The sequence below is a fragment of the Sciurus carolinensis genome, chromosome 12 (assembly GCF_902686445.1).
Source record: "Sciurus carolinensis chromosome 12, mSciCar1.2, whole genome shotgun sequence".
In the NCBI taxonomy this organism is placed as follows: Eukaryota; Metazoa; Chordata; class Mammalia; order Rodentia; family Sciuridae; genus Sciurus; species Sciurus carolinensis.
In genome coordinates, this window is record NC_062224.1 from 12,689,312 (window position 1) to 12,829,642 (window position 140,331).

At 36.7% G+C, this 140,331-nt stretch overlaps 2 protein-coding genes and 1 long non-coding RNA gene across 14 annotated transcripts; 2 read left to right on the forward strand and 1 right to left on the reverse strand.

The window, feature by feature from the left end:
• The first annotated feature begins 16,510 nt into the window (after positions 1–16,510).
• On the forward strand, positions 16,511–81,684 carry Tasor2 (transcription activation suppressor family member 2). Of its 12 annotated transcripts, none has more exons than XM_047519847.1 (24): positions 16,511–16,824; positions 18,636–18,763; positions 38,479–38,624; positions 38,902–38,997; positions 40,025–40,113; positions 43,346–43,437; positions 46,213–46,350; positions 46,491–46,615; positions 46,705–46,724; positions 46,823–46,919; positions 48,940–49,040; positions 49,435–49,538; positions 50,843–50,918; positions 51,020–51,082; positions 54,962–55,678; positions 58,733–58,975; positions 62,614–63,493; positions 64,691–65,120; positions 68,380–72,219; positions 76,316–76,441; positions 77,234–77,387; positions 78,384–78,489; positions 80,027–80,208; positions 80,732–81,684. In XM_047519847.1, the coding sequence occupies exons 3-24, from the start codon at positions 38,620–38,622 to the stop codon at positions 80,848–80,850; spliced, it is 7,803 nt and encodes a 2,600-aa protein (XP_047375803.1). In that variant the 5' UTR covers positions 16,511–16,824; positions 18,636–18,763; positions 38,479–38,619; the 3' UTR covers positions 80,851–81,684. The 12 variants fall into 12 exon arrangements, with proteins under 12 accessions (XP_047375803.1, XP_047375804.1, XP_047375805.1 ...); XM_047519848.1 differs by lacking the exon at positions 18,636–18,763 and adding an exon at positions 34,503–34,636 and having other exon boundaries at positions 38,520–38,624; XM_047519843.1 differs by lacking the exons at positions 16,511–16,824; positions 18,636–18,763 and adding an exon at positions 34,548–34,636 and having other exon boundaries at positions 40,041–40,113; positions 80,732–80,846; positions 81,199–81,684.
• Positions 81,685–83,544: 1,860 nt separating this feature from the next.
• Gdi2 (GDP dissociation inhibitor 2) lies at positions 83,545–109,797 on the reverse strand. Its single transcript, XM_047519860.1, has 11 exons — positions 109,545–109,797; positions 102,154–102,261; positions 100,199–100,298; positions 97,398–97,532; positions 96,506–96,704; positions 96,119–96,250; positions 90,648–90,747; positions 86,325–86,496; positions 84,814–84,958; positions 84,548–84,602; positions 83,545–84,458 (listed from the first exon to the last, which is right to left on the reverse strand). Exons 1-11 carry the CDS (start codon positions 109,587–109,589, stop codon positions 84,312–84,314), a joined length of 1,338 nt encoding a protein of 445 aa, XP_047375816.1. The 5' UTR covers positions 109,590–109,797; the 3' UTR covers positions 83,545–84,311.
• A 202-nt stretch (positions 109,798–109,999) lies between these two features.
• On the forward strand, positions 110,000–115,570 carry LOC124961103 (uncharacterized). Its single transcript, XR_007104236.1, has 3 exons — positions 110,000–110,185; positions 110,746–110,872; positions 112,027–115,570. It is a non-coding gene; the product is annotated as an uncharacterized LOC124961103 (long non-coding RNA).
• The last annotated feature ends 24,761 nt before the right edge of the window (positions 115,571–140,331 follow it).

The following is a 140,331-nucleotide window of genomic DNA, read 5'->3' on the forward strand; positions in this document are numbered from 1 at the left end:
TTCAAAGTACTTTCTAATTTCCCTTGTGATTTCTTCTTTGACTCATTGGATATTTAGCCATGTGTGTTTAATTTCCATATATTTGTGTATTTCACAAATTTCTTTCTATTACTGGTTTCTGGTTTGATTTCGTTGTGGCTGAAGAAAACATTTTTTATGACCCAGCAACTCAGTAAGCTGAGGCAGGAGAATTGGAAATCTTAGGCCAACTTAATGAGATGTTGTCTCAAAATAAAAAAATAAAAAGGGCTGGAAATGCAGCTCAGTAGTAGAGTGCCCCTTGGTTTGATTCCCAATACTGTAATATAACCACTTTGTATCACTTAATCCTTTTATCAGATTTTGTTTTATAACATAGCATATGATCTATCCTGAAGAATATTTCATGTGCACTTAAGAAAAGATTAGAATCCTCTCAGTCCTTTCTTGGCTTGTGCACAAGCTGTACACACACAAACACACACACACGTACATAGGCTTCTAAGTCCTCAGGAATATATTGAAGTTTTCCATATCTCCCTATGAAGGTCTCATTCACTAGGTTTTCCATTTAAGTTCTTGGCTGGTCTCTCATTTGCTCCAGTTGGCATCACTGTCTCAGATGGCTGCACAGTTTAACACTCACAGTGATTATTCCAGCAAATCTCTTGGGCATTTCTCACTTACCAATCTCTCTGATCAAATAAAGACAATCCCTGTGAACAGAGTTTTTCCACAGGGCTTCCAGACAGGCGAGATAGTGAAAACCCTCTGGAGACAGGGCTTTCTGGAGAAACTCCAAACCTCTAATATCTACCAGGCTGCTGGTTCTCACAGCTACCACAATTCTGAAGCAGTTATTTTTCAAGAATACTGCAGAGTTTAGGAGAGGAAAATGCAAATAGGGCAACTTAAAATGTCATGATGTTTACTATTCTATTGTGATTTGAATATTTCTTCTAAGTAAATGCTCCTCTGGTTATTATAAGCCTTCAATTACATTCTAGAGTTCTAAAGAAAAATATTTGACTGACTTTTCCCAATGTTCTCATTGTTCCGTGAAGGAGTTGATTTTGTGGAAGTGCTTCTCTAAGCATTATATTTTATTTTATTTTTGATACTAGAGATTGAACCCGGAGGTGCTTTACCACTGAGTCACACCCACAGCCCCTCCCCTTTTTAATTTTTATATTAAGACAGGGTCTCATTAAGTTGCTTTGAGCCTAGCTAAGTTGCTGAGGCTGGCCTTGAACTTGTGATACTCCTGCCTCAGCCTCCCAAATCACTGGGATTACAGGCATGTGCCACCATGCCCAGTTGCCTTGAAATATTTCTGATGAGAAGTTTCCTGCTACTATTATTGTTTCTCTCTGAATCTAATCACTCATTTTCCCCTCTGACTGCTTTTTTTTTTTTTTTTTCCCCTGCGGAGCTGGGGATTGAACCCAGGGTCTTGGGCTTGCAAGGCAAGCACTCTACCGAGTGAGCTATATCTCCAACCCCCTCTGACTGCTTTTAAGATATTCTCTTTATACGGAACACTTGATACGGAACACTTACAAATTCATCCCACAAAACCTTCATACCTAAACCAAATAAGGAGACATCCAGGAAAGAAAAGTACAGATTAGTATTCCTGATGAACTTAGATGCAAAAATTCTTAAGAAAATACTAGAATATCATACTGACAACATATTAAGAAGATTGTATGTCATGACCAAGTTGGTTTTATCCCAGGGATGTAAGGATGATTTAACATAAGCAAATCAATAAATTAATTCATCATATAAATAGGATGAAGGACAAAAATCATGCATTCATTTCAATGGATGCAGAGAAAGCCTTCAACAAAATTCAACAGTCATTCATGATTTTAAAAGAAAAACATGGAAGAAACTAGGAAGAGAAGGAATGTACCTCGACATCATAAAAACTGTATATGAAAAATACAAATCCAACACCATAGTCAATGGGGAAAAGCAAAGTTTTTCCTTTAAAATTTGGAATGAGGCAAAGATGTCCACTCTCATCACTCCTATTTAATATAGTACTGAATTTCTAGACAGAACAATTATGCAAGAGAAGGAAATAAAAGAGATAAAAATAGGAAAAGAATAAGTTGAATGGTCACTAATTGCAGATGATATGATCCTATACTTTAGAAGATCCAAAATGCTAAAAGACTACTAGTTAATAAATTCAGCAAAATAGCAGGATGCAAAATCAACGTACAAAAATTGGTGCTGTAGCTCAGTGGTAGAGCACTTGCCTTGCATGTGCAAGGCACTGGGTTCCAACCTCAGCACCACGTAAAAGTAAATAAATAAAAATATCATGTCCACTACAGCTAAAAATATTTTTTAAAAATAACTTTATTTTTATTGTGGTGCTGAGAATCGAACCCAGGGCCTCATGCATGGTAGGCGAGTGCTCTACACTGAGCCACAACCCCAGTCCCTAAAAAATATTTTTAAAAATACAAAAATCAATAGCTTTCCCATATACCAATAATGAAGCTGCTGAGAAAAACAATCAGAAAAAAAAAATCCATTTCCCAATAGCCTCAAAAACCTAAATAAATCTAATCGAGGAGGTGAAATACCTCTACAATGAAAACTATAGAACACTGAAGAAAGAAACTGAAGAAGACACAAGAAAATGGAAAGACCTCCCATGTTCATGGATAGACAGAATTAATATTGTTTAAAAGACCATACTACCAAAAGTAATATACAGATTCCATGCAATCCCATCAAAATACTCATGACATTTTTCACAGAACTAGAAAAAAAACAGTCCTAAAATTCATTTGGAGCAAAAAAGACCCAGCATAACTGAAACAATTCTAAGCCAAGAAAAGCAATGCAGGAAGCATCGCAATACCTGACTTCAAATTATACTACAGAGCTACAATAGCAAAACCTTCATAGTACTGGTATAAAAACAGATACATAGACCAATGTTACAAAATAGAAGATACAAGACAACAGAAGACAAACCCACACAGATATAGTCATCTGATCCTTAATAAAGGTGCCAAAAACATACAGTGGAGAAAAGACGGTCTTTTTTGGGAATGGTGCTTGGATAACTGGTTTTCCATATGTAGAAGAATGAAACTAGGCCCTTATCTCTCACCCTACACAAAACTCAACTCAAAATGGATCACAGACCTAGGAATTATATCAGAAACTATGCAACTCCTAGAAGAAAAAGTAGGGTCAACATTCCAATATATAGGCAGAGGCAATATTTTTTTTTAATAGAATGCCTAAAGGTCAGGAAATATAGTCAAGAGTTAGTAAGTAGGATAGTATCAAATTAAAAAGCTTCTGCACAGCAAAAGAAACATGAAGAATGTGAAAAGAGAACCTACAGAATGGGAGAAAATCTTTGCTAGCTCCTCTTCTAACAGAGGAGTAATACCCAGAATATATAAAGAATTCAAAAACCTGAGGTCCAAAACAACAAATAAACAAATAACCCAATTAATAAATGAGTGAATGAACTAAGCAGGGACTTCTCAAAAGAAGAAATATAAGTAGACAATAAACACATGAAAAAAACATTCAACACCATTAGCAATTAGGGAAATACAAATCAAAACTACACTGAGATTTTGCCTTGCTCCAGTCAGAATGGCAACCATCAAGAATACAAACAAGAGGGCTGGGGTTGTGGCTCAGTAGTAGAGTGCACTGGGTTCAATTCTCAGCACTGTATATAAAGAAATGAATAAAAAATAAAGGTCCAACAACACCTAAAAATTTTTTAAAAAAAGAATACAAACAATAATAAATTTTTGAGAGGTTGAACAGAAAAAGGGCACTTTTACACTCTTGACAGGATTGTAAATTAGTACAACTACAATGGAAATCATTATGTAGCTTCCTCAAAAGACTAGGAATGGAACCACCAAATGACCCAGCTACACACTCCTTGCTATTTATCCTAAAGAACTAAAGTTATCACACTTTAGCAATACATGCATACCTACGTTTATAGCAGCACAATTCACAATAGCCAAACTATGGAACCAGCCTAAGTGTCCATCAATAGATGAATGGGCAAAGAAAATGTGTTATATATACAAAATGGAGTTTTATTCAGCCATAAAGAAAAATGAAATATGTCATTTATAGTAAAACGGATGGAACTTGAGAACATTATGTTAAGCAAAATAAGCCAAACTCTGATCAAGGGTCACATGTTTTCTCTCTTAAGTGGAAGATAAAAAGGAAAAGCAAGTTGCAGGGGATGAGGAGCATGGGTCATAAAAATCAAAGGGAGAGTAGAGGAAAGGGGGGGGCGGGGGGGAGGGGCAGTGCAGGGCAGAAGGGAAGAGAAGGGGAAATCCTGAGGAATGATTTGGCCAAAGTATATTGTTATATTGTGTGTATGTACAAATATGTAACAAATCCCATCATTGTGCACAACCATAATGTATCAATAAAAAATGTGGAAAAAAAAGATATTCTCTTTATCACTGGTTTCTAGCAACTTCATTATGATACACCATGTATGCTTTTTGAGCTTTGTGAATATATGGTTTCATGATTTTTATCAAATTTTGAAGAAGTGTTTCAAACATTTTGTTTTTAAATGTTTTCTATATACCTGTTTCTGTGATTATCACATATTACACAAGTCACTGAGGTTTGGGTCTTTTCCTTTTAAAAAAAAAAACAATTTCTTTACTTAAATTTGGGTAGTTTCTACTGCTATAACTTCATGTTCATTGATCTTTTCTCTGCAGTGTATAACTTTGTTAAGCTAGAAACTCAGTTTTTCTTAATCTAAGTGAAATTCTAGCAAGATTTTCATTTTAGATATTTTTTTTTAGTTCTAGAAGTTCCATTTGATTTGTTTTATAGTGTCCATTTCCTCGTTGTTTCATATTTTTCTTTAAACACTTTTTTTTTTTTTTTTTTGATACCAAGGATCGACCCCAGGGGTGCTTAACCACAGAGACACATCCCAGTCCTTTTGTTTTTTTATTTTGAGACAGGGTCTCACTAAGTTGCTTAGGGCCTCTCACTAAGTTGCTGAGGCTGGCCTTGAATTTGCAATCTTCTGGCCTCAGCCTCTGGAGTCACTGGGATGACAGATGTATGTCACCTTGCCCAGCTCCTGTGTTTGGAGTTTTGTTTTGGAAGTCAGTTAATTTACTTGCAGATCAGTTCAATTTTCCAAATCTTCTATATAAACTTCATTAGCATATATCTAGAAAAGACTTTTGGTCTAGTTTAATTCCACCAAAGCATGACTTTTAGGCATCTCTACTAACGTCCCAGATGTTCAAGGTATTTCCATTCTGGTGTCTCAGAATTCAACAGTTTCTCAGCCCTGGGCAAGTTCTGGTAGTTACTTCCACAGCTGCTCAGTGGTCTTTCCATGGGAGTTGTTCTTTTTCTGACCACTTGAAATATCTTCCTATGTATGTGTAGCTCCAGGGGATACTTACACAAATTTCTGAATCTCTTTTTCTACATGTTTTTTCTCTTCTTGGTGCACTGTCTCCAGAGTTCAAATCACTAAGTGCTAGAGATGTTGAACATTTTTTCATATATTTGTTGACTATTTCTTCTTCTGTGAAGTGTCTTATCTGTTCAGTTCCTTTGCTCATTTATTGATTGGTTACTTGTTTTCTTGGTGTTAAATTTTTTGAGTTCTCCTACAGGAAGGATATATTCCTGGAGATTAATGCTCTATCAGAGGTGCAATGGCACAAGATTTTTCTCCCATTCTGTAGGCTCTCTCTTCACATTCGTAATTGTTTCCTTTGCTGTGAAGAAGCTTTTTAGTTTGATATCATTTATTGAGTCTCGATTTTACTTCGCGTGCTTTAGGAGTCTTGTTGAAGAATGCATTTCCTAAGCTGACATGGCTCTCGAGCAGGTTTCTTGAAGATCGCTGCTACTTACTCAGTCTATCCCTTGCATTATACAGGTCCACTTTACACGTACTTGGGGAGCAATTCACCCACGGTTTTTCTGGGCAGAATTTTAAATAAGAAGGTCGATGATACAAACAAGAGCCCCTGTCTGTGCAATTAGTCTGAGGACCTCAAATGGCACCCATCCTCTTCTCCACTGTATAGTTTTAATTCCCCTCACTCTTAGCTATTACTTCATTCGATCTTGTTTCTTACCTAGTAGCACGACTCAAACCTTGATTCTTGAGGAGTCTTAACAAAGAGTAATCACACATTTCTGAGGTTGGAATTGCTACATGTGTCCATTAAGTTACAGTGGGGCAAGGGAGTACCAAGACACACAGACGTTCCTTCCCATACATAAAACATCTCTACCTCCTCCTGCTTATCAGCAGAAATTATTATATTTCATAAAGGTGATTTCTTCTCTCAACTAATGTTCCAGGGACACAAAAGTCCAAAGTATTCTGTCAGCATCCTTAGCTTGCAATTTAAAGGACATATTCTGAGTCCTCTGATAAGAGAGCACTTCCTTTGGAGACCAGAATCTCCAGTCTAATAAAGCCTAGAGCTGTGAGAATAGGAAGCACAAAATCTCCCAATGAGTCACTGGAAGCAACAACAATTGGCGCCACTTCTGCTTCCATTTCAACCCTCGACTTTTCTCTCTTCCATTCTGGCCTTTTTCTGGTTGCAGAGGTATAGTAGGGCCCTCATTAGCTGCCCATTTATTTTGCCCCTAGGAATATCATACACTATTTGCCTTCTCTACAACTCTCTAAAGGTTAAACTCCCTTGGCTGCCTCTCCAACTTTGACAGTCACTAGAGTAATTATGACACCTGGCTTCTGTTACCACCTGCCTCTATTACCTCAGACCCCCATCAGTACTGTGTATATTAATGAGCAGCTCTGTGATCACCTCTCCTACTGTTAGCACTGAACTAGAGTCATCACATTTCCCAGGATACTACTGGCAAACTCTTCAGCAGTTAGGCTATCACGTTGTGCCAAGGACAATCCTGTACTTCACACTGCATTTGGAATGTACTCCTTCTTGCCATCTGGATAGTGAGTGAACCAATTCCCAAATCCTATCTAATCTCTCTCTTTTTTTTTTTTTTTTTTTTTTTTTACATCTTTCTCAGTTTTACCTGTATCAGTTCTGGTTCTCTGAAAGGAGAGATAGAAGTGGACTTAGTTGGGGGAAATATCTGCAAAGAACAAAGGAGGAAGGAGCAAGAGTAGATGAGAAGAAATCTTCAGATTATGGTACAGACCTGATGTTCACATTTCCACTGTGAATGGAAATGAGGAAGGGAAAAATTGGATGGGAAGTCTCAGGTTACTGCAAAGTTCTGAGAAAGTCCCAACTAGACTTACGCAGAACTCTGAGCAAAGATTCTGCATGAGAGGAGGCCTACTCTGGGCAAGAATAACCCAATAGAAGCACACCCACCATGCTCAGTCATTGGCTGGGAACAGTCTGAGGAAAGGACGGCCTCAGCATGAAGCTGTAGTAGACTCAATCGGGTGGCAGTTGAAGGTTGTCATCTGTGTTCTCCACAGCAGTTTCTCATGCAGATCAGAGATGGGCACCTCCATGGCCCCACAGGATGTAATACCTATGAAAGAAGGGATGGGGGGATAAAATTGAGAAGATCTGCAAGACAATTCTAAAAATTACCACTCTCATCCCAAATGGGATCTCTGCAACATATTAGGAGAACCCCACTTTGTGCAAGAAATGGATAGCCTACCTGAGCCACTGCCTTGTTCAATTGTTATTAAGGGACTGCCCTAAGAAGAGCATGATTTCTGCCCAAGAACTGATGCAACCTCTGAAGGAGCTAATAACTGGGACATCAGTTAACTATAGTCCTTGCACCTGGACGGCAAGTTCTTCAAGGGGGCCTGAGCATTCCATTCCCAAGCTGGCAGGAGTGATTCTTAAACTCACTACAGTTTAAGAACCACCACTTGTAGGCTACCTACTTATTCACTAGCCTTATTAATTTTCAATAATAAGTGATAATCACATTAGTCATAGTTCTGTTACTGAGGTCATTTTGGGGGTTGTTAGACCTTATTTTGTGTTATCTATTTATATTCTTATAGACATTTCTCTGCATTTGACCTAGTGGTTTACCAGGAGTCCTTCTTTTTTTTTTTTATTATTGTATACAAATGGGATACATGTTGTTTCTCTGTTTGTACATGGAGTCAAGGCATACCATTTGTGTAATCATAAATTTATACCAGGAGTCCTTCTTAGCTAAGTCTAAGATTTCTAACTTTCAAATGCAGAAGTAAAACCAGCAGCTAATTTGAGAGGAGATTTAAAACAGGAAATGATTGCGGATATTTCAAGTTTAAAGAAATCATTATTGGATCCATCATTACAGACTTTTTCCACAGGAGTGGAATAGAGGCTAGAAGAATTTGTCCAGTCCTGTTATCTTCCTTTTATCAGTTTCCTCTGAATATACCACTTTCTCACTTCACTTTTCTCCCCTTGCTTTTTCTTTCTTTTCAATACTCTTCCTTCCTTCTTCCATTTCAATGTGGTGAAACACAAGTCAACTTAGAGGCGGGAAATTTTATTTGGGGCTCTTGTTTTCAGAGGTCTCAGTCCACAGACAGCCAAGTCCATTGCTCTGGACCTAGAGTGAGGCAGGACATCATGGTCAAAGGGTACAGTAGAGGAAAGCAGCTCACCTCGTAGTGATCAAGAAGCAGAAAAAGAGAAGTGGGTGAGGAAACATGCACCCTTCCAGGGCATGTGACCCACCTCCTCCAACCATACCCTACCTGCTTATAGTTACCAGTCAGTACAATCAAACTAATTACTGTGGACTAATTTGGTTATGGCTCTTACAATCCAATCATTTCAACTCCAAACGTTCCTGCATTAACACAGGAGTTTTCGTGCTTTTGAGGGACACCTCGAATTTAAACTGTAATACTAAGTTTTGAAATTCAGGCAATGGGTTACTTTTAAAAGAGATACTGTTCATTTCCTTCTTATTATTTAAAATGACTTAATCCAGTTGGGTGCAGTGGCTCACACCTGTAATCCCAGTAACTGGAGGAGCTGAGGCAGGCGGATTGCAAGTTTGAGGTCAGCCTTAGCAATTTAGCAAGGCCCTAAACAACTTAGTGAGACCCTGTCTCAAAACTTGTGAAAAAAGGGGGAGTGGCTGGGGATGTGACTCAGTGGTTAAGCACCCCAGGATTCAATCTCCAGCAACCTATCTTAATCCATTTACTTTACTCCCATTTTCATAATTACATATCTTTTGTCCCTCACCCCTAATATAACTGTGTTGGAATGTGTTTGTGTTTCGTTGCAGAATTTGTAGTTACATTTTTATACATAGAGAAAAAGGCAAATATTGGCTCCATGGAAAACAAAAAAATTATATAAAAATGTTTTATTACTTAAGTGTAAACACAGTTAATATAACTATATTGGGAAAATAAATAAAGACAAATATATATTTTTTAGGGTATTGTCTTAAAGAGTTCAATTTTCATTCATTTTAAGAAAATTTTACCTAAAATTGAGAAATTGAGTTGCAGAATCATTTTCTAAAGTAGCATTTTCAATTACCTTTTTACTACTTTTTGCAGGGGTGTGGGGGGCCTAAGTTTACCACAGACATCTTATCAGAATGAGCCTTGAATTTATATTAGTTTAATCAAGTGACATATAAAAAGGCAAACCTATATAGCTCTATTCCCTTTTCCTTCTTTTTTGTGCTATTGTCATATATATCTGTATAAATATACTAACTCTATTAATCTTACAAACACAATAATAAATTATCATACCTATTACTTTACCATTGGTGTTGATAACCTTAGCCAAATACAGCTTTGGTCTCACCTACTTTCTTTATGTTGTTTTTGGCAAATATCTTAGATATGTAGTTCATTTCCCTTTTAGGTCCAACATTAAATTACATACATATTATTTTATACAATTGATTTAAAATCAGTTCTATGAAGGAGAAAATGTGCATTCATATATTTTTCATCATCTCATAATCAACTTTACCTAGTGCTCTTTGTTTCAAGAGTTCAAATTGCTATTTGGAGTCACTCACTTTCTACCTGAAGAACTTCTTTCAGTATTTGTTTTGTTACGCAGGTCTTCTAGACACAAATTTAGTTACTGTTTTTGTGGTACAATCTGTAATTCACCTTCATTTTTGAAACAGCTTTGCTGAATACAGGATTCTTGATTGACAATTTTTTCCCTTGAGTCTTTTGAATATGTTATTTTCAAATAGGTTATTTTTTAATACATCAAGGAAGTTTTCAGCTTTTTCTTATCCTCTCTTCTTTTTGGTATTACTATTATTACCTATAATTTACTCCTCACTTCTCTGAGGCTTTGTTCATTTTTCTTAATTTTTGTTTATCTGTTGTGCAGTTTGCATAATCTCTGTTGATGTATGTTCAAGTTCACTAGTTCTTTCTTCGACCAGTTCAGATCAACTGTTAAATCCCTCAAGTGTTCTTTATTTCAATTATTATACTTCTGAAATTGTTTTCCATTAGGTTTTTAATTTTTCTCCTCAGTGATTGTTCTATTTGATTCAGCATTTATCATATACGTTCCTTTACTTATTTTTATCATGATTTCCTTTAGTTTGGTGAGCATATTTATAATGTTTACTTCAGTCTTTTTCTGTTAAATCTGGCATCTGGTCACTTTTGTAGGCAGATTCTGTTGCTTGGTTTTCCCCCAGTATAGGAGCTACAGTTTCTTGTTTCTTTGCATGCCTCATAATTCCTGATTGGAAACTGGAGACTTTATTAATAAACTGCCCTGATCTGTGCACTACCCCACATATAGTGTTATTTTTTCTAAAGCTGCTGCTCAGGGAGACAGAACTTTTGAGTATGTCTACAATCAGGTATGACAGTGGAAGTGGGAGGGCTCTCTTTCTCTGAAATAGGTACTAGCTCCACATCTATTAAAAATAAAATCTGTACTTAAAAACCTTCCTAGAGCCAAACACTGTGACCCAGGCCTGTAATCCCAGCTGCTCAGGAGACTGAGGCAGCAGGATCATAGGTTCAAAGCCAGTCTCAGCAACTTAGCAAGACACTGTCCCAAAATAAAAAATAAAAAGGCCTGGGGATGTGGCTCATTGGTTAAGTGCCTCTGGGTTCAACTGTTGATACAAACAAAAACAAAAACAAAAACAAAAACAAAAAGACATCTTTCCTATAAAGAAAAATAAAAGCCCTGATGGCTTCACTGATTAATTCTAGAAATATTAATTTTAATCAAAGTACTTTGGAAACTCATTGCATGAAGTCAGAGTTATCTTGATACCCAAGTCAAAGATATTGTAGGAAAAGTAATACACATTTCAATAGCCTCATAAGTGCCAGAGTCCTTACAAAAATATCAGCAATTCATGTCCAGTAATATTATAAAGAGGATAATGTATTCTGACTAAATTTGGGTTCATCCTAGGAACTCAATGTTGATATAACATTGGAAAACCAATTGATGTGCAGTTCACAACATTAATGGGTTATATAAAATGGGATATATATATCCAATTCTATAACATATGATAATCACATACATATATCATCTTGATGCAAAAAAAAGCATTTGACAAAATTCAACAACCACTTATGAAAACTAGGAACAAAAAAGGGAAAATTCTAATTTTAAAAGAGGGTGTACAAAATACCAAAGTAACATTATACTTAATAGTTTAAAAAAAAAAACAAAAAAAACAAAAAAAAAAAACCCTAAATGTTTTCTTCTTAGTGAGGGTCAAGGCAAGGATGTTTGATCCTACCTGCATTAGAGGGGCTTAAATAATGTAAGAAGGGGAAAATTCTAGATTGGAAACAAAGAAATGAAGCAAGTTTTATTTGCAGAAAATATTTGTCTTAGAAGATTCTGAAGAATAAAAACACAAATAGCTACTATATATAATGAGTGAGTTTAGCAAGTTATAAGATACAAGATCAACACTGGAAAATCCATTGTATTTAAATGTACTAACAACAAATTTTTGTACATAAAATGTCTAAGTACCATTAACACCAAAAGATATGAAGAGATAAATATAACAATGTGTGCAAGACCTGTGCACTGAAATTTATAAATATTGCTAAAAAATTTAAAGACCCAATTAGATTTATGTTTTATATTTTTGAAGACTAATAAGATGTTAATTCTTGGGTACAGTCCCAGCAAGTTTTGTGGAACATATCCCTTCTTATCATTAAGGCGTGCCCATCACCATTCAATTTCATCTTTGTCTTCCCTTTGGATGATTGTCGTGCAGTCTCCTTCTTTCATGGGCAGTTCATCATCATTCTGAGGCTCATAATCTCAAAGTGCATAAATGACTCCTTTATTCATTATGCCCATTTTCTCCTGACCTCCATAACAAAGAGCACTGTGTGTGGCCTTCCTCCATCTCCTCACACTTATCTGCAGCAGTCTGCAAGTCACTGTAGGTCATGGCAATCACAGCTGCCTGACTCCACCAAGAACTAACACACCTGGACATTGTTACAGGAGGCAGCACAATGCAATGGGGTCCATCCATCACTATTAACAGCATTTACATTTACAACGAACTGCACTGGGAACTTAACAATTTCTGTGTGACCTGCGCACACAGCATTGTGGAAAACTGTGATATCCTTGTCATTGGGCGGGCTATGGTCATCAACCTCATAAATAATTCTCTGTACAAGGTCAAACTCTCCCTCCAAAGATGAATCTAGGAGTAAAGCAAGAGGGTTGAATTTCACGAAACTTGCTGGGACTGTACCCAAGAATTAAACCAAGACAAAGGAGCTTGGCCTGAAACTTAACAGAATTTTAGTTAATGAAGGATTAAGCTTAATGATCACCAAGAAGAAAGAATACAGTTGTTTTTGGCAGTAATTTCTCAAAACTTATTTTAATGACAATGTAGCTTGAAAGCAATGAGGAATGTGCTCTGGAAGAAAATGAAGGATTGAAGAATTCACTGCTAGTGGGGGACACTCAACAAGAGGAAATGGAGCTTGTAAGTCAGCAGACCGTACAGTGCCAGGCACATCTGCTCTACCGAACACTCAGGAAGACACACTGTGACAATCTCATTTTCTGCAAGAAAGAGGACCATTCCTTGGGCTGTTGGGAAATCAGCTTCCTGTCCAGTTTAGTGGGTATTTTTTTGTGTGTGTGTATGTGGTGCTGGGAATTGAACCCAGTGCCTGGTGAATGTTAGGCAAGCACTCTACCAACTGAGTTATACCCCAGCCCTAGTGGGCATTTTTGGCACTGTTTGGTATCGGTCTTCCTGCCAGAAGGACCAGTGCCATCACGGCACCATCCCCCACCTCCTGCACCAACAGGCCTTGGATTCATGGGGGCTTGAAGGTGCCATATGCTTGTATATTGTCAGCAAAGAACTGCTAGTTGTTTGTCAGTAAGCAATAACTATTATATGAGTTCTTCTAGCATCTTAAGAATTACACATAGACTTGAAATACTGAAACTACACTGCCTCATCTAGATTAGATTTAGAATCTTGTTTTTAGGCTGAACATGAATCTATATTTATTGTCTTTTGTACCTTGGTAATTAGAGGCTTGTTATAGACTTTCCCATAATATTTGTCAAGATCATAGCTAACCTTAAAAACATTGTAATAAAATTAAACTTTTCAACTCTTAAAAAAAAAGATGTTAATTCTCCCCCAGATTTATCTTTATATTCAGTACAATATCAACCAAAATTCCATCAGGTTTTTTTAAGATACATCAGGTTTTTATTTTTTTTTAAGATGATAAACTGGTTAAGGTGATTCAGAAATATATACAGAAATTCAAGACTTATAATAGCCAAAATATATTTGAAAAAGAACAAAGATGGAGGCAATGCAAAGTCAAACCACAAGGTACCTTCTAGAGTAGCTAAATATTAAAGCACTGCCAAGGATGCAGAAAAACTAGAATTCTTTTATGCAGTTACGGAGGTGTAAAAGCTAGATAAAACTAACCCGCAAAAAGTTTGGCATCATCTACTAAATGTGAACACATGACTTTATTGCCACAATAGTGCTCCACTATAAAAAATCCCAAACTCAGTGGTTTATGATACAGCATTAATGATCAGCCTTATCAATCTTCAGGACATCTAAGGTTTTGCTAATCTTGAGTTCAGTTGTGATTTGGCATCACATCTATTTCACATAGGGTTTTTTTTTAATACTGGGGATTGAACTAGGGTACTTTACTACTGAGCTACATCCTCAGACATTTTTATTTTTTGAGACAGGGTCTCACTATGTTGCTTAGGGTCTAATTGCTGAGACTGGCCTCAAACTTGCAATCCTCCTGCTTCAGTCTTCCAAGTTTCTGGGATCAGAGGTGTGCACCACCACATCCAACTCCACAAAGCTCTGTTCTGGAGACCTGGGCAGAAGGGGCAACAGCTACATGAGGCCTGTTTTCCTCATGAAGAATCACATGAAGATAAGAGCAGAGGCAAACTACACGAGTGCACTTAATACTCTTGTGTGATGTTTGCTAATATTCTATCAGCCAAAGAACTCACTTAACCAAAGTCAATATCAATGGAGAAGTAAACTTGGTCAATAGTGTGTGGGAAAATATTTGCAAAGACAAAATCCAAATTACCATGTTTAGCATTCCATTAGAAGGGTGTATGGCCAACAGAAATAACTGCACATGTGCTTCAAAAGACATAAATAAGAATGTTCAATGGCAGCATTATTTAAAATAGTCAAGAGCTGGAAACAATCCATATGTCCATCAAAGTGCCATGATTAAAGAAAATGTGCTATACCCATATACACAGCAGTGAAAAATGTAAGAACAGAAACACACAAAAACCTAATAAGTCTCATACACATGCAGAAATCTATTCAATTTGTGTTGAGTTCAAATTACCAACAAATACATGATAAAGATTAAGGAATCATACCTAGATAGCAATTATGATTTTTTTAAAAAAGGAAGATATTATCAGGAGTCAGAATAGTGATTGTAGGTGAGAGTGGTTGTAGGAGAGAGTGATGTCTTGGTCCATTTTCTGCTGCTTTAACAGAATACTACACACTGAGTAAATTAAAAATAGCAGCTTATTCTGCTTATAGTTCTGGATGTTAGAAAATCAAAGACCGAGGGGCTGCATCTGGTGAAGCCCTTTATGTTGCACTATTACATGGTGGAGGAGCAAGTGGGCACATGGCAGAGTGAGAGAACGCATCAGGCAGGCCAAACTTCATCCTTTCATTAGGAACCCATTACTAAGATAACTAATCCACTCCTGCAATAATCCATACACAAGACCAGAGTACTCATGACATAATCAACTTTCAGAAGTTCCACCTTAGTACTATTGCAATGGCAATTAAATTTCACGAAGTCTCAAAAGGAACATTCAAACCATAGTAGGGAAAATACTGAATGGGAAACACCAAAGGGAGCTTCTAGAAATTGGCAATGTTCTATTTCTTGACTTGGGTGGGGGTTTCATGAATATCTGCTTTAAGACAAATCATGAAACTAGACATTCTGGTTTTTTGTATTTTTAAAATACTGTCATTCTCTTTTCTTCAGTTATTTAACAAGGTTAATGTCACTTCTTATGGCCTTTCCACTTGTTTTGCCTTCTTCTGTGTTTGGCTCTTCCTCCAAATCTTCTAGGGATTCACCTGGTCATCTTCATCTCTGAATTTGAATGTCCCCTTTTCATTGAGACCTTATAGTTCTGCCTCTTCTGCTCTGTAGTTCTGGCCTCCAGCTTCCAACTCCATGCATCGGAATTTCCAGTTTGTCTTCTCGACATGCACTATCCGAAATTCTACTTTGTTATGGTGTTGGTTTATCTGTTTCTCATTCACCTCTAAATTCGATTATGGCTGCAGAGTCTTTGTCCAGCTTGTTCATGACTGTTAATTCCAGTGTCTAATGCTGCACCTGGTCACAATAAGCAGTGAAGTATCCCACCAAGTGACTAAATCTCTTTGTATTCCCCAAACATGTCAATGTCCTTGGCTCTACAGCCCCGGATTAACGTTATTTATGGTCACTCTAACTGTCCCCACAGATTATGGAGAGCTGTTCTAGGGAACCAGTGCAGCGACCGCGTGTTACATGCATTTTAACGTTTACTAATTTAAGATAAGGGCTACACTAGAAATGTCTTAACTGGCCAGAGAAAATAAGCGTCGTCCTGGAAGCTGAGGCAGGAGCCCGCAGCAGGGAAGGCGAGGAGTAGGCTAACTTCACTAACCACCCACATCCAGGGAAGCCACCTTGAGTCTCCCGCCGCTACCCGCCAGGCGCCTTCCGCATGCGGTTGGGCGCCAGTCTCGCGAGAAGCTGAGGCGCCGAATTCGTCCGTTCTAGCCAGAGACTCGCGCCTGCGCAGAGACGAGAAGCGAGCGCCGCGTGGACGCCGATGGCGGCTCGCGCCTGCGTCCTGGTTTCGCCCCCGTGATTGGCTCCCGTCTTTCAGCGGACGGGCAGTTCAGTTTTCACTTTCTCTCTTTTTCCGCACCCCTCCTCTTTTTCCTTGGGCCACAAGGTTTTACTTCCGGTTGCTGGAGCCCGGCAGCTAGAAAGTCGACACGTTCCTTCAGGCGGCGGGCGTCCCGGGGCTGGTTCTCGCCAGGGACTCAGGCGCGACGGGGCGCGGGGCCGGGCGCGACGTGGGCAGCGCGGCGTTCCTCTGACGAGGCGCTGTCTGCGCGAGGGCCGGAGACGACGCCTGGTTCCGTGCACACTTGCTGGCCAGCTGGCCGCCAGGCCCGGGAAGGAGGAGCGGACGCGCTGGAAAAGCATGGGAAGAAGAGTGCGCAGTGATCTCAAGTCCTCGGGGGCGGCGGCCGCGCCAGGGACAGGTAAACCCCATTCGGTGTTGGGGCGCCCTGGTGGCGCACCCCCGCAGGCACCCCGAGAAGAGCCGGTCCCGAGGACGAGCGCACCGCCAGCTGCCCGGCCGTGTGCGCCGCGGCCGTGGGCTGCGCCGCCGGGGTTCTGCGGTGATGCGCGGCGGGCGCGTTCCTGCCACCTGTTTGCAGTGCTGCGGGTGGGAGGGGTCCTTTCCGCCTGGCCACCTTCCGATGACTGCTTCACCCTGTCCCAGGTTCGCCGGCACAGAGATCTTAACCCTGGGACAGGTCCGTGCCGGGCTTCCAGATTGGTTTCTCCCCCTTCTCAGGCACAGAGTCCAAAACGGTTTACACATTTCGTTTGGGTTCGCCTGGCACAAGGCAGCTGCCTTCTCAGGGATAGGATAGTAAGTCCTTGGCTGAAGTCGCCCTGATTGGGTTTGGACCCGCCAGCACATCGTTTCCTAAAGGTTCATTATGAAGCCTGCTACTCAAGTTTCTTTCTTCAGAGACCATGGCAGTACATGACCTTTTTTTAAAAAAAAGTAAAAGCGCTGCCCATAGGGAAGGTCATTTAATAGCAAGTTGAAATAATGCATAAGGAATGTTCTAATAGGTTGGTTTGTGCAACCCAGCAGTTTGTCTGAAGGCGGCACCAACCAGCACTTTCTGGGAGAATGTGATTGATGAATATCAAAATTTGAGGTCGATAACTTGAAAATTCTCAAGGTTTTCTTAATCGCCATTTGTCTATTGGAAATTCATGTTTAAACCAGTCTTACTTTTCTTTTTTCGTAAGGTAAAATTAGAATGGTAGAGTTTATGAAAATGTGAAGTATTGTACAAGTACATGATAATACTGTAATAGTGTTAGTGATCTGAGGCTCCATAGTGTTCCCCTGAGAAAGCATTATAAAGGGAAGAGGGTGTGTGATATATTCAATATTGTAGAATAGGAGTCTGGTGTAATCATACCTGGGAGGTTTACAACAAAGCGAACTAACAGTGTAAGAATACTCTTCTCTTGAAAACCTGCCTTGTGGAAGTGAATAGCTGTGTATCATATCTCCAGTACATCAATAACTAACTACCCCAGGCCAGGAAAAAAAAAAAAAAGGTGACTTAAGTGTCCACAATTATTTCAAGGAAGACACACACAGTGTTTGAAATATATTTTCAGGGCATTTACCCAAATGTAACAAATGCTCTTTAAAAAGAGATATATTATGAGCATCTCCTGTAACCTGGGCGTATTTGCTTAAATTAATTAAAACCCAAAGTGGCTAAAATCTTGCCTGAGAATATTCATTAAATATAGTATGATATCTAGTTCGTATAATTAGACATTATATGTAGTTTGTTTCTCTGATGGTACATATTTATTTTCAAGATTTCCTTGTAACAGTGCTGCAGTGTTTGGTTTTTGTTGTTTTGATGCCATTACAAACATGCTTTAAGTACTCATATAGTGGTTTTGTAGAATGCAATCCTTATCAGGATGATCTCAAGTAATTGTACCCTTTTGAATTCACTTTCTCAAAAGGTGTGTTAGTCTTCCTGCTAGCCAGCAGTGGATGGTAAAAGTATTTTCTAAATATCTTACCCATTTAATAATTGAAACAAAACCCTTTTAATTTTTATCTTCTTTAATAATTAAGAAAGTCAAACATTTTTGACTAGGTCAAAATATCATTTGTGTACGTATTTACTGGGTTTGAACACTCTTTGAGCCATTTATTGTTTTAGTTATTGTAGCTTTATAATATATTTTGGTGCTTTCTTTTGAAAAAGCTTTAGGTTCTTTTGTGTTTTTCTTCCAGATGAAATTTAGAGCCATCTCTCCAAGTTCTATAGAAAATCTTGTTGGGATGTTGTTTGTGATTACATTGAATTTATAGATTAATTTAAGAAGAGACATTCTTTTGAGTTTTTCCTTTTAGGACAATAGGTATGTCTTCCTGTTTCCTTTAAAAACTTTTTGTTTTGTGTGAAATATGCTATTAATATGTACTGTTAAAAAAAAAAAAGTATATCTCTGTATGTTGCTTAGTAGAGGACCACAGGTATCTTGGAAAGATTTTGTGTCTATTCTAGGAGGAAATCATTCTTGGCTCCATCACCATAATTATATTAATTTCATGTTAATTATTCCCTTGCCTTCTATCATGTATTTTCTTAACATGTTAACATGTTGTTTACTTTCACTTGCTTTTGAACTTTATTTTTAAAGGTTTTTTTTTGTTTTTGTTTTTTTTGTTGTTGTTGTTGTGGATGGACACAATACCTTTATTTATTTTTGTGTGGTGCTGAGGATCGAACCCAGTGCCTCACACGTTCTAGGCAAGCGCTATACTGTTGAGACACAACCCCAGCCCTGAATCTTACTTAAATAGAACCATCGTATATATTCTGTCAGTTATTTTTGTTAAACATTGTTTCTGAGATTCATCCATGTAGTTCAGCAATTCAGAAACTGTTGGTCTCAGAATTCTCTTAAACTTTTAAAAACTGTTGGCGGGGTGCGGTGGCGCCCAACTGTAATCCCAGCGACTGGGAGGCTGAGGCAGGATTTTGAGTTCAAAGCCCGTCTCAGGAAAGGTGAGTTGTTAAGCAATCAGTGAGACCCTTTCTCTAAATAAAATACAAGATAGGGCTGGGAATGTGGCTCAGTGACTGAGTGCCCCTGAGTTTGACCCGTGGTACCAAAAAAAAAAAACTATTGAGGATCCCTAAGATCATTTGTTTATTTGGGTAATATCTGTTGGTAATTACTACACTAGATGTTAGAACTGACAAATTTAAAATATTTGTATGTATTAGTACCTTTAAAAAATAAGCCCATTACATCTAACATAGATAGCATTTTAATGACAACTACCCCCACTTCATTATTAGCAATGAATGGCACTGCTTTCCTCTTTGAAAATATCCTTAATGTCTCCTAGAATTCTACTTTGCATTTTCACATTCAGTCTCCTGCAATATATTGTTTTGGTCAAAGTACAGAGAAAAGCTGGTCTCTACTAAGTGGTTGGAAAAAGGAGAAATACTTTGAATGTCATTTTCAGGTAGTTATGTTTTTCTTTGATATTTGTCATTTATGATACTAACAGTTTCATAAAGGTTAACCTCAATGTAGAATGTGGAACAATATGAGTAAACTTCCTTTGCTCTATGACATTAACATCCATTGGTCTGTCTTACACTTTTAGGAAAAATATGCTTTTTCTCCTACTCATTGGTCATTTGGAAAATAATGCTTCACTGAATTATGCAGATCTTCTAGATGACAACCCATACCATTAAATAATATTTTTAAAAATCACGTATATTAGCATTATCACCACTTTGGGAACCCCTGCTGTAATTCATTCTTTTGCAGTGAAATATAATCCACTGATAAGAATATATTCTGTATTTATCCATGTTGGTTATTTCCATCATTAGCCTGTATGATTAGTGCTGCCATAAACATTCTTGTTCATGGCTCCAAGTGCATATATACAGTACTTTTACTCTGGCCCACTAGTAGTGAAATTGCTAGATCCTTTGGAAGACTGTGTTGAACTTTTATTAGATGCTACCATTTCCAAAGTGGTCGTTTTATCCTCCAGCAGTAGTGAATGAAACCTGTCAGCTCTCCACATATATATGACTTTGTCCAACTTACTGATTTTTGCCAGTGTAGCGGAAGTGAAAGAGTACATTATTTTGCTTACGAACTATTTCCCTGCTTACTTAAACAAATTGAGAATCTTTTCAAGTGTTTTTAGCCAAACATGTTTTCTTTATCTAGTAATGTTTATCTCATTCTTTCTGTACACTAGCTTGTAGGCATTTTTAAAAGTATGTGGTACCAGTTGATATATTCTTCCTGTTGCTATACCATGTTTTTTCTTAATATATCCTGAAAAATCTTCACAAATAAGGATATAGAAAACATACTTATTCTACAGCATAAAATAACAGTTTTCCACTGTGTGACTACCAGTTTTTTGTTGTTGTTTGTTTTTTTATTTTGAGAAAGGTTCTCACTGAGTTGTTTTGGGCCTTGCTAAGTTGCCGAGGCTGGCTTTGAACTTTCGATCATCCTACCTCAGTCTCCAGAGCCACTGGGATTACAGACATGCGCCACTGTGCCTGCAAGTTCTTAAGACAGTTGAATTTATCATTCTTAAGACAGTTGAATTTATCAATGTTTTCCTTGTAAAGGTTCTCTTCTATTTTCTTCAAAAATTCTTAGAGATTATTTCATGTTTATATATTTGGAATTGTTATTTGTGTGCATTGTTGGGTATAAATATAATTTTACTTTATTCTCATGGAGATAACTAATTGTGGAATTTGCCATTGAATTCACTTGGACCTAAAGTTTTGTCAGTGGCAGATGTTTGAATAGTAATTCAGTTTTTTTAGTGGTTACGAGATTACTCAGATTTTTTAAAAATTTTGTCAAGTTTGGTAAATTCTATTTTTCTAGGATTTTGTCTATTTCATCCAAATTTTAGTACATATCATCAGAGTTGTTGTGAGTGCCCTCTTACAGCAGTGCCATCTTACAATAGTATGATGACTTTAATTCTTTAGGATAAATACCAAAGAGTGGTATAGCTGGGTCATATAATGGTTATATATTTAATGTCTAAAGCATGTGTAATTATATTATTTATTTATTGGTACTGGGGATTGAACCCAGGGTGCTTTGCCACTGAGCTACATTCCCAGCCCTTTATTTTTTTATTTTGAGATAAGGTCTTGCTAAGTTGCTGAGGCTGACCTTGAACTTGCTTCAACCTCCAGAGCCACTGGGATTAGAGGCATGCACCTCCATGCCTGGCTCTTTTTAATTTTTGACATTAATTATTTAATGCTACTCCCCATTTCTTTTCTGTTCTTTTCTTCTTCTCCTTTCTTTTTTAGGTACAGGGGATTTAACCCAGGGGACTTAACCATTGAGCCACATCCCCAGGCCTTTTTTATAATGGTGTATTTTAGATAAGTCTCTTTTAAGGAGTCCCTGTTGGAATTTTTTTAAATGCAGTTTAAACAAGCTTTAGGTAGGACGTTATAGCTTATTTGCATTTAATGCAGTTGCTCTTATTTTGTATTTTATTTGCCCTATTCTATATTTCTTTCTATCTTGTTTTTATTCATATTGATTTAATATCTTTTATCATTCATTTTTTAATCTACCAATTTGGAAATTATATACTTTATTTCATATTTTTCCTAGAAATATGCATCCTTGATGTTTTAAAGTCTAAAATTAAATGATATCTTTATTTTCCTTAGAGCTGAACTTCATTCATCCTCTTCATGATTTATGTTACTTTTATTCTGTATTTGAATTCTTTTTTCCATATTTTTAATTGGTGCATTGTAGTCATGCATAATGGTAGGATTCGTTGTTACATATTTATGCATGCATACAGTGTAACAATATAATTAGGCCATTGTCATTTCCCAGTATTTTCCCTTCCTTTCCCTTCTCCCTCCCCTGTCCCTTTCTTCTATCTACTCATTTCCCTTTGGTTTTCATGAGACTTGCCTCCTCCCTACTTCTTTCTTTTCCTTTTCCCTCTTTAGCTTTCACATGTAAGAGAAAATGTGACTCTTGATCCTTCTTAGTTTGGCTTATTTTGCTTAACAAAATGGTCTCAAGTTTCAACCTTTTTTTTTTTTTTTTTTTTTGCAAATGATAACTATATTTTTTCTTTAGACCGAATAAAACTCCATTGGAGATGGGTATATATATCACATTTTCTTTATCCATTCACTCATTGATGGACACTTTCGCTGGTTCCATAGTTTGGCTATTGTGAATTGTGCTGCTATAAACATAGGTATGCATGTATTGCTGTAGTGTGATAACTTTAGTTCTTCAGGATAAATAGCAAGGAGGGTGTAGCTGGGTCATTTGGTGTTTGCATTCCTACTCTTTTGAGGAAGCTCCATACTGATTTCCATAGTAATTGTACTAATTTACAATTCTTTCAAGAGTGTAAAATGTTCTTTTTTCTGTACATCCTCTCCAACATTTTTATTATTTGTATTCTTGATGCCATTCTGACTGGAGTGAGGCAAAATCTCAGTGTAATTTTGATTTGCATTTCCCTAATTGCTAATGCTGTTGAATATTTTTTCATGTTTGTTGCACACTTGTATTTATTCTTCTGAGAGTCCCTGGTTAGTTCATTTGCCCATTTATTAATTGGGTTATTTATTTTGTTTTTTTGGTCCTAAGTCTTTCAAATTCTTTATATATTCTTGATATTAATCCTCTGTTAGAAGAGGAGCTAGCAAAGATTTTGTTATCATTCTGTAAGTTCCCTCTTGACATTCTTTATTGTTTTGGTTTTTTGATGTGCAGAAACTTTTTAATTTGATGCCATCCCATTTCTTAACTCTTGATATTATTTCCTGAGCTTTATGGTCCTATTGAGAAAGTTGTTTCCTGTGCCTTTATGTTGTAGTGTTGACCGAACACTCTTCTTGTAGGAGTTATGTGTAGTTTCTAATTCCTAGGTCTTTGATTCATTTTGAGTTGTTTTGTGTAGGTTGAGAGATAAGGGTCTAATCTCATTCTTCTGTGTGGATAACCAGTTTTGTATTTGAAGTTTTTTAAAAAATTTATTACCAGATAGATGGGAACCTACATTAGTTTTTTGTTGCTGCAAGAAGAAAAAAACCTGAGAAAAACAACTTAAAGGAGGAAAGATTTATTTTGGTACATGTTTTTGGAGTTGTCAGTCCATGGTTGGTTGGCTCTATTGCTGTGGCTCTGTGTAAGGCAGACCATAGTGGCAGGGAGCGTGGTGGAGCATGGCTGCTCACCTCATGAGAGCTAGGTAGAAGGGATTGGAGTCAAGATATAGTACCCAAGGGCACACCGTAAGTACACACTTTTTCCTACTAGATTCCACCTCCGACAGTTTCTACCACCTCCCAGTAGTCCTTTCAGTCATGAATCCGTCAGTGGATTAACCCATGAGGTCAGAACTGTCATGATCCAGCTCTCATCCCAAAGGCCCACCAATGAAATTTGTTGCATTGGGGAGGAAGCCTTCAGCACATGAGCCTTTCAGGGACATTCCAGATCCAGACCATTATAGAACCTGTTTAGAATTGCATTTTATAGACAGTGCTTATTCATATTTCCCACATTTTTGCTACTTTCTCCCTTATTAATTGCCTCTCTTCTTTTATTCTGTCTGGAACCATTTTCCTTTTGCTTTCCTTCTGTACATCCTGTGGAAAGGCTTTTGTTGAAGGTCTTTGGATGAACTCAGTTTTTGTTCACCTAAAGGTGTCTTTCACTGTCATTCTTGAAAAATGTATTTGATGAATATAGAAGTTTAAGTTGGTAAGGATCTTCTTTTAGCATGCTGGAGATTTCATTCTTGTCTTTGACTTCTAATAGTGCTATTAAGTTACCTCTTAGTCTTGTTAGTTTCTTTTGCATATTGCTATTGATATTTTTCTTTTTGTCTTTAGCTTCCTGCCATTTTGCTCACCTGTGTCTGTCTGTCTTATACCAACACCATTTAGAAGTTTACTTTATTTAATAGACCCAAATAAGCTTCATACTAATGAAATGGTAAGCATTTTTAAATGTTTTTGAAAGTATACCCTAAAAACTAACATAAAATGTAATTTAATATTAATTAAGTCTTTGAGGGAAAGAAGGGAATGACTTCTAAACCAGAAACCATAGAGGAAAAAACATAAACACTGATGGATTTGACATCTTTTCAGTGTTGTTATAATCAGTCTTTTTATTATAATTATTAAGCATATAAATTATACAGATTAATGGGTTCAGTGTGACATGCATATTTCTGTATTTTGTTTGAGCTTTTGTTTGACTTCTTCAATACGTAAATGAGAAGTGTTTTTAAATGTGGTAATAGGCTACTAATAATTCTTTAAAGTGTGAATTTCTGGGCTGGGGTTGTTGCTCAGTGGTAGAACGCTCACCTAGCAAGGGTGAGGCCCTCGGTTCGATTCTCAGCACCACATAAAATAAAATAAAGGTATTTTGTCTACCTACAACTAAAACAAAAAAAAAATTTTTTTTAAGTGTGAATTTCCATTGTGCGTTCTTTTTATCTCATTGCATTAAGGTAAGTTTTTTAATTGCCTACATAGTAAATATCTTCTTACAAATACAGAAAAAAATTTCTAAAACTTTAAAATACCAAAGGCAATTTACACCAGTGTGTTTGGAAACTATATAAATATAATCTACCATTATTGTTCTAAATCAAAGAAATAATCTGAATAAACCAGTAATGATGAAAAAAAAAGACTACTCATAGCTCTGCTCTCTCTTACACCTTACTCTTTGTTCCAAATATTTTCTTTTTCCATAATTATAATTGCTATAAGATTAGCAATTTAATTATTAGTCTTTTCAAAGAACCAGGTTTTGCTTATATTGATTTATTAGGTTGAATTTTTATTTTTAAGTTGGCTTCTTTTTTTTAATTACTACTTTTCTCATAAGAAATGTGTCTGGAGTGTACTTTGTTTTCACCTAATAAGATTTAATAATATTTAGTTGGATAATTCAATCTCTTGCTAATAATCTATTTTCTGTTCCTTGGCATGGTGAAATAGACTGCGTTTAGAACCTTTGTACACCTGTTCCTTCATTAGAAGGAATTAAGACTAATTCCTGAAGCCCGGTGTGTTCGGTTGAGGCACCTATTTCACTTCTTGGAAATGCCCTACTTCTTTATGCCCTTCTTTATGTCTCACTAAGTTGCCCAGGCTGGCCTAGAACTTGTGATCCTCTTGCTGTGACCTCCCAAGTTACAGGCATGTGCCACTGCAGCAAGAATAAAATTTTTGCTAGGTGTAAGATTATAGTTATCAGTCTGATAAACGAACTTTTTAGAGTATTTTGAATTTTGAGAATGTTAAAACAATTTTTACAAACTGAGTAATTAACCAAACCCTAGAGTAAGCTAACTGCAATTAAATGAAAAAGTCAAGAGTACATAGATATAATTCATTTTACTCAATGATTATAATCTCCAAAAAAAATTTTTTTAAAGACACTTTCTCTCCACCAGTTAAATAAAATGCCCTAAGTGAATGTGTTATTTTAAATAACAAATAATTGCTGGGCAGGAGGCTGAGGCAAGAAGAATCACAAGTTTGTGATCCTAAGTAACTTAGACCTTGTCTTAAAATAAAAAATAAAAAAAGGACTGGGGATGTAACTCAATGAGAGAGTAACCCTTGGGTTCAATACTCAGTACTGAAATAATAATAATAACAATAGTAATAATAATTAAATAACATACTTAGTCTATATAATTTTTTAATTTAAGTAATTTGCTTTATGAGTTCAAATTATCCTATATATGTTGTATACAACACAATTGTAATGATTCATTCAATCTACTAATTGATTACATCCAGGAAGTGTATTGTAAGTGGTTATCTTAGGTTACTTAGTTTAAGCATATGTTAATGAGTAGGAAGTGAAGACATCCTTAGATCAAGGCCAAGTACTTCACTTCCTACCCCTATTGGATTTTATCTTTGGTGCGTTTTGGGGGCTGCATAAGTTAGTGGAAGGGAGGATCTCCCATCCCTAATTACAGGTGCTGTTAACATCTCTTAAGGATGCGTGAAGTATTCAAAATCATATTCAGTAGGCTTGTTTTATAAAACCCCATGAAATCATATATAGCAAGACTGTGTAGACAACAGTGGAACAATGATTTAGAATAACTTGAGGTCACTGTAGTGAAAAGAACCCGGACTTCAGAATCAACCTGGATTTGTAATCTGGTATCGTTGCTGGGTACCTGCAGGCAGGAATGCGCGCCGTAAAACCTCAGGGAAACCGCACCCCCAGAGCGGTCCCAGGGGCACCCGAGAAACACAGGACCTTGGCTCGCCTGCCTGTGGCCCCCAGGCTTGCGACCCCCTGGCTTGCGACCTGAGCGCGAGGCGGGCACGCCCGGCTGCTCGCGGAGCCCCGCCCTTGTTGACTTTCAAAAGGCGCGGGCCCGCGACCTGCGCACCTCGCCCGCCCGCGGCTCCCCGTGTGGCCTGCAGATGCCGGCCTGCCCGGCACTTTGGCCTGGGTGGGCGGGAGGGGGCCCGAGGGGCTGCCGGCCGGGCAGAGGCACAGCCCCCTCCCCCGCGCACCATGAGGTGAGGAGGGAGGCGGCCGCCTCCTGCAGCTGCCGGGGGCGGGGGGCAGCCGCTGACTTACCCGGCTGGCCTGCGGAGGGGGCTTGTGCTAGGGCCTGGGGTGCGAAGGAGCCTGGATGTGGGCCACTCGGGTTTATCTTCAGGAGAAGGTTAGCGAGCGAAGCATTGGCAGGGCCACATCAGGTCTGTGCCGCTGAGACCCGGTTTCGGTAGACAGGGTTTGTTGGGATTTGAAGGTGTACTGAAGCGCTTCACTCGTGATTCTCACTGGGCTGTACGGTTGTGGTAGACTCCAAGAACTGCACTGTGTGTGTATGTGGACCTACCGTGGTTAAGGCCATCCAGTGAAACGTAGAACAGTGACTCGAGTGGACTTTGAGCTTCAAATAATAGCAAGATGTACCTTGGGTTTTATTCCTGTTGTGTGTAATCTCCACTTCAGAAAATATGTAAATTTTTGTACATGGGAGAATTTCCTAAATGAATTTTACAATTTCTATGAATCACACATTTCTCATTATGTCATTTAAAACGTTTTAATAGAAATGTTTTGTATGAGTCTCTTTGTAACTTGTGGGAAATACTATTTCTGTTTTACTTTTTTGTGTTTTGTGGAAGTTATACCTTGCTGCTACTTAGAGCTGTGCTCCCAAAATGAAAATAGCTCTATTTCTTCCAGATTATATTTATATTTATTTAAAATTTTAGGTAATACATAAGTTAAAAGAAATAAAGCAATAAAGAACTTGGCCCACCCAAAGATAACTTTGTATTTTATTATTTACTGCTGGACACTGAGGTACTTTGGTGAACAAGACACAGTATTTGCGTCTTTGAATGTCACATTGTAGGCGGGGGAAATAGACTCCCCCACCACAAAACAAAACATCTACTTTAGGTGGGTGATCAGAGAGTAGGAAGTCAGGGGAATCCGTGACAAGGTGAGGTATAAGAAATCAGCAGGAACCAAATTATACTTGTCTATGGCAGGAAGCACATGTATTTTGAGGGCAGTGGGAGGCAATGGGTTTGGTTTGGTTTGGTTTTGGTACCAGGAATTGAACCCAGGGGTGCTTAACCCCTGAGCTACATCCTCAGCTCTTTTTATATTTTATTTTGATACAGGGTCTCACTAAAGGTTGGCTTTAAACTTGTGATTCTCCTGCCTTAGCTTCCAGAGTTATTGGGATTACAGGTACCTAGTGAGGCAAATGGTTTTAAGCTGAGAAATGAAGTGATCTGGGAAACTAATTCATTAAGTATTTTTCTAATACTCACTGTGTACCAGACACTGTTCTGAGCACTGAGAATACAGCATTGAAAAGGACAACAACCCTGTATTCATGAAGTTAATCATCTAGTGTTGGAAGATAGATAAAATTATTAGTTATTGATGTGTGTTACACAGAAGATGACTATTATTATAATTGTGGTATGTGTTAAAAGAATTGATATAGGTAGACAGTGCTTCTCTTTTGTAATCTGCTTTTCTTTCTGCTAAACAATTTATGTAGGACAGTTTCCTGTTACTAAATAAGCAGATTTCTAAGATTAAGTATGGTAGAAATAACATACCCAAATAAAAAATGCTGTGCAGCAACAAAAATTTACATATGATAAGGCTCCTGCTGGGAAATAATTGTAATTTCTTTTTGACACACCAGCTTGTGATTCTTCTCCCTCATTTCACACCACAACAGCTCTTTTGTAGTTTAGTTATGGATTTACTATTGTGAACCATTTCTTTTATTCCGAGAATGTTTTGTTTGTCAGGTTTTGATATTAGAATTTGACTGCTTTGTGAAAATAATTGGGACGTTTTATTTCTGAGTTTTAGAACAGATTATTTAGCATATACATTATTCTTTCATTCAGTTACCAAATACATATTTATTAAACACCCATTATGTGCTAGCATTTTGCTAAATACTAAATAATCAATGGCAAACAAAACATTAATGATTTTTGTTGTCACAGCGTTTCATTTGTAAGGAGAAAGACATTAGTTGTTTATATGTACCAATCAGTTTTTTATTATAGTGACCATAATACCTGACAAGAACAACTTAGAGAACAAAAGTTTATTTTGGTCTCAAGATTTCAGATGTTCAGTCCCTGAGGTGATGCAGACTATCCTGGTGGAAGAGTGTGGATGAGGAAAACTGTCAGCTCATGGCAACCAGGACGCTGAGAGAGGGGGAGGGAAGGAGACTGTGCATGTGCACCAGAAGCCAGAGACAAAATATGATCCGAGGGCATACCCTTATTGATCTGCTTCCTTCAGCCATGATCCACCTGCCCACAGTTACCACCCGATAGTCCATTCAGATTACTAACCCCAAATGACTTAATCCACGATGAGTTTACAGCTCTTATAATCTTATCATCTCACCTCTGAGCATTACTGCATTGCCTAACACATGTGCTTTTCCAGGGACATTACAGATCCAAACCATAGCATTATAGATTATGGTAAATACTATGAAAAGGGCAATGTACTTTGAGAGACTATCATCGAAGATCTACTTTAGATTAATAATATTTTATTTTATTTATTTTTTTTGGGTGCTGGGGATCGAACCCAGGGCCTTGTGCTTGCAAGACAAGCACTCTACCAACTGAGCTATCTCCCCAGCCCCCCAATATTTTATTTTTTGAGTAAATAGTTTTTGATTACATATGTAATACATTTTAATTCATTTAAAATTAATACAATATGTTAAAGATTTGGTGTGTAACTAGGACTATGGTAGATAAATAAGAAAATAAGTTGAAATAAATTATGACAATAATAATTACCATAGTAAGTGATGTGTATGTATGTGTATGTTATATGAATATGTTCAATTGAGGATTGAACATACTAAGCAAGTGCTTTACACTGAGCTACATTCCTAGGCTCCTATATTTTTTAATTCAAAAAATTAAGATGGGTTAACTAGGCACTTCTGGTTTGACATGTCCAATTATACACCCCTTCAGAAATTCTTCTCTGATTATAGTAAACGAATAAATATATAAATGCACATAAATCCAAGAGGAAGAGTGAGGAAAAGACAAGTGAAATCAGTAGTTGCAAAACTAGGGGGGAACTGGGAAAGTATTATATGATTGAAGGATTAGAGAATGGAAAGACTAAAGAGAGGTATGCCAACAGGAAACAAGCTAAATCTAACCATAGAATCCGGAAAAGGCTCAAGAGTTAGAGGCACTGAATACTTTTCAAGGCAAGAATACAGGGGTGGAAATAGAAGGGTTGGTTCTTGGTCTTTAGTAACATAGATGACCTTGATCCCTTTCTCCACTGTCATATACCCAGACAACCACTTCTCCATACTGACTAAAGACGGAAGTTTGGCCCTCAGGCTTTCAATCCCTGAGCTGGAGGTGAACTTCTAAATGATACTTAGGAATAAGTGAAAATCTCTGTGCTGAACCGTAAAATCCACAGCTGTCTTTTGTTGCTTGGCTCCCAGAACTAATAGTCAAACTCATGTGCCCCTAAACAGAATATTAAAGATTATTTTTTGTGGAAACTGACCAGCTCATGGCAAAATATTTAACAGCTGTGGACTGTAGAAATTCATCGGATTCAACAACTAGGTTCCCATCAGATCCCCTGGAGGTAAGAAATGTTGATCAAGAAGCACTGTCCTGCACTACAACTGAGGCAGCTTTTAATGCCTCACATCTAAAAAGAAATGTATAGCCAAGATTATCAGCCCTTCAATAAAATTTCTAACAAAAGAGATCAAATAGGAAATAAACAATTAGAAAAGAAAAGGAGTTTGGTAGAAATAGATTTACTGAAGGAAACAAAAGAAACTTCAACAAAATATTGTATCTTTAAAAAGAAGAGATTACATTTATGAAAGATGAAGAGGTTCTAATTTTAAAAGAATTTATTCAGAAAATAAGAAAAATTAAAAGAATTATTAAAAATTTCTAATTCAAGATTTAGACAATAAGGCTAAAGAATTCTCTCCAGATTTTCAGATTAGAAATGTTCAACCTGTACTTTGGGGTTTCCTTTGTGTCTAAATACATAATCTGTAGGATTTGGTCTTGGGTGGGTTTGTTTTGACTCAACTGTGGAGGTATGATTTTCATACAATAAAGTGAACCAATGAATTTTGGTAAGTGTATGCACTGTGTAGATACCATACTAATAAAACTGTAGGACACTTCCATCACCCCAGAAAATTTTCTTGTGCTTACCCAGTTGCAGTCAACCTCACAGCCCTGCTCTTGCCCTGGTAGGATTTCTATTTCTTTGGATTAATTTTGCTGGTTTAAGAACTTTGTATAAATGGAATTCTGTAGTGTATACTCTTTGTGTCTGAATTCTTTTGCTCAGTTTAATGTTTTTGAGACATGTGGTTTTATCGACAGTTTTTTTTTTTTCTTCATTTCTTGATAGTATTATGTTATATGAATGTACCATAGTTTGTCCACAAAAAGGATTGCAAATGAAGTTCAGAGCAACATTATTCATAATAGTCTAAAATTGAAAAACTGCTGTTCCATTTGTCCCTCATTTGCCAACATTTGATATTTTCATTCTTTTTAGTTTTGGTCATTTCAGCAGATACTATTTTGTCATGGTTTTAATTAGCATTTCTCTGATAATTAGTTTCTTAATGATTCTTTTTTGAAGATCAGAAGGTTTTAATTTTCATTAGATCAGTGTATTTGTCTTTTTTTTTTTCTATAGTCATTAATTTTGAACCCTGTGAAAACTTTTTGTATCCAAGAGTAAAGATTTTTTTTTTCTGGTAGAGGCTTTATGGTTTTTGCATTTACGAATATATGTGCAATCCATTTCCAGTTTAAATTTTGTGGTTCAGTATTGCCAAAAATGAGTATCTGGACTCTTCTGTTCTGTTAATCTATATGCATTATCTTTACATTTTTACCACATTATCTTGTATTATCTTGACTACCTACTTTGTAGTAGTAATTCTTGAAATTAGGTAGTGAGCCATTTGTTCTTTTACAAAATTATCTGGCTATTGTGAATCCTTGGATTCTTACATAAGTTTTGGAATCAGATCATTAGTTTCTGCACACTTGTATTATATTGAATTTATAGCTCATTTTTATATCTTTAACATCTTATAGCAGAGTTATAAAGCTGAGCAGTAGTATCACAGAATACAAGCATGGATTGAAGCTGAAGGACAGAATGCTCCATGAAGGATCATGAAGGATGCTTCTAAGAAAAAGGAAACTACTCAAATCAGACCAAAAAACAAAAACAAAAAAACATTGATCCATCTCTATCCAGAGGATATTTTTAGTTCTCTGAGAAATTTTCAAATTGAGATAATGATTGATAACTGAAATTTAAACAGGCCATTTTAAATTCAGAAAAATAAAACATGATGTAAGAAAGGAGCATGACTACCCAGAATGACTCAGCCATGATTAATATACACACTTAAGTAGTGAAACTTTGAATACTGGTATAACAAAATAGTGATTTACAATGAGGGGATGGGGCAGAGAAGCTACTTTTGTGGGTGAGGGAGATGTTTTCCATTAACAGAATGTCTAGAATGTATATGTGTATTTTACTGGGAGACAAAGTTTTGCTAGAAGATACAGCTGAAGTTCAAGGTGGTTGGCAAATGATGCTAGCACATAGCAAGCACCCAACAAATGTTAACCATTATTATCATTAATAACAGTAGCTTCCTTGCTGATAAGTACATAATAGGATAGATTATGTTTTTTTTAGCAACAAATTTTAAAAAATTTAGCAAATTACCTAGTCTCAGTATATAATGTCTCGGCATAACAAGCCTTCCTCAGTAGGGCAGTTTATAGGTCATAGTGTTAGAACTGAAAGGAGCCTTGGAAAGGTCATTACAACTAAATGAGGCCTTAGAGAATATAAATAACTTTTTAAAAATTCATCAGTTAGTACGCTACAGCCACATATTAAAGTTGTTTAAGCAGTAATGTTTCAAAAAGTCCAGAGACAGGGCAACTCCAGACAGTTGATTTAGTGACTAAAAGATTTCATCAAGGATCAAAGTTATTATCTGTTTCCTTCTGTCCTCAGTGTGTTGGCTGATCAGTTCTGAATTGGTTGCAGGAGGTTCAAGGCAGCACATCTTCAGATAAGGTCCTAAGACTACAATGTAGAGGCCAGAAGGGTACATTTTTTCCTCTTGCCCTTTTGTAAGAGAACTTCCCCAGAATACTGTCTGTAGATGTTGATTTACAGCATTGACTTACTGGTTTATTTAAAACAGTCTCTAGCCAAAGGGAATAGAGTTATCATAATTAGTTTAATTAAACTTTCTCAATTCTCTCCTGAAGCATAGGATCACCCATACCTTAGAAATATTGTAGTTTGGGGAAAAGGAAAGAGGGGCATGATTGTTAAAAAGTCGGCCAACAGTCATTTTCACACCAGGGTCCAGAGAAAGCTAGTGGTAAAGCCTACCTGATCCCTAATTTAATTTTCCTCTCTTGACATAGATAATTTATCCTTATTTGCTTATTTAATTGACATCATCAACATAGCTACTTTTTCTAAAAGATCTCCCATATATTCACACAATTCTAAACATCTTGGGAAAAAGGTATGTTGTGCATGCTGTTCTTTTTGTAAAGTGTATTGAAATCATGAAGTAATAATTGTTTAGAACACAATACCGTAAAGCCCTTGATTAAAACTGAAAACCTTACATCTTTTTCTTTGCTCTTTTTTTTCCTCTTCTCACCCTCATTAATCATATGAAGCTACTTGAGGTTTCTTTAGTGTATCATGTTTTTAACTCTACATTTGATCATACTATTTCTACTATCTAGATAACATAACACACTAGTTCATCCTTTTTGATTTATCACTTAAATATCTCATATTTCAAGAATTAATGACCTCTTTTCAGACTTATCTCTACCTCCATTAGATTGGTTATACCACTGTGCATTCACTCTATTATGTTCTAGATACTCCTACACATTTACAGTACTGATTTCTTTGCATGTGTCTTTTATAGTCTGAGCTCTTTTAACTTATTTATTTTCAGTAGATCATTTCTCATTTGTCTTGATAAATTAAAGGTATGTCATAGTATTGGATACATAATACCACTCATAGTTTTGTTTAATGAATTTACTGATGGGGGGTGGGAATGATTTTTTTTTTCATTGTGTTCTACTTGATTTTGTTATTTTTAACCAAATAAAGATGTGGTTCTATGTCCTGCTTTTCATTTAAAAAGATTTTCTTTTTCATTGAGGCAAAAGTGATTCCTAAAAGCACAGGAATCTATTTCTGTGTACAAGTTTTCACTAGAAGTTAGACTCTTGGAGGAAAAATATTTCAAAGTATGCTACTGCTTTATAGTACAAATTTAGTACTTAGTTGTAGAGATTTCTCAAAGGACGTGAATTAACTATAGAATCATTCTTCATGCAAATTAGATACTTGTTTAACATTTGTTTATATCTTAGAGTCATTCACTTTATGAATTATTTTTTTTCTTTTTTCATTTTAGCATTTATGACATTAACAAAGAACAGGACTGCATCAAGAATTCTGGGGGTATATGTAATGTAAAGGAACTAAGACCATCCTCCCAGCTACATTCTCTCTTAGAGAAGATCGAGACAGGGTTCCTATCAGAAAAGAGTGGGTATTAACCTAAGTGCTGTAAATTATTAAGTAGAATAATAACATTTTTAGTTTTAATTTATATCATGAAAAACAAGGCTTTTAAAAAAAAAAGTATAATTTCCAGTAGCTGCAATGTTTTCATAGTCATTAACCTAAAATTGATAGGTGGCTAGGTTTTTGAATTGCATCATAAAAAGTACATTCTTCTATTTGCCTTTCTTCAAAATTATAATTCATTTTTTCAAAATTGAGATAATTTAAATAGAAGTAATACATGCTTGTGTAAGAACAACCTAAATTAGAATAATATATGTTAGATAAAAAACTTAGGTTCCCCTTTTATCACTTCCCAACTTCAGTAACTATTAATTTTAACCGGTATTAATTGTTTGGTTTCCCATCCTTATATATTTTTTTCTGTATACTTGTCAAACATCTAATTTTACTTAATATTTTTTTCTTTTCTGCCAAAATGGCAGGTAACATGTTGTTTCTCAGTTGTATATAATAGGTACCTTTGTATGTCAGTATATACAAGTTTACCTTGTTTTTAGTAGTTGCAGAGTATTCCTGTTGATGTTTTAGGTTATCTTCATTGTTTTTGCTATTAGGGATGCTCATTCAAGGAATGCTTGTGTGTGTCCTGTAAACTTATCCCAGTATTTCTTAGAAATACATTCCTAGAAACAGAATGGTGTTTGTGTATGCACATTGCAGGTTTTTTTTTTTTTTAAGATTCTGCCAAATTGTACTAAAAGTATATTTATTTTGAACCAGCTATCTTTTAGTATCTAAAAAGTAAAGACATAATACATTTTGGGATTAAGTGATTCAGGAATGAACTGCTCCCTTCAATTATCAAATGGCTTACTTAGAATAGGTAAGGTGTATAGGCATCATTAGGCTAGGTAAGGTGTATAGGCATCATTATTATTAACAGATGTAGATTGTGGTCCTTCTATGGGGAGATTACAATCTAGTTTTTGTTAGAATCACTGTAACGTCTAATTTGTCATTAGTTTATCTCATCATCTGCTTTCAGACCAGACTTTCTTTTCCCTCCTTTCCCATTCCCCTTTCATGTGGTACTAGAGTTCACACCCAGGGCCTCATGCTTGCTGGGCAAATACTCTCTCTACACTGAGCTACACCCCCAAGACCAAGAGTTATAGAGTAGAAAAGTTACCTGTGATATAGTACACAGGAAGTTGGTTTATTATTTTCTCATCCCTTCTATTAGAAGTTAGAAAGAGGTGTCCAAGACCAGACTTAAAGACTGAGCACACAAATAACAGAAATGTGCCAAAACCAGGTACTACAGGAAAATTCACTTCCCGGAACCATTGTGATTGAACTTAACCTTTCTCTGTGTACACTTTATTTTCACTTAAACCCTCCAGGATACTTTGAATACTTTACAGACAGGCACTTTTTGGTTATCTTCTTAAATGTTATTTTAGATTTCTTTGTAGAAAAGCCCCGTCTTTGATTACTTAATACTATAATTTTGAATGTTTGAATAAAGCATGAATATAGCTCAGCAAAAATAGGGCCATTGATTTGTGAAGTGTTCATATTGTTCAGTACACTGATTAGACTCAAGTGAAAATATATTGTGTAAAGAAAAGCATCAATAATTTTTTGGGTAAAATTCTTACTTCACAGAGCAGGAAACTCTTGCTTTTTTAAGGATATAATCAAGGTCATTATTATGAAATTGTGAAAGATTCAAGATTAACTATGATTTTCCAACATTGTTGTTTTCCTTCTACTAACCATAAAATTATTTCTTACATAAATATGATGCTGTTCAGATAATGCTGGCTTAAAGAGAAAAGCAGTTTTAGCTATAAATAGTTTTAGAAATACAAATATGTAAGCACAAAATAAGTCATTTTATACTTGTTCCTCCTTGTTTATTTCAGATCATTAGTTTTATTCAAGGCTTAATTGAGAACAGTATTTCTCATACTGATGTGAAATAGTGTTCTTTGGCCATGTGTTAAAAAGTTAAGTTAGTTTGTTTTCAAAATTTGCACTGGGGCTGGGGAGATAGCTCAGTTGATAGAGTGCTTGCCTTGTAAGCACAAGGCCCTGGGTTTGATCCCCAGCACCCCCCCCAAAAAAAAAAAATTGCACTAGTTCTTGGTTTTTCACTGTATTATGCATTGTGATGCTTAAAAATGGGAATGTATATGGTATTCAGTAATATCCAAATTTAATATCTGTTATTTCCCTATTAATGTCTTGCAGAATTTGGAGATATTGATAATCAGAACATTTATTTCCAAAGCTACTTTTTTTTTTTCTTTTTCATCATAAACAACATGTTTCACACATATTGGACCTCAGTGAATAGGCAGGAAACTGTAATTTTAACTATTATCTTTGGTGTTTTGCTATTTGAATCCATTCAGGGTTTTTTGTTGTTGTTTTGAGATGGGGTCTCTGGTTGACCCCAAACTGCTGGACTCAAGCCATCTGCCTCAGCCTTCCAAGTAGCAGCAGAGCCTTGAATCCCAGCTTTGAATATCCATATTTTTTTACAGCACTGGTATTAATGGAGAAAATGACTGACCAAAAGTAAAGCTTAGAATGAATGTATATAGATCAGATTTGCTAACTTCTGAAAATTCTTAAAGGTTTCATCCTGTTTTTTTTTTTTCCTTTCTGTTTGCAGTCTTTCATTTTGAAGCTGAAAAGTTTCTTAAAAGGATTTTTAAAATACCTTGAAACATTGGGACAGTTTAGTCAAAATTAAATGTACTAAAATGTTTGTTTTCGTTTCATCATAGAATGGTTTTAGGTAATAGGTAACAATTTATATATTTTGTTCATAAGTTAATTTTAATTAAGATGCTTCTCTTTAACATTTGAAATTTAATGAAATTGTCAATTTTTTTTAGAAGTGGGAAGCCATTTTAATGTATTTATATTATGTGACCAAAACTTCCAGTGCTGTATAAATCATTCTTATTTATAAAGAAGTAAATCCCTCAACTCTGATAAGGAGAATGAAAAGAATAGAAACGAGAGTAATCCGTTCAGATGGTTAAATATTATAAGTATTTATTAGGCTCAATTCTTGTTGAAATGAAAAATCCAAAGGTACAGAGGATCATCAAGGGAATTACTGGATTCAGATAGTAATTCTCAATTAGGAAACATGTTTCTCAGGGGAGGAGTATATTACAATCTCTGGGGATAGTGCATGAGTATGGTTTCTTAAAAACACTTAAACACTTTTATCTTGTAAAAAGAAAAAAAAAAATTTTACAGTATACTCCATGTGAATTAAAGTTCCACAGATGACTCTTAGCTGGTGTGGAGACCTCAGAGACTGAATGATTTGTATTGTTTGGTGAGTGCACATAATTGGCCTCTTAAAAAGGATTGTAACAGACTTATTAAGAATTTGATGAGAGGATGGGAAGAGCGATTATCAGAATGTGGCATAGGTAAAAGGAATAAAAACCTAAGGGGTAAAAAATATTGACCTAAGCAATTGTTGACTGCCACCTTGACCTGACAGTTAACATCTGCTTTTGTCCAACTATAGTTACAATATAGTGCTGAGCTTTAAAACAGTAGGTTTAAGGGGTCTGGCAGGTTATATCTGAGCTCTTGTATTAACAGTAATTTTGCCTCGGTTGTAATTTATTTAGGCTGTTTTCCTCACATGAATGGTCTTTTAAAATTCATGAAGATAGTACAGATACAGTACCTACAGTACATCATTAATTTCTTAGTTATATAGGAGAAGAATAGATAACATTGAGTGATATTCTTTGTGCCCCTGGTAACCCTATCCTTTCATTATCTTAAACAGTGACATTATTTTTATTTGTGTTTTACAGTCTTTGAGACAGTGTCCTTGAGTTCAGATTCTCTCTTCCAGAGGGCAATTTCAATTCTACATACTTCTTACTTGGACTCTGCATCTGAGCATGGTTTTCAGTACAGTCAAGTGACTTTGGTGAAAAATGACATTTTCTTAAATGAGGTGAGGTACTTGGTGCACACTATGTGAGTTTTATTTTAGATTTAAAAGAAATACTCATTTTTGGCCTATAGCCTCATACTTCTTGGCTATCATTTTTCAGATGAGGTAAAAGAACTTTGGAAATAGTCACTTAGAAGATACTATATTTTAGGGAATAGAAAAAATAGTACATTTAATTAATTTTTCAGCTGGAGGAGTTCAGATGACACATTTAAAGAATTCATTTGCAAGAGAAAATAGCGTATTCATTGCATTTGGTTATTCTTTCTTTATACAGTACAAAACTTTTTACGAACAAAAACAAGCCAATAATTATACTCAGGAAGAACTTCAAGAAACTTACGGGTTTCTTCTGTTTGAAACTGAAAATCAGGTAAGGGAATTAGATTGTAGAAAAGTACTTTTGTGGTTTTATATAAACCATCATTAGTCTTAAATGTTGATTTCTGTTCTATGAGATTATCAGATGACCAGTTTATTGGTATTTTTTATTACTTAGTTCACTGGCAGTGTAAATGATAATAAAAGCTAACATGAAAGAGGTTTGATTTTTATTTTTTTTACAACTTTTTATAGTTTCTCTTTAGTTTTATCTTACAGATGTTTATAAACTTAAGGTAAAAATTAATTCAGATTAAATACCCTTTAGTGGAGTGAACACACTTTTCCATTATGGATAATTGTTTACTACATACTTTCTTTAGAGGCTTTTCAAGTTAAAAATACATGATTTTGAGGATAAGATGAACCCTTTTAGCATTCTAGTTGATTAGAATTGTTTCATTCCTGTCTTTGAAGATTGAACATATGTTTGATTTTCAGTATCTAAATTGTGGGAGAAACAAACCTCAGTGTAGAGAATGTCTCCAAAGATGTGTATGGCTTCTAAGATACAATTTTAACAATACTAGGGATCTATAATCAAAAAGTGTTCCCAAAGTAATTCTTAGGTTGGGTTAATGGTTTATAAAGAATGAGGGCAGATTTGCTTAAAAATAAGTAATGTGTTATAAAAGGTTATATAGAGCTACTAGAGGGGTTTAATCCCTTTTAACTTAATTATATAAATGAAAATAAGATGTGTTATGGGCTTACACTAAATACAGACATTTTAAATTTAGTGAATTTAAAACTGTAATTAGGGCAGGGGGAGTACTCAAGGGAGTACTTAATTGTGACCTTGTTTAATTTGGTTTTGCTGGTGATGTTTTTGTTAAATGTCACCAATATAAAGTTTTATGGAAAACTTTGGACCATTAATCAAAATACAGTTGTTATACATGAGCTTGCTTTGTACCATGAATACATGCAGCGAACAGATTCTACACTTATTTTAAAACTTGTAGATTATATTGCACTATTTCATTGCCTGTCCTAAGACTGATAATAAGCAAAAGTAGTATCTTTTGTTTAAAGGCAAAATTGGTATGTCAGCGTGGACTGTGTGTTGGCAGCAGTGCTATTACCACTCTTGGTGATCCAGCCAAAGGTAAGTCTGTAAGGAAAAAATTTTTACAAAATGAAGTGAGTTTTGTTTAATTTCCATACTGGGTTTTTGTTTTGTGGGTTTTTGTTTTGAGATACTTGGAATTGAACCTAGGGCTACGAAAGTGCTCTACCACTGAGCTGCATCCCTACCCAAGGTTTAGTTAATTTCATAAAACACTTTTATTATTATTTTTAAGTGATCATTATTATTTTATTTCGAAAGAGAATTTGATCTAAAGTATTTGAATTTCTTGCGTGTTTACACTTCCTGACCATTGAATTAATGTGAATTATTAAGAACGTATAATAGTTACAGAATCATAGTAACAGTAAAACACTTATATTAAATACCAGTATCATTAGTGTCAAACCAATCATAATCTTTAGAAATCAGAACTTTAAACTTAAATGAGTTTTTAATCTAAAACTTGAGGATTTTTTTGTTTTTTGTTTTATTGTTGTTTCTTTTTTTTGTAAGCAAAGATTAGCACTGTCATGAGGATCCCTTCTACACTATCATAATAGCAATAAGAATGGAGAATAGATAGAACTGACCAAACTTGGCAACCATGGAATGTTAGGAGTAAGAGAGAAGAATCAAGTATAAAGTTTTAAACGTATACTATAGCGATATTACTAGTAGGAAGGAATCACTGAAGGAGAGAAGCAGATTGGTAGGGAAGCTGATCAGTTAAGAGAGATAAGTAATGGTGAACATAATTAACAATGAAATTTTTTTTTAGTCTTCAGTTTTCTCATTTGGAAAATAGAGTTGTGAGGATTAACTGAATAGTACTTCTTTAATGAATTAAATTTGAGAAATAATGAGCTTTCACAAGTGTTTCTTAAACATAACTTGCAAGTGGTAAAAATAGTTGGGAAAGGATCAGAATTGGGTCTTGAGGGTACTTAGGATAGTATAGAAAAAATAGATGACCCACAACCAAACTTTTTGATCAATAATGGGACCAGGGTGTGGCGAGATAGAATGCATTTGAATGAGGAAGGATTAAGAGTAGTCCATTGAGTGGAGAATTGGCAAGTAGAGCTTCACACAAAGAAGTATCTCAGGAAGAGGGATGGTTTGCAGGGTCAGGTGCTATAGAATGTAGAGATCAGGATTGAGAAGGATTATTGGTCTTCATGGTTAGATTTTTGCTGATCCACCCCCTTTTTAATTACTTGCATTGAGATGTAATTCACAATACTGTAAAATTCACCCATTTAGAAAGTGTGCTATTCAGTGTAGCTGTTTTGTACTTTTTTTTTTTTTTTTGGTTTGTTTGTTTGTTTAGTCTGTTCACAGAATTATACACCATTAATTTTAGACCATTTTTGTCACCCAAAAAGAAATCCTATGTCAATGAACAGTGACTTCCCTTTCCCCACTATCACCAGCTGTAGGCAACTGGTGGAAAACTAGGCTGTTTTCTGTCTCCATACATTTGCCTCTTCTGGATGTGGACATAATTGGAATCACATGATGTATATCTTTTATGAGTAACTTCATTTACTTAGCATAATAGTTTTGAGGTTCATCTATATCATAGTCTCTGTACATCATTATTTTCTTATGGTCTAATCTATTATATATTTGTATGCCACACTTTATTCATCAGTGGATGGGCATTTGGGTTGTGTTCACTTTTTGGCTGTTATGCTATGACTATTCTGCAGCTATGAACATTAATGTATAAGTTTGTAGACATAATGTTTTCATTTCTCTTGGGTATGTGACTAGCAATGTAATCACTGGGTCACATAGTAACTGTAAAACAAAATTTAAACATTCAACTCATATCTTCTAAAGGATATTATAAGGGTGATAAATTTATAACCCCAGTATCATTACATAAAGCCTTTTTTTCTTTTTCCCTATTTTTTTAACCCCAGTCTCTTCATTACAAAAATTCTAACATATAGGAAAGTTAGAGAACCCAAGGTTAACAGATAACATTTTGCATCATTTGATTTGCTTCATTTGCATTCTTTTCTGAAGAATTAGAAAGTAAATTACAATAAGTGCCTCAGCTTCAATCTCAAAAAATATGAAAATTTTCCTACATTACTACAATCATGTGATTTTATTGCTGATGCTTCAGAGGCTGATTTCAGTAGAGTGGTACAAGTAAAAGATGGATTATTCTGTCAAGAGCACATCCTTCTGAACCCATGTAGAGTTTGATAATGGAATAACACTACTGCCTTCATATGTTTCATAACTAATGGCTTGTATAGAACTGGATAATTATGTGTTTAATAGTAATGTGTTCTATTAATACAGTGTTTTATAGTTTTAGAAGTGTATTAATCTTATATTTTCATGAGAATCTGCGGTCTTTGTGTCTGTGACCCAGACTTGCCCTTCTCCCTTGAGGAACTTTTTCATAACTGGAATCAAAGCTTCTGATCACAGATTAATTGGTCTTTGTCACTGTAGCTTAAGCTTTCTCGCCCATTGCCTTTTGTATTTCAAAAAAGATGTTTCAATTGAGAAATATCTCTGAAGCCTGTCCTTTCTCCTTATTTTCACTGCTATTGCCTTACAGGGATCCTTCTCTCTCAGCTATTACTGGAGCTTTCTAATTGTTCTTCTAGTCTCCTCTTTACTGGCAATCTGTTGCTTAAACCTTTGATGATTCTCTGTTGCTGGGGACAGAATACCTACCACATTTAGGACTGTGATGTGGCTACAGTGGCAAACAATAAATATAATCTCTGCCTTGATAGAATTTGCAATCTAACAGGATAAGCTTCTTTGAAGGCTGGGGTCTTATTTTACTTACTTTTTTGTCACTGCTGTCTAGCACAGAACCCTACCACATAGTAGATTCTCAGTGAGTATTATTAAATAAGAGTGCCTATTGATGTTTTTGCACAAAGGATAACTTGAGAATCAGATTGCCGTATTACCATAGGCCTTTTGTTTGAATAATTGCATAGAAATCTCAAAGAAGACATTTAGGATTTTTCCAAGAATGTGATACTTTTTATCCCATTTTAGTTACTGTACCCAACTAGAATTGGTTGTCAAACACATATTCTTAACTTTAAAGTTTTGATACACAAATAGTGATTCTTTAAAAAGGTAAGCAATATCAAAATAGCATTTTTTAAAATAAACTTTTATCTGTTCTTTTTGAGGTATTATTTAAAGACAGCCCTACATGTAAATTGTATCTGTACAGAGTCTGTTTAAAGTGTAAAATAATCTATGTTTTATACTTTTATAGGTGTATACATTTCCAAATACTCAGACTATCTTCATCCAAGACCATGGTATCATGGGAAATCTGGTTATGTTGTAATTTTTAATCTAATTAAGGTAAAGGCCCAGATGTGCTTTTATATAATTTTCTTTTAAAAACTAAGGTTATCTGCTTATGATATTCTTTGTAGATCATTAGCTAAAGATAGTACTTGGTATCCAAATTCAGTGAAGCTAAAATTTTTTTTTTAAACAAATTTTTGGTTCATTTAATACATTATCTGAACATATTTAAGAAAAGAAATATCAAAATGATGAAAAAAGTTGTTTAGTGAAAAGTCTTCCTCTCATCCCTGTCTAGCAGAACTCCTTTTTAAATATGAAATAAAACAAGTAGCTGCTTATAAAATAATATGATTACAGTTATGGAAGATGAATTTAAACATTTGTTGTCTGATTTGAATTGTCAAAAATAAGAAGTCTTCATTTTCTTAATTCTTAAGACATTCAAAGCTTGTTCACAGCTTTATGTGGCACCTTAGTACTTATCTCATAAATCTTGAAGTCCTGAGTAGTTCATTTTAAGTGAGGCAGTCAATTAGAAATTTCATCCAAATGTAGGAAACTCTGATTTTAGACGTTGGTGGAATTTTTAAGGATATTTCTGTGGTCTTGTTTAGTTTTACTGACTTTTTAGACTGTAAACTCTTCATATTTTTTTTTTTTTTTTTTTTTTTTTGCGGTGCTGGGGATGGAACCCAGGGCCTTGTGCTTGCAAGGCAAGCACTCTACCAACTGAGCTATCTCCCCAGCCCAACTCTTCATATTTCAAAGTTTGTTCCCCCAAAAACTAGACGGAAGGTAACACAGACATGATTTGCTTTTCCTTCCTTAAAACTTCATTCTGCTGTTTTAAGTGCTGTTGTTCTAGTGAAGAAAGTAGGCCTGTTAGTGCAGATAATAAGTGTTTCAGTTTGATTATGTAGGTTTGTGTGTCTACCTTGGATTCTTGCCAGTGTCTGCTTCCCTGTCTGGCTAGAGATTGCTGTTCAATTTTTGCCTATGTGCTCTCAGTCCTCATTTTATTTCAGAAAAGCAAAATATGCTCAGGGCCATAGATGTTTCATGGGAAAAGGTAGAGGTTATGGTTACTAAGTAGTGTTATTTACCTTTTTTTGGCCTCTTAGTATTGCCTTTGGTGGTCCTATAAGTGAAGAGGCAGGACTTGAAGAACAATAAAAAAAAATCTTTCTGTAAAAAATGTAGTTCCAGCCGTGGTGGTGGTGCATGGCTCAGGAGGCTGAGGCAGGAGGATCATGAGTTCAATGCCAACCTCAACAACTTAGGACCTAAGCAACTCAGCAAGACCCTGTCTCTAAATAAAATTTAAAAAAGGACTGGGGATACTACTTAGTGGGTGAGTGCCCCTTGGTTCAATCCCTGGTAGGAAAAAAAAAAAGAAACACTACATTTTTGGGGGGGTTAGGGGAGGGAACTGGGGATTGAACCCAGGGTCACTTGACCACTCAACCACATCCCCAGACCTTTTTTGTATTTTATTTAAAGACAGGATCTCGCTGAGTTGCTGAGGCTGTCTTTGAACACAAGATCCTCCTGCCGCAGCCTCCTGAGCTGCTGGGATTATAGGTGTTGCTACCATGCCTGGCTAGTTTCATTCTTTTTATAAAAGTAAAAATTGTCTATAGTTTTATATCCCACTTTGGTATATATGGTATATGTTTTGTATTTTTTCTCATATGTATATTGATTTCTTACCCCATAAAAGTTTGTGGTTTGTATATTTATATTTTTATATATATATATATATATATTTTTTTTTTTTTTTTTTTTTTTTTTTTGCGGTGCTGGGGATTGAACTCAGGGCCTTAGTGCTTGTGAGGTGAGCACTCTACCAACTGAGCTATCTCCCCAGCCCTATATTTATATTCCTTTTAAACTTAACATATTATGAACATTTTCTTCCATCATTATTCAGTGTTTTCTTATTTTTCATTCAGCTTTTTAAATCATTGTAATTCATCATATGTAACTTGACTTTGATCCTGTTGAAGAAGTCTATAATGGGAGACACTGTTGGCTGTTCAGTGATCAGGGCTAACTGCCCGCTAAGCATTTTGCTACGCATTTACTCCTTCCTGACTACTGGGCCCTGGCATAATTTACAATTATTAATACTTTGGTTTAAAAAACTCATCTTTTGAAATTTTAAATTTTGTTATATTTTCCGTTATCGTTACTAAATAGCCATTCACAGAGTATATCATAAAAGATGGTAGACTCTATAGTTTTTCTCTTACATGTTTCTTTTTTTAATTTTGAGAAAGGGTCTCACTAAGTTGATGATGCTGGCATCAAACTTGTAACCCTCCTGTCTCACCCTCCTGAGTCACTGGGATTACAGGTGTGCACCACTGCCTAGCCAAAAAAATAATTTTTTTGATTCTCTTTAAGTTAGGAGTTATTCATGTATTCCTTTGATATTGTGATAAAAGCTGTGGACATTTGCCTCAGAAAGGTAACCAAACACACCAGATTTTTAATTTTAAGATACTTGTGATAATTAAAACTACTAATCTTAAGATCATTGGGTTTTATTATTTTTTTAAATTTTTAGTTGTAGATGGACAAAATACCTTTATTTAATTTATTTTTATGTGGTGTTGAGGATTGAACCTAGTGCCTCACACATGCTAGACAAGTGCTTTACCACTGAGCTAAACCCTAGCCCAAGATCATTATTTTTTAAAGATAATCCTTACTAGGGTGACTGGTGGTGCAAGCACAGCCACATCCTTGTTAGGCTTATGAATCTTATAGTAAATGTGTTTGCTATGTGAAGACATCTGATCAGTCTTAATTTTTTCGTTCTAGGGAAAAGTCAAGTTTGTGTCTGAGAATTACACAACTAACTACACTAGGCCATCTTCTGGCTATGATTGCCACGTGGCAGCAGATACAAATAAAGTTTCTCACAAGACAAGTCATTTTCGTGCCTTTGAACTGAGTCAGGTATAGTCACCTATGAATAAATAATACCTAAAGTATATTTCTGAATCTAATGTTAAGTTTCAGGGCTGGGTAAAGTAGAGGTAAATTTGGTACAAGTGTAATTCCGTAGTACTGATAAATATGTATTTTTGTTTTTTCAGTATTACCTCTATGAACTTTCAGGCAACACTGTTATTAAGCGACCAAGACAGATCTGTCCTTATGTAATTGTAGCTTTTCAGTACCGGGAACCTAAAACGATGGCAGTACCAGCTCATAAAAGCATGTAAGTAATTATATACATACTTTGTTTTACTGAATTTTCTTCTTTTGCCTCTAATAAGAATGCTTTTTTTTTTTTTTTTCCTTTTCTAGAGTTGAACTCAGTAAAAATGGTAAGAAATTATTTTTTTTGGTCTTTCAGTTTTTAGTAAATACTTTATTCATAAATAATTAGTTTCTTTTTTTTTTTTTTTATCCTCATTTCTTAAAGTTCTCTCTCCATGGAAAGGACAGTTAATTATTCAAGGTTGTGTGCTGTGCGATATAACTCTTTGGTCTACTTACGGTACGATAGTTCCAACACAACTGTAAGTATTTTGTTTCCTTTCTAAATGCTTGTACTGCCTTAGGTTTGTTTTTTTGTTGTGGTGGTGGTTGTTTTCTTACTGCTGGAATTCTTGCTGGTTGGCAGTGGTGTGAGTGCAACAATTATACTTGCTTTTAGATTAGGGTATATTTGAATAGGTGTATAGAGCACAAAGACATGACACAGGAGACCTAAATTCTAATCTATTGATGGAAAAATGAACTCTCAGAATAAATTACTTTATATTAGAGGTTTAACATTTCTCCAAAGAAAATCAGGTTTGCCTTAATAACAAATACAAGATTATAGCCTCTCAGTCCTCTTACTGAGTCTTTATTAAGATGTGCAGTAACTGCTGGGTGTGGTGTCACACACTGGTGCCAGGGGAGTATGAGGCAAGGAGGATCAGAAGTTTAAAGCCAACTTCAGCAACTTAGCAAGGCCCTAAGAAACATATCAAGACCCTGTCTCAACATAAAAAAAGGAAAAGAAAGGACTGGGATGTTAGGCACCCCTAGGGTTTAATTCCTGGTGTCAAAAAAAAAAAAAAAAAAAAAAGATATGCAGTACCTAAGTTTCTAGCTTTTACAGGATTCTCTGTGAAAAAAAAATTAAATAAAAGTAGCTGATAGGGCTGGGAATATAGCTCAGTTGGTAGCGTGCTTGCCTCGTAAGCACAAGGCCCTGGGTTCAATCCCCAGCACTGCAACAAAAAAAAAAAAAAAAAAGTAGCTGATACATCTATATTACACTATAATGAATTAACATAATGAATATTTTCTCTAGGCAAACTGTGAAGTACATCTTATGAACTCTCTTCATTCAGCTGATTCCTTTTTTCTTTTTCTTTTTTCTTGTGTGTGTGTTGCTGGGGATTGAACCACCGGCCTTGGGCATTTGAGGCAAGCACTTTACCAACTGAGCTATATCCCTAGCCCTCATTCAGCCAATTCTTTATACTCAAAACCACTGAAAGATAGACAGTTTAATCAAAATACAAGGTGAAAACTGGTGTGGTATCAATTCGTTTTCTTTCTGCTGGCCTTTTTAAAGAAGAGGCAAAGGGGTATTATAACCCGTAAAATAAAATAAGAATTTTGTGAATAAATGAGCAAGAAGGAAAGGTTCTTCCTCAAAATAGAGCACAACTACCAAATGTACAGAATATGTTGAAGTATAATAATCAAGTGGATGCTAAAAATAGTTAAGAGAAGGATGGATATTTGCATATCTCTTTAACTTGCTTACTAATCATAAAGTGCAGAAAACTGGCAAATCCCATCTTAACTAAGGGTCAACTTAATATAACTATTAGCAGAATAGATGTTGTATGCTTTCCAGTATAAAGCAGAGAGGACACAGTATCACTTCTGTAGGTTAAGTAATAGTACTGTAGCGTTGTGAATTTTGTGAATTTGCTAATTACTTTGCCATTGTGTCAGAAAATTTTCTTTTTAAAGAATTATTTGGGGTAAAAAAAATCACATTTGCATTTTATTTTCAAAAGAATCAGAATTAATATGGTTATATAGAAAGGCAGAATAAAGTAAATATGGTATACTGGTGACATTTAGATACGAATGAAGTGTATAAAAGAATTTTTTTGTTCCATTTTTGCACAGTTTAAGCCAGTCTAAACCTTTCAAAAATAAGTTTTGAAAAAGGAAAAAGTAGTTGGGAGATGATTTAAAAGATCTGTATGTGTAAGAGTTTTCAACTCTTAGCATAATTTTTTAAATTCTCAGTTTTAGTATACATAATTTGTTGAAACTTCTGGTAAAATTTTGGTTTCACCAAAATTGCATGTATTCAGAAAATGTGAACCAATTTGCAGATTTGGGTCATTTGTTTGAAAATCTATACTGTATATAAATGCATATTATTATAGCTAGATTTTATCATTTTAAGTACTTTTTGTGGTTATTCTATTTTCATTTGCCATTTATGTTAGAAAACCAAAAATTATGGAACTATATATAATATCAATATTTATTGCATTGCTTGATATCCTTGCTTTTTAGACCACAGGAACTTGATTTTAAGTATGTAATGAAAGTGTCTTCTTTGAAAAAACGACTACCAGAAGCTGCCTTTAAAAAACAGAATTACTCGGAGCAGAAAGGTCTGTTGAAACGTGATGGCACACTGCATGTCCTGGACTTTTGTTCATGTTTTTATCCATTCTCTCTTGCAGCGTATACACGTACACACACACAAACACACACACACACACACACACACACACTGGTCTCTTAGGTTAATCTTTGGAATATTGTTGTTTATTTTGTTTATACAGTATTTGTCCTGTTTACCCTATAGCAGTGTCAATGTAAATGAGCATTGTTTTGAAATTATTTCAATGACTTTTTACTAAGTAGTTTTATAACTAAGAACATTAAGTGATAAAGATTTATTGAGTAGTATCCCTAGTTTGCCTTTCATTTTTGTAACATATAAAATGATTGAATGAACTATTAAAAAATAAAAGAATGTTGTTTTTCTGATTTCCTTTATAGTCTCTTGCCAAAATTTGTGCTTTGATTTGTATGAGGTGGAACTGTCAAACAAACAAGGGGAAAGGATAGATAAATTAACAGACTACATTAAAAATAAACAATTGGTAAGAGTCATTCATTTAAAATGTAATTATTTTCCCCTTAATTGAGAAATTGTATCTGTGTATTAGTTGGCTGTTACCTAGATTGAATTCTTTTAATTTGCTTAAAAGGATTTTCAGTGTATAGTATTTATTTAATTTATTAACTAAGGGGATTGAACCCAGGGTTGCTCTACCACTGAGTTCCATCTCTAACCATTTTTATCTTGAGACAGGGTCTCACGAAGTTACCTAGACTGGCCTCCAACTTATGATCCTCCTGCCTCAACCTCCAGAGTCACTGGAATTAACAGGAATGCACCATGCCCAGTCTATGAACTTAATATTCATTGACTAACACATTTTTTATCCTTCTTGTATCTCAATTTATGATGGTGTCTCAGGTTTTGTTTTGTTTTCTTTTGGTATTGTATGGACATTGGGTTTTATCTTTGTTAGGGGTACATGTTTTTGAAATGTCGAAAATGGAACTGTTAACCTTATGATTTGGAATGATAACTTTTTGATAATTTCACCTACTACCTGGGATGTTGTTTATCTTTTTAGGTTGTTATAAAAAGAAGTCTTTCATTGGATTGTATTTCTAGTGCTCCTAGCTTCAGGATTATACAATAATTTTCATGTAAATATAAGCTTAAGGTGCTACTTATAAGTCTGATTCTCCTTGAATCAGTGGCTGCCTCGTAACATTGTCTTCAGTGGTTTGAAATTGCAACTATCTCAGTGGGAAAAAGTGAAAAAAGGCTTTTCTGGCCCAGCCAGTTGCCCATGCCTATAATCCCAGTGGCTCAGGAGGCTGAAGCAAGAGAATTGTGAGTTCAAAGCCAGCCTTAGCAAAAGTGAGGCACTGTGCAACTCAGTGAGATCCTGTTTCTAAATAAAAATAGAAAATAGGGCTGGGGGTCTGGGGAGATAGCTGGGTTTGATCCCCCAGTACCACAAAAAAAAAAAAAAAAAAAGAAAAAAAAGAAAATAGGGCTAGGGATGTGGCTCAGTGGTCACGTGCCCCTGAGTTTAGTCCCTGGTACCCCCAAAACCCCAAAAAAGACTTTTCTGATTGACCTGTGGAATAATTAAGCACTCTTCTAAACTAACCCTTGCTGTTATAGTTATTATACCTAGAACATGGCCATGATTATTTGAACTAAGAAACTGGAAATTTGTAATACTGGTCTCTAAATTCTGTGATGCTTAGAAACCTTAACATTTCAAGAATTTAAAAAATTCTTTTGAGCTCAGAATACACTGTGGTAGATGAGAGGGGTGTCGAAGATCCTTTTTTTAAATGTTATTTTTTTGCGTTTCAGGCAATCATTAAATGCTTAGAAGACCGGGGATTTTTTATTTTACTTACATCATCAGCCTTAATACCAGAACCAACAAGTAAGGACAACTTTTTTGGGATGAAAGTTTTCAGTGTACTTAACTTTTGTTATGTAAGATTGACAACCTAACTTTTCTTCTTCTAATTCCCATTTGTATAGATTTTGTAGGTGAGCAGATGGGTCTACATGGGTTATATTTGTTCCATTCACACCTGTCAACAGGTAAGGATACAGTAGTATCCAGTTCACTTGATCTGTTGCATATTATCAAGTCCTCATCTAACTTGACCTTTCAGTAGCACATAAACTGTTAAATGCTGTTTCTTGTCATCCCTTAATCTTCCTAGTTGATCTCAGACCTCCTTTGCAGGCTTACCCTGTCCTCTGAGCTTCAGACGTGTATCTCTAACATCCCCTGACATTTCCACCTTGATATCTCCAAGGTACTTCAAATTCAGAATGTCTAAAATTGAATTTGTTACTGAACAACAGTAGTTAGGAGATAGTTTTGCCATAGCCTATCCTGTGGGTAAGCACGGTCTTCATGGATACTCTTCCTACTGTTTGGACTATTGGTCTCCATATTTGGCTCATGCATTCTCAGGGTGATGTTGACTGCCCAAAGGACTGAAATTTGATTCCTGTGGTGAAAAAATATTTTTTATACAGTATGAAAACAGATATGCAGTGTATCTCTGGCATTACATTTTCTTATGGCAATTAGGGGAAAAAAATAGACCTAAGAAGGCTCCTGAGGGAGGATAATGAACAAAAACCTTAAGGAACACTGATCTAGCTTATTCATATATGTCAAGTTGTAGTTTCAGTATCAGTTTTTTTTTATAACCTCAACTATGCTTACCATTAATATAATTTAAATATTTACTTATATAATTAAACACCTACCCTTCTCATAATTCTCTTTTTTCCTTCATTTTCCTGAGAACAGAACTTAGGGCCTCATGAATGCTAAGCGAATTCTTTACCATTGAACTGTATCCCTGACCTAGTACCTGCCTTTCTCATATTCTACTGAATCCTTAAGCCCTACCAGTACTGGACACCTCAAAAATAATAAATATTTGCTGAACAAATAAGTAAATGAAAGTGAGTCTTTTGTTTTTCAACATGAAGAAATTCTCAGTTTCATAAATGTGTGGGGTTTTCTTTAGTTTGTGGTCCTAGGGAGCTAACCCAGAGCCTTATACCTATTAGCCAAGTGCTCTACCATTGAGCTTCAACACCTGCTGTACACTATGTTGTTTTTTGAACAAAAAATTGTGTCTTAAATTTATAAAGCTGCAACCATTACAGAAAAGTATTTAAAAGGTTTTATTGTTGCTGCTTGTTTTATTTTTAACATATGTTTGGTTATGTTTGAGACAGGATCTTGCTATGCTGCCCAGACTGATCTTGAATTCATTGGCTCAGGTGATCTTTCCACCTCAGCTTCTCAAGTATCTGGAACTATAAGTGTATGCCACCACGCCTGGCTTAAGTTGACTTTTGTTTTAAATTGTGCATTGTTACTCAAAACAAAGAGCTTCACTTTCTTGGGTATCATGTCTTTGGAATGAGCAGAACATTACCAACTGTAATAAAAGAATGGCAAAAGCTGATTGCATATATCATGTTAAGTATTTAGAAATCATTAAAATAGGTGCTCTTATTGTAACTGTGTCAAAGTTGAACCTGTACCCAGGAACAGCCCAGGAATTCTATTTGAATACTTATTGGAGTTTTGTGTTTCACATGCTACTCAGGTTCATGAAGACTTTTTTCCCCCCTTAACAGTCATTCAGAAGTAAAACTTCAGTTATTTGTTTCAAATTGAATAATATTAGCCAGGCATGGTGGCACATTCCTGTAATCCCAGTGGTTTGGAAACCTGAGACAGGAGGATCATAAGTTCAATGCCAGTTATTGCCTTAGCAACTTAGTGAGACCCTGTCTCAAAATAAAAAAGGATTAGGAATATAGCTTAGTGCCAGGGTCCAGCCCTAGTAGGAGTCCATGGGTTCCACACAGGTAAACGGGGCGCGGGGAGACAGCGTCGGCGATGGATGGAGAATGAAAGACACAGACTCTAGTTCTAGTGTAATCAATCCCTTATTCTGGGGAATTCTGGGTTTATATACATGTTTCTTCAGGCTATAATGGCAGTCTTGTGGTTAGTATTAAAGAAGTTTCCAAAGCATAAGCAGAAAACAGCAACCTTACAGATTATCCTTACCTAATCATAATTGTTTTAAGAATATCTAACTACGTCGATGAGCTAATATAATGTTTATTTCCTTAATATCTAAACTCTATGTGACCTAAGACTATTCTTATTATTCTCGCGTTTAAAGCGATAGACAAGTAATCTCATGTGACCATCTCTACTAGGTCCATCTGGTTAATATCTAAATTGCTGAGTTAAGGGCTACAGGAAAGCAGCGGTCCCAATGGTTATTGTGTACCAATGTTTATTATAGGGGTGACATATTCTTTGTAGGAAGGAAGGAATGTTGTGAAACCTTATTCTCTTACCTCACCACCACACATAAACAAAACCATCGTTAGAATTTAACCAGCCTGTTGGAGACAAAGGCAGATCTATAACTATTTTCTCCAGAGGCTTTCAGGGACTCATTGCATGGTTGCAAAATTATTATTAATTTTGTTTTTCAGATTGTAGGTAATATTTTCTGGAATTTTTGTTGTATTCCCCTCATCCCCTTAAGCAATCCGTTCAGACTGAAATGAGTAATATATTATCAGAAAAACACAACAGAAAAAACACCATGCTCCAGAGCAAAACATCCGGCAATTCCTTTTAGGATGAGCCTTTGCAAACATCCTCCAGAGGATCTTTGTCAAGCACTGGATGGAATTCCAGACGCCCCTGCAGCTTAGTGGTAAAGCACTCCCAGGTTAAATCCTCAGTACCAAAAAGAAAAATGAGTAATATATTGCCTAGCTAAATTAAGTTCTCTTTCATAGATTTTTTTTGATAGTCTATGACAAATCATACTGGGTTCTGCCTTTCCAGATTCCATCTTGAAATAATGAGGTTGCTTAATAGTTTATTCTGAACTCTGTCCTTAAAAATACATAAGGGCTTTTTTATTTTTCCTTAATTCATTACTCTTTGAATGATGAGCTTTAAAGAAAGGAAATGTTGTTTTAATATGTAGCCATGTTTTCCTATTTATTCTTATTTACTCTTTTTTCCCTTTTCCTAATACTTAGTATTGTATTAATATATTTAACTAGGACTAACTTGGTGTTTAGTAATTCTGAGGATACCTTTTCTTCAAAATGATGGTATGATTTCTATTTGCATTTATTGGGCACTGGAAGTCTTCGTATATGTGGGTTTATATTACGAGTGACAGAAATTTCTTAAGTTACTTTTCTTAAACAGATAATAGAGGATCTAGCCTTTCTTTTTTCCTCACTACTTCTTTTTAAGTTATCAGTTTACTAAAAAAAAAATGAACACTCCAAGAGTGAACCAAGGAGATGAGGTGAAACACAGCTAATTGGTTTAGTTAATTTTTAAAATTTTTGTTTCATTTGATAGAAAAGGTGATGAAATTAGCAACTGCTCTTTCAGTGAGATTTGGGGATTATTTAAATCCTTTACTCCTTTCAGTTCACCTGATTTGTATTATATCTTCTAAAAAGATTTTGAGGTGCGTTATATAAGATAGATATAAAATAAGATATATTTTAAAGAAAGAAAATGAGAATTAAAAGGAAAGCAGATCTGCCCATTGTCCATCTGCCTTCAAAGAACTACTGCTTTGAAGGACCTGTTGAACTGCTTGTCAAGTGAAATGGAGCTGGAGGCAGGGCTTAGCTTAATTCATTCTAACCTAGCAATTGCATATTAAATGATTCTTTTTCAGTTCAAAATGTGCATCTAATTTCAAATATATGGAGATACTTATTTATGAAGTGTACCCATAAGTCTTTTAAAGTTGCTATTTAGGCTGTCATTTGAAATACTGTAGCATATTTTAACCATTCCATCTAAATATATTTTTCTTGCATGTTTTATTTAAAGACAGAACAAAACAACCTCAGGTTTTTAATATATGACATGTGTTTTAGGGGTGAAAGATTTGAAAATTGAAGATGACATCTCATTGAAAGTGATACCTCTTTTACCTGCCCTTAATTGCGCCCTGCTGGAAGCAAAGAAAGCACTTCCTGAAGAAGGAACCCGTCCAAACACATTAGTAAAGCATAATTTTCAAGAACTGTACAGGGTGGATAAAAGCCCTTCATTGACTGTTCCTCGGGATGGAATGAAAAAGACTGCATTCTTTGGGAAATCATCCAGTGATTTTGACTTAGTTCCTCCACCTGAAAAGTGCCCTGTAGAGTTTTTGACTCAGTTGAGGTCTTATTTTTCAGATCCTAGTGGTTACACTTTGGAAGTTTCTACTGCTTTGGATTTTTTAGCAGAGCATCCTCAGTCTCCTTGTATTTCAGATGGAATTTGTGATGCTGGATTTTCTTTAGTTATGACTCCAGATCCTGAATTTCTTGACTCGGAGGTGGAAATAAGGAAAGAAACTGAAACAGAAAAGAATTCTGAGGAAATATTGAGAGTGAAAAAGGGAACTGTAGTTCCCTTGAGTCCAGCATCAAATCTGAGAGTGCAGCCGAAGAGAAAAGCCAGCATGCCACTCCTAGGGCAGAGTAAAAGGGTGAACTTGTGTCGCCCACTTCCCAAAAGAACTGTACCTGGAACAGACAGTGGATCACGCTCTCCAACAACCCTTAAGTTAGTTAAAGGACAATTTCCTCAGAAAAGAAAAAGAGGTAAGCGTGACTTATGTGGATTATTACTAGTTAGTTGCATTTGAACACTGTTCCTCTCAGGATTTGTGTGGATTGCAGCTTGGCATTGAGTTAGAATTTTGTTAGAAATATGAACATACACCTCCTCATGTAATTTGTAGGCATGCTTAGCTTGAAAAGCAGTGACCTAGATAATAGCTTAAGACCCAAGAAATGACAGATCCTGAGGTACCTCAAAAGCCTACCCACCAAAAGCTTATGTTTCACTTGTAAAAACCTCTCTCACTGTCACGTATTTCAGTCTAAGAAAGATGGTTATTTAGTTTCTGTTGTATGTGCCATCCTCTGATAAATGGAGATGGAAGAAAGGGATCCCACAGCCAGGTCACCAGTAGTAGCAAAGGATGATGGTTGATGGCCTGAACACCTGTGAGGAGACAGGGTACACCTGGGCTTCCAGACTAAAGCAGTCTGGGGCCAGCTTTTTCATCCTTTGTGTGCATCACTTTTTTAAATGATCACCTGGGTCTTAGGACTGACCTACTGAAACAAATAAGCAGTGAATAACAGAGTCCAGAACCGTTTACTATATGGACAGATATACTTTAGGTAGCTCAGGACAGCAAACCTTATGACTTTGGCATAGAGTAATCTCAAATTATGTGTAGTATATATTCTCTGAAAGGATAGGAAACCATATGCTATATGATGACCCCTTAGCAAAAGGGTCATACACTTTACCCAAGGAGCCAGAATCATACCTGTATCATCTCTGGTTCTTCTCTCTCTGTGTTGACAGTGTTGAGCACTCATGACACAGAACATTTGGCCTTCAAAGCTGAAAATAATGCTTTCTGGTCCTTCACAGGAAAAGTTTTCCAGCCCTATCTATACTACTTTGAATTAGAAAATGTTGATGCCTAAAAAAGAATTATAGTCTATAGGGATCTACAAGATTCTGAATAAAGTCTTACCCTATGGTTTAATAAATAATGATTTCTGGCCTGGCCTATTATGGTTTTGTGGTTTGAGAAATGTGTGTGTGTGTGTATAAGAGGGCAGTGGAAAGTACAGCAATATGAGGCATTGAATCTTGTCATATAGCTGTTTGTAAAATATATTCCAGGCCAACCGTACTGAACTTCTGTTCTATATAAACTAATTTACTTCAGGTACTGAACAATCTCTAAATCAATATTCTTATTGTTTCTCAAATGGTTTTAGTTTTTGATCTATTATAAGAAGCATATTTGATATTATAGTCTACCCACAAATTCATACTGACTGAAACAAAATTTCAAAAACCATTTACTGCATATAATACAATCTGATGACTTCTATTGTTTCATTTAAGAAAGAATTCTGGTTGTAGCACATTGAATTTGACAATCTACCAGTGGATTACTGAATGCAGTTTGAGGAACATGGCATTGAGTAATACATACAAATAGAATACCATCCCTGAGAATCACCTGGTTGTTTCATTTTTCTTTTTCTTTCCTCAGGACCTGGGTTTGTGAGAGAACTTCCCTTCCTGACTGTGCAAATGTTAGACACTTTACCCCAATGTCTTGGTTGTCTAATGTTACTCTTTTCTTTCTTCTTTTTTTTAAATCAAATCTTAACTGTTTTCCTGCTTGATTTATTTATTTTGCCTGTGTGCTGAATATTTTAGAAAATGTAACTGGAATGAAATGAGAGAAATCTTATTCTTGAAAAAGACCAATGTACTGCTTCATTTCATGTAATAGTTTAATAGGGAAAAATAATTAGACCCTGGGAAATGTACGTTAAGAGGTTATTCTGAAAGCTCTCTTTAAAATACTGATTTCTCTAATTCCCAGAAGGAAATGAATCTGTTTTATCCCTGTTGTTTCACTAACACTCATCACAGTTTATCATACTGTTTAATACCATGTTTAGTGTTTTCAGTGAGAAATGCTGTTTTCTGTATAATGTAATTTAAAAATTCTTTTGACAACATTCATTTCTGATTATTTTGTATATCTTTGTGGCTATACTTTCTGATGGGAACAACTGGATTTATGAAAAGTCCATGGGGAAAAGTGCTCAAGGGAGTACTTATTAACATGTTTTTTAACTCTTAAAGAGCTCAACACTTTTTTTGTATAATGTTTAGGTGGGCAGTATTTTTCCTCCCCACCTAACTCCCATCTTAAGCTATTTTCTTAATTTCATGCAAGAAGCAAACAGAGCATCCAATAAGAAAGGAGTGGGTTTTTTTGTTTGGTTTTTTTTTGTTGTTTTTGGTAAATAGATTTCTCAAAAATCAGGCACAGGGGCTGGAGAGATAGCTCAGTCAGTAGAGTGCTTGCCTTGCAAGCACAAGGCCCTGGGTTCGATCCCTAGCACCCAAAAAAAAAAAAAAAAAAAAAAATCAGGCACAGATTTTTGTCAGTCTTCCCCTATATTTTCTTACAAGTTTGTTTTTCAGGTAGTATTAAAATATAGATGTTTATAAGTATTAAAGTAAAATATATAATGTGGTTCTTTATGAATATACAATCTCCTTTCTGTAGCACAATTATAGTTTTAACCACATCACCTTATGAGACCTGTGTTGTTTTCTGTTTAAATATAATTATCCACCTCCTGGGGCTGTGAACTGACATATTCATTCTTACCTGCCACATCAGTCAGGGAAGTTTATATACATTAAAAAAATTAATTTGCGCCTTGTTTTTATAAAGTTATTAGGTGATTTTTTTTAACTTGATAAGGCTATAAACAGACACTTAACAATTTCATTTATGTATGTATATATTTACATATTTCCAGGAACTGAACCCAGGACTTGCTAAGTTTTACTACTGAGCCACATCCCTAGCCCTTTTTTGGTTTTTTATTTTGAGACCGGTTTCACTAAGTTGCAGTCCTCCTGCCTCAGCCTCCTAAGTCATTTTTTTTAAAAAAAATCTTTTAATAATACCCCAAAATATAGTTTATTCCCCATTAGTAAAGTTATCCCCCCAAATAAAAGAAATAAAGGGAAAAGCTATGCTGATAAATATCTGGGGCCCCATCCCTTAAAAAACGGTGTCTTTTCTACATAAGGTGCGGAAGTGCTGACTGCACAGTTTGTACAGAAAACCAAATTGGATAGGAAAAACCAAGAAGCTTCTATTTCTAAAGATGTTCCAGTGGCAACGAATGCTAAAAGGGCAAGGAAACAAGAGAAATCTCCAGTCAAAACTGTTTCCAGGGCTAAGCCACCTATGAAGAAATCTCCACAAAAACAGAGGGTAAATGTAGTAAAAGGCAATCAGAATCCCAGAATCAGAAAGCAGCCACAGCCTGGTAAGAACCATTCTTCCTGTAAATGTAAACACAACAATACAAATCTAATAGAGATTGCAACATAATATATTGAAATAATATGAGCAGTTGAAATTCATCAATAATTTGTTCTATATTCTTTAGTTCTGACACTAACATAAATAACTGGGTATCCTATTGTAAATAAACTAGAAAAGGGTAATATTTAAACCACAAAATAGACCATACTTTTTAATTTGCATAAAGTTTTAACATAAATTGTTTCTAAGAGTTAGTATAAATGAGCTTATTCATGACTAAATGCACAAGCAAGTATTTGACAGTATTTGACTGAACCATAATCAGTTATAAGAAGTGGAATGCTGTAAGTTTGTCTAAAGGAATTTTAAACAGATTTTTCAAACCTGTCAGTATTCAGAATCCTATATTTGGTTTAAAAGACATTAACTTAATTTTAAAAGTTATTTTAATTTACTAACTTTAAGTGAATAGTAAAGTCTGGTTACATGAAGAAAAACCAATCTGCTCTACTTTACATATTTCTGTTAGCTATAACCTCTTAACTATAGAAAGTGCTGTTTCCACCTCAGACTTTACCTCTCTGTAACTGAACACACACCACCCTACTCCTGGGTTTCCTTCCATTCTTAACTTTGCTATGTATGGTATGCATCCTCTTCCAGACTGCAGTCTGTAAATGACACTTTATCTTTGGTATTGAGGCCTGTTGTGGTATATGAGGTGTTGTTTAACAAGATTGCATTTCCTCATATCTTGATATTTCAATCTGTTTTCTAAATCCAGTTTCCCTTATTCTGTTCTCCCCCTTATCACTAGATTTTTTTATATCTAATAAATAGTGGGAATGCAGAGAAACATGTCCTGTTGGTGGTAAAATTATAGGTCTACTTTTTTTTTTTTATGACTGAAGTTTTTTAAAAAGCTCATCACATCATTTGAAAACTATCCAATTTTGACTTACATACCAAATTTGAACTTTTGTGCTTGTTTCTGAAGGAATTCATGGTGTGGTCTTATACGTGTCCATATTTAGCTCCAGCTGGTTCTTGACATGTCCTTCCTCTTTTAGTCAGTTTGTGCCTCCCTAGGTGCAATAGGTATTTTTACTTTTGTGCAGTCCCCCTCTACCCATCCAGGTTCTGTGCTGCTGAGTTCTACTTTCACAAGCAGGTGATTCCTTACTCTCTGACTAATCTCTCTTTCATTTCCTTTTGGAGTTGTGTTCGTTTGCAGTACTGGGGATTGAACTGGGGCTTCACACTTGCTAGGCAATCATCCTACTTCTGAGCTACCTCTCCAACTCTTTTTAAATTTTATTTTGAAACTGGATCTTGCTAAATTGCCTCAGTCTCCTGAGCAGCTGAAATTACAGGTATGCACCATCATAACCTGGCACCTGTTGGGTTTTAGAGAACATTATGGAATTCAATTCATCTTATTTTCTATTAAGTATGTGCTGGTCCTATTGTTCCAATTAGTTTATAAACATTAATAATGTATTCTTAGCAATTTCTTGAATTCTTTGTACTGAATTGGCTTTCAGATATATGTGACAAATTTGAGAGGAAGTATTCAGTTGAATGGTGGCAGAAAAGTAAGTCCAGAAAACTGAGTTTTCAGGATATATGTTTAGCCAGGCACATTGGCACATGCCTGTAATCCCAGTGACTCAAGAGGCTGAGACAGGAGGATTACAAGTTCAAGGCCAGCCTCAGGAACTTAGCAAGACCCTGTCTTGAAATAAAAATAAAACGGCCTAGGGATGTGGTTCAGTGATAAAGCACCACAGGTTCAATCCCCAGCAGCCCCCCCACCCCCCAAAAAGAATAAGTGTTCAAAAATAGGCTGATTTGCATTGCAGATGTTTATGGATTATGCAGCAACATACCAAAATTAAAAATTTAAGGTTACTACCTTTTATTTTTTTTATTATTTTTGAAGGTTACTACCTTTTAAATAGTCTCTTAATTTTGCTTCCATTTTCTAATCACCTGTACTGATCTGTTTTAATTTTTGTATTTGAAATAATCAAGAGTTTAAGAAGGCAGATAGGATATGGCCTTGCTGACCTCAATTTGAAAATTATTGATTGTTATTTTAACTGAGACTAATGATTTTCTGTCCTTTTTAAAGTTTGTGATAGTTTTTTATTCACTGAATTCATTCACTGTATGTCTGAGAGATATTTATGTTATTTTTAATTTACATGAGACTATATTTATTAAACTGTATTCTTTTCAACTTCACAGTATTCTTTACTGTTAGGCTTAATTAATATGATATTCTGTGTAAGAGATAGACAAGTATATGGAAGCCATCATGTTAACAAAATAGAATAAAATTGTATCAGTAAATGCACCAGATCAAATAAATTGCAGGTTTCCAGTACACCTGTGGGAGCAAACAAGACATTTCTACTTTAAGCTCTATTTTCTACATACCCCCACTTTGGGTTTGCTATTTTAAATAAAAACTGGTTAATAGTAATAATGCAGGGGGACTACATACTTGCTCATTCTAATTGATGACATCATAGGCCATAGTTTTCTTCTCTTTAAATATATTAGTATTGGCTTTTGAAGGGACACTATCAATTAATTTCAGAACTACTACAGTTTATTATAAAGAGGAGCACAATTGACTTTTCTGTTCATCCATTTATCTGCAAAAGGGAATCATTGCCTAATATAGTTGTGAACTTTATCCTTCATAACAACATTTAAGAAGGATTAATTAATAGCCTGAAAATGCCTAAACAAACCACTAGAAATTGTAAATTTTCTGATTAAGGGAAAGTGGATAGATTTCATTTTCTACAGAAAGAAAACTTTTCAGTATGTATGCTTTTTTGCGGATTTAGTGATGTTTTTATGACTGAAAGTAAAGTTTTTAAAAAATGATAAAATTAATTGGTGATTCTGAATACTCTTATGACTTCATTGATATGTTCATATTATGACTTCTAATTTTATGTTCATACTATATTATATCTCATAATTAAAGATAATATGGTTTAAAATCATCTCTAGTTTGAACTTAGGTGAATCCTTAATAAACCACTTATTAAGGGAAATGGTTTCTGAGAAAGTATGTTAGTAAACTGTAACACACTTCACATTTCTACATTCTTATATCCTCATTAGACTGTAAGCTCCCTGAGGGCAGGACTCAAAGTGTTCTTTTCTTTTTCCTGTTTGTGTATTTCTTTAGGTGCACAGTACATCTCTGCGTAATTTAATACATGCATTTTGGAGTGATGATTTTTTTTTAACGTCTAAATTCTTTAAGTTGTATTTAATTGAGCAACACATTAAAATAGATCTGAGGATTGAAAGCAACATCAGTCTGACAGTAAACTGAAATGCAGTCTGCATAACATCTAGAGGTTTTTCTTAAATATGTTGGCTTTTCCATTAGTACATTAATTTTCCTTTTTTTTTTTTAATTCTTTTTACTTGTTCATGGACCTTTATTTTATTTATATGCTGTGCCTCACATATGCTAGGCCAGTGCTCTACCACTGAACTACGGTCCCATTTATTAATTTTCAATAAGACATAGTAATATGGCACAGAATTCTGTGAAAAGGAAATGTTATATGTGTCCCTTTTTTTTTCTTTCTTTCTTTTATGTTAAAGCCAAGGGAGAAACTGCTTTACAGCTTCAATCAAATATTTCATCAGATGACCAAAAAGATGGAATTAACATAAATACAGATCAACCAGAAAGTACCACAGTGGTTCATGAAGATCTTTCTGAAAACTCCATTATGAACTATGACTCCCAGGCCCTAAATATGTTAGCTGATCTTGCATTAAGTTCTGCTACCTCTTGCACACCATCTTGTGAGCCTAGAATTCTTCCCTGCTCCTCTGAATTGCCACAGAATGATGTTTTACTCTGTAAAGAAAATTCATTGCATGGTACCTCTGACCATGAATATCATAGGGGTGTTAAAAGTCAAAAAGGTGTACCATTGCCCAAACTGTCCTCTGACAGAAAGAGTAATTCAGGGTCAGACTTAATTGTTAACCAGGAAGAAGAGTGCTTGGTACCTTGTCCGGCCCCTGATAAAGCCCAGTCACCAACTCATGAGGAAACAGTAAAATCTTCAGATGCAAACCAAAACTCTCTTGTTGCTGTGGAACATTCATATGCCCTGCTCCTTGCAGAACATTCAAAGAAACATCTACAGCAGAGAGGGTTACCAGGCCCTGCTTTTGCCAAGAATGGGACTAAAGGTCCTGAAGCTGGAACTCCAGTGGGAAAAGTCATGCCTTTTCGGCATCTACATAATACCTCCCCTCTACAAAAGGTTTCTTCTGTGGATTCATTGATAAAGCGCAAAAATCGATTTGTATCTTCGCACCTGAAAGATTTTTATTGCTCCCATAGCGTGCTTAGCTGTGATGGCTCCTTTAAAGTCACTTTCACATGTGAAACAGAATATGCATTCAACTTAGATAGCAAATATACCAACAATCCACTGGAGAAAACTGTTGTAAGAGCACTGCATGGGTAAGTATGAGTAAAACTTGATGAAAATGATTGTGATTTTTCTGTTGACAAGATTTTTGTGCCAGACTTTGGGGTAAGAGAAAGAAATGTGTATAAAACCAGTTATTTATTAATAATACTAAGCAGATTTGTTTACTAAATTTAGAATAAGAGGCAGACTTTGCCATATTGGTGATTACATGGAGAGTATTTAAAGATACCTTTAACCTCATAAATGTCTTTCCATTTTACAGTATTTCATCACCACTTGTAGTCTTTGAGTTAAAGGTTTTAGATGAGATCTCAGTGTAAAAGAGTATAAGACATAGAAATAATGCTTTTTAGGATGAATTCCAGAAGAACATTTTTAAAAATTATTTCTTATTATTAAAAATTATTTCTTACTAATAATCAGATTGATAGGAATAAGTGATTTTACATAGACTTATTCTAGAAATCTTCCTTATGGAAGTTTCAAGGCAATACTAGCAGAATGCTTAGATTTTAGAGTAGGGTAGGCTTGCATCTAAGCTCTTCCCATTTATTACTTCCCGTGACCCTAAGCAAGTTTTGTGCTTCTAGACAGTGCTTCCAATCTTTATTGTGTATGTAGCTCATTTAGAGATCTCATTCTGGTGTATTCTCTTTGGGGTGAGGCCTGGAGGTGACATTTCTAGTAAGTTTCCAAGTCATGTTACTGAAGGATGACAGTCTATGGATAACACTTTCAAGAATGGGTTTAGCAGTAGCTACATACTAAGGTTGTTACATATATTTAGACTTCTGCACAGTGACTGGCCCATCGTGATAAATAGTAACCATCACAGTTAGAAGCATTCACTGTATTGCTTTCTGTCAGTTAGTTCACATGTGTCTAAATGGACTTTGCATATATCAGACTTCTTTACTTGCCCATGTTTATATATACTTAGGAGACTAGGAATTAGCCATGTTCAGATCAGAGTTCTGCCACAGGTGTTATGGTTTGAAAGAACTCACTTAAATGTTCTCATTTCCCTTCTGTTTAAAATGGGTTAAATTTAAAATAAGTTCGATTCCAAAGGTGTTTGTTAAATCAACTTCATATTTGCTTATTCATTCCTATCTCTGTAATTTTTAAAATAAAAACGAACACAAACTACAGTTCTAATGGAGGCACTTACTTATAAGAAAATCACATAACTATTTCAATTTTTTTTGTGTTCTTTAAAATCTTAGGCCCTGGAACACTAATTTGCCTGATAATGTGGAAGAAGTGAAGCTTTTACTTCACATGTGGGTAGCTCTGTTTTACAGTAATCAGAACAAAGTTTTACGATCATCCCGAAAAGTGGTAGAGCACAGCAATCCAGCAAAATATGTATCTATAAATAGCACTTTAGAGTCTTTTGAACTCAGTGAAATTGAGGAGTCCTCCAGTGTGGAAAGATGTTCTGTAGAACCTGTGTTGGAGACTAATGAAACATCCAGAGGTCATGCTGCAGAAATGTCCTTCCCTGGCCCTAACTGCTTGCTTCCTTTGATTAAACCACCACCTGCCAGAGGTTTGGAACTCTGTGTACAGAATGAACAGAAAGAAACTTTTGAAACAGAGTGTCATACAGATAACTCAGAAAACCAGAATTTCATCTATTCCTGTAATAATGAGGTAAGAAAAACTGAATATTATGAATGTTGGCATTATGTTTGAAGAAATTTCATGCTTTTTTTTTTTGGTATGCAAAATCACATTCAGAGTAAGGTATTGTTTTATTTTAGGAAAGTGGTGTAAAGGATTTTAATGCCAAAAAATTGGTTTTCATTAAGTGTTGCTCTACACTGTCTGCAGTAGTTTATCATCCTGATTGAAAAACAGGAGTAGAAAAAGGTCATGGGGGTGTAGGGTGAGGACAGATGATCTAGGGGAGCCACTATAATTGTGTCACATACTACTTTTATAATTTGGGGCAAATTACTTGTTCTCACTGAGCATTTTTATAAAAAAGGTGATGCTAATACTTGTCATGTCTTATCTAGATATTAAGAATCATATGTTAATAAACATTAGAAAGGCTTTGTTAAACCTTAAACTAAACTTACTATACCAGAATTAATTTTGAAGATAAATAATTGAATAGTAGAATACTAGGCCTGTGAGAGGAAAATCATTGCAGTTAATGATTTCTAAAAATGGAATGAACTCTTTTGTACCATTGTTTTCAGCTGATGTTCAATCAGACCAGATAATCAGATTCTAACAGGAATAAATCAGAAAGTCGTTACATAATTCTAAGTAAATAGATTGACAAAATGCCCAGATTTATTCTGAAATAATTTTGCATGGGTTTGGGCAGCACTTATGAGGCAGGCTGTGTTTCTATACCAGAGGTTACTAGAGACTTGGAGGTCCGTGGTGAGCCTCAGAGGATAAATATCTTTAAATGATGATGATGCATAGTAAATTGTCAAGCCAAGATTCAAATCCAGACAACTTACCAGCAACTTGAATATATTTATGTGTGTATACATACTTTCAGGATGTGTATAATTTATTTCTGAAGATGGGGTTGAGAAATTTTTATCTGATTCTCAAGGAGATACATAAAATCCAGTTAAAATTACTACCTTAGAATGAAAAATATTTAGTTAGGTGAAATTCCTTTACTACCTACCATACTAGTTTCATATATAGTACTTTCTGATGTGGTAGTGTGTAATTACTAGTATTAATCTTTGGAATGATTTTTGGCAAACACAAAAATAGGATATAAAGAAGTATAAAGGAATATTTAAATTAAAGATTGCTAACAATCTCTAATATATACAGGTTGCATATCCCTTATCTAAAATGTTTGGAACAGAAGTACTTAAAATTTGACAGTATGTTAGATTTTGGAATATGTTCAGATTTACTGGTAAAACATTCCTAATGTGAAAACCCCCCAATCTGAAATAGTCCAAAATCCAAAACTTTTTGAATATCATGATAGTGCTCAAAATTTTAGATTTCAGAAGTTTTTCTGTTATCTTGTTGGATATTTTGGCTGCACCTCTAAGGCATAACGTGTGTTATGCTACTCCTTCTTCAGCAAGTGGGCACCCTGGAATGTGAAGCGTATTCTAGCATAGTAGGCATTAGAAACCAGTAGTATGTTGCTTTTAGTCATCTAAAGAGCAGTTCTTTATATCATCAGACTTTATTGTGGAGACATTATACACTGATAATAATATATATATATATATATATATATATATATATATATATATATAAATTTGAAAAACAATTCCTGACTCCCAACATAATATGCTTCAAGACTTGGTAGGCAATCTGTGAGCATAGTGGTCCAAACATTGCAGAGGTACATAAATTATGTAATCAGTCCCTTTTACCATATTCTAGATAAGACCATTCTGGAGGCTTTCAACAGAAATAAACAACCTCTTTATGGAGTAATCAGAACTGTCCTGAGGTAGTTCTACTAATATTTTACCTATTTCTATGGTTTAAATCATTCCCTTTAGTTTGTAAATGCAAACTGCATTGATAAATTCTGTTACTCTGTGGAATAAGAGGTATGAAAGTGAAAATTATCTCCAGTTTTAAGCAAAGAAGGTATCTCAGGGAAGGGACCTTTATTTACCAGAATCAGTTACTTGGAGTATGGGGGATAATAATTAATTTACTGTCTCATGGGAAAGTACCAAATGAAATTGTGTTTATAATCTAATTTAAAACTGATATTTAATAGGAAAGTTAGCTTTAAAAGTTATCTTTTGCCAGGTGCAGTGGTTTATACCTGTAATCCCAACTGTTTGAGAGGCTGAAGCAGGAGGATCATAATTTTAAGACAAGAATCAAAAAATTAGCAAGATCCTATCTCAGAATTTAAAAAAAACACCTATTTAAAAAAAAAAAAATTAGGCAGGGGATGTAATTCAGTCTTTCCTAGCATGCTCAAAGCCCTGGGTTCAATGCTCAGTACCACCAAAAAAAAAAAAAAAAAGAAGAAGAAGAAGAAAGAAAAAGCATCTTTTAATCTCGTTAACAGCAAAGTTGAATACTTTTTGTTTAGTGCTACATTTCTGAATTGAGATATGCTGTTTGGCAAACAGAATGCTGTGGTCTAGCCACTTTTCTTCCAAAAGCGTCATTTAAAAAGTTATAATAAAACTGGGTGTGGTATCACATGCCTGTAATCCCAGTGGCTCAGGAGGCTGAGGCTGAAGGATCACAAGTTCAAAGTCAGCCTCAGCAACTTAGCGAGTCCCTAAAGCAACTTAGTGAGACCCTGTCTCTAAATAAAATATCAAGAAGGGCTGGGAATGTGCTCAGTGGTTAAGCACACCTGGGTTCTATCCCTAGTACCAAAAATAATAATAACAAAAGGCTATACAATTAAAGTTTTGGCGTTCTCATCTATATATACCTTTTTTTTTGGCCGGGGTTGGATACTGGGAATTGAACTCAGGCACTCAACCACTGAGCCAGATCCCTAGCCCTATTTTATATTTTATTTAGAGAGACAGGGTCTCACTGCGTTGCTTAGTGTCTCACTGCTGTTGCTGAGGCTGGCTTCGAATTAATGATCCTTCTGCCTCAGCCTCCCGAGCACTGGGGTATAGGCTTATGTCACTGTGCCTGGCTTATATATACTTTCAAGGAAGAAAAATTCTGCTCTGGAGGATATAGCTCAGTGAAGAAGGAAAAAAAAATTTTTTTTGATGGTATTTTAAACCTATTGAAGATCTAAGAAGAGATGGATTTGCTTGATCACTACCCTGTGGTAGTCTTGTAGATTAGAAAATTCAAAAAAACAGACACAGACTAAATAAAATTGGTCCTTGACTTTTCTGTTCTTCACATGTGTAATTGTGTTTAAAAAAATCTGTTTAACATTTATTTATTATTTTTATTTTTGTCATTTCAGGTAATTATGGGGAAAGCGAAACAAGAATCATCAGATAAACTAGAGACTTCTAATCTTGTGCTTTCTGGTATTGAGAATATGCAGACTAATGGACCTTCTATTGCTGGTGAAGAAAAAACCTTTCAGTTACTTGAAAATACTGCAGTGGCTTCTTATGATACAGTTACACAGGCCACATTCACCACAACTTACGATGAGGCCAATAGTCACTCAGGGGTACGTCAAAAGTCTGCATATGACACTCTTGAAAACAAAGTTGATGTATTTCATGCAGCAGTGCAGCCAAAAACAAGTGCTTTACAGGATCTTACCCAGCATAGCAGCCCCATAAACGATGAATGTCAGTCCTCCTTGGAAAGGACGGATGATGATATGGAGTATGTGATGATTAATCTGGAACCAGTTACTCTGACTTTTGAAAAAAATGCCTGTGTACCAATACATTCAGAAGTAAATAGACCTGATAAATCCATAGTCTTTGATACAGAGCTGATTAAACAAGTATCTCCTGCTATGAGTCCTAGACATCCCATAGCTACATTGGAAAAAGTACAAACACAGGGTCTTAGGGATGTTCCATCTCTAGCAGTGTCAGGACAGAAAGCTACTAACCACCTTTCTGCCTCCTCAGTTAGTAGAGAGGCACTAGCTCAAGAACTGTGTTCATTACAGAAAGAGAAGCCTCTTCCAGTCTCATCACCACCATCCAATAAAGCATTGATAATGGAAGCATTATCATTAGCCAGAAGTTCTAATTATCCATTACCCAGTGAAGAAATGAAAGGCTCTCAGGATTGCAGTTTGCAGACTCAAAGTGTCTTTAGCGTAACTTCAGAAGAGATTATAGAGCCATCCCAGATTGAAGTAGTCTCATCATCAGCCTCAGCCACCTTGGGGAAAGGGTATTCCCATAACTGTATCCCACCAGGAATTACTATGTCAGATGGCTCTTTAGAAATAAGGAAGAATGACAAGAGTAATCTAAGTCATGAAAACACAAATGTGGAATCACTGACTTCAACGTTTGCCCAGCAAATCAGCCCGTCCATGAGTAGGGAAGAGACCAGTCTGGAGTTGTCGGAGGAAGATTCTGATATTGACCTAACTCTAACAATATCACCACCTACAAGTCCCAAGGAAGAAATGGCAACTGATGAAATAGAGCAACTTCAGGAGGCCCCAGTATCAAATTTAGAACTTCAGGATATAGCTGAAGAAATAGTTCAGCCAGAAGAGGTAACCCTCGTGGAAAACAGAAAAATTAATTCAGCTAGTTACATGTCAGTGTGTCCTGTGGTATCAGAAGAACCACTAGAAAATAAGGAAATAAAAAGTGATAGTTTACAGCCAGTTACTTTAATACTTTCTAAAGAAAACTGCACCCTTGAGATTGCAGAAGAAATTAATGTTACCTCTGATTTCCCCTTTGATTCTCTAATTGAAGAAGTGTCACCACCTTCTAGTCCTGACCCCCCAGTAGCAACTAAAGAAACACGACCTTCTCAGGCTGTGTCTCCATGTAGTTTAGATCTTCATGGTATACAGTGTGAGAAAAGTAACAAACTGTACCAGATTGGTTCAGGAGATTTAGCCGTAACTGAAAAAGAAAATTCTTTTGTTAGTCCTAACCATCCAATGGGACAAGGTGACTTGAGTCAAGTACAACAAATTCAGTTTTCTGCTGAAATACCTCTAATGTTAACCAATAATCCAGGAAGAAAAGGTAGACCAATCCTTCCTGGTAAAGTAACCGAGGAAATTGTCCCAAATGAGCATAATGAGGGTTTTTCTTTCTCAGAAAAGATGCAGTGCTGCAATGCAGTATTAAACAAGTCTGCCTCAGCTGCCAGATACAGAGGTAATGTCAAGCCTTCTGTTGAAAAACTGGTAAAATCAGGAAATCCATTGCAGCCAATTAGTATAGAGAACAGAAATTTGGACTTACAACATCTTGTCTTAGAGTCCAGTGAACCTTCATTTAGTTCTAAAAAGATTATTGAAAATAAGACTTTGACTGACCAATTGGTTTCTACAACTGCTCTAAGTGGAATCGTAAATGTGTCATTAAAACAAAAGACCAACCCTAAAAGCATTACAAAAAATCTTTTTGAGAGTGATTTGAAAACAGATGCTGGTGGCTATATGCAGGTGAAGTCCACGGACTCTGCCTCCATTGATAGAACTGATGTTACACAAACATACATGCACCCAGAGAGCCCAAAACTTGGTTCTTCCTCAGATAGCACTATATTCACCCATTGTACACAACCAGGGAGTGTAGAGCCAGGGTTCCAAACACAGGAAATATCAGTAGTCAGAATGGCCAATTTACTTAAGAATAGTGAGACTAAACCTGAGTTACATGAAGAAAGCACAGATCTAGGTACTGTAAGCCTTCATTCTAACTCTACATCTTCAACAAAAGGTGAACAAAAAATTAACACACCACAGGATACGTCAACATGTGAAATAAAAGAGTTGCTGAATGGTGGATTTTTTCCCATGTATGCTGGTTCATACCAAAATACAGCAGATACCAGTGAAAGTATCAGTAAAGAGACTTCTGCTTCCTCTGACTCTCTTGTTTGTGGAATCTCTAAAGAGCATATAGACAATAAGAGCCCTAGAGATATATACAGGGCTGAGACTGATTTTGAAACTCAAAGCAGAGACACAGAGATGAGGGTGAATTCAGACATGCATTATGAACCACTTTCTGGAGACTCTGATCAAGACTCTCTTGATTGTAGAAATCCCAAATTAGACATGGAAGATTCATGTACTATGAGAAATAGTCACACCAGCAAAAAAGAGGGTGCTACAAAAGATAGTTATGAGTCTTTCCTAAACTCAAACAATAGTGATAATGAAGCTTGGAGTTATAAAAGAGTTCCAGGGCTAGAGACTAGCTTTCCTCCCAGAAACAGGACCTTTGGATTAAAGCAAGAAGATAAGTGTGTGCCAAGTTATGTCCAAATACGAGATCTCCATGGTATCCCCAGAACCTATGCTAACTTTACTATAACGAAAGAATTCAAAGATACATCTAGAACTTTGCATAGCCTGAGGAGACAGCCAGGTTTCACTGCAAACTGCAGCCTGCTCAGCTCCTGGACAAGTACTTGGCAGGTGGCAGATGACCTCACCCAAAACACATTGGATCTGGAATATCTGCGTTTTGCACATAAAATTAAACAAATAGTAAAGGGAGATTCTCAGAAGTCTACCTCTTCCCCCAACATCTTTCCAAAGGAGTCACCTACCCAAATCATGGTTGGAACTTTACCTTTGACAAAAATACCTGAGGCCCCAGTTCTGCATCCTGCATCCAAGAGCAGAAGCCCCATTCTGGTCACAATTGTGCATCCAGATGCTAGACAGCAAAGTCAGCACAGAAGAGGCCACACACCCACCCATATGGACAGCACTTCCTCCTTTTGGAAGGAGAGATGTAGTCACAGCAGAAATCTTACAAATTCTCAGAAAAATCAGACTGTTTCATTCCACCTCAACAAACTGAAATATAATAGCACTTTGAAAGAATCTCGGAATGATATTTCACTTATTCTCAATGAATATGCTGAATTCAATAAGGTGATGATGAATAGCAACCAAGTTCTTTTACAAGATAAAGAATTAAACGTGGCTTCTGGAGAAGCCATGTCCCAAGAGGTGTATCCATCTTTTCCAAGACAGTCAGCCTCCTACGAAGACATGATTACAGACTTGTGTGCCAGTTTGCATGTCAAACTAAAAAGTGTTATGAAAGAAGCTTGTAAGAGTCCCTTCCTGTTCTACCTTGTTGAAACAGAAGAAAAGTCTTTCTTTTTAAGAACTAAGGTAAAGTTTTGAGCTTATTATGCTTTATATTATTGATTGCCTTCTAATTTTTAGTGTATTTTAGAACTAATGTAGCAGTTTTGGCCTCAGAAATTACAATATGAGGTGGTTTTTAGGTTTAATAGCATAGTCTTTATCTGCATACTAAGTGTTTGTCTACAAGAACTTTGAAGATTTGTATGATGTTACAAAAATTAATGCAAAGACTAGTTTCACAAGTTACCAGTGTACACAATCCCGTGTTCAAATGTATGTACAAATGTTTACTATACTAAAATACGGGTTTTCCAGAAATTATTACCTGTGTTCCTCTAGTAATGTGGATAATTGACAAGGACTTTTTTTTTTTTTTTTTTTTAAAGAATTTAACCTTTGGGCTTTTGTTGTTGTTGTTGTTGTTGTTGTTATTTTACATTTTGTTTTGAATGTAGGGTTGAGGAGCAAACCCAGTGCCTTACCCATGCTAGGCAACAAACAGCTCTACCACTGAGCCACAACTCCAGCCCATGACAAGGACTTCCTTTGGTTTAGGATGTCTTTTTTTTTTTTTTGATCATTAGGATAACCAGTGTTCCTGTGACTACATGGTCCTTTATGTTGGTGAAATCCTGACTTGGGAGGAGCCAAAATTTATCTTGATTCACTATTAGCTTTTTCATTTTATTCTCTCTGAACTTATTTCTCTTCAATTTGACATATTGACACCATTTATTTTTTAAATAATTGCAAAAAGTTACATAAAGGTTATAGAAATAGTACTCTTCACCTAGATACAGCAATATTAACATTTATGAACCATTTGAAAATGTTGCATGCAGTGTTCCATTACCCCTTGATACTTAAGTTTATATCCCTGGGTACAGGATATTCTTGAATATGATCACAGTAATACCCTAAAACTTAGGAAGTTAGCCATCTATTCCACAGACCCAATGTGGGATCACAGGTGTCTTCAATCTGAAATAGTTCCTGTCTTGTTCCTTACCTTTTATGGCCTTGGCAACTTTTAAAGACATTAAGCCAGTTATTTGATAGAATTTCCTCTGATTTGCATTTATGTGATATTTACTCAAGATGTGAGCATCTATGGCAATAAGCTCCACCAAATACAATGCTGTGATCTTTTCAGTGCATTTTATTAGAAGGCAGATTGTGCCTTTACTAATGTATTAGCTTTTTTGCTTGGTTAAAATGTCACATTTTGCCAATGTAAAGTTAATTAAGCAGTTTGTAATTAATAAGCTTTTGAGACTTTGTAAATAATCCTACTTTCTCATACCTTCACCTACCCCATTTAACATCCAAATCATTGATGATTCTTGTCTGAATCAGTTATGGCTATGATGATTGCTTACCACCTGGTGATATTCTAATTCAGTCATTCCTTCTACATTTATTAGTTGACATTCTGCACAGTAGACCTTTCCCTTCTCTCCCATTTATTTGTTCGTTCATTTGCTTTCATATATCAGTGTGGCCTGTTTGTCCATTTTATACTAAAAGGATTACTATCTGTTCCTTCATTATTTTAGCACTCAGGTCCACCAGTGGAGTTCCCATAAGCTGGTTTCTGTGTCCTCCTGACAAGTCTCCAGTAATTCTTTGTGCACTTCCTTACGTTGTGGTGCAACCTGATGTTCCAGGCTTGTCTTGTGTTTACTGTGCCCCAGCATTGAAGTCAGCCATTTCTTCAAGGAGCTGTGTCTTTTTATGAAATACCACCTTTAGAACCAAGGGCTGGGCACTGGTTAAACTCAGTGCCATTGAGTGTCACTGCTTCTAGAACCTCTCTGCACAGAGCCAGGAAATTTATATGTGTAAACACAAATATGCATTTGCATCTCTACGTAAAAAGCAAAACCAAGTTTTTGAGCATCCCCTGTTCCAATCCTGCACCACCAAGTCTGTGCTAGCCTTTCATATTTGCTGCTTCCCTTGTCCTGACTTGACCTATTGTCACTCCCACTGTCCCCTTTGTAATCAGACCCTTGCCTGGGGCACTTGCCCAGAGCTAGGCCCTAAGCTTACCTGTCACCACTGGGGAGCCACTGAAAAAACATTTTTAAAAGATTAATAAGAGCATGTTACCTTTTAGAGAGATCTCTTCAGCAGATGAAGAAGAGATGGAAAAATGGCAGATAACAGGGCTAACTTGAATACATTGTTCTGTGTCACATTTTCTGTAAGATGGCTCCTACTTTGTCATTTAAATATGTCAGATTTTTAAACTTTTGTCCTAATTTTTGGAATCTGTTCTTTATCGTAAGTTTTTTTTTTTTTTTTTCTTTCTTCCCCCTGCCAAGGATCCTTCTGTTCTCTAAGGTTCTTAATAAAGGGCTACTGGATTTGATTTTGTTGTGTTATATAATCCCTTGTCTTTATTCCAAGTTTCTTACCATTTGATAGGCAGTATAGTTAAGAAGGTAAAATACTGAATGATCCTCAGTCCTTCTGAAGGTGTTTGGCCTTCAAAGCAATCTGGAAATTAACTCTTTCCTTTAACTTAATTTTGTTTGTTATCTTGCACCCAGACAGACATGTACTGAATTGGGATCAGCTGAGTTGGCATCATGACCATGTACCTGTTTTGCCACAGTGAGCAAAATACTGATTTTTTTTTAAATAATTTTTTTTTTTTTTTTTTTTGCTTCTATCTTAAAAGCAACAAAACAATCATCTTATTTTTCAGTTCCTTTCCAGAGCAGGCAACACTAGTTTTCTTGCCAAAGGGGAGATCTTACTAATGCATTTTATTTGTAGTAGTACTTCTAGATAATATGCTTTCTATAGTGCATACATTGTTTCATGATGTTTTATCATGTGGCCACTTTTGATAACAAAGTAATAAACTTTGTGCAAAGATAAATATCTTCAAATGGATACATGCTAACATAAACTTGAATAATGTTTTTAAAACTCAGAATGTAGGACTGGGGAGATAGTTCAGTCAGTAGAGTGCTTGCCTTGCAAGCACAAGACCCTGGGTTCGATCCCCAGCACCGCATAAAAAATTAAAAAAAAAAACACCTCAGAATGTATCCTGGATAATTCTGTTGTGGGAACTCCTGAAGCATTAATTTGTGTTTATATGTAAAGTGAGGATCTGCAAGCACTTTTATTACTATTGAAATTGGAGTGCACAATAGAAGAGCCCAGAATGCCACGTGAATTATTTCAATATTTTCAGTAATGAAAATGTATTCATTCTAATTGTTCATTAGTTAATAAGGGAGAAAATTTGTAATTATTTCAGTAGGTTTTTTTTTTTTTTTTAAATCTCCTAAGAATTTCTTCAGTAATTCATGCTATCCATTTTGAGTGGTGATGAAATAGTCAAATTTTAGTTGTTTTGGGATCCAAGGCCAATAGGCCCAAGTTACATACACTCTTATTTTTCAAGAGGAAATAGCAACAATTATCATGAGTGTTTTGGATATAACTAGGGTGTACAATGGAAACCCCAAATCCCTCAAACAGAAATTGTTCAGTTAAGGAGGTTCCTTCACTACACACTTTGACCTTCTCAGTGAAGCCATTCTGTGTGATATGATAGAAGCCATGTCACAGCCATACCTCACAAGCACTCACAGTTTAAACTGTATCACCCATTGTATTCAAAGATGTAGATCCAAAGGACTACTGACACTGAATCAGTCCCAATTAGTGATAAAGGAACACATAGCTTTTGTTTTGTTTTGTTTTTTAATTTGACTAGTTTTGGCACTTTAAATATCTGGTATACCCAAGTTTTCTCACGCCCTTGAAGAAATTTAGATAGATAAATTTGATGTTTAAGGACATACATTTTTGTTACTTCATGGACATAAATGATTACAGATTGCTTTACCTTTGAAATAAACTTCTAAATTCAGTTGTTACTGATAAACAAGAGTCATTTCTTTTATATATAAAAGCTTATTTAACAGTAAAACCAATTGCTCTTTCTGTTGCTTTGTTAGGATAAAATTTAGCAAATAGGATTTTTTTGTGACTTTTTAAATTTGTTAGTTTTAGATATTGATAGCTTATTTTTAATAAACTCTAAGGTAGTTCTGTGCAAGTATCATTTGTTAATAGCTATTTGTAAATCTTTCAGAACATTTTGAGGAAAGGAGGCCATACAGAAATTGAACCTCAGCACTTCTGTCAGGCTTTTCACAGAGAGAATGATAAGCTAATAGTCATCATCAGAAATGAAGATTTATCATCACATTTGCATCAAGTAGGTTTGGAATCTTTTTTTTTCCAAGAATGTATCCCCAGGAACTGAAATTGTTCTGTAGTATGAGACTCATGCCTGCCTTTTTCTGTAGGGAAAAGGCAAACACACACAACCATTGGGCCTTTTAAGTGGGAAGATAATAGAAATAAGGTGATGGGTGCACTATGGAAGACTGTAATATCACCAGGGTATTTGTAGGGCAGAGTAAGTTTCATAAACTATCTACATTATGTAAGCGAAAATTGTGAAGAGGTGAACGATTGCTGAATTTTTTCACTTGAGATAAATCTGTGTCACTTGATGTCTAACAATAAATCTTGCTTTTAAAGGACTTGGGAATATTTTCTTAACTCTGTTATGATATTTACCTAGTAGCTGACAAAAAGTAATTGCTTATTCCAGGAAGATCCAGCTTACAGACATAGACCAGGTGCATAATCCTGCTTGTCAGTAGATAGGTGTCAGTGCTGCCAAGCTCATGTCACTATCTGTGAGCTTGTGGAGACAAGACTGAATTTATGTGACCTGCTGATTACTTCACAGGTCCTCAAAGCCTCAGATGCACCTGCCCTCATGAACAATTATTTTCAACCCTTGAGACCTCTTTATATAACTAGTTTTAAGAGTTCATTGAAGGCAATGATGATGAACTTAGAAATAGTCCTTTATGCACAACCAAGTTACCAGTCAGTAGTCCAAATATATTTCCAGCTGTTCCTGGACCTTGAAACCCTTGCATAGGAAATGTGCCTGGTGAACCTCTCTTCACAGGGTCCTTTTCTGTCTTAACAGATTCCTTCTCTGCTGAAACTGAAGCATTTCCCCAACGTCATCTTTGCTGGAATAGACAGCCCTGAAGATGTTGTTAACGACACCTACCAAGAGTTGTTTCACACAGGAGGCTTTGTGATATCAGATGACAAAATATTAGAACATTTAACTTTAGGTTGGTCTTTTATTTTCCTCTTTTTGAAATCTAGTCAAATCCATTTCTCCTTACCTTGTGACCCAAGTATATTATTACATCAAAAATTATCAACTCAAAGAATTTCAGTTGCCACCTGTTGAGGGTTTAGTTCCTGTCAACTACTACTACTAAGCACTTTTTATATAGTAATTCTCATGGTAGTGCTCTTAACCTGTTTTTAACTAGGTATCTTCATCACCAAACCTGCTTCTAAGTTCCTTCTCTATGTGGCCAAACTCCATTTATACAAATTTGAGAGATTTTTGTATTTAACCTCTTCAATTTGCCAAATCAAGTCTGCTGTGCAGTAAAATTTTTGCTTACAATCAGCCCTGTTCATTTCTGATGATTATCACAGAAATCTAAAGAACAATTACTATAAGTCATATTTTGTAATCATCTCCTTGAACTCTCCCACAGAACTTACTTCTCTTATGGCAGACACTTTTATGTGTTATCCAAACCTGCCCCATCTCTGATCACATTAGAACTCAATGTGGGAGCTCCTTCTGGATCAGATTAAAATGATCTTCTGAAGCATGAATTCTACATGGAAACTGGGATTAAAACTATTGGTAGCTTTTGAGTTTATGAATCTCAACTTGCCTTGTTCCAAAAGCATGGAGTCCTATTCTATCACATGGCTTGTCCAGTCAAGCTTTTAATTGCAGACTGCCATGCCCCTGTCTCTACAGTTTTTTTAAATATGTGGTATGTGCCTCACACATGCCAGGCAAGCACGCTACCACTGAGCCACACAGTTCTACCAAGCCCTACACAGTTCTTTCATGCTATAGTGTAAGCAGGTGGTTGAGGGGCGAAAGGTTGTGCCTTTGTGAGAGTGGAAGCTGCCCAACCACTTAGGTGGTAGTGGTGGTTATGTACTCAACCATGGGTCTAATTTTTTACATGTGGCTTCACATGAGCCAAAAAAAAAAAAAAATTCTAAAATATCTCTCGCCAAACATTCTACAGTTCAACTGAAGGACATTGTCAAAATTCTGGAAAAACTAAATGGAAATGGAAGATGGAAGTGGTTACTTCACTACAGAGAAAATAAAAAGCTAAAGGAAGACATAAGGTAAGTACTTTGGAGTGGGGGTAGAAATGCCCTTATGCTCTTTGTGCTGTAGTGTCCCTCTAAGCACTGCAGCCAGGTGAGTTGTCACTTTCATCACAAGTGTTCAGGTCTGCTGTCTAGCTGTTGCACTTTGGTTTTGTAGCAGGACATATAATGAAGGAAGCTGTGCATTATAACAGTAATTGAGCCATGCACTTCTCTAGGTTAATGGAAATCAAATTTGTGTCAAACGGTCTATATTTAGATTTAGGCTCTACTACCATGAATTATAAAAATAATAATGAACTGTAGGTTTAATGTATATGGAGTGTTTTTTAGATATTTATTCATAGTTGTTAAAAGAAAATTTTGATTCTATGGCTGAAGAGTTCTGGGGCCTCTGGAGATTCCTGCCTATCCAAGGTATGCCGCCCAGTTCTCCTGAGACAGGAAAAAGAGTGGGCTGGGAGGCAGAAAAGTGTTGATTGGACAAGCATTGTTAACTGATGAAGATGTCAGGCACTGGTAGGTGCTTTACATCTATTGTGTCCTTGAAACTTCACCAAGAAAGTACAAAGTAAATCCTGCATATTAACATTATTGAAGCACCTATTCCAAACCTATTGAACAAACTATTCCAAAATCAAAAAGTCATCAGGTTTGAAGCTGGGCTTCAACCCCAGAATGTTCTGCTCCAAAATGACTTATTTATCTCTTTTACCATACTGCTTTCTCCAGCAAAGAAGGAGCAAGCATAACAGATTGTATGAGTTACAGAACCTTTAAAGGAAGGAAAAACAGAATTCCAGTAAAGGCTTTCCCTTGATAGAGGATCTAGTAAAGCAGAGAACACTCAGGGGTCTGAGCAAGCCAGAGGGAGTAGAACCTGGAATTCACAGAGGATCCTGTTACCCAGGCAGTTTTGAGGGAAATTTTAAACTTAAGTAATTAGAGAAGTACATTAAAGCTCTGAAGAGCCTCATCATATCTGTAAGTTATTAAATATAAATTAAACTAATTTAAATATATCAATATATTAAGGATGCATTTTCCTCTAAAAGAGAAAGAAAACAGTACTAGAATTTTAAGAGAGATGAGAAATTAAGAAAACTGCTACATAGTTTTAACAAAGTTACTGATTACAGAATAGAGATCTTTTGGCATACAAATATTTAATGCAGACAGAAAAGACCAGTACAAATCAATGAAAGACTTGCCAGGCCCGCACAATTTGAAGTGGCAGTAGGTAAATGTGCAATGTTTCTCTGGCACGAAATGAGGCCAAAATTTACAATCTGCATTTACACAAGAGTCATTATAGTAATAATATTTTAAGGCAGCTCAGCAGGACAGTGACATCCAGGACCTAAGTGTGTCATGAAAAAGAACACTAAGAAGCAAAGAGTAGGATCTCTTATGAGTTTGAGTTATAACAACTGGTTAAAACAAAGGCAAAAAGTCCTAGGAATAAAACTGAAAATTCAGGTAAGTAAATGAATGGTCACAAACTTATACTGAATCTTAATTTAGCTATTAACATTTCCTATGTATTTTCCAGAATGGATTCAATTGCACATAAAAAGAACTTAATATTGAAATCATATCAGAGTGCAAATATCATTGAATTGCTTCACTATCACCACTGTGACTCTCGATCACCAACAAAAGCAGAAATACTAAAATGTTTGATAAACCTGCAAGTTCAGCATGTTGAGGCCAGATTTGCTGTCTTCCTAACAGGTAAATTCACACCCTGAGTTTTAATTTCCATGACTTGTTGCCAAAATAGGTTGGCTCTAGAAATGTCCTTCCCAGTAGCATATAATTAACATACGTGTGGATACATTTCCATATCTGACAGCCAGGAACAAACTTTCAGTATAATGTGTTCTGACATATTCACATAAGGCTAGAGGTGGGGGTATGGTTGCTTTGTCTAATTAATAGTCCTTTAATAAATTTCATGAGCTCTTATAAGCAATCTAAAGGATTTGTTTTCTCTGAATCTTAACCAGACATTTTTAAAAAGTTTATTTAAATAGTTGCAGCAGTTATCACTATTGTCATATTGTGTTCCTTCTTCCACCCCCATGGATGCAGCTTATATTTTTCTTAACATTGAACCATTTTTTCTTTCCTTCCCTACCTCATATTATTAAGAACTTATACATAAGATTTGTTTTTTTTCCCTTAAGTTCTCCTGTTTAAAAAAAAAATTGTGAATTCATGATGTTTTTCACCAATTTTTTTTCCTTCTTCACAGATAAGCCTACTGTCTCAAGAGAAGTCTTTGAAAATAGTGGAATCCTTGTTACAGATGTAAATAACTTTATTGAAAATATACAAAAAGTAGCAGCTCCATTTAGGAGTAGCTATTGGTAAGAACACTTTCTATGTAACTCTCTCCCCATGTAAGTTGGAGTTGTTGGCAGCAGACACTGATGTGCACTTATGAGACACAGTTGTTCAATAACTGCTCTTTACCGTATACATCGTGCGACAAATTTAAGTATTTAGGAATGGAATCAGTTTAGTTTCCCTAATTATCACTAATGATATAACCAGTGTACTTTGAATTACTCAACTGATGTCCATTGTCACATGTTAACCTGGGTTGCCAAAACAAGACAATGTAACCTTAAAATGCATAGGAGTTTGCCCCCATTAGATACAACAACCTATTTATAAAATATTTGGTCCACTTTTTCTATCACTTTTGTGTTCCTACAGGTGATTTACCTGCATCTTCCTAGACATGAAGGATGCCAACAAATTAATATTTTCCAGTTTTTTTAAATTTTGAAACACACATGCACAATTTTCTCATGATTGAAAAAAAAATGGGTGTTCTACACCTTAGAACGTTTTCCTTCTTTCATTTTCCTGTATTTTGCTCTAACATCTGACTTCACACTGGCACAATAGTTGCCATTAGCTTTGGGTTGCAGTGTTGAATATTGTTTTAAATTATTTTCATTTTAAACATATGCCTTCAAAGCTATTGAGCTTACAGTTACAAATTTACAACGTTTACATAGTTGGAGCGAAGATTAGTCTGTTTTAACAAATAGCTTTGGTTTTGCATGTTAATATCAGAAAGGCACATGAAATGTATATTGTGGTGTTTTAAAGGTTTTACCACCCTTGTTAAAAAAAAAAAAAAAAACTAAAATCTTGAATGGTTTTATTTCTGTTATACAAGCAACACTACACAAAGTTAACACATTTTATCCTAAATGGTACAGATTTATAAACTGTTGTTTTTCACTTATTCAGTTTTTGTAAATACTGCACTACAAAATCAACCTCTGAGGAAGAAATAATCATTTATTTATGATATTAGAAATAATTTCTATAGTAATCTTTAAAACACAAAGCCAAGCAAAAAAAATTTGTAAGATACATAGTATCTATTTGGAGCAAAGGTTTTTATAACTAATTTGTTTCATTTTTTAATAAAGACAACTAAAAAATCATTTCACTGTTTCTGCATTGCTTACGTAGCAAAAATTAAAATTTGTATGGGAGGTCTTGACAATTTTTAGGCTATTTATACAAGAATAACCAGCTTCCAGAGGAATTGTACCACAGTTCCTTTTGACCTGGCCTCTGTTAATCTAGTTACTGCAGACTGCCTGTGCAACTGGTGGTCTTTCCTTCACAAAATCAAATATACTGAGCAGCAAACTACAGAAAGGAAATTTCAGCTGGCCTTTATGTAACAGGGCTGTGCAACTCATTCAATTGCTTAGTACCATTGCTACTTAATATTATGTGGTAGTTTTACTCTTTAGTGTCAACAGTTCTCTTCACTTGGTGATTAAATTATGTATATCTAGTAAGGGGACCAAAACTATATTTGCTACACTACACTACTCTGAAATTACTAAGGAAAGCAACATTTATTAAGCACTCACTACCTGTCATGCTACCTGCCTGGCACACTACCTTACAGGTTACACTTCAGACATTTCTCTCCCCTTGCTCAAAAGCCGTCCAGAACTACCCACAAAGCCATTCTTCTTGTTTCCATATTACCTTTCCTGTAACTTGTAATACTTAACCAGAAATAGTATCTCTCTCCTCAACTGTTAGCTCCCCCAGAGAATGCACCTTCATCATCTTTGTGTTCCACTGGCCCAGCACATTAGAAAAATGAGAATGTTCTGTTACCTTTTTTTCTTTTTATCACTAATCCAACTGGTGCCTTTCCTGCATGAAAGTTAGGTTCACAATTAGAACATGATGGGGAATCAAGGGAAAGGCTTCCTGGAACTGTAGCATGTAGCATCTGATAATGTCCAGAGGCATTTTGGGTGGTGTGGGGCAGGTGATGCTGATGGCTATGATACAAAGTTATCTGGCTCAGTGAGAAGTTGAGAGACTCTGAGCTAAGTAATCACATAGATACCTGAATAACACCTTAAACTGCTTTACCAGATCATCTACTTCCATCTCTTCTCTTTCACTTAACTATGAAATACTAGTCATGTGTGTCAAACAGCAGCATATACATTGAGGCTTATTATGAAGGAGAAAGGTACTGCAAAAATCAGTTCTATCATTTAAAGTACATAAAGTACATAAAATCTGATAGACATAGTGGTGCATGCCTATAATCCCATCAGTTTGGGGAGCAAAGGCAAGAAGATCATAAGTTCAAGTTCAGCCTGGGCAACTTAATGAAAACTTGGGATTTTTTTGACTTTTAATTTAGTTTTTTAAAATAGTTTTTTAATTAAAAAAGACTTGGGATGTAGCACAGTGGTAGCATGTCCCTGGGCTCAATCCCCAGTACGGTGGGGTGGAGGGGTGCTAAAGTTCCTGTTCCACCTGCTTTCACTTATTAAAACTGGTAAAATTACCAAAGAAGAATCTAGTCATTCTGTCAGAAATAAAATATGAGGTATATACTCACAGTGAAAGCCAGAAGATGGGCTGTTCTGATGCATCCAGATCAGAAGCTACACCATGTTCCCAGCTCCAGCATCACTCTTGGCTCTCCTGAAGGCAAGGCAGTAGCTGTGTTGTGGCCCTCACAATCAGGACACAAACAGACCAATACAGAGGGCAGTGGGTTCCAGAGTTTGGCTTTATTTTGCAGTACAGAAATCATTTGGAGCCATTTTGGGATAGACATCATTGAAGTAGAGGCTCTGTCAAATCAATACTGCATTGCAGCTTGGTCCATTTGAAGAAGCCATACCTGGGATACAAAAGATGCTTCCACATTTTACCTGCTTTTTAATGAAAGGTTCCTTTCCCCTTCTCATCAATTTTATTATGTTAAAAAACCACATACTGGCTTCCTCCAAACGAATCCCTAAGTCTGGAGTTTGGTTAGAAGTTTATGCCCACATAAACCAAACTTTTGGCTATGGTATTTGGGCCCTGCCATAATACTTAACACAAAATGTAGTTATAGGGAATATTCAATTTAGAATCTCCTTAATGTCAAGATGGCACACAAATTGTATGAATCCAGCTCTTGAGCAGAAGAAGCACACAACTGCGAAATCTACCCTGATTAAAAGATACAAATACTGTATCAAGTTCTCTGTATTGATATCACAATGTTTAAAACTGCTCCTTCACTAGAAAAAAAGCCAGTTAAATTGAACAGAATGTGGTAACTGGCCAATTCTGAATAGCCACTCCATGAAAACAAGTTAATACATGATATTAGAAAGATGAAGGGGAAGAGTATTTACTGATACAATGCTCTTCAATCTCTCCATTTTTTGATTACAAAAGCAGGCCTTACAATTTTGATTTCATACAAGTATATGCATTATTTGTCAAATATTAAATTTGTCCTAATTAGATATTAATGTGTACTGCTGTTAGTCTTCCCCATAGATGTCATTTTTCTTGCGCTTCATTTCCTCAAAATCAAACTCAGATCCTGTCATCCTCTTATAGATGTCTTTAATGTCATCACAGGTCGTCTCAAAGTGAGTTGTGGCATCATATGTGCGGGAAATAAAGATCTGGAAATAAAAATTACAAATATTTAAAAGTATTTACAAGATGTTTCCTAATAAAGCCTAACATATCCTTTACAGATCTCCACACTTACCTGACTCTCTTTTCCCAAGTCTTTTGGTACAAGGAGGTCACTGATGCTAACAAATCTGAAGGGGAAAAATAAATTGGCAAGTTAGTTGGTCCCACACCAAGTCACTGCTTTGCCTGAATTTTTAAGCCCAGAGGGGAAGACTGGTAGAGATGAAGCACTTCAAGACTGCCCACACAGCAGCCAACATTGGCCAGTGGTGTTCTGCTCACCTCACCACAGAACCAAAATAAAGCCTCAGTTTGGATGTTAGCTGACATAGCACTCACTTTTGTTCAATTGGTTCCAAGAGTTCCAAAGCTGGTCTGATTTCTTTTTCAGGTTCCTTGGTTTCCACAGTTGTACTAACAATGGCAATGTACTTTCCTTGCGCTGCCACGTTGTGTGCAGAGGAGATCATGCAAACGTAGATATCTAGAAATAAATAACAACAGCTTGAGGCCTGAAGTGTATAAACCTGGGACAAGGGTGCCCTCAGGCTTTACTATATTTCATTGAGTTACTGCTCCTACAAGCTTAAGCTCTATGTGAAAGCAAACTGGGTTGTGGTAAATTTACAAATATTTAATAACCTGAACTTTCTTTAACCTATTAGAGATTAAGGATTGATGTGACTGTGAACTGCTAGACTTGGAAATAAAATTCCTTTCCAGCTCTGTCACAGCACCATATTATCTACTATTTTCTGCTCTGTACCCTGCACATTTGGAAACATTCTGAATAGCTAAGAAAGGATTTATTAAATATTGGTTTCCTCCTTTATTAAAAATTGTAGGTCAGCATAAATTACTTTTAAGTTGGCAATAATAATAATTTGACTTGATCTGTATACCAGTATTCTAAGTAACTATATTCTCAAGTAGAAAATTATTGGGCTCCTTTTATGTACATTTTCAGAAACGCAGGGACCTGTTTGGGAACAGTAAGATTAAGTCCCTCTGTCCTAGTGATAATGTTCTGCAACATGATTTCTCCCCACTACTGGAGATTGAACCCAGGGGTGCTTAACCACTGAGACATATCCCCAGCCTTTTTTGTTGTTGTTGTTGTTGTTGTTGTTGTTTTGAGACAGGGTCTCACTAAATTGTTTAGGGCCTCACTAAATTACTGAGGCTGGCCTTGAATTTGCAATCTTCAAATCTAAGCCTCCCAGTCACTGGGATTACAGGTATGCACCACCCACCACACCTGGTTGCAACGTGATTTCTTAAAGTGGAAAAAAAAATCATAACACAGATATCTCTTAACTGTTTAAAAGCTTATAACCCCTTATAAATTGAATTTTAGATACATAGGATGTAGGGCTTCTAATCGAAAGAAAGATGGGAACACCCAACAGCTGAAAACAACTGGTTAAAAGCAAACAAATTAAGAATTCTAATTTCAAAGCCATGAACACTTTGCTAAAATGAAATATAAGAATTAAGTTCACAAATGATGAAACAGCAGTAGCTATGTCATCAACTCAAAACTGTAGTGGATTCAATTGAACTTATCAGCATAAACCTCCACAGTCACTCATGTTAAGAGCCAGGAGATTGTAAGAATTCACCTAGTCCGTTTATTCAACCTAGAGGAAGAAACTGAGGTCAGAAGTAATGGATACAGGTCCAAGGCAGGGCTTCTAGTTTATTTCAACACATGCTACAGGATCCTTAGAAGCTGAAAGGGTCACGTTATGTTTCCTATATGTAAACTAAAGTCTCTCAGTACAACATGTAAAGTTAGGAATTTAGGATGAAATAAAGCAATCCAATATCTGCATGTCTTCAAAACTCACCAGACTTTCGATTGACTTGGTTCTGTGGAATAATGATCTGACAGGAGTTGGCATCATTGGTGTTCTTGATGGGGTGGCTGAGGATGCATATAACTCTGATCACCTGGCCCACTTTTTCTACCCGATCTTTTACATAGCTGGGGTCACAGATGAGCTGCTTACAGCGAGCAATCTATAAGAAGACATTTTAAAAGATCTTATAAAGACATAAGCACATGGGAAACCCCATGTTCATGGATTAGAAGACTTAATGTTGTTGCAGTAACTAAAATTCATGTTGAATCATAAGGATTGAATTAAGGGATAGCCAAAACAATCTTGAAAAAGATCAAGCTGAGACTGACTAAAAAGCTAGGTAGTCAACACAGTGGTACTAGCATAAAGACTGACAAAGGCAACTGGGATTAAAATAAGACCCCAGAAATAAACCCTCACATTTACAGTCAAATGATTTTTGACAAAGATGCCATGGCCAATCTGTACAAATATGACAATCTTTTCAACAAAGAGTTCAGGCAAAAGAATGAAGTAGAACCCTTACCTAACACCATACACACAAATTAAAATGGATCAATGATATAAAATTATGAAAACTCCTGGAAAAAAAGTAGGACAAAAGCTTCATGATATTAAATTTGGTAGTAATTTCTTACACACCAAAAACACAGGAAATAGACAATCTTCATGAAAAAATTTAATTTTTGTACCAAGAAGAAACACTATAAACAGAGTAAAAGGGCAGTCCACAGAATGGGAGAAAATATACATGGATACATCTAAGGGATTAATAACCAGAATATATCAAGAACTTCTGAAACAACAACTAAAAAAAAAAACCTGACATGATTCAAAAATAAGCAAAGGATTTGAAAAGGTATTTCTCCAAAGGAAACAAATGGCTTATTAATAAATGTGAAAAGACACTAAACATCACTAATCATCAGCAAAATACAAATGTAAATTACAATGAGATACCACCTCCTATTAGAATGGCTACTATCAAAACAGGGATGTGTTGGCAGCAATGTGGAGAAACTGCACCCCTGAAGGGAATGTAAAATGGTACTGCAACCATCAAAAACAGTATGGCTGTTTCCCAAAAAAATTAAAAGCAGAATTATTGTATGATCAATTTAAATTTAAATTCAAAAGAAGTGAAAAGCAAGGTCTTGGATATTTATTTGTACGCCAATGTTCATAACAGCATTAATTGAAATAGCTAAAATGTTGAAACAACCCAAGTGTCCACTGATAAGCAAAATGGGGTTTACACATACAGTGGAATATTATTCATCCTTAATAAGGAATGAGATTCTGACATATGCTACAATTTAGGTTAACTTTAAAGATACTGGTGCTAAATGTAAAACTATTCACAAAAAAATGAATACTGTTTATGTGAGATATTTAAAAGTAGTCGAAATCACAGAGAAGGAATGGTGGCTGCCAGGGACTGGGATGAAAGGAATGGAGAGTTACTGTTTAATGGGTACAGAGTTTCAATTTTATAAGATGAAAAGATGCTTAGTGGTTATGGCTATAAAATATTATGTATGTGTTTAAAACTACAGAACTGTACACTTAAAATGGCAAGGATGGTAACTTTCATGTTTTGTGTACTTCAAATCACATTTTTTCAATTGGGGGGGGTGGTTTATAGTGTTTAATACAGTATCCTGAGCTGAAGATGTAACTCAGTGGTTTGGCGCTTTTCTAACACATGTAAGGCCTTGAGTTTGAACTCTAGCTCCACAAAAAACAAAAAATAATATATTAATTTTCCCTTGAACAGAATTTCTTATATTTGTGAACTACAGATAACTAGTAAAACAAGCTTTTCCCACAGTCCATATAAATTTTCCTTGGACAGGTGCATAGTATTCAGAAGTATACATTTTAGAATAGGGCAGATCAGAATTCCAATTCTGGCTCTATCTGTCCTTAAAGGATTGCTATTAGGACTAAATTATATAGTGTATATAAGGGTTGTCATATGTGCATGTCCTGGCAAAAAAATAAATAAATGAATATATAAGACTAGCATTATAAACAGACCAAAATCATCATCTTAAGACTCTTTTTAAGTAAAACTTTAGCTCCAAGATTAATGTATTATGCCCGTTTCTTTCTCATGGCAAAGCCCTAAAAAGCTTCCTAAGGCAGCTTTCTGCTGTGTGCAGCAGAGTGAAATGAAAGAAAAACCTGCAAGAGAAGGAAAGAACTTAATCAGATTAAAACATGTATCCCTAACTCCCAAACAACTATTGTGCTGAAAGCATAGGTAGATATATGACAGATCTCAAATAACAGAAGTTCAGGTGACCAACTAGTAAAAGGAGATTATTTGGTATTTAGACCAGGAGATACCATCAGGAACAGCAAAATAATTTTAAAACTTTTTGAGTTTGTTTTGTGAATGGCTCGATTTGTAAGGACTGATATTTCACAACTTTTTCCCTTAAAGGTCTTCCAAAAAAATAGAAAACATCTACCTTATATGGCCAGTAAACCCATTTATAAATGTATTATACACAGTGAGATCTTGGTGGTGATATCTGCCCTACCTTGAAACATTTGACCATTTTATCATTTTAGGAATTAAGTAATAAAAGAATGGCAGAACCAACTGTCAGAAGGTCAAAGCACCAGTAAAATGTCATCCTTCAGTTCTTATATATATTCCAGCTTCCTACAAGAACATATATAAGACTAGAGACTACCAAGATTATTTTGTTGTCACCTGTGGCTTTCAATAAACAGAGCATTCAGAGTTTTTCATTTTCTGCCTATTAACGGGCCAAAAGAAAGAAATTAACAGGATTAGAAAATAGCAGAATTAGAAGAGGACCACAAATTGACAGCACATGAAATGCTAATGGTGAAATGATCAGACAAGTGACTCTCAGATTATGGCTCTTCAAGTGACAATATCATAGATAAATTTTCCCAAACTCAAGAACTGAAGAGTGAACAATGTAACTCTACAGACAAAAGAAGGTATAGGATCCTCACAAAGTCAATCATTTGACAGGAAAGACCAAGAATCAGGAACCACCCTGTTTTGCCAAAGGACGTAAGTCAGTATTGTTATATCTTTTAAGAATGTCTTTAGTCTTTCAGATCTTACTCGCTCTAAAGGGTTTGTTTAAATTTTCTATGTTTATAATTTCTAAAAGTCTTTTACTATCCTTTATAGTTCATAATCTATTTATAAAACAAGGTTAAATACTAAAAAAAAGTGGTCTAAGAGTGAAGTCTTTTGGATATGATTGGTGCTATTTTTGCTGATACATCTAACAAGTGGTCATCAATAAAATACTTTAATGAACATTTCAAACAATCTGATTTCTTTCTTTAATGGATTTGTAGTTCTTCATTTAAAGTAGGTAAGCCAGTTGTACTGACAATCAAGATAAAAGGAGATTATAAGAGCCGGGGGCAGTGGTACACACCTGTAATCCCAGCAGCTTGGGAGGCTAAGGCAGGAGGATAAAGAATTTAAAGCCAGCCTCATCAATGGTGAGGCACTAAGCAACTCAGTGAGACCCTGTCTCTAAATAAAATACAAAAAAAAAAAAATAGGGCTGGGGGTGTCGCTCAGTGGTCAAGTGCCCCTGAGTTCAATCCCTGGTACCTTCCCCTCTACCCCCCAAAAAAAGATTATAAAGTAGTAGCCTGGAAAATATAAAAACTATAAAGATTCAATATCTCAGGAGATAGAAGGTACAAAGATAACGTTTCTCAACATACAGATTATATATCTCTAAAACACTTCGGGCATAGAAACACCTAGTTCCTATTCCGCCACAACCAGTCAGTCATCTGCCATTTTATTCAGTTACTGTTGGCAGACCAGGAGTATCATGATCTGCGAGAGCTTTTAAGAAAAGGCAGAGCCCCCTCAAACCTTCTGAACTAGAATATGCATTATAACCACTTACCAGTGATTTATCTACAATTCAGATTTATGGAACTACTCAGAACTCCACCTGTGAGGACTGCCAGCTCCACAATGTATGGACAGGTGCCAATTCACACCATTTAAATATGGCACACTCACCTGTAAATATGTAGTATTATCATCCATAATACTGGACATTTTGGTCTTAAGCAACAACTGACACAATGGAAAGGATAAATTCGTTTTTAAAATAAGAAAAAGCAACTACATTAGTCCTTGGTTGTGATGAATACCTCCTTTCATGAAGAAATCTCATGTAGTCTGAAATCTAGCATCAATGGCCATAGTAAAATAAGTACTTAGTAGATAATACATTTTCTTCACAAGAACACAATATTTTTAAAATTGTACAAGTTACTCACCTCTCCTTCAGACTTTACACCAACCACTTTTCCATTTTGCACAATGATTTCTTCAATTGGTTTATTCAACATGTAGGTACCTCCATAAATAGCACTCAGCCTAAAAAGTTTTTAAAAATCTCAATTATAATAAATGTTTTAATTGCTAAAGTCTCCCTCCTTAGATCTATATGAATTATAGGCAATATATTTGCTAAATTACCATCTAAAAGGATATTAGCTTAATTCATTAAAGTATAAATTATAGAATAAAAAACACAAATTTGTCATACAGTTGAATACTGAGAGAAAAAAAAGACATGACCAGCAACAGGAATAGCTTATATTCATTGGTCTTATCCTTCTGCATATAAATATAACTTGGGACTTAAAAACTAAACACTGTCAGGGGCTGAGGTTGTGGCTCAGTGGTAGAGCACTCGCCTTACATGCATGAGGCCCTGGGTTTGATCCTCAGCACCACATAAAAATAAAATAAAGATATTGTGTCCACCTACAACTAAATTTATGTATATATGTATACATATATACATATATATGTAAACTAAACATTATCAGAAGGCACTAGAGTGCGCCTAAAGTAGTCAGAAAATGACAAGAATCAACTGGCTGAGATCTTGGGTGGTTTACACTGCTTTCCCTAAGGGAACTACTTCTCTAGTCCTTTAACTTGGAGCAGACAGAACAGAAACAGGAAGCCTACAGCCTTACTGATTTGAGGTACTGTAAGAATTTGAAGCATCACAGGAGATCATTGGGGGGCTGGGGCTGTAGTTCAGTGACACAGCACTTGCCTAGCATGTGTGAGGCACTGGGTTCAATCCTTAGCATCACATAAAAAATAAAATAAAATAAAGGCATTCTGTCCATCTACAACTACAAAAAAAAATTTTTTTAATCATTGGGGGAAACCTTACAAAAGGAAGAGCCATAAAGGAATCCCCCCCCTAAAAAAAAATCTGTGATAAAAATCTCTTCAAATCTTAACTAAAAAAGTATTTTCCTTCTGTTCCTCCCACCCACCAAGTACCAGGATCAAACAGGGCTTCATGTATGCCAGGCAAGTGCCCTGCCACTGAACTACACCTCCAGCCCTTCTGTTCATCCCTTTAAACTGCTTAATGCAAAAAAATCAACATTGTACTATGGGGCTTATAAAGTATGAGAAATGTAAAATATAAACAAAAGCAAAAAGGAAAATGGTAAATAAAATGATAGTGTTGTGAAGTTTTTATATTTATGTAAAGTGGTACAATATTAAGTCTAAATATAAACTGTGATAAAAGATTATAATTTGTAGGGTGAGCAATGAAACAAAAAGGTAAAGATTAAAACCTATTAGAGCAATCAAGATGAAATACTAGAAAATAATCCAAAAACAGGAGCAGTAAACAGTGGGGACTATATGGATTATTATATTAAACCATAAACTATAATAATGATTTATTATATTAAATGTAAATGGACTAAATACTCCAATTAAAAAGCTAAGATTGTGGGGCTGGGGAGATAGCTCAGTCAGTAGAGTGCTTGCCTTGTAAGCACAAGGCCCTGGGTTCGATCCCCAGCACCCCCCCCCAAAAAAAAGCTAACATTGTCACAGTGGACTAAAATAAATTATTCAACTATATGCTGACACTGTCTTCAAGAACAGTGTTGCTGGGGATACAAGATGTACCTAGCTCCGTGGTAGAGTGCTTGCCTAGCATGACCAAAGTCCTGGGATCAATTACCAGCACCACACACACACACAGAAGAAGAAAACTGATAGAACTAGAAAAAGAACATACCTTTGAATCTTTCTACAATTTCTCTTTCTCTTTTAGGTACACCAAGGAATTCACACAGAGGCACTTTAACATTGAGTTATATATCCCCAGCCCTGTATATTATTATTTAGAGACAGGGTCTCAACTATGTTGCTTAGAGCCTCACTAAGCTGGTGAGGTTGGCTTTGACCTTGCAATTGCCCTGCCTCAGCTTCACAAGTTGTTCGGATTACAGTGTGCACCACCATGCCTGGCTACCAGTTCTCTTTATAGAATACTCCACCCAACAAATGTACAATACACTTTTTTTTTTTTCCTGAGCATATTCACTAAGATTATATATTCAACCATAAAATATGCCTTAATTTCAAAGACATTAATATTGATTGTTCCCTGAACATAATTAGACACTAATAACAAAAATATTTAGGGAGAATCCCCAAATGTTTAGAAGTAATTATTCTTCCAAATAACTCTAATTTTTTTTGGGGGGGGGAGGCAAAAGAAATACAGTGGTACCATGGTAGATAGCAGATTTAGAGGGAAATTAAACTTTTAACTTGTATAACAGGTGAAAAGTATAAAGTCAAACATGTTTCAACTATAAAAAGTCAAAAAAAGGGAAGAAATTAAGAAAAAGCAATTGATAAAGATAGGAAACTACAGAGAAAATTAATGAAGCTAGAATTTTGGTACTTTGTAAAAGATAAATGGTATTAAATCCTAGAAGAAAATATAAATCACCAATCACCAGAATGAAGGAACATCACTAATGATCTTATGTACAATAAAAGAATAATAACACTAAGCACAACTTTTTACCAATAAATTCAAAAACTTACTTGAAATACTCAAATTCTTTGAAAACCACAAAACTACAATAAGAATTAGTGTATTTGAATAGGCTAATTTATATTAAAAGAAAATTAACAATCAAAAGCCTTGCTCCAAAGAAAGTTCCAGGTTCAGATGGCTTCACTGATCAAGTCTATGAAACTTTAAGAAAAACCAATAGCAATCTTCACAAACTTTCAGAAAAGGAAGGAGAAAACTCTTCCAAACATTTTATGGACTACCAAACCTTGATACAAATAAGGACATTGAAATATTTATAAACCAATATCATTAAAAGAAACACACAACTCGATGTGTCTGTTATTTGCATTAGTTGTATATGCACATTCAATCAGCAAATTAAGTTCAACAATAAACAAGCAAATGAATCATGAATAAGGAGCTCATCCTGGGAATGCAAGGTTTTTTAACATTAAAAAATAAATCTGTAATTCATTATATTAACATACAGAAGAAAAGCTGCATGATTAACTCAATATCAATACCCATTCATAAGAAAAACTCATAGTAAACTATGAATAGAGAGGAATTTAATCTGATAAAACCATCTATCAAAACTACAGAAAACATATTTAATAATATAATATTTAAGACATTCTCCCTAACTCAGGGAACAAAGTAAGAATGTCCATTCTTACCACCTTAACATTGTTCTTGAAGTCCCAGTCAGTGCAATAAAGGTAAGAGATATGGGGGACATGTAAAGATTGTTAACCTCTATATTCCCACATGACACAACCATGTACGTAAGAATTTTAAGAAACCCATAAAACTAGTTGAATAAGTGAATTACTTTAATAAGCAGGTCACGAGACACAAATATACAAAAATGAATTTTATTTCTATATATTAGGAGCAAATAACTTTAAAATGAATAGGAAAACTCACTATTATGATGATGAAAATTTTCCTCAAATTAATCTATATATTTAACTCAGTTCAATCAAACTCCCAGCAAGTATTTTTCCTGGAAAGAGACAGCCTGATTCTAAAATGTACATAGAAATGCAAAGGACCTAAGTAGCCAAAACAAATTCTGAAAAAGAACACAGCTGGAGGACTTACATTACCTGACTTTAAAACTTACTACAAAACAAAACTATAACCATCAAGACAGTGTGGTAATGATATAAGAAGAAAAAAAAAAAAAAAAAAAAAAGAACACAAAATCACTGAAAGAAAACTGAATCCCAAAGCAGACCCACCTACATGGCCAAATTACTTTCCCATAAAGATACCAAGACCACTTGGAAAAGAAAGTCTTTTCAATAAATGCTACGAAAAAAAACTAAATACAGGTATAGGAAAAAAAAACTGAACCTCAAGTCCTACCTCATTCAACAAACCAGTATTATTTCAAGATTAATGACAGATTAAAATGCAAAAATTAAACTTCTGGAAAAAGACATGAGTATCTTTGTGCCCTCAGGGTAAGCAAAGATTAGGACAGAAAAGGCATCAAACATAAAAAGATAATTTTGATATACAGTACTTTATCAAAATGTAAAAATTACAAAAGACAAGTCAGAGACTGAGAAAATATCTGTAATATACATCTGACAAAAGACTTGGCACCAGAATATATCAAAATATACAAATCTTGGGCTGGGGCTGTAGCTCAGTGGTAGAACGCTTGCCTTGAACATCCTCAGCACATGTAAAAATAATAAATAAAGATATTTAAAAAAAAAAAAAAAGAACTACAAATAAAAATTAAAAAACCAAGTTAAAAATCTGCAAAAGATTTGAACAGTCACAGCATAAAATTATAAAAATGGTCAGTAAGTGCATGAAAAAGTAGTCAATTTTAGTTCACAAGAAATGCAAAATAAAACCATTTCATATGGCATTTCATACTCATTGGGTGGTTAAAATTTTTAAAAAATGACAGGGCTGGGGATGTAGCTCAGTGGTAGAGCACTTGCCTAGCATACCTGAGGCTTTCAGTTCAATGCCCAGTGCAGTCAAAAAGTAAAGAATAAAGCTGACAACACTAAATATTGATAAGGATGGGGAGTAACCAGAACTCTCATATTGCTGAATGCATACAAGTTGTACAACTACTCTGGAAAACTGGCAGCTTCTTATGAAATTAAACATATACTTGCCATATCAGCCAGCAAATATAATTGTACACAAAAATTTAAGAATAGCTTTAAGAAAAGCCCCAGAGGTCTAGGGATATAGCTCAGTTGGTAGAGTGCTTGCCTCACACACACAAGGCCCTGGATTCTAATCCCCAGCACCACAAAAAAAAAAAAAAAAGAAAGAAAAGAAAAGCCCCAGAGTGAAATTCTAGATGTCTATCAATAGGAGAATGGTATATTCATATACAAAAAGAATGAATTATCAGCATTGACATGGATAAATGTCAAAAATTTTGTTAAGCATAAAGCAAAGAACACAAATACATGCACACTGTATCATTCCCTTGATAAGAACTTCAACAACAGGCAAAATAAGCTGGTGGTAGAAATCACAAATGTAATGCAGGAGAAAGGGGATGTATTGTTTACAAAACCAGGAAATTTTCTGGGTTAAGGAAAATATTTTATATTTTGACTTGGGTTGTGGTTATACAGGGTCAGTACATTTGTCAAGCTTTTTTTTAAACCAAAGATGTTTCATTGTGCATAAATTTTACATTAATAAAAATAAAAGAATGGGGGATAAGTTTCATCAGAAGAGCACTTGCAAACATGTTACTCTCAACACCTTAAAAAAAAAAAAAAAGGAAAAATACATGAATACCTTATCTCATTGCTAAAACCAAAGCTCATGTGCCTGTGTGAGATAAAGTTCAGAATCAGTGAGATGTTAGCTAATCAGTTAAAAATGGGCTCTTACCTTGCAAATCCTTGTGGCAACTCTCCAAGGCCATAGAGTGGATAAAGGTATGGGCTTTTGCCATATCTTGCCAAAGACTCACTGTAAAGTTTAATTCTATTAATGGTTTCACAACATGGTTGATCTAAATAACTGGAAAAGAAATGAATATTAGAAGAGGGTTTTAATTTTCTTTCTTAGTTGTTCAATTTAAAGATCTTTTATTGAAGAGATTTCAATTCACTACCTTCTGACTTCATTTAAAAGGTTCCAACACTAAACAACTAGAACTTCTTCTTTTACAGTATAACACAGCTCTATGTTCTGTTAGAATTTCCAATTTGGAGAACCTGGAAATTTAGTCAGCATTCCAAGAAAATTACAAATCTTAAAAACCAAAACACTTACTCATCAGTTCTGTAAAGTGCAAGAGCATGACCAGTAAAATCTATAACATCTTGGCCCAAATCAAATTTCTTATACACTTCTCGCATCGTGGTCTTCTTAGGATCGATACCCTCAAAAGTTCTAGGATCTTTTTCATCAAAGTTGGCAACATACACTAGGAATTTTCTGAAGCGACGCTTTTCAAACAGTCCCATTAAACCTAAAAAAGAAATTTTCAAAAACCATACACTCACACTAGGACACTAAGGGATTAAAAAAAAAGTGTAAGAGGAAAATTTAAACATGAATGTCATTAACTTAGGCCCCTAAGGCAAAATGTAAATTAAGATATGAGAAATTTGGATAACAGCACCTCCAGCTTCACACTTTAAAATATAATCCACAAAATTAATAAAGGTTAATTAGAAAGTCTTTAAGTTTACCCCCAGTAACAAGTAATTACAGTCAATACGTAATTAAACATAAGTTAAATTATGTCTCTTATTAGATACAAAGAAAATAAGTCTTCGAAAAAAATCTTATCTACGAAGGGATCAATATCAATGTGGATGTTGACTGCGCTATTGGTTACTTATTTTAGAGAAGTACTAGATAATCCATTCACTTCTTTTTACACTAAAAAGTGGACAGACAGCTATAAACTACCACCTTGTAGACCCTCAGCTCTTCCTACTAGCAACATGCAGTTACTAGAAAGACAATGAAAAAGAAACTTCTCTTCCTAATCAAATAGAATGTTTAAGTTCACTAATGTAATCTCCACTGCCTAGAACAGTATCTAGCACATGATGGACATTCAATAAATATTTGTTGACTGGATAGATGGATTTCTGAGATTCCTTTCTACTATAAAAATCTAATTATCCTGAGAAGATAAAATGAAACTACTTACTAGATGCCAGGGCTTCTGCTTCAGTGGAAGGAACCTTGTAGATTTTTCCTCCCTTATAAACAAAGCTCCCTTCAGTCACTTTGAAATCCAGATATCGAGTGACCTCTGTATAAAGCAGCATCTTAACCAGCTGACCTAAAAAAGTCACAGAATTCAAACTTCAGATTTAATCTTGCTGGGGTTGTGGCTCAGAGATAGAGCGCATGCCTAATCAAGCATAAGGCACTGGGTTCAAGTCTCAGCATCACATATAAATTAATCAATAAATAAAAGTCCAACAACAACTAAAAAAAAAAAATTTAAATTAACAGAAATAAATGCACATTTACTAATACTAATGGCTTCCCAATTTCTTCCTAGTATTGTCCAATAGCTCCTACAGAACAAATCTGCAAAGCCATATTTTAAATGGTAAACCAGGATGCATACCTACTGCAGATATAGAAGTTTCTTTTCTAATGTTATGACTTCAACATTAATAATTTTTATAACTTGCTTTGCCAAAGATATGAAATATTAGAGGCATGAGATTTAGAATTGCAGTATTACTGCAAATGGATTTAGGCTGCTTTACAGTTTCTATCATATTTCAAAGAAACAACTCCCAAAATATTTCAGTTTCCAAGTCAATTTATATTTATTAAAGTGAACATCAACACTAGACATAGAAAAAGCCAGGCATGCAAGTAAAAGTACTACCTGCCTATAAGCCCAAACATTCTTATGTAACAAAAAAAGCAAGCTTGTGAAACTAAAATTATTTTAAAGTTGCTTTGAAGATACACATACTAAAGTTGTCAAACATCAAAAACTATTTTTTCTTTTTTGAGAACAATAAAGAAAGTAATGAGAGACTTATGCAACCAGATATTAAAGTACAATTATAACTGTACAGATAATACTGTATAATTATATTAACTGGTCACCAAGTTAGGGGAAAATAATATGTAGACACCATGTGTAAGAATGTAATCTGTTAAGAAATCAATGCTTGATAAAATTTCAAATCAACATAGAAAAAAAAATGAATAGTATTGAAGGACAAGTGGTTGGCCGTCCTGAATAATAAACTTCAATCTCTACCTGTCTGTGTGTGTGTTTGTGTATTTGCATGTATTCTCAGAGACTCAACCCAGAGGGCCTCAATACATGCGGGGCAATACTCTACCACTGAGCTACATACCCATTCAGTCTCTACTTTTCAACCAACAGGACAACAAAGCACATAAATTTCATAATAAAGGTGAATCTACTTATATGGTAAAATGACAAAAAAAATGAAACTGTAAAATCATTCAAACAACCATTAGCATTCTAATAAGCTTGAGGCGAGGTGGAAAGAAAATTTCTAAGCATAACCCACCTCCTCCCAAATAAAAAACAATGAAAGGAAAAAAGATCAACCAATATGACATGAAAAAAGCCTTTGGTATACAGAAAAAAAATTTAATTAATTATAAGGCAAATTACATATCTTTAAAAGGATAATCTTAATTATAAAGAGCTCTTTCACATCAATAAGGAAAAACAGAAAACCTCAATGGGAGAATGTACTAACACAAGGCTGGCCAATTTACTAAATAGGAAAGTCAATTAATATCTAACCATTCTCTAAAAAACAGACATTTTAAAAGTACAGATTTTGCCTCTTAATGACACAATGGCAATCAAAACAAATAATATCAAGGGTTGAGAAAGATTCTGGAAATGGGGCTGGGGGGATACTGGGAAATGGATAGGATAATATCAATGGTGAAAAGAAAATGTGGCAATAAAAACAAAAAGACTTTTTAAAAAGATTGTTGTCTTTGTCCCCATAATACAATTCTACAAGTATACAAAAGGGTTTCACACATACACACATTCATAATACATTGGCTAAAATAAACAATATGTTAATTGGGATCAAAAACACTATGTCATGTACCAGAATATTAACCATGATTAAATCTAGATAGTGAGATTAGAATTATGTAAATTTGCTTTTCTTTCTTTCAACTTAACTGCTCCCTAGTTTTAATAATATTACTTAATAAAACTTTGTTTTAGAGTTTAGCTAAATTCTAAAACAAACTCTAAAACAAAAAGAATTTAGCTAAACTAAATTTTAAATTTTAGAGAAAATTCAAATAAGGTCTCTTTCTATTAAAATGAACTATGTAATAAAAACTAAAAAAAAAAAAAAAAAAAGAGGTAAGGGTAGCATAGACTTTATTCATAGAACATAGACCTTGATAACCAAGAATTTAGTTTTCCAGTGTCATCAAGTGCTAATAACACAGCAATTTAAAAGGATATCGCATGCCTCTAAAAAGAGAGAAAATATGAACAAAAATAATTTTAAAAGCCTACACAAGAAAAACTTTTAAAACGTTTCAGTTTTAAAGGGCCAGTTATCTAAAATTGTCACCCAAAGCATAGAGAGGGAAATCTGTTACAAATGTTTACAATTCTGGTATGGACTACACCACATCCTAATAAGTACCAATGTTTACAGCTATGTCAAATGTTTACGATTTTTTACAAAACTTACATTCACAAAATGCTTGCAAAATTTGGTATGAATTGTGCTACATCATATCTTTGTTTCTCTAGAGCTATTTACTAATAAGGCACACCCACTTCGCTCCATTCTTAACTTACTGACTCCAGACGCCTCTAATGGACCATATCACTAACCATACTATTGCCATTCAACAAAATCCAGTTCCTCACACCCACAATATTCTCTCTTCAAGAGGTAATTTCTACCTCCAAATCAGATCCAGTGTACTTTCATAAATTAAGTCAGAATTCTTTACCATTAGCCATAAGAAACTTGGGAATTAAGTCAACATTCCAGTCTCTTCCTCTCCCCATTGATGCTGGTGGTGGTCCTGGTAATTTAAATCTTTTGTATAACTAAAAGTAAAACAAAATGTAACAAAATTTAATTTTCCATTATACAAGTATTCGTGATGAAGTGGCTTTGGTACAATAAGGAAATACTACTACAAGAGGGAATTTTATTTTTTTACCAGATAAAAATTTTAGCAAGGTCCTAATACATATGTAAATAAAATAGGTTAACCAATACTAAATAGAGTAAATTACAAAATAAACTAAAATAGAGTAAATAGTGTATAAACTTTTAATTTGTTTTTCACTAGCAGGAAAACAAGAATACAAAACTGTCAGTGACACTCTAGTTCTTCAAGTACACCCCTTTATTTGTAGAAATCAAACTCATTCTTCCCCCCATATAAAAAGCTAACAAAAGGCTGAGGTAGCTCTTTTAGTAGTCTTTTTGTTTTTAAAACCACAATTAACTAAAGATTCAAGCATTGCATTTTTGTTGTTTCTTCTTATTCTCATCTTTGAAAGTCTTCTCACTTTTCTTTTGAGAGGATCACATTAGTTTGTAAGAAACTGTTGATTACATCATACTGTATCACATTAGGGGGCATAAAAATGTCATTACCCCACCAATTTTGCTTCTTTAGTTACAGGGTTAAAAATAAATTTTGGATTCTCCAAACTAGAAAAGATAATTAAAATTAGTTCTAGTAAATAGCTTTTTAAGCTTCATCAATGTATAATTGATATACAAAAAACTGCACATGCTTAATGTATACATCCTGATGAATTTGGAGACTAGTACACACCCATGATACTACCACCAAAAAAGTATTAAAGATATCCATCGCTCCCCAAAACTTCTTTGTGTTGTTTTTGTTTCTGGGGGCTTTTGATTTTTGGTTTGGGGTGTTTAGTAGTAGGAAGAGCTAACTTATAATTCCTAAGTTGAGGAGAAGCTTTAATAAAAGGAAGCTTGCAGTTTAAAATTTGAGAATATTAACTCAATTTCATGAATCTTATTGATAAGGTAAAACAATAAGTAAAGTTGGTAGATACACAATAAAAATTCATGTCTCTGAATATATTCACCATAAGAAAGAAATTTTAAAAAGAAAAAAAGGGAAAGAAGAAAATGTGCTCAACTTATTAAAACTTATTAGCTAATAAATGTGCTATGTGTGGAAGGAACGGTGACAGCACATCGTTCCAGACTATACACAAAGAAATTCCGTGGCCGTCACCTGAACCAAGAGGTCCAAGTTAATGGTGGATACATGTGGATGTTTAACAAGCCCCACACAGAGAAATAAATGAGTTTTAGTAAGACACAGTGCTTCACGTGCAGCTGGGAATGTAGCTCAGTGGTACAGTGCTTGCCTTGCATGTTCAAGGCCCTGACCCCAGCTCTGAAAAAAAATTTTTTTAATATGCTTCATGTGGCCATGTCCTAAAAAAGCAGGAAATAGGTTAATAAAGCAAAGGGAACTAAGCTTGGAATTGTAGAACACAGGTTCACAACCAATCCCTAAAATTTTAACCCTCCAGAGACTATTTTGTAACCCAAAAAATGGGGATAAAAATATGCCTTTGAGTGACTCAGAGAAAAAATAACACCCACATGGAAAGCATTGGCATTGTGCTTGGTACGTTAGTCCCTCCATCCCCATCAATTTTCCTAGTCTACACTCTATTAACTTTGAAAGATAATAGACACTAGATGGCAACAAAAGGTCACAATTAAAATTTCTACAGTCCTAAACAAGAAGCTCCTAAAAAACTTATGGTGCTCCAGACCTTCTATTTAGTAAATTAAAAAAAAAAAAAAAAAAAATTAAAACCATCTCTAAGGAGTAAAATGAAGATTAACTAGTAAAACATTCAAAATATAAAAGGCATATTAATTTTTATTAACACTCACATCCTCCAGTGGTGTTATAGATGCACTTTCTCCTCCATAATATGGGTTTCTATCCATATGAAGAACCTTCTTTCCATTCACTGACATTATTCCAGACAGAATACATTCCTACAGGGAAAACATAAGTATCTTTAAAAGAAGGCAAGTCTCACAACATATTTAAAACTGATTCTTCTTTAAAAAAGAAAGTCTGTCATTAAGAATTCTCTTGTTAGAAAAAAAGAATTCTTAGTAACTAACATTTATATTCATGCAACATGACATATTCCATGAAGAAAGCCTTAAAATAACCAGGATTCAAAGGGTGGTCTTGGACCCCAATGGCTCCCAACATTAAAACTATTTTCACAGCTGGGCATGATGGCTCACACCTGTAATCCCAGCAGCTCAGGAGGCTGAGACAGAAAGATCTCAAGTTCAAAGCCAGCCTCAGCAACACTAAGATGCAAAGCAACTCAGTAAGACCCTGTCTCTAAAGAAAATACAAAATAGGGCTGGGGATATGGCTCAGTGGTTGAGTGTCCCTGAGTTCAATCCCCAGCACCCCAACCCTGCCGCAAAAAACAAACAAACAAACAAACAAAAACAACTCTTCATAACAACACCAAGAACACTGAGTCACTTTTTAAAAACTAGGTTTGCATTAGCACTGATGATGCAAAATCAATAGTGAAGAAAACAAAGACAGAGGTTCTAAACAACTAGCAGTTATTATATTCTTCATTAACAGGCACTTGCTTAAGAGGTATCTTTAATGAAGTACAGAAATTAGTTTATTAAAATGTATCTTTTATATATTCTTTTTATATTCTGTATAATAAAATGGGAAATATACAGTACTTATTGCTCAGGAAAAATCTTTTAAGTCACTGACTAGTAAGCTGAGCTACCTACTTTTTTCACAGATCATCATTTTGATTTTAAAAACCAACTGAGGGGTTGGGGAGATAGCTCAGTTGGTAGAGTGCTTGCCTTGCAAGCACAAGGCCCTGGGTTCGATCCCCAGCACCGCAAAAAAAAAAAAAAACCAACTGACTAACAAACTATGATTAATCAGGTTTAGGTATTTGTCAGGCATTTTCTCAAAAATAAAGGAAAATAACTGACACCATTTGTTGCGAATAACAAGAAGTTAAAATTGTGGGCACATACATCAGGTCCCTAATACTGACTTCTAAATGATTTTTCAGTGACAGTATTAACAAAGATGATTTTTTTTTTTTATTGGAAAATGAATGTGTCAACATTGGGGAGATCTGCATTACTCAGTAAGCTAGTTTCCAAATGACATAGGAAAAATGTTCTAAAATCATGCAGTGGAGAAAAGAGAGGAATATATAGTGTAAGCTCTATCAATGGATTTCAATGTATCAGAATATCAAACCATTGATGAGTTTTTGGGTTATTATTACAATTCAGTTTTTAAAAATTTGATGTTTGTGTTTTCATGTAAATAAAAGAATTTCAATAATAATCTATAAGATTATTACTATATTCCTTTCTTGATCCAACTACACATTTGTATGTTCTGATTATTTTCATAAACTTCAGATAGACAATTATCACAACCAACTACACACAGTAGTTTTTATAAAGTCAGACATTAATGAGATCTGCAAGAAGTGTAAGACAATAATGGTCTCCTCATAAATCTTTATTTTGAAAAAGTTACACTTAATAAAATTGTCATGCATGCTAACATGTAATGGGGTTTATTACTGTTATTTTAAGTGAATTAATTTTTTAAATTTCTGTTGCTTTCTAATATTGACAGAAACAACCCTTATATAAACAAGTTTTTTTTAAGATTTTCAATTTTTAAGAGTGTAAACAGAAGCTAGACCAAAATATTTGAGAAATAGGGTCCAAAGGAAGAAGCCTCCAGGATAAAGGATAACCGTTACTAAACTGACAACTGAATCGTCAGTGGTCATTCTAAAAAATGATAAAACCTGGACAAATTCAGACAAATCAAACAAGATGGGAGCTGGCAGTAGGATCAAGAAGAAAGAATACACACAAAAAAGGAAAGATCAGTTAGTAAGTAGTAACACAGACATGGGGTATACATTCATTTGGAAACCTTATACCAGAATTTTGGAGATCAGTGATTTATTTTTGAAGACATAGGAAATTCCACATACATTTATAAACTTTAGTGTCTCTCAAGTTTGCCCAAAATACCCTAGACAGCAGAGAAGTACGATTTCATTCCCCTAATAATCTATTTGACTTTGAAACATTTATTCTTTAACATAAAAATCTCAATTTTTCTCTATGATGTATGCATTTGTTTGACATTTTTTAAATGATTTAAACAACTATCAGGTTTGATTTTAGTATACAAGTGTGCATAGTTTTTAATGACTCAAGAAACAAAACACGTTCTGAAAGTCCCTCATGCCCTGTTTCACTCATAACCACCACTGCCTTCACTCTCATGCTACTAACAGCAATGATGTGTTGTTTTTGAACTCCATATAAATAAAATCATGTATTTATTTTGATCTCACGTCTTTCATTCAACATTACGTTTAAAAATTCATGTTTTGTGCAAGGTGTAATTTGCTTATTCTCAATGCCACAAAGCAGGGATCCCTAAGATACATGATCCACATTCAGCATGCAGACTACTTTTTTAAATAAAGTTTTACTGGTATATATCCATGCCCCATTTATGTATATATTGTCTACAGTTATATTCACACTGCCCCAGTTGCATAATTGTGGTAGAGATCATATGGCCTGAAAAACCAAAAATTTACTATTCTGTACCATTTCAGAAGGAATACCTAATCTTGCAAGCAGAGAATATTAAAGTGTAGTACCTGATCTGGCATTTCCTAAATAGATTCTGAAACTTCTAAAACTTCAGGTTGCATCCATGACTCCTAGAGACTTGGAGGGGCCCATCTGAGTCCATAGTTAGGATGGGGGAGAGGGTGTTAAAATGACTCATGTACCTGAGTGGAACCTAAACTACTCCATTTTTAGCTAAATTCTCCAGCGATGCAGATGCAGTTGATGTATGGACCACACATTGAGTAACAAAGCTGCAGATATACCACATTTTACTTAGTCCACACTTGGAAAGTATCCAGTTTTTGACTATTACAAACAATGCTCTATGAACACTCTCACATGGCTTTCAAGTATATTTCTGTTAGCTAGCTAACAAGGACAGCAAACACTATCAATCAGCTTTCCAAAATAGTTGCACAATTTATACTTTTGTCAGCAGTATATGAAAAATGTCCTTGAAGTTTCAAATCCTTGCCCAAAACTTAATGTTGTCTTTAATTTTAGCCCATTCTTGTTAAGATGAATTTCCTGATAATTAATGAGGTTTAGTATTTTTTGTAGTTGACTAAGACTAGGGTATCTTCTTTTAATAAGTATCCATTCAAATTTTTTGCTCACTTTTAAAATGGGTTTCCTGTCATTTTCTTACTGCTTTATGAAAAGTTCTTTATATATTCTGGAGATATATTAAGTCCTTCATTCTTTACATGTAGCATAAAGATTTTCTTCCAATTTGTGGCATGACTTTTCATTTTCTTAATGATATCTTGATAAACAGAACTGAAAGTATTTTATAACTACAAATCAGCCCTAACAGCATCTAAAACAGTTAACTTGCTAAAAAAAAAAAAAAAAAAAAAGGTACTAACACAGACAGTTCAATATAATATATGAAAGTAGGGTAATACTTTAATCTCGAAACCAGGTTCTTTAAAAAAACAAACAAACAAACAAAAAAAAAAAAAAAAAAAACAGGAACACCAGTCATATTCCCAGCTAACAAAAGAAATGGACTCCAGGGTTCAACTTTTGAAGAGAAAAATCACAGCAAATAACTCTGAGTGTTGCACAGCTTCCACATATAACTTTTCACACTCTACTGCCAAAAAGCATGACCCACTGGATCTAAAGAGAGCACTGAAGGCTAAGAACTAAAATAAAGGGCCTAAAAATTGAAAGATACAGAAAAATCAATGAGCTGACAGTAACTACCTTCAAAGCCATCACCTGGAACAAATACAACCAAAAGTTAACTGAAGCTAAAAAAAATATATCTGCCAGTCCAATGATTCTTCTAAACTCATAATAAAAGATTGTTTCTACACTGCTAAAAGAATATAATATAATACTATATAGACCCTGTCTCTAAATAAATAAACAAAAAAATAAACATGGTTGGGGATGTAGCTCAGTAGTTATACATTTCTGGATTCCATTCCCAGTACCAAAGGAGAGACAGAGACAGAGACAGAGAGACAGAGAGAGAGAGAGAGAGAGAGAGAGAGAGAGAGACACTGAGACTCGAAGTTCCTAGGTCTTAATGACTTCATAAGGTTATAGCTTAAGATAATAATTAATCCTTGTGATATAAAATCTTAGTTATCAAATAAATTAATAATGTTCTTTAGTTTGTTAAAGAAGTTATGATATCATTTAGAAAGGTTTTTATCTAAAAGCTATAGTTCTTTAAAGGAATAACTCACAATTTCTTATAAAATTCAAATATATAGAACACTCTTTTTTTTCCTCAGAATAAAGACTTTAATTTTTACCAAAACGTTTCAGGTCTTCTTTATTAAAGTTACTATTAACATTTGTGAATTAACTGTAACTACTGGATGTCATTCAGATGGTGGGCTCATATTTTATGATTTTGTACCATTTGTATCATTGTACAACAGTCCTAAGACTCGTTATAGTGTATTTTTTAAATTTTTGAAATGTGTTAAATTTTTTAATTTAGGGCATGTTGTAGAGATCTATTGTTTGTAAAAACTAACAATAAACAAAACAAAATGGAAAAATTGTAGATTAATATGAGCTAATCAGACAACTGATACAAACAATGCCAACTAAAGCAATATACAAATCTCCAACAGTTCCTCATACTCCTTTAACAGTAAAAGTTCCTGACACTCAAAGTACTAGGAACATCATGTAATATTTGGCATCTATACTTGATACCATATACCTTTATTAGGGTCTTAAGTATTAGGTACTAAATATTTATAAACCAAAAATTAAGGAAAGTAAACGGTATGTTCACTTCAGATACTCAAAATTAATTTTAATCTGAGGGTTTTTAACTTTAGTGATCTCCACACTGAACTGCCATCTAAGTCCTGGTATCACTAAAAATCAGAATCCCTCTATCATGACTACTTCTATCAATGATGGCAGCAATGTGATTGCCCTGAATTGATATAATTCTCAAAGAACATCTCACAAAATAATCTAGGAAGACTAACAGATTAAAGAGTTATCATAGCTAGCTATAAAACCACAGCAGAAATTGGTAAGTATGTATCCACCACTCAACAAAAAGTTCACACTCCAAATGCAAATTTAAATAAAGTGTATTATCTTAACTTGTTTGTTATCCTATAAGACTGTGTACCACTTTAGATACAAAGTGATGCTTCTGAACTAGGCAGGTGGAAACCTGCATGATGATGCACTGTACTCACTGGTCTATGTTCAACTGACCTGAATCATGAGCAAATCTGAAAGACTAGCAATAATCATAGAAAAAAGAGGGGAATGAACTGGCTCCTAGAACTGTTGGCAGCAACAGTACCCATCCCGATGGCCAAAATCCTCCACAAACAACTAAATTCAGCTTGAGATCCTAATTAGGCAGTTAAAAACAAAAACAAAAAACCTGCAGTGTGTAGGCCTATTCATTCAGGCATCCAACGTTTTCCCCAACTTAGCATCAAAAAAGAAATTCAACCAAATTCCCCACATTTAAATGACTAAATGACTTTCTGGACAAATAATCACATCTGTTTGGTACTATTTCCTAGACTGTCACAAGTCTATTTCTGAGTTTTTCAAATATAATAAAATATTCAGAAATGGATGTTCAACAATCATCACAAGTCACTATAAACAGAAAGATAACCTTTTCCTTTAAAAAAAAAAAAAAATCTGCCGAAAGAAAGCGCAAAGGTTTTCTCTCACCCAGAGAATTCAAAAGTAGTTATTTCTGGGTGTTAGCTTTATAAAAATTCATTTGATTCTGAGAAAACGTATTTCAAAAAAATTTAAGTGATGATTTATATTAAATGACTCTGGCATTTGCGATCGGACTACATGGAATTCACAAGATTTACAACAGTGTTCATCTACATTACATCAGTATTCATGATTTAGTAGCCCCATCAGAATTTCAAATTTCCCCAAAAAACTGATAGTCGAATGGTCCTCTCTACAAATTGAAGTCTTCTGCAAGAACAGTTCTCGTTTTCTTTAAAAAAGCAATAGGAAAGGTGCAAGATACAAAACCTGCCTGCATTATTTGCAGAATATTCTCTAAAGAACTCTAAGCACAGATATACAGAAAAATAAATATACCATGGCATTAGATATGCCTTGCATTCGTATATTAGGAATTCATTCTTCATGTTATTGATTTATCTCTTAACTCCCTGAAGGGAGCTAAGTAGTAGAAAGATCTTGGCCTCTAGCAATCCATCACCAATGTTTCTTAAGAGAAAGCATTCAGAACAGACAGTGGAGGCAGGAAGTAAACCAAACAAAAGGAAAAGATGGCAAAAGTCAGGTGCAAAAGCATCTGACACCCAAGTTTTGAGACAACTGTCAATTCTACCGATGCTCAGTAAGTGGGTTGAGAGAGTGCTTCAAAGGAAGCAACATGGATTATTTGGAAGAGGAGGAATTTTAAAAAGAAAGAAAAACTAATCTCTGCATTTTCTCCCAAAACTTAAAGCAGTGCCTATTCAATGACTTGTCACGAAACCTCCCGGGCTTTGGCAGTCAAAGACACGAGTGGCAGCGGCTGTAGACTAACTAGGAAAGGCCACTGCGAGCGGTTTACACCTCCCCCTCTGCCTAGTGCCTCTCCGCTTCCAATCGCGAGAGGTCACAGACCAAAAGGGAAGTGGAGGAGCAGCAGCACCCCCAGGGCAAGTTTTTTTTTTTTTTTTTTTTTTTTTCTCCCTTTCCTCTTCATTTCTGCAGACGGGTGAAGCTTCTTCTCACCTGCTTTTATTCGGCCGTTACTACCCGACTGACTACCTTCACAGATGCACCGCCTGGGTTTCCATTCCCTGGTGTTTCGCCGCAAACTTGGTGAATGCTCGCTTCCTTCAAATCAGTCCATTTCCACTAGCCACGTCCCCCTCCCCGAAACCAAGGCAACGGCGAAAGGCAGCCCCCGAGGAGACTCACGGGCCGGCAGGTCTGGGACGCAGGGCCGTCGTGTGCCGGGGGGTGCGTCCACCGCCACTCGGCCACCGGATGGCGGGGGAGTGGCGGCCAGGCCCGGAGACTGGGCGAGGGGAGGCCCCGCTGCCCCGGGGCCCGCAGAGCGCGGGCCGCCCCGCACCCCTCCGCCCGCAGCTCACCGTCAGGCCGGTGCCCAGCACGATCACGTCGTACTCCTCATTCATGGCGGGGCAGGGCGAGGACCGAGGATCCGAGGAGAGAGAAAGCGCAGAGGCTCTGCAGCCACCCCAAGGAGGCGGGAAGGTGCTCCGGCCGTTTCGGGCCCGAGGGAAAGGGAAGAGCGTAGGAGAGGTAAAATGGAGCTGACGAGGAGGTGAGGCCGACCGCCACCTCAGACGGGAAGAGCGGAGCTGGGCAGGGCGGGGAGGGAGGGCAGAGAGGAGAGGGCGCGGCGGGCGGTGACCGAGCCTCCGCAGCCGGGGCGGGGCCTGCAGAGAGGCCGCGAGAGCCGCCAGTCACGCGCGCCCCGCCCTCTCATTGGCTACGTCCCTGCCGTTCGCCCAACCTTCTTCTTTTCTCGCCAGTCGCGAGAGGAGGGCGGGATGTCGCCATCTTGGCTTCCGGTTCCCCGCCCGTCCTCTGCCACCGTGGTCTGGGCGGCGGCGCGCCGGCCGGGAGTTGAGTTGCGCGAGAGAAGTGGGACCGCGGCTGCGGTGCGTCTGTCACTTTCATTACTCCGCCGCTTGGGCAGGAGCTCGCTAAATCCAAGGGCCAAAGCCAGACCGCTGCCCTTGGACTTTGAGCTAGTATGCGCCGTTAGGTGCGTGTGGGGCCACGTGGGTGAGGAACAGCGACCCGGGCCGCCTTTGGGAGCTGCCAGCTTTGGTCGCACGCTGCAGCTTGGCGCCTATTCCTGCCCGCAAGGCAGGGAAGAGCTCAGAAATGATGCGTTTTCTTTCGTGTCCAGTGCCATACTTGTGGGTTCTGAGAAAAATTCGGCTTAAACTGGTTTCCATGCTAGAGAAAATTTGCCCTAAAGTAGCCTCCATCTACAGTGAACGGCACCCTAGCATGATGTGCAAACAGGTTGTAACCTAACTTAAGAGTATACCCTGGTAACCAAGCAACTGAGCTTCGGCCAGTCCCAGGCTGAAGGCTGCCAAATTGCGCCCTAATTAGGCAAGTGCTGAATTGCACTATTGGAGTAATCTTTGTACATTTCCTGTTTTTCTGGTTATAAATACAGTTCACCACATTTTAGGTGCTGGGGTATTCTGAACCATTTTTGCCCTGATGTGCTACCTAGTTCCATGTATTTGTTGTTTAAATAAACTCTTAAATTTAACTCATCTTAGTTTTTTTTTTGTTTGTTTTTAACAGATTAGCATAGTTTAATAGAGTGCAAAGCAGAACTTACAGTGGTTTCCAGGAGCATCAAGCCTCCACGCAAGCTAGTCACCACCACCCTTTGGGCCTGGTGATCTTTTACAGCATCTGGAGATCCTGGGTAAGTTTCTTTCTGGGATCCCATGCTCCACTCATTTTGTGTTCTCAGCTCTCCAAGTTCATCTGAGCAAACTTTCTGTTTTTCTTCTCCCCACCCCGCACCACTTTCCCGAATTGGATTCAATTAAGAGGCCTCAGTTTTCTTAACAAAATATGAATTGGGTTTCAAGTCAGATTGGATATTGAACACTTAAATGGGTTAGAAAAGCAGTGGTACAAGTTTTAATTTAGAGAGAATTATTTGCAAGTCATATGTGAAAAACAGATTTTTTAAAATCCTGCTAAAACAGGACTCAGTGGCAGAGTACTTACTAAGCATGTGCAAGGTGTTGGGTTCAATTGCTAGCACTGGAAAAAAACAAAAACAAAAAAACTGCCAAAACAATAGGACTTTTTAAAAATTTTTTAGTTGTTGAACAACCTTTATTTTATTTATATGTGGTGCTGAGGATCAGACCCAGTGTGTCACACATGCTAGGCAAGCGCTCTACCACTGAGCCACAACCCCGGCCTAGGATATGTTTTTTTAATTCATATGTAGACGTATCTACACCTAATGAATCAGAAATTTCTTCCTTAATTTTTTTTTTTTTTTTGTAAAAGCAGTTAAGCTTTAAGCAAGAAACTAAGGGCATGATGAAAGAGGTTTATACTTTAATAAGTAAACTAAAACTGTCTCTTCTGTCTTTATCTAAATACTCTGATTCCACTAACCCTTTGTCCAATTGCCTTTTTCCTTTGAAGATAAAAAGAGAAAGACAGATGCTAAATAAAGTGAGGCCTTCTGACCAACCAAGGATACCCACTATCACTTTTGGCCCATGTTCTGAGATAGAACTTAGAGCCAGCATAAGAGAATTTCCAAATCTAAAAGAAAATCCTCTAAAAACTTATCCAGAAATTTAGAATTTTCATAGCGGCTTACAATCTGAGACTCCCTGACCTTTACCAACTTGTGCATATGACATTGGGACCTAGTGAAGCTTGAAATGGATGGCAAAAGCAGAATGGAAGGAACCTCCTCAGTATATTTATGACCCTTTCAAAAGTTGTTGAAGGGTGAGACCAAGGAAAGCTAGGAAAATTATTGACTTTTAGATTCAGTCTCTGAGGTTTTTTGCAGAAGATTAATTTGTCCATTATATAATCCTGCAGGCAAAAGAAGGAAGAAACAGTTTCAGATTACAGAGCTCACTTAGAAACACAGTGAAGCATTCTGGACTCAAAATACATCAAAGACTATTTCCTGCCACAACTAAAATGCCAGAAAAACCAGGCAGCCATAAACCCTGTCAGGGAGGATAGACTCCCACAACTATGACTTTCCAGTTATTTTCTAGCAGTTTCTACAGGGAACAGACACTAAAGGACCTGAAATTGGTCCAGTAGAAGACTTCAAAAGGAAAACAAAGGGCTTTATGGATCTGGTATGGCATATAGACTCACTGAAATAACTCTTGGGATTATCTTTTTAATCTGTATACTTCATGCTACCTTAACAGCTGCAGGAGTAAGAAGGCGATCTGCCTGCATCATTATGTCTGAGATGAGCATCACCACAGTTGCTTTCTTCCCCAAGAAACTGCAGAGGGTAGAGCAGAACTAACCCAAACTGAAGTTGTATCAATTTGCAAGTTTGGATATGATGTGTGATTTGGTATTACAGTTGGTTCTTCTGCAAAAATAAGAAGCAATGTCAAACAAGTCCAGAAGAGATTTAACCCATTTGTGACATCAATTGAAGACCAGATCTTTAGGACTCTGCCAGTTTGTTAATTGGTATGTGTCCCATCCTGTTACCAGTTACCTATTGGCTCAACAGTCATTCATGAATTAACCAATTTGTATATGGAATAGTAAACACAAGTTTCACCTAAGAAGTAATTGATTGAGCATATACAATGGTCTCCATTTATATCCAAGCAACTACGTATAACACTACCTGACATAAACAATTCACGAATAGTACGGTTTTACTTCATCCTGTTGCTAGTGAAATTTCTGCTTTCTTGAAGGCCTCAAAAAATGTCAAAAACAATTGGATTCTGTTTGGAGCAATCCAACGTTGTGCAATTCTAGAATTATCACTTCAAAAGGTCCCCAACCACTATATTGCTACAGACAACTAGATGAAAAAGCATTCCATTCTATAATGCTTTTGTTCTTCCTGAGAGGACACTAGAAGCAAGTTTAAGAGTCTCTTTACTTGCCATTGCTTCTGATCAGAGGATCACTTACATAAGTAACCAACATGGTTTGGTTCTAAATGATTAAAAAATATTGGTGGAATAATTGTCCTAAGATTGCTAAAATGATTTATAATCAGTTTTTGGTTCTTCAAACCCATAATTCTGGGAAGACAACAAAAACTTCTGATGGTGCATTTCCACCACCTGATGGACCCTTTGAACATTTCAGAGTTTGATTCAGTTGACACCCTCAATGTATGTTTTAGTCAGCTTTTTCACTGCTGTAACTAAAAGGACCTGACCAGAAAAATAGAGGAGAAAAAGTTTATTTGAGGGCTCACAGTTCCAGAGGTCTTAGTCCATAGAAGGCTAGCTCCATTTTCCCAGCTTGAGGTGAGGCAGAACATCATGGTAGAAGAGTGTGGCAGAGGGAAGCAACTCACATGGTGATCAGAAAGCAGAGAGGGAGACTCCACTTGCCAGATACAAATTGCCCCACCTCCTCCATACCATTCCTGTCTTCAGCTACCACTCAGTTAATTCCTATCAGGAGATTAATTCACTGATTGGGTTAAGGCTTTCACAACCCAATCATTTCTTCTCTGAGCCTTCTTGCATTGCCTTACACATGAGCTTTTGGGGGATGCCTCACATCCAGATCATAACAATGAGTATCTAGTATGTTCTTGTAATAGTGTATTTTCTGTTAGGATGGAAACTTTCCCAAATAAGAAAGCCAATGCTGTGACATTATGTAAGAAACAACTAGAAAATGTGTTTCCTTTATAGGACATCCCTGGAGAAATTTCCAGTGACAGAGAAACCCAATCCATTGGACGTATTATGAGGCAATTAAGTAAGATGAACTGTTTTAGTCGTCTTTTCATTGCTGACTAGAACAACTGAGAGGAGGGAAAGTTTATTTGGGTCTCACAGTTTCAGAGATCTCGGTCTATATACAGCTGACTCCATTGCTCTGGGTCCAAAGTGAGGCAGCACATCAGGGGGGAAGGGCCCAGTGGAGGAAAGCAACTTATGTCAAGGCAGGTGTAGGAAGTGACCACAGGGGACATGCACCATTTCAAGGTATGCACCCAGAGACCAACCTCTAGCAGTGCCCTTCCTGCCTGTAGTTGCTCCCCAGGTAAGTCCATTCAAACTAGGATGAACTTCAGCTGTAAATCTAATCACTTCACCTCAAATATTCCTTCAGAAACAGGAGCTTTGGGAAGACACCTCATCAAAACCATAATGTGAACACAAGAGTATTTTAAAATTGAAATTAGTAAAGTCAACCACCTGTATTGCCTTGGCCAAAGGTGTTACCACTGGCTTTAATGGCAGTCCTACCCACTCCCAACTGACAAATGTAGATTGACATTTTATGAAGATCCATGCCCAATTTGTTAATAACAGCTCAAACATCTACTATCCTGAATTCTGATATAAGTGCTGTAAACCTTAAATGCCAGAGTGTATTTTCATCCAGAAAAAGAAACTTTTCGTGACCTACCACGTGATGGTAACTACACTTCTCAAAATCTACAAACTAGAGACTGCATTTTCTAGAAGTGACATCAGAGAAAGATTGCTCTTGAACCTTATTGGAAGGACCCTACCAGGTTGTCATTCACACTGCAGCATAGTTTCAAGACCTTGAATGTTGGTTCTGCATCTCACAACTCAGAAGGACCCCTCCTGACACCTGGAACTGTACACCTGTTGAAGACTTTAAAATAAAACCAGGGGAATTTTTTTCTGAGAAGCGTGGCAACATAAGATGTGATAGCTTTCCCAAGAGAGCAGAACAAAATTTCTCTGTCACCATAAGGCCTTTCCTCCTATTTTTCTGCCATTCTAACCCCCTTCCCTTTTTCACACAGGGAATTCCACAGGACAGTAATCTTTGGATGGCTTTAATGTAGCAAAACTGTGTGATCTTGCAAGAAACCAGAGTGATTGTGGGTTCGTGTAAAAAAAAAAAAAAAAAAAAAAATCAGAAAACCATTCTCTTAGTGCCAGTACCTCTTGATATTCCAAACAAGAAACAGGAAAGGAATAAACTCCAAAAGAATAGAATGGTATTGTATTCCTTGAAGTTTTAATTGTCACTACTTTTTTCTTCCCTCTGCTTGTGAGAGGTAGTACTCCAGCCTTTCTGCTCAGTAGCCTGATTGTTAACAGGTATAGAAAAACTGGTTGGTATCTGCATGAAGTATCCACTTACTCTGTTCTGCCTTATCATTAGTTTTGATCTTGTTATTTGGCCTGGCTTACTCTTGCTTTCTAAATAGATTTTCTTAAAATTTTTCAGAACATTTCCCTTTATCAAATGTCTAAGTGGTCTATAACTGAAATTAGTACCTCTCTTGAAATAGGACAAATTAGTTTCCACTGAGGAGAGGTTCCAGTGGTTCTTGGGGACTCACTTTTGGCAATAGTGAAGTGCGAGAGGCATGGAATTTAAAACTAACTCATAGCTTGGGAGCAGTTTCAAACTTTACAGCCTATCAGAATTCTCAGAGATTTAGACAGAAACTACTCTCCAACAAATGATTAACATCTGTGTACAATGGAAACACATAATGGAGAATCATGCAGCTCTTGATCTCTTTGCCCAAGCTGGGGATGTGTACATGTGACTGAACAAAACTGAATGGTACACTTTATCTTTACCCTGATTTAGTACTACAGAGAGCTTAATTAGAAAAGTGACTGATACTGCCATTTTTTAGACCTGGACACCAAACACATTAAGGAAATTTCTCAGAGGAAAGTAATACATTATGTGTTTTGGGGAAGAGCTAGCATCGGCTTTGAAGGCATCTTGACTGGTGAATGTTAAGCTTGGCTGTTAAAAGTTTTCCTCTCCTTTACATTTTCTTTAGTAGGCTTCCAGATCGCTATGACTAGTGTCAGCAGAGTAGCCACAAAATTGAGTACCTCTTTGGATCAGACCACTTTGTAGCATACTATGTGTTATTGTCAGCTTTTGTGTTGCTGTAACCAAAATACCTGACAAGGACTACTTAGACGATGGAAAGTTTATTTGGGGCTCAGGGTTTCAGAGATCTCAGTCCATAGGCAGCTGACTCCATTGCCTCTGGACCCAAAGTAACACAGCATGTCATGAAGGAAGGGCCCAGGAGAGGAAAACTTCTCAGCTTATGACAGAATCGGGAAGTACAGGGTGGGAGAAGGGGTTGGAGAGAGGGAACAGGCACTCTTCCAGGGCTTGCCCTCAGTGACCCACCTCCACCTGCCTGTAGTTACCATCCAGGTCATTCAAACTAGGATGGACTAATTGGGTTGCATCTCTTGTGATCTAATCATCTCACCTCTAAATATTCCTGGATTAACAGGAGCTCTGGAGGGTTGCCTCATCCAAACTTTGGTATTCCAACCCAGCCCCCAGAAGCTCTTGTCCATCTCACATGGCAAAATGCATCATCTCCAAGAGTCCTGTAGTCTTAATTTCAGCAGTGCCCTAAATCCAATCTTAAACCTCCTCTGAGATTTAAGGCAAACTCAACTGTGAGACAAAATAAAAAATAAGTTACATATATCTAATACATACTGTTACAGAGTAAACATTTCCATTCCAAAAGGGAGAGATGGGGGCATAGAAAGAAGGGTTGGGACCAAAGCAAAACCAAAATCCATTTGGGCAAACAAGTCCTGTAACTCCATGTATAGCATCTAGGATACTTCTCTGAGAGGTCATTTTTGTTTTTGTTTTGTTTTGTTGATGAGGATTGAGGATTGAACCCAGGGGCAATTTACCATTGAGCTACATACCTAGCCCATTTTTTTTTTTTTTTTTTTGTTAATTGAGACAAGTTCTCACTAAGTTGCTTAGAGCCTCACTAAGTTGCTTAGGCTGGCCTCAGACTTTCAATTCTCTTGCCTCAGCCTCCTGAGTTGCAGGAATTACAGGCATGTACCACTGTTCCCAGCAAGGTATTATTTTCAAAGGGCCTGGGCAACTCTAACCCTTGGGTCTTATCAGTTGTAGCATTCATGGCCTCTCTTTTACCCTGGTTCTCTCTGCACCCATCATCTTTCCTCAGCAGACAGCCCAAGTTGCTGGCATCTCTTAATCCCTGGGTTCTCCATTCCAGATTAGCTTCACCTTTACATTTTAACACACTTTTCTCTCAGAGGCAGCCTGCAGGTACTCTGACCTGTGACACTGCCTGAGTTTCTAGGCCTTCCTTTGAAATTTCAGTGGAAGCCTCTTTGACACCTTAACTTGAGCATGCTGCATTCCTGCCAAGTCAGCACCATGTGGATGATGCCAGGGTCTGCTGCCAGCTCACACAATACCTGGTCTCCCTGGAGTCAGCTGCAGTGGTTTTTGAGTGCCTGCATGACTCAGAATGGTTAAACTACTCCAAGGCCCCCCCCCGCCAGTGCAAGCAGGGAACCCCTATGATCTTGTCCTAAAGGAAGTTTCTATACCCTGGAAACTGCAATGGGTGTACTTTTGGAAATTCCCGAGGTAAGCATCCTATTGTCTCTGTGTGAAGTACTTAGCATCTCTTGAGGTGCTATAATCTCTTCAACAAGCACACCTTCCTTAGCCACAGCTTTACATGCATTCTTTTGTCAAAACTGCAAGTTTTTAAAATCTTTTAGCTCTTGGAACTGAGCAGGCACTTTACAGAAGAAATATGAATGGTCAAAAATTTATGAAAAAATGTTCAACATCTCCCACAATAAGAGAAATACATATTAAAACTACACAGAGATGCCATCTCCAATCAGAATGGTGTTTATCAAGAATACAAGTAATGATATATGTTGGGGAAGATGTTGGGGGGTAAAGTACACTCACACATTGCTGGTGGGACTGCAAATTGGTACAACTACTCTGGGAAGCAGTATAGAGATTCCTCAGAAAACTTGGAATGGAACCACCATGTGACCCAGTTATCTTACTTCTTGGTATATACCCAAAGAACTTAAAATCAGCCTACTATAGTGATGCACCCACATCAATGCCTGTAGCTGCTCAACTCACAATAGCTAAGCTATAGAACCAACCTAGTTCCCCTTTAGCAGATAAATGGATGAAGGAAATGTGGTATAGATACACAATGGAATACTACTCAATCATAAAAAAAGAATAACTTTATGACATTTGCTGGCAAATGGATGGATTCAGAGACTATCATGCTAAGTGAAATAAGCCGATCCCCAAAACCCAAAGTTCAAATGTTCTCTGAAATGTGAATGCTAATACACGATAAAGGCGGGGGAGGGAAGAATAGAAATTCATTGGATAAGGGGACTGAAGGGAAGGGAATAGGATAGGAATAGGAATAGGAATAGGGATAGGAATAGGAAAGACAGTAGAATGAATCTGACATAACATTCCTATGTTCATACATGAATACACCACCAGTGAAACCACATCATGTACTACCACACAGGAATGGGATCCTAAGTAGAATAAGTTATACTCCATGTATGTATGATATATCAAAATACACTCAACTGTCATGTGTATCTAAAAATAACAAAAAAGAAAAAAGAATTTGCCGTTTTCTGCTCTTGAGTCTCAAAGTAAACCTGGCTGAAAGCTGCCAACAATATCCATGCCAAATGAATGATGTACTGCCTTGAAATTTCCTCCCCAAGATTAGTCCATCATTAAATTAAGCCTCACACAGTCTCAGGACATAAACAAAATTAGCCAAGGTCTTTGCCAGAATGTAACACAAGTGCCTTTTAGTCCAATTCCCAAGAGTACTCATTTCTCTCTGAAATCTCATGAGCATGGTCTTCATTCTTTTTTTTAAATATTTTTTTAGATGTCGATGGACCTTTATTCTATTCATTTATTTATATGTGTTGCTGAGAATTGAACCCAGTGCCTCACACATGCCAGGCAAACACTCTACCACTGAGCCACAACCCCAGCCCCACATGGTCTTCATTCTTACCAGTATTCTGGTCTGAGCTCCCACCAGAATTGCCTGTTAAGCTCTGCTTACAACATTCTAAAACTTACAGCTAGCATCTCTTAACTTTTCAAAATTTCTCTTACCAGTTCCAAAGGCTTCCAAACCACATGTTCAAGTTAGTCAAAGCAACAATCCCATCCTTGGTACCCGTTTCTGTTTTAGTCAGCTTTCGTGTCAGTCTTACCAAAATACTTGACAAGAATGACTTAGAGGAGGGAGATTTTATTCGGGGCTTATGGTTTCAGAGGTCTCAATCCATAGATGACCAACTCCATGGCTGTTTCCAAGGTGAAGGAGTGCCTCATGGGGGAAGGGCCCAGCAAAGGGCTCAGCTCATAGTAGGGTCAGGAAGCAGTAGGGTATAGGAAGGGGTCACAGGGAATGTGCAGCTTTCTGGTGTATGCCCCGAGTGACCCACCTCCTCCAGCCATACCCCACCCTCCTACAGTTACCACTAGTCTGTCCATTCAAACTAGGATGGACTAATTATGTTACAGCTCTCAAAATCTAATCATCTCATCTCCCGATATTCCTTGCAGAAACACAGGAGCATTGGAGGGACACCTCATATACAAACCATAACAGTCAGTTTCTCAATTTCCACCCTAGTTCAAACACTCTGATCAGTGGGACACAGACACTTGAATTTTGAATTGTTTGCTTTTGATCAGTTGATTAATGGAAGCCTCCTATTGCAGTTTCTTGGCACTATATTGTGCTCACTCAAAAGTGTTAAATGCCCATACATAGCTATCATTTTTACACTGATATCATTAGAGTTAGAAAAATAACATAAGACATATGAGTCATCTACTACTGTAAAGTTGTGGACACAATACTGAAATCGAGCAGATTCATTATGATGGTTGCAGAAGCTGGTGTATGGCCCAGCCCATCATTTCTGTGAATCTCTCAAAGATAAGAGGGTGACCAGAGGGAGGTGGGGAGAATTGTAAATTGAAATAAATTTAACCTAAAACTAACTTTCTGCTTGAGAATAAGATGTGACCCAAAGTGGCCTCCATATTTAATGGCCTACTATCTCCCTTAATAAACCTTTAACCTAAGAACAGGTAGCTGTAACTTTTAACTTCAGAATATACCCTAAGAGCTGGGGTTGTGGCTCAGTGGTTCAGCACTTGCCTAGCATGTGTGAGGCACTGGATTCAATTCTTATCACCACATATAAATAAATGAATAAAAGTTCATCAACATCTAAAAAATAAAAAAGAATATACCCTATTAATCAAGGAACTGAGCTTCAGCCAATCTCAGGCTGAAGGCTGCCAAGTTATATGCTCAAATAAGGCAAACAACAAACTGAACCAACCGGGTAATCTTTGTGCATCATTTCCTGGTTTTCTGGCTGTAGATACAGCTCACTACCTTATAGGTAGGGGCATTCAGAACTGTGTATCATATGGAGTACTACCCTATTTCTTGCTCAGATAAACTTTGTTAAAGTTGTCTCAGTTTTATCTTTAACAGTGATGCCCAAATGGGTAACTTAGGAAGGTTGGGAGGAGCAGGGGGAGCCTCTTTTTAAAAGCTTAAATAGGAGCTGAAGAAATAGCTAATTTTGGAGAGTGCTTGCCTAGCATGTGCAAGGGCCGTGGTTCAAATCCCCGGCACCTCAGAGGAAAAACAAAACAAAACTCTAAAAGCTTAAATAAACTGGAAGATCAGATTTGACTTGGAAGCAGATATTCACCTACTGAGAGCTACAACTTAAATCAGCTATAAAAATGTCACCTGACCAGGACACAAAAGGTTTAAGTCATGAGCACAGAAGAAATGCTTCCCCTATTCACCTCCCTCATCTCTCCTACCCACACCTGCTTTTCAAGAATTATTATTGAAATCTCCAGCGCTGGTGAGGAGACAGGTATGAACAGATATATTTTCAACTCAGAGGCAGACTCTGAAGAGGCCTTCTGGACAGCGATTTTCCTACAGGTGTTAACAGTTGGAAAAACCAGTGTTTTCAGAAAGTGATAGATCTGCATACCCAGCAGCCATAAAGATTTGGTATTTCCTTCAAGATTTACCCTCAAATATAGCTGGATAAGAGCTATTTAAAGCAAATCTTGGTAGAACTTCTTTCCTCACACTTTAATTCAGATTGAGGAAAGAATATAACCATTTTTTATATTCTTCACCCCATAGGAGGATGTTATTTCGACCAATGGACCTTTTGAGGGATGAGAAAGGAGAAAGTCACTTAAATTTACATACAACCTTAAGTGGATTTGTGTGTATTTGTGACCAAACAAAATTTCCTAAGGCAAATGCCAAGTTCAAAACCTATAAGACAACTGAATCTGGTTATATGACAGTTGGTGTAACAATTTTTTGTTGACTAAATAGATGATTCCTTAAGAAGGTACTGTTGGGTTCAAGTTATCAGGAGTCATGATACCTAGATTCTGTGGAACAAGGAAGTTGAACCCAGGGCCTCCTGCATGCTAGACAAGTGCTCTAACACTAAGCTACACCCCCCAACCACTTTTATTTTGAGACAGGGTCACACCAAGTTGCTGAGGCTGGCCTCTCACAATCCTCCTTCCTTAGGCCTTGAAGTAGCTGAGATTACAGGCATGTGCCAACACACCCAATGTTAAGCTACATTTTTGAACTTGCATGAAATATCCATTTTTAAAAACGACCAATAACACTAAAGAGCCTTCTTCACATTTTGCCATCATCCTCTGAATGTTGAAAAGGCTTTTAAGCATATCAACTAAATTATGGTACCTTGCTTAATTGAAGGTTATTTCATGATTATTCAGCTATAGTTACTGAGAAACCTAAAGGCACCAAGATGAGGGAACTGGATTTAGGGCAAATAAGGATGCCTTACACTAAAATTTAGTTTTGTTGGCAGTACAGGTCCTATGGCCCTGCCGAAGGGCAAAAAATAAAATACGTGGACTGATTTTTGACTGAGTTCATAAAAAATTCTGTACCCCTCCTTGTATCTTCCATTCCTACCTATTCCAGTTGCCAAGGAACTTGTTAGACAACAAACTATTTATGGTGAAGTGGCGTGAAAGTCACTAATTGGTTCAGTGGATTGCAAGACCACAGATGTTCTTAGTTCCTGCTAGAGTGAAACCTCAGGGTTAGGGGAAGTAGGTTGATTGGCAGAGAAAAGTAGAAAACACCATCAATCTCAAAAAATATTTCAAATATTTATACAAAGCAGGGGTACATGGCAGTCTTATCTATATTTGGGCACTTGAGAAAAATCGCTGATCTGTTTCTCCTAAGCCTCCATCTGCGCCTTACAAAGGAAGAGATTGACTCTGAGGAAAGAGAAAATTAGAGTGATCCTTGGTCCAGGCCACTCTCCTTTCTCCTGGACCGATATAACAGTTTCTCATCAGTTTTTCCCACCTCTCTTCTTACCCAATTAGTTCTTTATCAGTTCACTTTCTTCTTAAAACATGAATCAGATTATACCACGTTTCTTCAAGTCTTTTTTTTTTAATTAAAATATTTTTTTATTTTTACAACACATTTTGGTTCATTGTACAACTTTTCATTTCCGTGGTTGTACACAATGTATATTCACGCCATTCATGTAATCATACATATATATAAGGTAATGCTGTCTGTTTCATTCTACTGTTTTTCCATCCCCACCCCCTCCCACCCCTTTTTCCTCTACACCATCCAAAGTTCCTTCATTCTTCTCTTCCCCCTGCCACCCCCCATAGTTATACATTGTCATGCACTTATCTGAGAAAACATTCGACCTTTGGCTCTTTGGGCTTGGCCTATTTCACTTAGCATGATATTTTCCAGCTTCATCCATTTACCAGCAAATGCCATAATTTTATTCTACATTTTGACTGAGTAATATTCCATTGTGTATATATACCACAGTTTCTTTATCCATTCGTCAATTGAAGGACATCTAGGTTGGTTCCACAATCTAGCTATTGTGAATTGAGCTGCTATAAACATTGATGTGGCTGCATCACTGTAGTATGCTGATTTTAAGTCCTTTGGGTATACATTTTGAATAAAATGCAAATTCCTCAATATGGCCTGCACAGGATTGTTTAGTCTGCATCTCTCTCCAACTTTGAATTGTATGCTTTTGCTTCTTGATCATTCATCTATAAGCACACAAGTCTTTCAGTTCCTTGGGTGGTTAAAAATTTTCTGACCAAACTTTTAACAGTCCCATGGCCTTTGTACTCTAGTTGGTCCCATGGCTACCAACCTTCACTTCCCCCTGCTCCTCTTCACACAGCTAGCTCTTTCCACTTCCCCTCAACCACTCTGTTAGTATCCTGCTTATTTCTCTCATTGCTTTTTCAAATTGCTAGTTATTTTCTTCACTTGTCCTTTGCCTGCCGGTTAGAATGTAAAACACCATAAAGGCAGAGATATCATCTGTCTCTCCACATTTATGTCTCTAAATCCCAGAAATTGCTGAGCATCTGGTAGATGATGTGTAGATACTTGATGAATGAATTAGAGACCTGGAAGTTGAGTCCTACATCAACAGGGGCTAAATGTGAAGGAATTAGTACCAGTTCTCTTGACACTTTTGGGAAGTATAGCTTTTCTTCTAAAAGAAGATACAGTACTATTTTAAGAGGTTTTAGAGAGAGGAATTTATAAAATACAAATCTGTTTAAAACCTAGATCACTAATGCCATTAAGAAAACTCACATTATACTAGAAAAAAATTTAATAAAGTTCCAAAATGTGTATTTCCTACTACGATGAATCATTTGTCCATACTCATCCTCCCCAAAACTATTCATCTGCTTCTGACCTCCATTTCAGCAGTAACTGATTAATTTTAATCTCTGCCAAAACCAGAATTCTAGATTGCCATCCTTGATACTGCCTTCTCTCATGTCTATTCTGGTTTTCCTTTGCTATATAATAAAACACCCCAAAATTTAGAGGCTTAAAAAAGAATGGTGGCTTAAGATACAGTATATTATCATCTCTTGTATCTGTGAGTTAGATTGTTCAGCTAGATGGGAATTGCTTGGACCTATCATGCAGCTTTAGTTTGGGGCTATCCTTCTTTGAAGGCTCCACTGGATTTGACATTCAAGATGGCACCCTCACACGGCTGATCGTTGACACTTTCTGTCACTTAGGGATTAGCTGGGTCTAGAGTAACTATGTATGTATGGCCTTCCCATCTGGCTTGCACTTCTCAAAATATGATGATTGTGTTTCAAGAGTACACATTCCAAGAAATAAAAAATGGAAGATTTCTGTCTCTTAAGTAAGGCCTGGGTCCAGAAACTGGCACTTCTGCCATATTTGTCAGTGCATGTACAGAGCACACTCAAATTCAGGAGAAGCTGCAGGACAGAGCTCTCACAGAAAGAATATCAATGAATTTGTAATCTTCTTAACTATGTCACAGGTACTCCATTAAGGTCTAGCCATTCCACCTCATAAAAATCTTTCCAGTCCCTTCTTTGCACCTTCATTGTCATTATTCCAGTATAAGCCACTAACTTCTTGCCTAGACTGTGGCAACAGCTTCCTAATTGGATACCTGGCTTTCATTCAGTTCAGACTCAAACCTGTTATAGCCCAAGTGATCTTTATTAAAATCAAAATTGACCATATTGACTATGTCTTTAAAGTCTTCTATGGGTCTCCATCACTCTTAGACAAGTCCAAATGCCCGACCATTTGCGAGCTTAAATGATCTATTGAACCAAATCCTTCACCACAACTCTCTTCACCTCTTATCATGTTTTCTGATTTCAGTTGCTGTATTAGTATCTACTTGAGAAGAAGCTACTCTAGGTATTTTAAGCAGAGTCAATATAATATAAGGAATTAATTTCAGAACTGTTAAAAAGAACTGGAGGGGCAAATACAATAAGGTTACCCAGAGATTCAGAACTGCATGAAACTAAGATGGAGCAAGAGTAAAAATGATGTTACCCACACTTGACAATGGTCTCACCCATTGACTGTTGTGCTGCTGAGGTTAATGGAATTCACAGACATACACCACCTTATTACTACCACAGGCACTGAAGCTGTTAAAATGACCACTGCCACAGCTGCCAGTGGAACCCAGGAGTCCCTACTTACTAGCTGCTGCAGTCACCACAAGTGGAGATGCTACCAAAGTGGGGGAATATGGCTTCTCCCTTCCTCCTGTCTACAGTCTTCCACAAATGCTTTCCATTAGCAGAATCCAGCCATAAGATGGATTTGGTAAATGTGACTTGCTGGTTTTCAATCTGTTGCAGTGCAGAGTAAAGCAGGAATAGAACTGAGAGCCAACAGACAAGCTACTGGCACAACTGCAGCAAACAGTTTTGTGATCCAGGAAGTTACCATGCTATCTCCCCTTCTGGACATGCTTTTCCTTCTGCCTGGAACTTTCATACACATACCCAATCATCCTATTTGGACTTGCTTCTCCTACTTGCTTGAAGGGATCTTTCCTTAATTTCCCTATCTGAATGAAATCCTCCTATTCTAGTTTCCCATAATACCCTCCATTATCCTTCTCTTAGCACTTGTCACCCTAGGTTGTAATCATTTACTGCTCTGTACTCTTTCTACATTGTGTACCTCTCAAGGGTACAGTATTCACATTTCCCCCTTACTGTCTAGTTCATAGTAGACACTAAATAAGTACTTAACACAGGAGTTCCTAACCTGGGAATAATTGTGTTGCTACTAAATGGTCTATGAACTCGCAGAACTGTATGCAAAATATAGTGTACATATGCATTTTACAGAGAGAAGATCCATTATCTTAAAGGGTCAATGACCCCTAACTGATTAAGAAACCATATGTATGGACAAAGAATATGTTCACAATATTCCTGAGACTTAAAGAAAAAGATAGTTTCCAGGAAGAAACTAAATATCAAAAAGACCATTTCCAGTGACTTGTAAAGATCACAATTTTTATTGAATTCCTGTATATAGGAAAATGAAATCAGCACCCAGACTTGTAATATAATTGCAAATAGAAAATAATTATGCATAGTAGAAATCATTTGCAAGTGTGTTATTAGTAGCAGCTCTACAGGGTGCTTTGTACATAGGGACCAGGTGGCAATGGGTGGGGCTTGTGCATAGTGGCAGAGCTGGTCAACCAGGTGTCTGGATTCCCAGAAAGACTGATAAGCACAGTGCAAGCATGTCCTACACCCATTTGTCCTTTGAAAAATTTCAACTTGCTCTAGCACCTAGGTGTAGAGAAGATATAAGGAAAATAGCATGTGTATCATGGAAAAGTAATGCAATAGACTGTCTTATTTTTTGTATCATCCTAAAGACAAGAATGATCCCAATGTAGCCTAATGTTCCTTAGATCTCTTAAAATCACTTGAACATTTCTTATATTAATTAAAATTATTTTTGTTACAAGTAATGAGAACTACATTTTACATATAAAAGAGAGTTTATTAGAAGGATAAAGGGACAAAAATGTAATCAGGTCCTGGAAGAAATTAGAAAATTCTGTCTCTAAGCTCAGCCTCTCTCTGTGGAACTTCTTAGTTATTTTCTCTCTCTGTGATGACTTTGTTTCTCTTGCACGGGGAGAGTAAATGAAGGCTAGGGGCTTCCATCTGCTGAGTTTACATTATCTCTGTTCAGTTCTTAGACCTAGAGCAGTTTCTCAACCTCACAAAACTGACATATTAGGCCAGATGATTCTTTTTTGTGGGGGCTGCCCTGCACAGCACCACCCACCCTACCCACCCCACAAAACTGTGGAAATCAAAATGTCTAGGTATTGCTAGTATCCCTGCTGGGGAAAAATCACCTTGATTGAAAACCAATGAACTAGATTATCTAGGCTTTTAAAATTCAATATCAAAATTCCAGAAGGAAGAGTCCAGTTGGCTGTCCCGTCTTGGACCCTGTGTCCAACTTGATCCAGTTAACAGAGCCAGGGCATAGATCATGTGGCAAAAATATGACTACCAGGAATCCCCTCCTATGGAGGATCAGGCAGCTCCCAGAAAAGAGGTGTAGCCAAACATTTCATAGGTAACAACTGGAGTTCCTTAATCCTCACGTGAAGTTTTCCAGTCTAACTCTACACACCTGGATACTTGGGTGATTTAGGGGAAATGTTTACAGAGATATAGTTAGAGAATATATATATATACCTTTAAAACAATTTTTAACCCAAAATTTTCTACTTTAAAGTTAAGGGCTTTAAAGGTATGAAAAATGATTGGGGGTGAAGGATGTTGCTGGGGATTGAACTCAGAGCCTTGCTTTATGGTAGGCAAGTGCTCACCCACTCACCCCCGCCCTTAAAATATATTATTTTTAAGTTTATTTCTTTCAGATGTATGTGTTATATCTGTTCTGAACCAGGTGTTGCGCTAGGTCTTGGTAAGCTAGGAAGATTGGGTCCTGCCCTCACAGAGGTAACATTTCAGTTCCAGATTGAGTTAAGGATTAAAGTAGAATATCTACCATATGTTCTACTTTGGATTATGGTCATTTTTCTTTTATAAGCTAATTACTTTTTTATTTAAAAGTTTTTAAATCAATCCACTTTTTTATAGCACTGTGGTATCTGCTTGTCAGAACTGAATGTTTGTCCTGGTATTCTTATCAGCAATTCATGAACAAATAGTCCTGTTTTACTGGAATAGTCACAATTTTGAACACTGAAGTTTTCTTGCCCCAGGCTCAGTCTTGACTCCTACTAGAAATAAATAACAAAGTATTAGAAAAGATTTTTTTGTCTTTTCCCAGATAACAGAAAAATAAGTTATAGTAGCCAGAAAATAAGGATTCATGCTGCAGTGAAGGTTATGTAGATGACCTTGTTAAGTTGAAAATAAGCTAAGTTTGCAGAAATTGATCTCTCCCTATCTCCCAAAACAGTGTGTTGCTCTTCCAGTCCTGCTTAATCCACATCAGGATCTCTAGCATATTCTGTGAGACAATAAAGCCTCAAGATGCTTTTCAAGGGAAGTGTTCCAAAATCATACAAGTTTGAGAAATGCTGCACATTATACCCTTCTGGGGGACAGTGGGAGTGCCAATTGACATGTTAAGGGCTCTGAAAGTTTTCATAACTGTTTTGGAAAGAAAATGGTAGTATTTCATTAGCTTAGTTTATGTGACTCTTATGTCCCAGCATTCTATTCCTGGGTATATATCCAAAAGAAAATTTCCTGGTATATAAAACGTATTGAAATGTTGGGATGGTAATATGTGGTAGCAAAGAGTTACCTACTTGTCCTTCTAAGAGAAAGAAGATGTAAAATGTGATGCATGATGACACTCTTGCAACTATCAGAAGGACTAAGTAAACTACAATGTAGCAATGTAGAGAAAGGTGAAAAATGGTGAGTGAGACTCACCAAATGAGAATTCTCACCAAATGAGAATCAGAATGAGATTTATATCATAATATGGTCATTGTAGAAACACATACATGCCATACATTGTTCAAAATATACTTACATTTAAATACAGAGTAAATCATGATGGTGATTAATGCGAACAGGTGCATGTGAGAGAGGAAACAGTGGTAGGAGAACAATGACAAGACCCACCTTAACATGATATCTCAGAGACTGAACGCATGCCTTTTTCTTTTCCTTTTTCTCTCTTTTTTTCCCCCCTTTTTGGTACTGGGGATTGAACCTAGGGGCACTTTACCACTGAGATACATCCCCAGGCCTTTTATGTTTTGTTCCATGACAGTGTCTCGCTAAGTTGCTGAGGCCGGCCTCAAGTTTGCGATCCTCCTGCCTCAGCCTCACAAGTCACTGGGATTATAGGCCTGTGCCACTGCACCCACCTGCCTTTTTCTTGATTCTTACAAGAAATGGCATTCGAGAACATTTTTTTTTCAGATATATTAACCCACAAGTTCAAAGGAAATAGAAGATTCAGAAGTTAAAAGAAGTTGGTAGAATCTTGAAAATTAAAAAGCAGATGGTCAAATATAACTGACTTAGACTAGAAAAAGCCAAAACACCAGAGCCAGAACAGAGGTACAGCATAATTATAGAAGCAAACTTGTTCAAGCTAGAGGTTCCTAAAGGAGACAGCGGCTTAGTGAGAGTGGACACCTCTGAGAGCCAGACACGAGTGGGTGAGAACAGCAGTGTAGCTGAAGGTGTGAACAGGAGCAGTCGGGTCTCCTGCCTACCCACCCACCCACCAAAGGGCAGGTGTCGACTGTGTAGAGGTTGACCAGAAAGTCCCCAATCCTAGCACTCCAGGCACAGAGAGGAAAAATGCCACATCAAGCAAGGGAACCCAAATAACACGTGACAACGAGAAAGCTAACTGCACTTCATCTCCATCAGCCTGGCTTAGGGAACCCTGGGCACATCTTATAACCCAGGAAGTGGGGGTAGGGGACCTCCCTGACTTCTCTGTTTTTCTATGGCCAGAGAGGCACACCTGGATTCTCAGGTAAGCACCTAAGGACAAGAGGCTTCCACAGAAGTGGAAAAAAACTTCCAGACAAGGACTGGTGGGACCTAGAAATTTCAAAAATGGTCTTTGAAGCCTGTGGCATGAATCTGGCCATTTTCACACTCAGAGGAGCTTTTCTGGGACTTTTGTCCTAAGACTGGCAGTCCCCTGATGCTGTGGCAGTACTGCCTTGTAGAGGGTTGCTATTCCCAGCTACTTCTTCCACCCTGGAGTCTCCAAATTTAGAACCACTGGAATTTAGGAGATTGGAAAGGACTTTGGAGACCCCACAGAATCTCCCCATTTATGCATTAGAAAAACTATAGCTAAGAAAATTTAGATGACTTGTCACCTCTCAGTTACAGTTCTCTTCAACACTATATGCTTTTATAAGGCCCAGCTTTGTGCTCTGCAGGTTGTAACTTAGACCCAGAGAATTTCTTTAATTTTCAGCCCTATCCCTTCAGAGAAATTGTTCACACTGAAAAGCTGTCAGCGTGCTTCTTTCATGAGGGAGACTATGCTCACATAGTCTATGCTCCCACACAGGCCTGACTGGCCTGTGTGCTTTATTTTGTTATCTTATTGACTGAAATAGCAAGAAAGCCACCAAAATACAAGTTAAATGTGTGCATTAATTTTTGTATCCTTGATTCCTACAGTTTTTTTGTTTGTTATAATTTTTAAAAAAAATTTTTAGATATACATGACGATAGAGTGTATTTTGACAAAAATACATGGACTATAACTTCCAATATTTTTAATCATATTCTATTTTAAGGTTACTATAGGTTTCCTGTTTAAAATATAATAATCCAAGCTTTCATTTCTTCTAGCAACAAAGAAAAGATCCCCTGTGTTTTTATATTCCTACGGTTTTTTTGACAGAATTTCTTTTATTATTTTAAGCAACACTATTTTTCACCTGTGTTTAAGCAGCAGTAATTGGTAGGAACAGACAGCCAGGAGATTAAAAGATAGGTCAACTTGCTATGGATTATTAAATCAACCCTGTTTTTTCCCTCATCTCTTTCCCACCTTTTCTTTTGTTTTCTCTATATATTAGTGAATATTTTGCCACTGTAACCAAAAGACCTGCTAAGGACACTTTTAGAGAAGGAAAGACCCACAGTTTCAGAAGTCCCAGTCCATAGACGGCTGACTCCATTGTTCTGTGTTCAAGGTGAGGAAGACCATCAAGGCAAAACGGTATGGCAGAGGAAAACAGAGAGCTCTGTTCACCCTGGACAAAATATATACCCCAAATGCACACCCACAGTGACCTACCTTCTCTAGCCACACCCTACCTGCCTACAATCACCACAGTTAATCTATTCAAGTGGGCTAAAGCATTGATTAGGTTAAGGCTTTCCTAAGCCAATCATTTCAGCTTTAAACTTCCTTGCATTGTCTCACACGTCAGCTTTTGGGGGACACCTCATGTCTGAACTATAACACCCTCTTTCCTGTTTTTTTTTTTCTTTCTCTTAAGTCTTCTTCCCATGGGCCCTTTGACATTTTCCAAAGCACCAGCATGGGAAGATACGTTGTTTGGAAAGGGACATAATTAATATTTTCCACCTGTCTGGTATGTGCCATGAGCACATACCTTCTATCTGATACCACTTATGTTCCCAATCCCATTGAATGGTGTGTTTCTTGGGGGCTCAAATTCTCCAGGGGTTTCGCTCACCCCACTGCCAATAACTCATCAATGTATAGGTTAAAAGTGCCTTGGGATGCAGCTTTGAGGGGCTGCCTCCTTATGTAGGAGTCAGGCCCTCATTCAACTCAATATCCAAGTGTCTCCTGGGAAAACTGCTCTGAAGATTCGAGTCTTCGTCAGCCAGCTTTATTTTCATATTGAGGTTGCTTGGCATTTGTCCTTGTATGTAGAGCTCCTGGGTATTCCATGATGCACAAGGACTCTTCTTCCCTTTATGTGATACATGATACCACCCTGAGAAACCCTGCTACTTAGCCTGGCTGGCAGGAGAGGACTCCTCCAACATTTCCATTTGGAAAGCTAACATTGTATGGTTTAGCCTTAAAATGCCAAGATTATATATTTTTATTACTTAATTTTTGTTTAAAATAGCCACAGGGAAAAAATTCAAATAATATGTAAGAGTATAAAGAAAGAAGTAGGATATGTTCCCTGTCCCCACTTAATATTTTCAACTTCTTTTTTCACGTAATGTATTTTGTAGGCTGTTTCGTATCTCCACCCATAGATAGAACCTTTCTTTGTAATGGCTACATAGTGTTTTATGATTAAGCATACCTTTAAAAAAAAAAAAAAACAGGGGATTGATCCCAGGGGAGTTTTACCACACTGAGCTACTTCTGAGGATGTAGTTCTTTTTATTTTTTATTTTGAGACAGGGTTTCACTAAGTTGCAGAGAGTCTCACTAGTTGCTGAGGCTGGTCTCAAACTTGTAATCCTCCTCCTACCTCAACTTTCTAAATTGTTAGGCTTATAGATGTGTACCATTAGTGCCTGGCTAAGCAAACCTTTTGTGTGTGTTGCTGGGGATTGAACTCAGGGCCTCGGTGTATACTATACAGTACTCTACCACTGAGCTAATCTCCAATCCCAACTTTTTTTTGATTATGGTATATATTTTAAAAAAGCATTATTAAGATACAAGGTGGAAAACACTTTGGAGTCACACTCAGTGTAAACATCCAAATAAAATAATAACCTATACCTTTATGGCAAAGCACTGCATTTAAGGCAGGACAAAAGTGAACTTTTCCTTCAAAGAGCATGTAGTGGATTGAATAGTGACCCCAAAAGCCTCATGTCTGACCCTGAGAACTATGAATGTGATCTTTACTTACAAAAGCATCTTTTCAGGTACAATTAAGTTAAGGATCTCAAGAAGAAATATTCCTAGACTTAGGGTGGGCCCTAAATTCAGTGATAGGTGTAGTTATATAAGAAAGGCAGAAGGAAATTTGACATAGACACATAGCAGAGAAGGCCACTGTGAATGCAGAGATAGAGATGTGACCTCAACCAAAGAATAGGTACAACTACCAGAAGTTGGAAGAGGCAAGAACCCATCCTCCTCCAGAGTCTTCCAAGGAAATGTGACTCTGCTGACACTTCGGTATCAGACTTTCAACCTCTAAAATTGTGAGAGAATGAATTTCTGATGTTCTAAGCCACTTAGCTGTGATGATTTGTTGCAGCAGCTCTCGACAACAAATATTGGGTACAGTTTAATCAGCTTTTTTGCTGCTGTGACCAAAGAACCTGACGAGAACAATTAGAGGAGGAAAAGTGAATTCTGGGGCTCATTGTCTCAAAGGTATCAGTTCACAGATGGCCAATTCCATTCCTTGGGGCCTGAGATGAGGCAGGATGCGTGTCAGAAGAGTGTGGTAGAGGAGAGCGTCTGGGAGCATGGCACTAAGAAGCAGAGAGAAAGAGACTAAGCTCAGCTCTCCAAATACACACCACAAAGGCACGCCCCCAATGACCTATCTCCTCCAGCCACACCCTACTTGCTCAGTCACAACTCAGTTAATCCCTACCAGAGGATTAACACACTGATTAGGTTAAGCCTCTAATAACCCAATCATTTCACCTCTAAACTTTCTTGCTTTGTCTCATACGTGAGCTTTTTGGGGACACCTAACATAGAAACCATAACAGGTACTGATCTATGTTTCAGGAGTCCTGGCCACATCCTTTTAAATTATGGCATTAAATGCATGGCCTGATCCAAGCCATCTAACTCATTCTGAGTTTTGGGTTTCTTCATCTCAAAAGATGAGAAGATTGGGCCAAATAATCCATAACTGTATTTCCAGTCCAAATGTACTCTTTAGAACTTGAGGACATTCACCCTTAAAAAGTTAAAGTAACAACACCAGGTCATATGTGATGGATGGGTGATAAATCCAGGAAAAGGAAAAACACTGCGAATTCAGGGAAGAGAAACTTCCCTAAGAGTGATGTGTTTAAGGAAGGTTTACCAAAGCAGGTTGGAGGAGAGGAGACAAAGAGCCCTGCTGGGTGGGTGACCTGGGTGGAGATATGTAAAGTGTGAGCTATGGTGAGTGGTCTAGAGGATACCAGATTCAGAAGAGCAGTAGTTGGGAATGTGTCAACAGTAAAATTATTTCCCCCACCCTGTGGCAAAGACAGAGGGATCTAAATGAGCAGAATTTTGTCATAAGGAAGTTAGCTTTGACTTTAAAGGGGACACAAAGAAAATTTGGGGAGTATTGACTTTGGGGAATAATGGGAAACCACTTGAAGAGTGAGCCTTTAGTTTTCCAACCAGTAGTAACTGGTTAAGATTGACAAGGTGATGGAGACGCCTTCAAAATCACACTTAGATCTTGACCATAAGAAAGAAGCCAAGAAGGAGGACACTTCATCAAGTTGACAAATGGAGAAGTTTGCAACAAGTGTTGAGTTGAGCTTAAACAGTTGGAGTGATGTAGGGGAAGACATTACGGCCACAGGGAAGACTTGGCAGATATGGAGTTTCCTGGGAATGATCAGGGACTTCCAACAGAAGAACAGTAGCAGCAAGACACCCAGGAGGACAGACTGTGAGCTGACGTAGAGAAGCAACAGCCAGGGGCGGGCAGAGGGGCGAAAGCATCCTTCCAGTGTTGCTTCCTCGATCAGTGATGTCGGGATGAAGGTAGATCAGAAGATGAACATGTTCCAGATCAAATGAGAAGATATTATGAAAAATAATGATTTTTTTTTACAGTGTTCTGACCCCTCAGGCAAATTATCTTTACATTTAAAGGATGACCTTTTACCACTTATAACTCAGTTCTTTCTAACCTCCCTTCATGTCTAAAGTTATGGACCCTTAAGTTCAGGCCATGGAACCGTTTCTGATCTTCCAGAGCATGGATTTTGTTTTGTTTTGTTTTGTTACTCCTTCCTTTCAGAGTGCTTCTTTTCTAATGCTTTTCCATAAGTACCGGCATAAAACACCATGACTACTACTGACCAAAGGAACAATTTTTCCTTCAAACAGTCAGGACTCTTTTGTACCCGAAAGACTATTTAAAATAGCTAGGGAAAAGGGAAAACGTGCTGGATATTAAAATGCACCAGTTAGATTCTCTTCACAAATAAATAAATTACTATTCAAATGCTAGCAGACCCTCAGCTGAAGAGAAGAGCTTGCCCAAGGCCAAGCCAGGGCCACAGCCAGTGACTGATGGCAGCAAAAATACAAAGACTAGCCCCTATTCCATGGAGGGACTTTTCTAGCTCTCCAGATCTCCTGTGGGGCTGGCCAGGCTGGCCTTGGTCTCCTTGGAAGTATGGCTTCTCCCTCGTACCCCTCCTGCTTCCTTACCCTGCCTTCCATAGGTGTTGATCCCAAGACACTGCCCAATCACCACCTGCCTGCTAAGCCCCATCACCTGCCCCTTGGGGCAGGGAGCCTGCTGGTTCCTATAACCACTGGCAAAGCAGCACTGTGGGAGCAGCCCAGCCAACTTCAGGAAACCCAGTCAGAGCACCCACCCGAGCTAACTGCTCACTGGCCTGCTCCAGCCTCAGGGTTGTACCACCAGAGAACTTCACTGTTTCTGCCCCAGGGAAGGGTGCCAGGAAGGGCTCCTATTAGCCAAGTTTGAGTCTGGCCCAGCTCTAGATCATGGAGAAATCCATATTTATCCATGCTGTCCACCTCAACCATTTATTTAAAGGCAGGAGAAATCATAACCAAATTAATAAGAGGCAGGAAGGCACTACTGAGCAGACAGATCCAAGATCATGGGACACCGTGGGTTGTCTAATGATACCCCTTCCTATCCCTTCTTCCATTGGTAGTCAGGTAGCCCACGTCCCCTCACTCAGCCCAGGGCATCTCAGGATGAGTGAATGAGTCTGACGTCCTCCCACGCACTGAGACTTTGGTGAGGTCAGTGAACCACTTTGCTGCAAGGCAGCACTGACTTTTGTTTCTCCAAGTAGTGTACGGTTCCTTGAGGTCAGCAACATGCATTGTGCTCCTTGCTGGAGCTAACACTAGCTCACTGTTTTGGAGGAATGAGAGTGGAACTGCTCAGGAAACGTTTCAAGAATCCCTAGATGTGTTTTTCTGGCCCATTCCGGCAGTTCAAAAGTGCTAACCTACTGATACATGCAGGCCTTGAGGTCAATAAGAGAAATGGAGCTTTAAAAGAGTCAAAACAAATTAAGCAAAACCTAAAAAGCTTACAATATGATCTAGCTGTTCAGCTCTCTCTGTCTGTCTCTCTCTCTCTCTCTGTCTCTCACTCTCTTTCTCTCAAGGCACCCCAAATCCCACAGCATCAGGTCAGAAAGTCACAGGCCCTGCTGAAAGAGTAGATGCTTTTAGTGCTCCTGGTCACCTTCCCTTCATTGCCCCATTACCCAGCACCACTGGAGCCTGGACCAGATGGGTCCCTGACTCACACCAGAATAATTTGGAATCAAGTCCCAAGGTGCTACATGGTGCTTGGAGGGCGGGTGTGCCATGGGGGGGTTTCTCAGAAGCATGGGAGCAAGACTGCATAGAGGGAGGACAGGCAGGACGCAAGGGATGAGGAGGTCCTGAGGCTGAAGCCTGAGCTGATTTCCCTGCGTGATTTAGCTCCACATTTTTGTGCTGATGGCATCAGATGAAAGAGAAAAGAAGTCCCACAAGAGGCCTCCGCCCCCAGCCACTAATCTGTGTCCATCTGGGTACTCCTTTCATTTCAGAATGTAAATGACCAGTAACAGCCCAGAGAGGTAAAATCTTCCAGTGGGCATTAACATTTCGATAGGGATCAGTGCCTTAAATCAAAGAGATTTAATTCTAGGGAAAGAATTTCAGATGTCTGCTGGGACTCCACTTTCCAAGTAATCTAGAAGCCAGAGGTAACCTACTTTTATTCTAGGAACGGCCCCCAGTGAAGGTTAAGACAGCATGAGGGTCAGTGGTTTTCTGCAGAAAGAAGGGTTGGGCTCTGAACTTTGAGGTCTCTTACTTACATCTGAGGACGTTGATATTCCAGTTCCCTCACACCTGCCCCAGCGCCTGGCCCACCGATAGGCAATTAGCAAGCTTGTGTGGGTGTCTGGGTAGTGGGTGAACAACCTGGAAGGAGTCCCTGAAAGCTATACCTTCAGATAGCTGGTGAGGGCAACCCCAGGAAGTTCCCAAGAAAGGGAAACAATTTCAGAATTGTGTTTATCTCCTAAAACATTATGATAACTAAAGGAAACCAGAAGACATAGATTGTGTAATTGCATTGATATAAAATACCCCAAATAAGTAAAACCATAGAAAAAGAAAATAGATTACTTGTTGCAAGGAGCTGTGTACAGAGAGGAGAATGATGCAGGATTGCTTTATGGGTGCAGAGCTGAGCTCTGGGGTAAGGAGGACTCTTCCGAACCAGAGGTGATGATGCACCTCATTGAGGAAGTACTAAATACCACTGAACTGTATACTTCAAGTGGTCACCTTTATGTTAAGTGAATTTCACCTCAATAAAAAGCAAAGGCAGATGAAGTTGTACTACACTATGTAAAGCCCATGAAAAGACAGGAGGAGGGGCAAGTGACTCCACCGGTGGGGTCAGGAAATCCTCTCTGAGTAACTCAGATTTTCCCTGGTGGTAGGTTTTGTCTGAGCTATGAGGCCAAGAGCAGCTGTTTCCTTTGAAAATACACAAGGAGACTCGTGCTTCTCCCGTGGAGGTGGGTCTTCATTTCAGGGTCAGACCTCAAAGCACTGGTTGTGTTTGCTGGAGTCATTGTCAGCATGTTTGTTACTTTGATTCAGAGGCTAGGATAAAGGGCCATTATCAAAGGACTGCATGTTCCCTGTCTGATCACTATAGGCCTGGGCAGCATCCCTGGAGGCCACGAATTTACTGGACAGGAACAAAGGGACCATTGTTGAGTGGATAAAGCCGTTAGAAAGTAGATTTTTCTTTGCTGGTGCTGTGAGGCACAAATAAGATTTTTTTTTTTTCATTTTTCAAAGTACTGTCATGTCTGAGGGGTGTGTAGGCAAAAGTGTCCACTCAGGTCCATGGCTACCTGCAACAAAAATTGGGGAAATGGGGCCCACATCATTTATCAAGTGTTTATCAAGTGTTAGTGTACAAACCTTGTCCAAAGCTCTCCTGAAAACTCTTGATGATGGATGGAGAAAATCAGACAAGACTAATGGGATGTGGAGTTCCCAGAGCTAATGCCATGCATCCCTGGAAGGTCTCATTTGCCACAATTGGTTTGATAGGGCTTCAACCCTGTGAGGTTTCAGTCTGTGACTGCCCCTAGGTGAAAACCATCCAGGCTTGGGAAGTAAGGTTGATCTGTTCTCAGCCCTCAGACCACCTCTCTACCCCTTTCTTTCTTTTTATAGTTGTTTGGTACTAGGAATTGAACCTAGGGGTGCTTTACCACTGAACTACACTCCAACACTTTTTATTTTTTATTTTGAGATAGAGTCTTACTAAATTGCTGAGGCTGGCTTTGAACTTGTGATCCTCCTGCCTTGGCTTCCAGAATTGCAGGGTTTAAGACCTGCTCCACCATATCCAGCTGAAATAAGAGATTTCTATGGTGCAATGGTGCATTTGTAGAGCAATGGGAGAAATTTGGATATGTTTTTTCATGGGTTTTGTGTGTGTGTGTGTGTGTGTGTGTGTGTGTGTATGTATGTGTGCATGTGTGTGTGTATTCTACTCCTAGGCATATATCCAAGAGAAGTGAAAATGTGCCCACACAAACACCTGTAAAAGATTCTTTATGATAGCATTAATCATAACTGCCAAAGGATGAAAACAACCCAATCCATTTGATTGATGAATAGAAAAACAAAATGAGGCATATTCATACAATGGAATATCGTTTGGCCATAAAAAAGAATGAGGTACTGACCTGCTGCAACATGGATAAACCTTGAAAACCTTGTGCTAAATCAAAGTAGCAGTGCTCAAAAGACCACATTATGTGAGTTCCTTTATGACATGTCCAGAACAGGCAAATCTAGAGACAGAAAATAAATGAGTGCGGGAGATGAGAGAGGTAGGTAGTAAAGGGTGTGGTAACTAATAGGCAAGGGGTTTCTCTTTGAGGTGATAAAGAATTCTACAATTGACTGTGGCAAAGTTTGTACATATCTGTGAGTATACTAAAAATCAATTGTATATTTAAAGTGGACGAATTGTATGGCATGCAAATTACATCTCAATCAAGCTATTTTTAAAAAGAAGTTTCAAGCCAGGTACAGTGGTGCATGACCATAATCTCAGTGTCTCTGGAGGCTGAGACAGGAGGACTTCAAGTTCAAGTCCAGCCTCAGCAATTTAGTGAAGCCCTCAGTAACTTAGTATTGGGGATGTGGCTCAGTGGTAAGATGCTACTGGGTTCAATTCCCAGTACAAAAAAAAAAAAAAAAGAAAAGAAAGAAAGAAAGAAAGAAGAAAGAAAGAAAGAAAGAGTACTTAATATAATTTCTTGAGTTTTCTAAATATATAAACTATTTAAACTCCTTAACATGAGATACACATTTTCCCCACAAAAGAACAAACTACATATTACCTACAAGGAACTTAACACCTCAGTTTTGTTCTCATAATAATCCAGGTCTCTGCTTCTATCTTTATCTTTAGTGTCAAAAGAGGAGTGATGTGTTTGTAGCACCTGTATTTGACAGATCTTGTAGGATAGAAGAACCCCCCAAGCAGTCCACTTCCTGCCTGGACCAAAAGGAGTTGAGAGAAGGGTGGGGTGGAATGACCAGTGAATCACATCCCAGGGGACTGCACATCTAACACCTGCCCTGCCCACCCGAGGGACAGTCAGGACTCACCTCAGACCAAGGAGAGGGAAAGTAAGTCTGCCTGGGTGAAGAGCATCTGATGAAAATGAGATATTCCTTGTATTTTCAGAAGATACTTCAAAGTTACAATTTATTTAATTTAATTTTAAATGATGAAGCAACTGAAAATGAAATTTTGGCATGATGGTTTTGCTTGTATGTCTTGCCACCTCCTCACAAAACTAGCTGTGTTCACTTTCTAAGATGCAGCAGGACAGCCCTTAGAAGGAAGGATTCCATAAGTTCTTGGTTAAATGAATGGTAATAATCAGAGACAGGAAGAAAACTGAAAAGAATGTACTTGTGTAAAGAGAATATGACTAAATTGAATCCTTCACATTTGCCTTTAGGCATTATTATAATACCATTAAATAAAATTTGGGCTAAAAAATTATACCCACTTGATGGAACTGTAATGAGCAGTTAAAAAGTATAAAGCATGTCTATAAAGGACAGGAGTGGAAAGATGTCCAAGTGGGAGCATCAGGTAGCAATGTGCTAGGCAGACAGGGTCAGGGTCCCTCAGGAGTAGGCAGCTCGGGACCAGTGACTCCATCCTAGCCTGAAGGTGTGTGCCAGACCCCGAGCCAGTCCCTGAGGCAAAGGCGCAGGATCAACATACTGACTGGATAAGGGGGGCACATGGACCCAGGAACCTGCTGTGACTGGACTCAAAGACCTAATTTTTAAAATCTCTAGCCTGTGGTCTTCAAGACCACCTAACTACCTTCTAATCTAGATAACAGACACCCCTCGGCAACCCTCCTTGGGACCACTATCCCCGCAGAAACTGATTTATTATTGCTTTAATAAATCCTGCTGCTTTGCTCTCATCCTTTGTGTCTATGGATCTCATTATTCGAATTCACAAGACAACCAACAGATCCTCCCATCTCGTCTGTTATAATTATGAGAAAAAAAAAAGTAAGTTCCCCAAATAAAGTATTAAAGTATGATCATATTTTTTCCTTAAAAAATAGTCAAAGCTAGCATGGTGGCACATGTAATGCCAGCTACTCAGGAGGCTGAGGCTGGAGCATCACAAA

Coding starts and splice junctions, on each gene's coding strand:
- Tasor2 (XM_047519844.1), top strand. CDS start 16,764: ATGGGAAGAAGAGTGCGCAGTGATCTCAAGTCCTCGGGGGCGGCGGCC. Junction 50,919..51,019: donor CTTAATACCAGAACCAACAA/GTAAGGACAACT, acceptor CCATTTGTATAG/ATTTTGTAGGTGAGCAGATG. Junction 77,388..78,383: donor ATTAGAACATTTAACTTTAG/GTTGGTCTTTTA, acceptor AACATTCTACAG/TTCAACTGAAGGACATTGTC.
- Gdi2 (XM_047519860.1), bottom strand. CDS start 109,589: ATGAATGAGGAGTACGACGTGATCGTGCTGGGCACCGGCCTGACG. Junction 100,299..102,153: donor CTATAACACCACTGGAGGAT/GTGAGTGTTAAT, acceptor TTTTACTTTTAG/TTATACAAAAGATTTAAATT. Junction 97,533..100,198: donor CAAGTTTCTTATGGCTAATG/GTAAAGAATTCT, acceptor TGACTTTTTTAG/GTCAGCTGGTTAAGATGCTG.